The sequence below is a fragment of the Leopardus geoffroyi genome, chromosome C1, assembly GCF_018350155.1.
Source record: "Leopardus geoffroyi isolate Oge1 chromosome C1, O.geoffroyi_Oge1_pat1.0, whole genome shotgun sequence".
In the NCBI taxonomy this organism is placed as follows: Eukaryota; Metazoa; Chordata; class Mammalia; order Carnivora; family Felidae; genus Leopardus; species Leopardus geoffroyi.
Window position 1 is genome coordinate 147,306,934 of NC_059328.1, and position 113,901 is coordinate 147,420,834.

Here is a 113,901-nt window from a genome sequence, read left to right on the forward strand (position 1 = left end):
CATTGATGACATTTTGTGACACAAACAGAAGGAACAGTAAGTGAACCTGGGCTGCCAAGTAACTTCTCACAGTCTCCATTTTTCTTTTCAGGAAGTTTGGAAGCACAACCAAGTAAAGTCCCAAGGTTCTCAGGGAACTTGGAAAGGAAAATAGAATAGGATCCATGAGTGATAGTTTGCTCATGCTAAGTTGAGCAAATCCGAGGATCACAAAATTTATTTCAATATTGAAGACATATGACCTTCTTTTTACTTTTCATGTTGGTAAAGCAGACTTAAGTATTAAATTCAGAATAAAGAAAGATGGCAAACATTTATAGGCCTGAAGGAAGAAATCCGTGGCTAAGTATGAAAGATGTGGGACATGGGCAAAACGGATTCACATCAGTCAGTACCTTTTCTCAGAAACAGGGCCAGAGGGAAAGTGACACAGACACCACTGGGGGTAAAAGAATTGAGGATATTCTTTTCAGATGGCTTCCATTTCAGTCAAGTAAGAGTCAAAATCATTCCGTGTTGAAAATGAGGGAAGGACACCTGGGTGGCTCAGTTGGTTGAGGGTCAGACTCTTGATTTCAGCTCAGGTCATGATTTCACGGTTCATGAGTTCGACTGCTGAGTTCGACTCATGAGTTCATGAGTGCTGACCGCTCAGAGCCTGGAGCCTGTTTCAGATTCCGCATCTCCCTCCCTCTCTCTCTGTCCTTCCCCCACCTGCATTTGGTCTCTCTCTCTCTCAAAAATAAATAAACATTTAAAAATACATAATAAATTAAGACATGTAATTTTCGATAGTTTTCATAACTTTCTTATCCTTTTTCTCTTATCACTCAGAGTCCAACCCTTTACCAATAAGAGAGCCGGCAGAGAAATCATGAGCATAGAACAGTGTTTCTATGGTTCCTTGACTATTTGTGTAAGAATCTGTCGGGGAGCTTGCTTAAAAGGAAGATTCCTGGACCCCACCCAGACCGATTTGACAGACTTTCTGGGATCTGATGCCTGCATTTTACAAGTTTCCCAGGTGGTTCTTATGCAACAAGCCAGCACTTGTCTGAAGACTGCTGTTTTAGAACCACTATCTTAGCTCATGTCTAGTCCAGCAAGTCTTAGGCACGACTACTCACCCACATCCTGTTTTTAATCGGTGGCTCTGTCTGTAGTTTTAGAACTAAAATAAAAGAGTCACACACTGTGGTGAGGAAATGGCAATTCTCTCTAATTAGGATCAGTCGCATACCCATTACTGTCTTCTATGTTTCACCTATGCATTTAAAAAAAAAAAAACACTTTAAAAAATTTGCCTGTACATCACTTATGGTCAAGAATTGAAGGATACTATAATTAAGTACAATTATATAATTTTATAATATTAAACTGCATTGCCTAGTCAATCAGTTTATCAGTGTCCACTATTTAGTTGTGGTGGTGATGAGGTTTAAAGATGTAGTGACACATTAACTCAATTTCTGGACATTTGGGGAGAAAGCAATTACAAAATTTCACCCTCCAAACAGTGTCAATTATGTACTTCTCACTTCCTTTCTGGCATTACGGGTTCATTAGCATTTGCAGATTCAGATAATAAACAATTGGGGCAAGAATGGAAGACACCGTCTTCTAACATCCACTGAGAAGGGAAGGGGTACTAGGCGATATCTTGTGTGCTTATCATTTTGAGCCTGGACATCAGTAATAATTTGTAATCTTACCTGAATGCTCTCAGGTTATAATCACAAAATTGACACTGTCGTAAAGAAAAGAAAAGCTTACTGCAAATCCAGGTGATTTGCTTAGAACAACAGTTTTATAATTTCCCTTATCATATATCTGATTGATTGATTGATTGATGACAAACAACTTTTTTTTTTTTTTTGAGAGAGAGAGAGAGAGAGAGAGAGAGAGAGAGAGAGCATGTACAAGAGCAGAGAAGGGGCAGAGGGAGAGGAAGAGAGAGAATCCTAAGCAGGCTCTGCACTGGGCACGGATCTCAAGAGCTCAATCTCAAGACTGTGAGATCATGACCTGAGCTGAAATCAAGGGTCAGATGCCTAACCGACTGAGCCACCCAGGCGCCCCTCATATATCTGTGTTAATGTCATAAGTGAAGTGAAGTTCTTTGCACTCCTTCCCTAAAGGGTTTATGTACAAAAATAATCACGTTTCTGACTCCAAATTGAGTTAGGTGGCCCTTGTATAGGCTCCTAAAATATATTATATATCTTCTTTACCTTAGAGTTTATCATAATATAATATGTGTCTTCTGACACAACTGTAAGTATTGAAATAAGAAACTTTTATCTGTTTTCAGTTTCTAACACAGTTCCCCCTAATTAAAACTGGTCAATTGTTCGTTGACTTGTTGAGTGATTGAAGAAACAAATGAAAACTGAACATAAGCATTCTTTTGTGAATCAAAATTCTTGTCCCTTTAAAAAATATTTCGTTCATCTGGTAGCTACAAAATTATAAGAAGGAAAATTGTACATGCCACCAAAGGTGAATTAAGCTGTGCACCTAGGAAAGGCTAGTAGACAGTCTCACGAAAGATATCACAAAGTGACACTCTTTATCATGGAGAATTTAGTTAGCAGTAGGTGTCCCCACCATTGTAGATTTAGAAACTTGATTCTGTCATCATCAGTATTGTTCCTTGTAATCGGTCCTTTCTCTGGTTGCTTTTAAGATTTTCTTATTGATCTAAGTGTTCCATGGTTCCACTATAATGTGTGAGTGTGGGTGGATGTTATTTACCTGCTCAAAATGTAGTCTTTTTTGACTCTCGTAATTCATGGGTTTTTTTCTTGGATTCTGTTAAATTCCCATTCATCAGCTTTTCAAAACAGCAACCCTCTCATTTCCTCTATTTCATTAGATGTATCCTCAATATTTTCATTCTCTCCTCCCTCTCTTTAACCTATTTCTAATATTTTCACTCTTTTTGTCTTTCTTTCTCTATGTGAACGTAATTTCCTACATCTTTTAGTTCACAAATTCTCCATATCTATGTTGGGATGTTTTGCTCCTCCCATCTGGAAGGTTTAAGTTCAATGACCATGTTTTTAGAGTAAAAATGTGCTTAAATTTATTTAAATTTTCCCAGTTAATCTTGATTAAAATAAAATTCCACCGTGCTTCCTATTCCTTCCTTTTATTCTTTTCAGTCAACTTCCATGTACTTCTTTTTAATAAACTTTATTTCTTGAACAGTTTTGGTTTTACAGAAAAATTCTGGAGATAGTTCAGAATTCCCATATACCCAGCACCCAGCTTCCCCTATTACTGACATCTGATATTAGTATGGTACATTTGTTACTGGTAATGAATGAATATGGATGCATTTTTAGTAACTAGAGTCCATACTTTATTCAGAATTTCTTCTTACTGAGTGTCTTTTTGTTGTTGTTGTTGTTCCAGGATGCCATCCAGGAGACCACATTACGTTTAGTCATCATACCCACCTTGGCTTCTCTTGGCTAGAACAGCTTCTCAGACTTTAGTTGTTTCCAACGATCTTAACCATGTCCGGGGTTTACAGTCAGTATTCTATGAAATGTCTCTTAACTAGGATTTGTCTAATGTTCGTCTCATTATTAGACTCAGGTTAAAGGTTTGAGAAGGAAGACTACAGAGATGTAGCCCTTCTCACTACATCATATCAAGCCTACGTGTAATCAATGTCACCTGTCACTATTGATATTGATCTTGATCACCTGACTGAAGTAGTTGTCAAGTATCTCTGCTGTAGAGATACTTTTCTCTCCCCTTTCCATGCTGTATTCTTTGGAAGGAAGTAACCACGTTTAAGGAATGAGGTGCTATACTCCACCTCTTTGAGAGTAGAATGTCTACATGAGTTACATGGAATTTTTCTGCACAGGAGGTTGGTCTCTTCCCTCCATTCATTATTTACTCAGTCATCCATTTATATCAGTATGGGCCCACCCATGGATATTTATTTTATATCTTTGGCTACAGTCTAATACTCTTTTAATTAATTTGTTGCTCAAACCTCCACATTTGGCCATTGGAAGCTTCTGTCTCCCTTTGATATCTCCATTACAATGAGGTTTTGTTTTTATATGAAATACTTTACATTCTGGCACTACAAAGTACTCCAGGTTCTTGTACATTTCCTGCCCCAGTTCTAGAATCAGTCATTTCCGCAAGGAATCTTGGCTTCTTTTACTGGAAATGGATTTAGAAACCAAGATCTTGGTGCTAGGTCTGCTCATTGATTCTAGGGTATCTCATTCCTTCTATACCTTCTCTGCTGACAGAGCAAATTAATATGTGTGAGTATATTAACCCATGTATATAATATAACTATAAATATTTCTCTGTGTAACCATCTGTATCAGTATTAAGCTAATACTGAGTGCATACTGATGTCTCTATCTATAACCCATTTCCACATGGACCACCCTAGTCTCTTCCCTTACTTACAGTAAACTCCCACTCCAATAGAGAAAATCCAGGCTCTCATCATCAACCAGTCATTTCTTAATAGTTCAACTCTAATATACATGTACAGAGGTATCAGAATGGTTTACAGCCACCCCTATCAGAAACAATTTTTTTTCAACTGGAATATGTTTATGTATGGTTTCTTTTGCCTTTAGTTTTATAGACTAATCATTCCCAAAGTTACTTAAGTCGGCTCCTTTTCCTTATCTTTTCTTAAGTAGGTTGTTTCATACATTAGTAATACACTTGTCCCATTCTGCATTCAATCCTGGGATCCTCCAATGTTTTAAACGGGTTTTTGTTAATTCTCATACATTAAGTTATTTTTTGTACTGTAAAGTTCTATGAGTTTGGACAAATAGTGTCATGTATCCACAATCATAATATCATGCAGACTAGTTTTATCATACTTGTCTTGGTCTGCTTGGGCTGACATAACAAAATTCCACAGATTGGATGCCTTAAACAACAGTTGTCTCACAGTTCTGGATGCTGGGTCCAGATCTAGTCCAACATTAAGGTTCCACAGGGTTTGGTTTCTGGGGAGAGCTCTCTTCCTGGTTTGCAGATGGCTGCTTTGTCCTCAAATGGCCATTTCTACCCACAAGGCTCTGCTCCCGAGCAGTCAGTCACCAGAACTGTGAGAAAATAAATTTCTGTTGTCTAAGCTTCTCCATCTGCAGTATTTTGTTTCCGTAGCAGTATTTTGTTTCAGTAGACCAAGTAGACTTAGGCAGATCTATAAAACTCACCAGGGCTCCATCTATTCAACTTTCTCCACATACACATCCCTCCATCCTACCCCAGACCTCTGGAAACCACTGATTTATTTGTCTCTTCCAGAATTTCACGTAAATGGAATCTTATAATAGCCCTTTCAGATTAGCTTCTTTAACTTAGCAACAGGCATTTAGGACTTATCAGGTCTTTTCCTGTCTCGATAGCTCATTTTTTATACCTGAATAATATTCCATTATATGGATATACCACAGTTTATCCATTAACCTATCAAAGGACATTCAAGTTGCTTCCAAGTTTCGGTGATTACGAATAGAGCTGTTACAAACATCTGTGTGTGGGTTTTGTGTGAACATAAGTTTTCAATCAGTCGGGTTAATACCTAGGAGCACAATTGCTGAACCATATGGTAAAGCTATCTTTAGCTTCATGGGGAAAAAAAAGCCAAACTGTCTTCCAAAGTGACTGTGCTATTTTGCATTCCTACCAGCAATGCAGGAGCTTTTCTGTAGCACTACATCCTTGATGTCAATTGGCATGGCCAGTTGTTTAGATTTTAGTTATCCTGTAGCCATGTAGTAGTACTTCATTGTTGTTTGAATTTGTAAATCCCAAGTGACAAATAATACTGCATTCTTTTCATGTATTTATTTACCGTCTACGTATTATCTTTGGAGATGTGTCTGTTTAGATGTTTCGAACATGGTTTAATTAGGTTGGATTCTTAGTTTTGAACTTTAAAAGTTCTTTTTGTATGTTGCATATAAGTCCCCTTCTAATATGTTTTTTTGCAAATATTTTCTCTCAGTCTATGCTTTTTCTTTTGATTCTGTCAACAGTATCTTTCCCAAAGCAGAAGTTTTTAATTTTAATAAAGTCCAGTATATTGGTGTTTGGTTTCATGAATCATCCTTTTGTTTTACCTAAAAATTCATGACCAAACCCATGTTATCTTCCAGAAGTTTTAGACTTTTAAGTTTTATATATAGGCCTATAATGCATTTTAAGTTACTTTTGTGAAATGTGTAAGGGTTTGCATATGGATGTCCAGTTGTTCCAGAACCATTTGTTGAAAGCACCATCCTTTTTCCATTTAACTGCCTTTACTTCTTTGTCAAAGATCAGTGGCTATATTGTTACAGGTCTATTTCTGGGTACTCTCTTCTGTTGTGTTGATTTATGTGCTATTCTTTTGCCTATATTATGCTTCTTAATTATTGTAGACTTACAGAAAGTCAAGAAATTAAGTATTGTGATTCCTTCAACTTTCCCCTCCTCCTCCTCCTTCTCTTCATTCTTCTCCTTCTTCTTCACTTTGGCTGTTCTAGGTGTTTTGCCTCTCCATAGAAATTTTACAATCAGTTTGTCAGGGTCTACGAAATAGCTTACCGAAATCTCGATGAGGATTTCACTAGATGTATAGATTAAGTTAGGAAGAAGTCACATCTTAACACGATGAAGTCTTCCAGTCCTTGAACACAGACTCTCCATTTATTTAGATGTTCTCAGACCGAAATTTTCACATATAGTAACAGTACATATTTTTTCAGGTTTATAGTTAAGTATTTCATTTTGGGGTCTTATTATAAGCTTTGCTGTCATGTTTTTGTTTTTGTTTTTATTTCAAACCCCAGTTGTTCAGTGCTTGTATATAAGAAATCAACTGGCTTTTGTGTACTAATTTGTATTCTGTGAACTTTCTGTACTCACTTATTACTTCCAGGATTTTTGTTGTTGTTGATTCTTCCTGAATTGCTACATAATCATGTCATCTGCAAAGTTTAATTTCTTGTTCTCAGTTTGTATATACTTTTTGTTTCCTTTCTTGTCTTAGTACACTAGCTAAAACTTTTAGCACAATGGTGAATAAAAGTGATGACAGGACATCCTGAGTTTGTACTTGATCTTAGTGAGGAAATAGACAGTTTCTCACCATTATGATATTTGCATATATTCTTTAATAAGGGACTTCTCTTCTATTCCTAAGAAATATGTCTTATTTTCTTTCAAACTGCTTTATTTTCTCAAATTCTGATGATTCTGCTATTTGTGGCATCTCCTGACTTTTGCTCATGGTTAATCATTTCCTTTTGTGCTTTGTAGTTTTGATTATGAGAATTTTATTTTGTTTTTCTGTGGCATTCCTGACCTATGCTCATAAAGATGAACCCACATAGAAGTGACAAATTTCATCGTGTCAATCACTGAATTCACTTAAATACACTCAAATTCCCTGAGAAGAATTTTAAAGGAAGTAGCTAGTTCACACTTTAGTATTCTTCGAAGTTTCCTGATATTTCATGCACCTGAGGAACAATGTTGGGAGGTCAGTAATGGACCTGAATTCAGTTTCCTCTTCAGCTTTTTTGCTTAGTTATACAATCTTGGCCAGGTTCTTTAATTTCAGAACTCTTTAATCTTACTACTTCTGTATTAAAAATTGTTAACATTCTCCATTTATATTTACTCAAAGAAGTTTAGAAAAGACTCACTGTATTATCAAGTTTGTGAACTCCTTGAATGATGTTGTGAACAAATCCTAAGGCACCTCCTTGATCCCCACCTCCTGATATTCACGCCTTGCACCATCCCTGCTCTTTGAGCTTCGATGGATCCCATGACTTACGTCTAACATAATATGGCACAGTTGGTCGGATATCACTTGTGCAGCATGTCCTGCGATGTGGCAAAGATGATGTCACCTATATGGTTACATATAGGTTACACCTATATGGTTGCATTATTTAAGGCTGCCTTGCTTGCAGTCTCTCTTTCCATTGCTGGCTTTTGGTGAGCAAGCTCCCATGAATCCTATCTATGGCACAAAGAAATGATTCTGACAGCAACCTGAGGGAGCTTGGTAGTGTTTCTTTTCCCAGTCAGAACTCCAGGTAAGAAGTCATCCCAGATGACACCTTGATTGCAGCCTCATGAGTCCATGAGCAAACCCAGCTAACATTTGCCCAGACACCTGACCCACACAAATTTTGAGCTAATAAATGTGTTTTAAACCTCTAAGTATGTAGTAATGTGTTAAACATCAAAAAGCTAATACAAAGGCAAAGCCTCAATTAAGTAGGTAATGCCTTTTAAAAATGTCAGGGGCACCTGGGTGGCTCAGTCAGTTAAGGGTTCAATTTTGGCTCAGGTCATGATGTCGCGATTTGTGGGTTCGAGCCCCAACGTCAGGCTCTGTGCTGACAGCTCAGAGCCTGGAGCCTGCTTCCAAGTCTATGTCTCCTTCTCTCTCTGCCCTTCCCCTGCTGATGCTCTGTCTCTGTCTCTCAACAATAAATAGATGTTAAAAAAAATTCTTTACAAAATAAAAAATAAAAATGTCAAAAAATTAAGTATCAAGAGGTCATCCCAGATCTCTTAAAAATCTGCTTTCAAAATAATCATTTCATGTAAGGTGAATAGGTAAAGAGATAGAGATAGAGAGAAGGGGGGGAGAGAAAGGGAGGGAAGAGACTTCTGACACTGAAGAATAGCATTCTTTATTCCAGAAAGGTATTAACTTTTTTATTGCCCATATTCTGTAAGGAAATAGATACAAAGTACCAATAACCTTGTAAACTGAAGGGTCTGATATAGTTGTTATGTAGTATTTACTATACTTCAGTTGTATACATCCATAAATACTTATACTGTATGATCAGTACACACAAATTATACCCAAGTTTGATTTCTTCAGTTCAAACTAGGATTTTTAATACTATTTGTACATGCAACTAAGATACAAAAACACTACAAAGTAGAAAGTGATGAGGAAAAGCTCATTTCAAAAAATAGAGTACCCACGTTTCTGACACCACAAAGGTGGTGTTCCTTTAGCCACATGACAGAATAATTCTCAATATGCTTCATTCAAACTTGGCTTCTCGATGCCTGCCATGCGACAAAAAATGCATTTTCACAACCAGTTATCAATTAGTGAAATCCACCAATATCGCATATTTGACAACTTTGGGATAAGCAAAAAACAAAGCACTTAGCTTTTCAATTATTTTCTCAAAAATTACATCAAAGTGAGTCATTGTGCTCCAAAAGATTAGAGAAATGAAGTCTTCTAAAGCCCCACTGAGGTCACAAGTCTGAAAAGCTCTGCTGTGAGAAATTTACCCACATTTCCACCGAACAGCTAGTTTTCTTACAACTTGTGAACACACAAAACATGAGATACCCTTCCTTCCTGTACTTTGGTTAAAAAGTGCTTTTCTTTTTTTCCAGAACATATCAAACTCTTGACTCTAATTCTTCTTACCTCAGACTATAGTAAAATTTGCTCTGTCCTTTCCCTGAACTTTTTTAGATTTGACGATTACTGTAAGGAAGAAGCATTATATTATATTTAACACATAAAGCCAGAAGAAAAGCAAATAACCTATAACCTGCTTTCCCAGATGATCTGTGGAAGTTCTTAAAACACTGATCATGTTGTAGAAGAATTTAAAGTCATCTTTCCTCAAATAAACATGATGATTTCTTTCCCCCGGATTTGGCAAAATAAGGTTAACAAAATACACTGCAGATGATCATTCTAATCTATGATGGGAAATAAACAGTGTCAGGCAATCACAACTGGTTTGCAAGCCCTTGCTGAAAATAAATGTATTGTTAACCACGTAGCTATTAATGTGCCCATATTTGAAAACTAGCCTGTGGAGGCCAAGAGAAAGAGTTATTCTAAATGTGTTTGTTTTCTTTTTTACCAAAGACAATTTTTATCCATGCAGAGTCTCTGAGGGGTGTGCTTTATGTATTCTCTGAGGAGTGGGGTTGGGGGGAAGTTCTGTGGTGATGACCACACAGAACCAGCAAAAGAGTAAACAATATCTCGAAAGACTGAAGATAGGCCAGAGCCAGAAAGAAATGGCTTTCGATGTAAGCCTTGAACTTACATGGGAACTTCTCTGAATTCCTCCTCCTTTCTGTAGGCCTAATACCTATCTAACAGGGTCGGATCACATGGAAAGCATCTTTAACCTGCTAGGTATTCAGTAAGTGGTACACAGGATTGTAACTGTTCCTGTGAAACACTACAAACTGCTTTTCATATGAATGATTCTCAAGCAGAGCCGACTGGATAATTCTAAGTTCAAAGAATTAATGGAAAGCAGGTTCCAATTAGAAATCTTTTTATATTTTATTTTTTAACATTCATTTATTACCCTACAGGCTTCCTCACGCTTCCTTTTTTTTTTTTCTCAAAATGACTCATTCTTTTGATTTAAGTGTGGTTCCACTCAAAGTCACCTATCAAACATCTCTTTCTCCCAAACACACATACACACACACACACACACACACACACACACAGCTTTAAATCAGTAAGGACTATTTATTACACTGTCTACTCTAGAATATAGGTCATGAGCAGCTGTATCACCAGAACAGAGTAACCACGGACTTCAAATGGATACTGAATGAAAATGTGATTGAAAGGCTAGAAGTAATGTGATACTAACATGACCAACACGCAAAAGAATGCTAAGGCAGTAACTGTGGAATCTATAATATAAAGTGAGGAATAATGCGAAAAACTCTACAGGAGAAAAATCCTTTTCCTGGCTTTAATTTTTCAAATTTCAGACATTTGCTCAAAAACAAAGATTACAAAGTTGTATGCAGGATCTTGAGAATTCTAGACTTGCCATCAAAGTTTAGGCAGAACAAAAGTTGAATTGCGTAAGTGACATTCTCACCTATTTTGTTTAGGCTGACTATGAAAAAGGCCGTATCATAATCTTCCTCAGCACCCCTATTAGACAACATGTTTCCATGGATCTCATGGATCTAAACCCTAATATTAACTTATATGCTTCCTGCTTTATTGTTGCTGTGTTTGTGAAACATAGCTGACTATCATCTTTATTTATAATCCTTCACAGATTTAAGCAGAAAACGTTCAAAATTGCCTATTATTAAGCCTCCCTGGAGGCTCCTGATCTTAAGCAAACATAAGGTTCCGTGACCTACCAATGAACCTACGGAAGGTATCCCAAATAATTATATTCCATCACTCTTTTATTTACACTTGACTCTGAAAAGTTCTCAGTTTTTCACATAGATAATCCAGAAAATAAATATAACCCTTGCCTTCACAGGCAGCATTAAAATGAGCAGGAATGTGCATTAATTTGTTATAGTATCTAACTTATGACTTAATTCCCCTACCTTCTGGTTATAAACAGAGCTTTCCTGGCTACAAAACGACTTAAGAAGCAAAAATCATGACACAAAAATTTAAATAAAGGTCACTATTGCCATGCAATGGGGTTTCAGTTTTGCAATCCCTCCACAGTTTCCCACCAGGCCGGGTGGAGTTGTTCTAAACAAGTCTAGAGATATTTACGAAATAAGCGAATACAAAAGGGCAAGACAGCCCATCAGAAGCGACTCTCTTCCTCTTCCACTGCACGGTGAAGGCCGGGGATGAATTTTAAGAGTTGTTTCCGGACACTTCCCCTTCTGCTTTTCCGGGGCAGGGTCCCAAATATGTTTGAGAAGTTGCCCTCCCACAAGGGGGACATGGACCCACTACTGGCAGTACTAATGCTTCGGTTCCTCCTCGAAGAAGACCTCTTCAGAAAATCGTCCCCATCCCTGGGGACAAAGCACTCATCATCTGTGCTCGTCTGTCGACTGAAGGCTCCCCTGCTTGAGTCCTCAGACACACATGTCTGGTAGCCATCTTCGCTGTCCATCGTCATGGAGCTCAGACAGCTACTCTCGCTGGATAATCGATTCCGGTCCAGGAGGGCAGGGCTGGGCCCAGGCAGGGTTCCAAACAAAACTGATTCATCTATGTCCATGTTCTCCAAACTCGAGCAGTTACCTGAGTCACCTAGAATGCAGAAAAGAGAGTCTACTGTGGAATGCATATGAGCATCACTCCCTTCGAGTAAATACACAAAACTTCTCTTCAAAGGGCGCAAAAAAGAAAGAGTAAAAGTGAACAATATTTTTCACTGAGCTTCGCCTATATGAACAAGTGACTTATTTTGAGGCCATTTGATAAACCTTGTAGGGGTGTTTCCCAAACTATTGTTCGTGGACTAGCTTCCATGTAACAGTGTTCCATGGTCACAGAAACAGTAATGCTAAATGAAATAAATTTAAACAAGATTCTTCGTATAAGAACAGTTCAACTCATCTGACAGTATGCCAGGGTGACTTGTCAATCTCCAAGAATATAATTTCTTTTTTTTTAATTTTTTAATGTTTTATTTTTGTTTTAATGTTTTAATTTGTTTTATTTTGGGGAGAGGGAGAGACAGAGCACAAACAGGAGAGGGCCAGAGAGACAGGTAGACAGAATCCAAAGTAGGCTCCAGGCTCTGAGCTGTCAGCACAGAGCCCAACATGGGGCTTGACTCACAAACTGTGAGATCATGACCTGAGCCGAAGTCAGATGCTCAACCGACTGAGTCACCCAGGCACCCCCAAGAGTATTATTTCTTAAACTGAAGTGACTCTGCAACATTCATTAAAATTCTCACAGAAATGGGGTTCTAAAGAATATCTTTGGGGAAAAAAATAAAGAATATACTTGGGGAAATGCTGTCTTATGGACTTCCTCCATTTAGTTCCTCTGATTTTTAGTTACCGTATTTTTATTTATTTTTTTAATGTTTTTATTTATTTTTGAGACAGACAGAGACAGAGCATGAGCAGGGGAGGGGCAAAGAGAGAGGGATACACAGAATCCGAAGCAGGCTCCAGGCTCTGAGCTGTCAGCACGGAGCCTGACATGGAGCTCGAACTCACGGACTGTGAGATCATGACCAGAGATGACGTCGGATGCCCAACCGACTGAGCCACCCAGATGCCCCAAGGTACTGTATTTTTTAAATAATTATATAATTACTGTAACATAAGTTGAAGTATATGGGAAACACAGTTATATAATCTGCGCCTATAGGCTGATTATAGAGAATTCAAAAGGTGTTTAAAACAGAAAAAAATACCTTCCAGCCTCAATATTCCTTGTTTCTTCCCAGACTGCTTTAACACCTAAATGCTCTGGAATGCTACTGTGCCCAGAAAACATCCCTGTCCTGAAATAAGTAACAATTCATTTGTACAAGTTGAATTTGATCGGCTTAGCTAAATTTGTTCATCAACCTTTCTCTGTATCTGGGCTCTCCAAACTCAAATTTTAATTGCACACCAACATCCATCCTGTCCATACCCCACTTGCTTATGTACTACCTGAGTTGGTTGGTATGCTGCTGAAAGAAAGGGGATTAATTGTTATACCAGCCTGAGAATGACATACTTAGAAGGTGACTCTGCTTCAGGAAAAGAAATAGAAGAGACTTTATTTTTCTATTTGATCTGCAAGGTTCAATATGTGAGTTCTGCACTGACTAGTCATAATGCTTTCCTTTTTACTAGTAAAACCTACTTTACATCATCTGTCAACGAGTTGATGAATTCTTTTTGATTGGAAAGCCGTTGAGAATCTCATGCCTCGTGTATTTATTCTAGGCCTCGAAAAAGTAAACTAAAGAAGTCCTTCAATCTCTCAAAAAGAACATGTACAAAAGTGGCTTTATGCTGAGTTGTTTCCCTTAATCCTGAACGAAACACCTTGTCCATACAAGCCTGTTCCTATAGAACCCCAGAACTGCCTGTACTTATTAGACCAAACCCCGTCTCCACCGCAGAATGCTCCAGAAGGGGAGGCAAAGGTTTCCTAAACACCCTCAAGTCTACAGAAATCCAGGAGGTAGCTGGATTTTTATACCTCTGTCCTGCTAGGACACTTCAGACCCCCCCAAAAGAATCTGTTAAGAATTGTTTTAATATTAATTTTAAAACATACAAAAGAGAAGTAACATATATAAATTTCATTTAAGAGAACAAAATTTCAACACAAACCTCTATGTCATACATTAGTGCCTAATTATGAATTAAATGTCTTTTTTCCCGTAAATAAGTTATGACTTGAAACAGACATTCTGGGTTATAAATGTAGACTTTAGCTCAGTGTTATCTTAAGAAGATATAACCTATGTTTCACACTCACATACCTAGTGGTTTCAGTGAATTATTTGTATGTACAAGTTCATTCTTCGGGTTACAGGAGTCACAAAGCAAATGTCGCATCAACAAATTTTTCAATCAACCCATTCCCTTCAGAATTCACACAATTGCGAGAGCCATGCATTGACTATTGGGATGATTATTCTGATTTCTCTCTTGGGTTTATGGGCCAAGAAGAAGAGATTCCCTGCACTCATGTAACTTGTATAATATGAACAAATGACAGGAGCTCTACCCAAGAAGCATGCTACCATTCCAGCTTCCATAGTTTCTGAGACTCACACAACTCCCAGCCATAAACATTGTCAGGAATTTAACTCATCTAGGGCTCTTCTAAAATCTCCACGTGCCTTTTGCAATTGTGCACATGCATGTGAGCATGTGCATGTCTTCGTGTGCCGATGTGTTACACGTATGGAGGAGAGGAGGTGACTGGACTTACTCAACCTCCAGATACATAGGTCACTCCAAAAGTCATGACAAAAAACATACACTAGCATTCTTGATCCATGCTAGACAATTTTTTCTTACAACGATGATAATCTTAAAATAACGTAGAGGCAGAAATACAAAAAAAAAAAAGATGAATGTTAGTGTGGTTTCTGAACAGGAAGTCACATTTACCATGAAGCAGACGCTGTTCCTGTAACTGCAGAGATCTGAACTCCACCCATTTTTTCTTCAAGGTTTGCTGATAAAGAAGAAAAAAAGTGTTAATTATTGGGAATCCCCAGTGAGGGTAGCAATTTACTTCTGGGTGTTGAGATTTGTCATTAATTTTTTTCTTCCTTTCTTTCTAGCGCTAACAAACCCTCTCATTCATTCAGAAGATTATCTTCTATACAAAAGGGGGATATTGGGAATACTACTTTCTCAAGAAATAATCTAGTAGCACCAATGAGTTGAAACAATCGACAATAGAAACAATGACTTTTTTTTATTTTCATTTGTTTTAAATATTACATAACTGATTGTTTGGGTCTGTGTCCATTTACTAGCTGTTGAGGCAAGGATTTACCATCTAGGCTTCCCCCATGCACAAGATGAAGGCCTTCATAGAATCCAGACCCTGGGACTGTCATGAAAATTAAGTAAGTTAGTAGATGTAGATTGTTTGGAACAGTGATTACAACTTAGTAAATGTTCAGTAAATGCCATCATTCTATAAGCCTGGGGCGTTAAACCAGTGTTTTCTGCTGCACACCTATTTATCTTTCATACCAAAAAGGGGAAGCTGGCCTGTCTGAAAGGCTTCCTTCGGAGGGCTAAACTTAGAACACTGCTAATAAGGACCCTCACTTAACTGCTTCCTTCCTTGGCTGCTCAGCACGAGAACAGCGTCCCAGGGTGGGAATGAAGTGGCTGCTGTCAGTCAAGACTGCTCAGGAGACCTGGCCTAACCCATCAAAGGGGCTGAGGTGAGGAAAATCAAAGCCAGCCAGGCAGAAGAAACCATCTGACAAGGATAGCTAGAGGCTGATTCTCCCTCACATCCTTTGGCCTTTACCCTACCCCTGGTCCTTGCCGGTTGCCATCCCCACAGCAAGCCCAGCAGGCAGGCACGGCTCAGATTTGCCTATGGACGCTTCATCCCAAAGGAAAGGCAGCCTAGTTGGAAACAGGCACTGCTCGGTAAGAAACAGTCTGGAAGAGGTAGATGAAGGCTGAAAAGAAAGAGGGAAAAAAGCACATTTGGAAGGGGAAAGCCTAAGGAAAAGAAAATAATACACTTACAAGAATATCGTCGAATGCTTAAGGGAAGAATGGCTTTCCTCAGTTCAGGGACTGAACAATCAGTGGGCGGGATTTTCCAAGCCTTGGTAACAGTAACACTAAGCATCAACCCTTAGAGTTACCTATATGATATGCAAGCACTAAATCAAAGCCATAAAATGCCTGGCTCAGTTGATGTCTTGTTTTTTCTACATTATACTTTAGTCGGCGTGTCTACGAGATGGCCGGGCTACCTGAATTACAGCTCCTTTTATTTGTGCGAACTGTGGTCCTATGAAGGTCAGAGTTAAGGACCCATGGAGAAAAGAACTAGGATCCAGCGCCTTCCTCCTTACAGGGGTCTATCTCCTGCAAGAGAATAGAGTCCAGGAGAGGAGCACGGCATAGGCTGACAATCCACACTAAACACAGAGAGAAGCTTGCACTTGCTTTCAGAAATGCAAAGTCGGGCCTTGCCAAATAGTTATTTTTTGTGAAAACAAACATTTTAAAATATCCAATCCGTTGATTTGGTCCAGTTGTCTAGGCACGTCATCATTTAAACCAAGAAAACACCAGAGTAAAGAGCAGATGTGTCAAAGCGATTAAGAGTTTTTGGTCTCTGTGGAAGCTTCCCCATTTTCCTCAGAATCTGTTTCTGCCTGTTCTTAACATTACAGTGGTATATTTGGACCAACGAGAGCTCTTGCCATCAGAAGAAAATGAAAGCATGTGGGAGATCTAATCCCATTGGGCCTTATTGCCTCAGTGTACCTAGCTCAGGGCCTGGTATGCAGCAGCTGCTTAGTAAATATTGGTTGAATGAATATATCAAAGGATGGCTTCCTGAAATCAAACTCAACTCTCACAGACGGGTATTTTGAGTTGGATGGATTTCCAACGTTTCCAATATACGTGAGACATACAGCTAAACATTTCCATCTTTACGACTTTTATAAAGTGCTCTCGTGGATGATACGCGGTTTAATTTTCCTAACTGTCCTACGAAGTTCCAGATTAGAAAATAAAGGTGCAATGTACCAAATACTTCCCAAGGGCTACGTACCCAGTAAAAAGCAGAGTTAGATTAAAAAGTAGCCCCTCCAGCTAGCACAGTGGATGTGCTGTTTTCATGTTAAACATCTGAATCCGAGGTCCTGAGAAAGGGAATCCCTGAAGCCATGGCTCAGAAGGGACCACTCTTTCTCAAGAAGAGCTTGTGGCCTCACAGAGTCTTTGAAAGATCAGTGCATACTTATGTGGGACCCACAAACTAAATGTCATTGTGGGAAGGGGAAGCCAACTTGACCCTGGTTACACGTCAGATCCAAACATTTCTGGCTCGTGACCATGAAAATGAGGCTGAGAAAAGCTGCTAATGGTGGCTATGGCTCATGTAGAACTCGAGCCTAAAGCGGCAATTGTATAAAAATGCAGCCTCATGACCTGAGCCAAACAGGACACTAACCCTCTAGAAGGCATCCACACGGCCAGCCCTGGCTTGGGATTGGGAGCGTCGAAAGTGCAGGGTGGAGGAAACCCAAGCACAATATTGAGTGGGAGGGAGAGACCACCATATAAGGGAAATGGGCAACATCAAATCCAAAGGTATGAAAGGCTAGAAAGCCGATTGTCAGCACATGGATCCTCTCCAAATAAAATGAAAACGAACAGTGTCCAAAGAAGACTTTAAAACAAGAATATTTCTAATCCTCTGAGGAAGAAATGAAACCAATGTTGATCAGAAAAAGAAATCTGAAACAAAGAAGTAAAACGAGAACGGATAGACATGAAAGAGAATGATCTGAAAATTAAAAATCAATTAATCCCGGGGCGCCTGGGTGGCTCAGTGGGTTAGTCATCTGACTTCAGCTCAGGTCAGGATCTACCAATTCATGAATTCGAGACCCGCATCAGGCTCTGTGCTGACAGCTCAGAGCCTGGACCCTGCTTCAGATTCTGGGTCTCCCCCTCTCTCTGCCCCTCCCCTGCTCACTCTCTGTCTCTCTCTCTTTCTCGAAAATAAATAAGCATTAAAAAATTTTTTTAAGAATCAATTAATCCTTAAAGCTGGATGGAAATAACTCATTCTATACAGCACAAATACAACCTTACTGAAGAACTAAACAAGAACCTAACAAAGAAGATAAAGTGATACAAAATATGAGTGGTTAGGAAGCAAGGGAAATAAATCAAAAGATTCTAAAATATGTCCAACATGAATTCCAAAAGATAATTCAGGGAATGATGAAGAAGGTATATTCAAAGAGATCAAGATGAGAGTTTTCCAAAACTGAAGAAATTCATAAGTCTTTAGATTGAAAAGATAGTGCAATTTTTAAGCAATATAAATTTAGAAATGAATCCAGACCTAATCACATTTCAGTGAAACTTTATATCAGTAAAGACAAAAGAACATCTTAAAAGTAACCAGAAAAAGACAAAAAATTGCCACAAATTGAAATACTCGTTTTTGAAAAGACTCAAAAATAGAAAATCCTCTAGAGTCCCATAAAAAAAGGCATAAAAAGTAGTACAAGTAAAAATGGGGACATAATCCTTCTTGTGAAGAAAATAAAAATATGAGAATAGAATTTTTATTATCAACTTATTCGATAAATTTGAAAAATTTGAAAATTTATTAACAAAAACATTAATTCAATAAAACTGACTCAAACAAAACAAACAACACAGAAATCCTGAGAAGTCTTATAATTAATAAGGAAACTGAAACAGAGTTTAGAAGTATTCTCACCAGAAAAGAACCTTAAGCCCAGATGATTCAGATAGTTACAAGAATTCTAGCAGAGAAGAAAAGGGGAAGATTCTTCCCAGCTCACGCTAAGAGTCCAGAAAACATGATACCAAAACTAAAGAAAGATAGTTTGAGAAAAGAAAACTGCAGGCCATTTTACCTATAAATGAAGCTACCTTCAAAAATCCTAAAGAATATATTAGCAAATCAAATCTACAATTATATAAAAAAATGATTGTAAATTATGACTAGGTTGCATTATTCTAGAAATGCAAGAGTAGTTTAACATTAGAAAATCTTTAAATGCCATTTGCATATTGACAGATTTTTAAAAAATACATAAACAGGAGGGGTGCCTGGGTGGCTCACTCGGTTAAGCATCCGACTTCAGCTCGGGTCATGATCTCGAGGTTTGTGGGTTCGAGCCCTGCATCAGGCTCTGTGCTGACAGCACGGAGCCTGGAGCCTGCTTGGGATTCTGTGTCTCCTCCCCCTTCTCTCTGCCCCTCCCTGCTCACACTCTGTGTCTTTCTGTCTCTTGATAATAAATAAATTTATTTTTTTTTAATTCTTTTTTTTTTTTTAACGTTTATTTATTTTTGAGACAGAGAGAGACAGAGCATGAATGGGGGAGGGTCAGAGAGAGAGGGAGACACAGAATCGGAAACAGGCTCCAGGCTCTGAGCGGTCAGCACAGAGCCCGATGCGGGGCTCGAACTCACGGATCGCGAGATCATGACCTGAGCCGAAGTCGGATGCTTAACCGACTGAGCCACCCAGGTGCCCCTCGATAATAAATAAATTAAAAAAAAATTTAGAAGTACATAAACAAGAATAATACATGCAGAAAGCAGTGTTTGATAAAATTTAATACACAAGCACTATAAAAACTACCAGTAAATTTGGTATGGAAGGGAGCATCCCAAATCAGAAAAGTATATTCATAGAGAGAGCTCGTTCCCAATAGGAACAAGTGGGAATTCCCTTTAAAATCAAGAAAAAACAAAGATGCCTATTATTATAGTTTCTATTCAACACTATATTATAGGCTATAGTCAATGTAATGAAGAAAGAGAAACTGTTGTTCTCAACGGTTACTATCTTCACAGAAAACCCAAAACAACCTACAGATAATTTGTTTAAATGATATAGTTTAGCAATAGTTTAAACAAGATAGTTTGAATGACAGCATAAAAATTGACTTTATGTATCTATACATCAACCTCAATCAAAACGTTTATTTTTTATAAAGAAACTATAATACAAACAAAAGTCATTCATAGAAAGGGATACATCTAGCGAAAGACATACAGGATCTACTTGTGTAAAATTATGAGACTCTGTTGAAAGAGACAAAGAAAACAATTAAAAATGGTAAGATTATGAAAACTTTTCCTCTAAGATCAGGAAGAAGACACGATGTCCACTCTCACCACTTTGATTCAACAGAGTGGAAGTCCTCGCATGATAATCAGACATACAAGGAAATAAAAGGAATCCAAACTGGTTAAGGAAGAAGTAAAACTGTCACTATTTGCAGCTTGTATGACACTATATATAGAAAACCGTAAAGATTCCACCAAAAACTATTAACACTAACAAACTCAGTAAAGTTGCAGGAGACAAAATTAAAATACCGAAACCTCTTGCATTTCCATATGCTAATAATGAAGTAGCAGATTATAATTGCATCAAAAAGAACAAAATATCTAGGAATAAATTTAACCAAATAGGTGAAAGACTTCTACTCTGAGAACTGTAAGACATTGATGAAAGAAACTGAAGACAACACAAACAAATGGAAATATATTCAATGTCCACCCTTTGGAAGAATTAATATCATTAAAATGTCCATACTACCCAAAGTAACCTAAAGAGTCGATACAGAATACAGTCCCTATCAAAAGACAAACAGTATTTTGTAAGTTTACTTATTTATTTTGAGAGAGAGAGAGAGAAAGTATGAGTCGAGGAGGGGCATAGAGAGAAGGAGAGAGAATCCAAAGCAGGCTCAGCACTGTCAGCACAGAGCCTGACATGGGGCTCGAACCGAGGCACCATGAGATGGTGACCTAAGGCCGAAGTCAGATGCCCAACAAACTGAGCCACCCAGGCGCTCCATGAATAGCATTTTTTAAAGAACTAGAATAATCCTGGGGTGCCTGGGTGGCTCAGTCGATTAAGCACAAGACTTCGGCTCAGGTCATGATCTCACGTTTGTGGGTTTGAGCCCCCGCATCGGCTCTGTGCTGACTCCAGAGCCTGGAGCCTGCTTTGGATTCTGTGTCTCCCTCTCTCTCTGCCCCTCCCCTGCTTGTGCTCTATCTCCCTCTCTCTCTCAAAAAATAAATAAACATTAAAAAAAAAATTAAGGGGCGCCTGGGTGGCTCAGTCAGTTGACCATCCGACTTCGGTTCAGGTCATGATCTTGTGGTTTGTGAGTTCGAGCCCCGCGTCGGGCTTTGTGCTGAAAGCTCAGAGCCTGGAGCCTCTTTCGGATTCTGTGTCTACCTCTCTCTCTAACCCTCCCCCGTTCATGCTGTCTCTCTGTCAAAAATAAATAAACATTAAAAAAATAAAAAAAAAAAGAACTACAATAATCCTAAAATTTGTATGAAACCACAAAAGAACCCAAATAGCCAAAACAATCTTAAAAATGAACACCAGAACTTGAGGTATCACAATCTCAGATTTCAAGATAAACTAAAAAGCCAAAGTAATCAAAACATTACACCAGCACAAAAATAGATACATAGATCAATGGACTAGGATAGAGAGCCCAGAAACAAACCCATACTTATATGGTTAATCAATCTATGACAAAGGAGTTAATAATATACAATGGGGAAAAAATAGTCTTTTCAGTAATTGGGAAAACTGGACAGCTACATGCAAAAGAATGAAACTGGACCACTTTCTTATACCATATAAAAAATAAACTCAAAATGGATTAAAGACCTAAATATGAGACAGGAAACCATAAAACTCCTAAAAGGAAACATATGTAGTAATCTCTTGGACATTGGTCTTAAAAACATATTTTTGGATATGTCTCCTCAGGCAAGGGAAACAAAAGCAAAAATAAATTATGGGGCTACAACAAAATTAAAAGCTTTTGCTCAGCAAAGGAAACCACCGATGAAGCAAAAAGGCAACTGAATGTGAGAAGATATTTGCAAATGATATATGCAACAAGGGGTTGATATTCAACATATGTAAAGAACTTCCATAATTCAACACCAAAAAGCCCCAAATAATCCCATTAAAAATGGGCAGAGGACCTAAATAGACATTTTTTTCCAAGGAAGACATACAGATGGCTAATAGACACATGAAAAAAACACTCAACATCAGTTATCATCAGGGAAATGTAAATCAAAACCACAATGAGAGATCATTTACATCTGTCAGAATGGCTAATATAAAAAACCCAAGAAATAAGAAGTACTAGGGAGTGTGTGGAGACAAAAGAAACTTCATGCACTATTGGTAGGAATGCAAATTGGTGCAGCCACTGTGAAAAACAGTATGGAGTTTTCTCAAAAACTTAAAAATAGGCGCCTGGGTGGCTAAGTTGGCTAAATGCCCCACTCTTGATTTTGGCTCAGGCTATAATGTCACAGTCCATGAGGTCGAGCCCCAAGTAGGGCTCCGCACTAACAGCTTGGAGCCTGCTTGGGATATGCTCTCTCCCCCTCTCTTTGTCCCTCCCCCACTCACGTGTATGTTCTCTCTCTCTCTCTCTCTCTTTCTTTCTGCTTCTAAAAATAAATAAACTTAAAAGAAATAGCCAAGATATATAGGCACCCTAAGTGTCCATAAATAGAGAAATGGATAAATGGTGTCCATAAACAGTGGAATATTATTCATCCACAAAAAAAGAATAAAATCTTGATATTTGTGACAGCATGGATGGACCTAGAGGATATTATCTAAGTGAAATAAATCAGACAGGGGAAGACAAATAGCACGGGATTTCACTCCTATGTGGAATCCGAAAAAATTCCACAATCAATGAAACAAACAAACAAAACAAACAAACAAAAAGAAACAGATTCAAAAAATACAGAGAACTGGTGGTTGCCAGAGGGGTGGGGAGTGGGAGGATGGGCGAAAAAATGGCGAGATCGTCTGTCACTAAGAAAACTCAATACCATACAAATGTCAAGCATTTTAAAATTGAGCTATCTACATACAATGTGGTATCAATCAAAATTCTAAAATGTACTTACAGAACTTGACAACCTGATTCTAACATTTACATAGATGATCAAAGAACCAAGAATAACCTGGACGTTTTGCTCAACGGAATACCAATACTTAAGGTAAAATAACTGAGTTTGAGATAAACAATGGATCGGAATACGGAGCCCATAAGAAAATCCATGCATATATGAAACGTGCTTGAAAACAGAGGCTTCTCTGCGGTTCAGTTGGGGGAAAAGACGGACTATACAATAAGTAGTACTGAGAGAACTGAGTATTCATATGAGAATCAGAGAAAATTAGAATCCCATCGCAAACCACATATAAAACTTAACTCTGGATGCATTCAGAATGTAAGTGTAAAAGAGAAAAACCTTAAACCTTTTAGAAGAAAATATAGAAAGTGCAGATTACCTACAAAGGATAAAAAAATAGGAGATCTTTCGTAAACAAAAATATCAAAGGCACAATACATTTAAAGTGCTAAGGAGACAGAGCATCAGCTAAGAATAATTCAGTCACCTCGCAAAACTCTCCTTCAGCAGTAGCAGTGAAAGATTTTCTTGAGAAAGAAAGACCTACTTACCCTTGCTAAAAGCAAGTACTACGGCAAAAAAAGAAAGTAAACCCAGAGGTAAGGAACAGAAAAAAACAGCAAGCAGGCCACTTCAACGTATGAGTGTATTTGTTCACTACCAGATATCTGCAACAGAAGCCTGTAGTTTTTCTTTCTAAAAGTTGATAAAGTTCTCCAAAGGCAAGCAATAATAAGAAAGATGGGGTCTTAAATGGACATTTAAACATGTTAACGTTCTTATGATGTTCTATGAGAGGATGGGTATATTGAAGAAATTCATGCATCGTTTAAAAAAATAGGTAAGTATGAATATTAAAACTTTAAGAGAAAACATTGAAGGAGCAGAAATTGCTTAGAAACATGAAACGTGTTTTTTACAGGAGAATTCTTTATTCTGTGAAATATAGTCCTATTTGATCAGTCATACTTTAAATAACACCACCAGTTTATTTTGTACATTTCTTTCCTTTTTCTACAAAAGGTTAAAGAAGCCAGGTGTATTTAACAACAACAACAACAACAAAAAGATGTTCACGAATACTCTCTTTTACAAAAACAAATTAAGTTTTGACAGTTTTAAAACCTAAATAGGGGAGCCTGGGTGGCTCAGTCAGTTAAGGATCTGATTCTTGATTTCGGCTCAGGTCATGATCTCACACTTGATCCAGCCCTGAATTGGGTTCTATGCTGAGCCTGGGGCCTGCTTGAGATTCTCTCTTCTCCCTCTCCTTCTCCCTTTGTCCCTCCCCACTTGCACTTATTCTCTCTCTCTCTCTCTCTCTCTCTCAAAAAAAAAAAAAAAAACCTAAATGTAATATGAAGCACTGTTTATTACATACAAAATATTCATGATAAAATGTTAGAGGCATTCCCTTTAAGGTCAAGAACAAGAAGATTATCACTCTTGAACAACATGGGGGGGTTGGGGCACTGACCCCTGCACAGTAAAAAAATCTACATATAACTCTGCACTCCCTAAAAACTTAACTACTAATAGCCTACTGTTGACTGGAAGCCTTAATGATAACATAAACAGTTAGCACATATTTTGTATGTTATGTTACATACTGTACCCCTACAATAAAGTAAGCTGAATCCTTGCACTTCAAACCTTTGTTGTTCAAGGATCAGCTATATTTGAATAATCAGGGAGTAAAGGGCCAAACCTTTCAGTATCTGCAGATAATATTGTGTCTAAATAAAAAAATCTAAGAGAATCTACAAACATATTGGAATAAAGAGACTTCAGCAAGACTACTGGATTTAAAATTTACACAGGGGCACCTGGGTGGCTCAGATGGCTAAGCGTCTGACTTCAGCTCAGGTCATGATCCCACAGTTTGTGGGTTTGAGCCCCGCGTCAGGGTCTGTGCTGACAGCTCAGATTCTGTGTCTCTCTCTCACTCTGCTCCTCTTCTGCTCACTCTTTCCATCTCTCTCTCTCTCTCTCAAAAATAAACATTATTTTTTTTTATTTACACAAAAATAAATAGCAACAACCTAAAAGATCTTTTAAAAGTAAAAGATCATATTGGAGCGCCTGGGTGGTTTAGTCGGTTAAGCATCCAACTCTTGATTTCAACTCAGGTCATGATCTCACGATTCATGGGATCAAGCCCCCCATCGGGCTCTGGTCTGACAGCACAGAGCCTACTTGGGATCCAATCTCTCTCTCTCTGTCTCTCTCTCTCTCTCTCTCTCTTCTCTTCCCCTCTCTCCCACTCATGCATGTGCACTCTCTCTCTCTAAAAATAAATAAACATAAATAAATTAAATTACAGTTAAAAGATCATATTTAGGGGCGCCTGGGTGGCGCAGTCGGTTAAGCGTCCGACTTCAGCCAGGTCACGATCTCGCGGCCCGTGAGTTCGAGCCCCGCGTCAGGATCTGGGCTGATGGCTCAGAGCCTGGAGCCTGTTTCCGATTCTGTGTCTCCCTCTCTCTCTGCCCCTCCCCTGTTCATGCTCTGTCTCTCTCTGTCCCAAAAATAAATAAACGTTGAAAAAAAAAAAATTTAAAAAAAAAAAAAAAAAAAAAGATCATATTTATTATAGCAAGAAAACTTAGAAGGTACATAAGAATAAACATAATAAAAGATATACAGCAGTGCATGAAGAAATTATAAAATATTTTTGAAGTGCACAGAAAAACCTGATTTAAAAGATCAAGTCCTATGTTTGAAGTAGGAAAAGTGAAAACCATAAAGATGTCAATTGATATTTATTCTATAAATGTCAATTCCCATCATAATCTGAACAGAGGAATTTTTAAAGAAATTTTACAAATTAACTCAAAATATAGCAATAAGTACAATAACAAGAGTACAAAATCAGTGTTGATACAGAAGGAAACAGAGGTTATTGATGAACTAGATGTGGGGGGAGGGAGGAAGAATACACGATAAAACAGAAACAGTAACTCTCCCCTCAGGGGCGCAAAAATTAAAATGTACACACTTCAGGGGCGCTCAGTTGGTTAATCGTCCAACTTTGGCTCAGGTCATGATCTCACAGTTTGTGAGTTCCAGACCCACATCGAGCCCTCTGCTGTCAGCACAGAGCCTGCTTCAGATCCTCTGTCCCCAGCTCTGCCTCTCCCCCACTGACACGCACATGTGCATGCTCTCTCTAGTTCTCTCAAAAATGAATAAACATTAAAAAGAAAAGAAGTACATGCTTCACAAAGAAAATTGATAAACACCAGCTATTGTTAAACACAGTCCAGGCAAGCAACCTGCCTGTAGTAGGCCGTGAGGTCTCTGCTTAGACTGACCCCCTCACTGCCATGCAGGGGAGATCTCTGGGATAAAGAGATCATTGCAATCTGTAGGACCATGACTCACATGCACATGGGTGAGGGCTGTACTTCATGGCCTGGCAGAACCTCACCCATCTAGCAAACTGAGATTTTCAAGACCCCCAAAAAGCCATCCCAGGGAATTGTATCTAAACATCCTGCAATATGCACTATTTCCTGGAAACTTAATTTTTTTTTTTTTTTTTTTTTTTCCGCTTCAGAGTTGATTGCGTGTTGGCCAATGAAAGTAGATTCAAGGACAACCACAGGAGCAGAGGGAGATGATTTCTGGAGGAAGAAAGAGGCTGAACAGAAAGACACAGAAGAGGAAAGTGGAAAAACAAAACTTCTAGGCCCTCCTGCAAACAGGCAACATGGGGGGGGGGGGGAATGAAGAAAAGACCGGCAACTCCTCCTTTGTTTCTTCCCCAAACAAAATGTAAATCAAGAGAGATCACAGGTGCATGAATGAAAAGTTCTTCAAGTGATGTGCCTTCCTGTTGCTTTTCTGAGCCTCACAGAAACACCGAAGGAGGAAGGAAGAACGTGATTTGCACTGGCTTGTGGAATTTAATATTCCTGTAAAGGTAATTGTGTGGCTCTTGATAATTCAGCAGTTTAGACTCATCATGACATTTCATCTTCAAGGGCTATTTCAATCCCTCAAATAGATTTTTATTCTACCACTCACACATTCAAGGATGAAAAAGGTACCTCACTGTATTAAATTAAATTACCTTTAAAACTTGTAGCTTTGCTTCAAGCTCTGTTCTTTTGAGAATCATTGTTCCATTAAGAGTCTCTATCCTGTTTTAAGAGAAAGGGAGGGGGGAAGGGAACAGCATGAGTGATTCTTTCAAACAAGTACCATCCTTGTAGATTATGCCACTTTGAGCACAGACTACACTTAAAAAAGCAACATAAATGTTATTATTTTCATGGCACTTCAAGTATCTGCACCTAGGCGGAATCTTCTGACAATATTCAGAGAAAGAAAATGGAACAAAAGCAACACAAAAACAAAATGTCCCCTAGAGAGGGAGGTTGAAAGAAAAGATACTGTTTAACTTGTAACCGGTGGCTCGCTTTATAGATGCCAGCGTATGGCAATGATTGTTGTTCTCTAATGGAATCTATTCTTACGGTCTCTGACTGAATCACCTATTCTATTTGGTGAATATTTACTGGGCATTTACTGTGTGCCAGAATTTAGATACTCATGCTTAGCATGAGGGGTCCAGCAATGAAACCAACATGCAATAGGGATTTTCAAACAGTGGAAGCACCATGCTCTTTCTTGGAAAAGGGAAACATCCTTTCTTTCCTGGGATGCTAGGGACCTTTACTCTGTAAATTGACTTAATTTTGCAGCTCGAACAAACAGAACCGAAACCACTAAGAGATAATAACCTTCACATGACTCTCACATCTTGGAACCTTTTAAGTGTATAAACCTTAATCCTAGCATTATCAGTTTGATGCTGTTCTTTTCTCCCTATACCAAATGCCTTTCTAAAAATAAAAGGACGTGTTCTATCCTGAGTGATTTGTTTTGTGGGCTCATGTTGAGGCCTTTATTTTGACTACTAAGTCAGCAATCTGAATAAGGTAACAAATTTCATGTGTTAGTCACACACCTAAATATTTTTAAAGTATTGGTTCAAATTCCTTCTGACAAATAAGCTGTAACTATTTATTAAGATTCAGGAAATCAAGGGGCGCCTGGGTGGCGCAGTCGGTTAAGCGTCCGACTTCAGCCAGGTCACGATCTCGCGGTCCGTGAGTTCGAGCCCCGCGTCGGGCTCTGGGCTGATGGCTCAGAGCCTGAAGCCTGTTTCCGATTCTGTGTCTCCCTCTCTCTCTGCCCCTCCCCCGTTCATGCTCTGTCTCTCTCTGTCCCAAAAATAAATAAACGTTGAAAAAAAAATTTTTTTTAAAAAGATTCAGGAAATCTTTCAAGTCATGGGGGAATGATAGCATTAAATATGGAGACAATTTTTTTCTCTATTTCTAATAGCATCATTCCCAAGATAATGAAATGATAATGAAAGCCAAGATGTTGTCTCCTTTCTCATTAGGATGGTCTTGTCTCTGGTCACGAGTGAGGATCCCTATGAATCTGTTTCAGTGGGAACTTTAATGCTGACCTGAGCTGAACAAGCAATAAATGTCTATGTGCCAAACCTCAGGAATACACTGGCCACCCTCTTCAGTATTTATACAGTTGTCTCTCATTTTCCTGACGTCTGAATTTCCATTTGTCTCCACCTACTACTCCTTAATTACATACCTGCGTTCTACCCACTTCAACCATTTGGAACATAGCCTCCTGATTCTAACTGCCACCATTTTCCCTGGGATTCTAAACGGCTCCAACCATATAGATTCAAGTTTCTCTGGAGTAAAGAGCTCCTTTACCCTGAACTCACAGGATCCACAGAGTTGGACCATCAGGAGTCCCACACACAGTAAGAACATCTTTGAAGCTTTAGACCAGAATAATTGAAGAGCATCCAGGGGATTTTCTATTGGCAGCTTGCAATGAGCAGCTGTGGGGTAGCTGAAGAGATCAGATCTTGGCTTCCAGAGCGGGTGGTCAAATCCTAGCCCAGTCACTTACTATATCATTGATCTTAATTCCACCTAACTTAAGCTTTAGACACTTGATCTATAAATAGAAATAAAACTAACATCACAAGGTGGCTGTGAAGGATGAGCGAGGTAATGCACACACACCCCACCTTAGTCAGAATAAATGCTTAAATTACTTAACCTGACAAGACCCATGCTCTGCCCCCTGGCCAACTCCCTGCCTTCATTTCTTATATTCTCCCTAATCTACCAACCACCCATCACACTGGTTGTTTCTCTATCTCTGGGACATGCCAAGCCCATTTTGAGAATTCACAGACCTCTCTCTTTGCCTGAAAGGCTCTCACCAGAAGTTCACATGACCATCCCTTCTTTTTCTTTATGTCTCAGCCCAGATTTCCCGTCCTCAGGCAAGATCCCTCTAAATGTAGGTAGAATCCTCTTACTCAGTATTCTACCCTGTTCCTCATTTTACTTTCTTAATAGCAGTAACCGAAAGTTGAAATTTCAAAATTACTTATTTTGAAGGCTTTCCTTGTCCATCTCCCTCCACAGATAATAAAGCACTACAAGAGTCCTTGTCTTTGTCTCTCCTAAGCCTATATCACAAAGCTGGAAACATAGTATTTGCTCAATAAATAGCATTTGAATGACTGAGGAAATTCCATCTTTTAAGTAATTACTGAAGTCTTATTAGGCTCTAAAGGATGGTATGGTAGAAAATTCAGTCAAATCTCTAGTTGGGGAGAACACTCTCCCATGAGTAAGTCTGGACTATTAGTAAGTGTGAGTGTGTGTTGCAGGGCAGGGAGGGTTGACCAGAGTTTTCTTCCTGCTAAATGGAACACTAGAAGACAAAAACAATTGGCTTGTGGTGTGAGAGTAAAAAACTCAGCCTTCCTGACCTTTTATTTGTTCTAACCACAAGATTATATCAACCATGGAAGCTGGACTAATTCCTCTCTATCCAAAGAGAATGTGGTGCCGGTTTAGTTGAATTTGACATTAAGATAAATAAATAAATAAATAAATTTTCTCAATGCCATCCCTCCCACACAGATGTTGGGGCTATTGATGTCCTCTGACTTTAGATGTTGACAATACTTTCAAGTTTGAGGAAACCTTGAGAAACAAAAGGGACTGATAATACACGTCTGTACCCGATCCCAAAGCTTTGGTGCACTGCCTCCCTTCTTGTGATCCTGAACAAAAAGCCTATTCATTCACTCAACAGGCATTGTGAGAGACCATAACATTTCTGAAGCCCCATGGGAAGCAGATGGATAGTTACGTTAACACGTTTCCTGAAGATCTGATCAGGTCAACGACTTGTTTGTGGGTAAAGCCTTCCGTGCTCACACCATTGATATTTGCAAGGACATCACCTGGGAGATGCCAAGAAAAGTGAGTGTTAAAACACTTGCTTGAAGAATCCCTCCTGACATGCAAATAAAACAAAACAAGCAAGCCCCAAACCTTAGCAACATAAAAGAGGGAAGAAAACTCAAAGCAGCAATCACATCCTGACCTTCGGTGGCATAAAGATTTCTTTTCTTGCTACTTAAATCATTCCCAACATGAGCAAAGTTATAAATTACCAGTTTGCAGGCCAGCGTAGTGGGCTGGGCTATCCTCCTGTATTTTGCAAATCAGAGTGCACATCTCAGAAGAGCACATGTTCTGGTTCTGGAGCCTGTAAGTCTAAAAATTCAAGTGATACATAATTATTATTCAAAAAACTCAAAATCTATGTGTCAAAAAATAAAAGGGTGTTGATTACGCAGCAGAACAGGTAAAAGTACAAAGAACAATTGGAAAGGCTTTCTTGAATATAAACTGAATCAAAGGTACCAGTCCTGAGATTCTATGATGAAATCTGTAGCCAACCCTTTCCATTAAAAAAAAAAAAAAAAAATCCAGGGTGAGACTAAAAGTGGGATAAGACTGGCTCAAGATTTTTCCATTTTCAAGCCTGACAGACCACCTGATGCTCTCATTATTACATATCTATTAAGAAAAATTAGGTTTCTTATTTCCCAATGGGATAAAACAATAGTAGCCAAAAAGCAAAGAGAAAAATCTCTGTGTGGTTCTCCCAAGCTAAAGCACTCATTACAAGAGCATATGGAACAGTACACATCCAGGAAGGGAGATGTGCCAACAATAATTATTTTAAATCAGAGCTCTGCAAATAATGACAATCTGCCCTGTATTTTTTCAAAAGTGCTATAATTGACGTGATTACCTTCTTGTCTAAGTGCTCTCTGGTATGCCTGCCTGAATACTCACCAGTTCATTAGTCACTCAACTAAATTAGAAAAAGTTATGCTTCGCCTCTTGCCTCAGTTTGTCAAAAGCAGCTTGGTTTTGTTTTTATTTTTGTTTCAAATTGTACCAAGAACACTCCATAAATATTGCTCGATACAGTGGCCCAGTGACCTATAACAAACATATTTTTCTTTGGCACACATTTAAGTTACGAAGCCTAGTTCCATTTAGAATCAAAATCAGTATCTGAGTTGAGTAATCTGATTCCTAAAGTTATTCCTATTACAGTACTGCTTCTCTGTGGAGAAATTAACGCCTGATGTTCACTCCTTCTTATCTTACAGACACACAGACTCCAGAACCAGAAGTCAATCATGTGCATGCAACTCCTAGAAACTTGACTTAGTTAACATCTAAGGAATCTCTATTCACTCTGCAAGGCATTTAGAATCCCTATATCATAAAGGTACGAGGGACCTTTAAAGGTCATTTATATTACACTTCCCTCTATGTCAGATCCCTTTAACAGCTTTTCTGCCAGGAAGTCTTGCTACAGCCTGGACCCTTTCAGGAATGAAAAGGTGATCTAGTCCATGCGGTACATGAACCAAAGCTCTAAGAGTCACTCCTCTGGGAAACCACCGTTGTAACAGCTCTTATTAGCAGTGCGAATCTGCCCTCCAGGTCCAGTGATCAAAGTGAGTACAATGAGGGGAAACATGTTGATTTACAGAGCCAGCATATATGCGCACAACCAGTGTAAAATTTGTGGACTGGGGACAGAGAAGAAAAGGCAGAAGCCCCATAGTTCTGGATTGAAATAGTCAAATAATCCCCGCCAGCCCCCCTCACACACACACACACACACACACACACACACACACACACATACCTAGTCTTCTAGTTCCCATTTTTAGAAGCCAATGACAGAATAATCCCCTGCATTTCTCAGAGATATAAAAGTCACATTGCCCTCTCTCAGGCCCAGTGACCTTTATTCTAACACCTGCCATTGTTTGATCTACTGGTACCGGGCACGTTACTAAGGACTTTATATGACGTATTGTTTCATTTGAAACTCCTAAGAATCCCACCAGGCAGCACCGAGAGAACATGAACTTGGTGTGTATGAATCTAACATTTGTGTTGCTATCAAACCGTGTGACTCTCACTAACAGTATAAAACTAGCACCCAGGGAAATCCAAAGGGGATATGTAGTTTCTTTGCCAATGTGCCCTTCACTTGGTAGACCAGAACCCAAATACATGTTAACCATGGGTGCATGATGTGGATACATGAGGCTCTATCTGGTCTTCAAAAAATTCCCAGAGTATTTCCCCTATTGGATGACTACTGCAAATCTTAGGACTGTTAAAGAATAGATTATGGTGTGGGGACGCTTGGTTAGCTCAGTCGGTTAAGCGTCCGACTTCCACTCAGGTCATGATCTCGCTGTTCGTGGGAGCTGTGGTGATGGCTCAGAGCCTGGATCCTGCTTCAGATTCTTTGTCTCCCTCTCTCTCTGTGCCTCCATTGCTCTCTCTCTGTCTCTCTCAAAAATAAATAAACATTAAAAAAAAGAATAGATGATGGTGTGGAGCTGGCAATGAAAAGCATATACCAAGAGGAAATTGGCAGAGGACTGGGTTCCTGCTTTACTGGAACACACTGCAGTTCAGAAATAAAATCATTAACTCGTGTTTATCTACAAAGGTTCTAGCTGCTGTAACCTGCTGTCCACTAATGACAGTTTTGACTTGTGCTCCATGTGGAGTCAGCATTCATGGTATGGGGGGGAAACATGGGGAAACAATGACATAGATCATAGAAGAGTTAGAAGAAAATCCTCATTTGTTACATTAAATAGGATAAGTGGGTAGTCATCGATCTTGTTTCCCGTAGCAACTGCTACATACCCTCTGGATAATTCTCATTTAAAAGCAAGCACAAAAGGCAGTGTCTCCACAGCAGAGAGAGAGAACGTTTCATATGAATGGGGAGTAAGAGAGAGTACTATGCTTCTAAAACCTCATAGAAGAATCATAGAGGTCACTGAATTTAAAAGTAGAATAGTTCAGAAAGTAGAAAGTATCTTTCTTCTTCCTATAGCCTTCTCCCTATTCCTTATAGCTAGGGTTCCATTTGGTTTCCTTATTCAGAAGGCATGTTTTACTTATTAGCAGTTTCCTGTTCCTAATCTTCAAATACACAGCATCTTTCCAATTTGGGGGTTGATATTCAGTCACCAAAGTTTTTTGAAAGCAGCACCAAAGTTAATCTCAAAGCTGATGTGCACTATAAGAATACGATTATGCAAAAGACTATGATTATTTAAAAGAAATGCCAAAGTGTGGTGGAGGAAAAAAAACCAATAATACATAAGCTATTACTGTTGCACTTAATTGGACTGGACTTCATCTGACCTAACTCACCATCTTTACAAATATGGCCATGAAAAAGCAGAGAGCAAATAAGAAATGAAATTTTTTTTTTATTTTTTTTTCAACGTTTATTTATTTTTGGGACAGAGAGAGACAGAGCATGAACGGGGGAAGGGCAGAGAGAGAGGGAGACACAGAATCGGAAACAGGCTCCAGGCTCTGAGCCATCAGCCCAGAGCCCGACGCGGGGCTCGAACTCACGGACCGCGAGATCGTGACCTAGCTGAAGTCGGATGCTTAACCGACTGCGCCACCCAGGCGCCCCAAGAAATGAAATTTTTAAGCTATTAGAAATTGAAACCTATATGAGGCACCTGGGTGGCTCAATCAGTCAGGTGTCCAACTTCGGCTCAGGTCATGATCTCATGGTTCGTGAGTTAGAGCCCTGCATCGGGCTCTGTGCTGACAGCTCAGAGCCTGGAGCCTGCTTTGGATTCTGTGTCCCCTGCTCTCTAGTCCTCCCCTGCTCACGCTCTGTCTCAAACTCTCTCTTTCTGTCTCTCTCTCTCAAAAAATAAACATTTTTTTTTGAAATGTCAAACAAAAAAGAAATAGAAACTTACAAAGACTGTTAGAAACTTCCTAGAGCATGAGACAATATGCAGGTAGACCCAAATGTTCTAAAATGTTTCAAATAGTAATTATAAGGTGTTGTCATTAAGGAAAAAGTCCAATTTTCTTCATCATATCCAAGATGAAATCCTTAGTATCTCAAAATGTAACAGAGGTTCCACACGAATACATGCAGTCCCATATACACAAATATACACGCTTTCAAGTATCTCTTGAATGCCAGAGAATAGATTTAAAATCTGATATACAGTACAAAAATGATTATGCAAAACACATCTTAAATGCAAATATATAAAATGCACATCTGTAATAGAGTATTTCACTTTCTTATTTAGAAGATCTGGCTGAAACCAAGTATTTCTGATCAGGCTCAGACTTACAGGAAAACTAAAGCAACTCAGAACAAGGAGCTGAGCAGGTCTCAGGGGTTTTATTTTGGCTTCAATGTTTTCTTGATGGCACCCAGCACGCTGAAAAACTCCCCCAAACCACTGCACACTGGATAAAAGTCACAGATACAAGTCACGGAGCCCATGATTCTCTGATCCTGTCTTCACTCTTCTTTGCAAATATCATACTATCAGTGCCACTTTCTTCATTAAAATCTGGAAAATTGAAAACTGCCCACCTGAATTTCAAATCCAAAAGTTCCATTATCTTGCTTTTCCACGGTAACAAGCTTTCTGTAACAAAAAAAAAAAAATTGAAAAATATGCATGAAGACCAAAGTATCACATTTGTCACATACGTATCATTAAATAACTGCCACAATTACGAACAGCTGACGTTCACGTAAACTGTAGTATGTGAGACTCTGTGTGTGTGTGTGTGTGTGTGTGTGTGTGTGTGTGTGTGTTGTCGTCCACAGTCTGAAGAGCTGTGCTCCTGAATGCCTTGGTGAGAGACACAAAAATACAAGAATCTCTTTACCTTTGAGACCAGGAGAAGTCACCTAAAGAACTTGATCTCGTCAAAGCAAGCTGAAAAATATAATAAGCACACAGTTATCCAAAGGTCCTTAAGACACAACTATGAAGTGTTGTAAATCACCAAGCACTTTGTTCTTTGTCACCTTCTTTGGCCCAGCTCTGGGAAATTGTTATGTAAAGGTAGTAATTTCCATTTTCTAGTGGTAGCAAAGGAGAGCGGGGAAGGGGAATGTTGGAGCATTAAAAGGCTAAATGAGGCTCAGATAATAATACACCCTGGCAAAAAGAGTCCACATAATGTGGCAAAACTCCAAAGCTTCCAAAAGGAATGTCATCTCTAATCTCTATTTAAAATAGCCTCCGAAAGATTAACCATAGCAATTTCTAATCACACGGAAATCCAAAGAAAACAACATCCACAGAATGGCATATAAAACTCAAATGCTTGATAGTTTTTTGAGATACTGATGAAATGACTGTATTTATTATAATAGTTCAATATGTTACTGTTTTTAACAGGATAAAATAATCTCCAAAGAACCAACTCATATGCAGAAGCACAATTCAGGTGAAACTAGGGACTCAAAACCTCAATTCTGCTTACGATTGATTTTTGCAGAAGGTCTGGAAGAGTGCAGTGAGATCTTCAGCCAAGAGAGCAAAGGAACCAAATAGTATAAACAACAGGAATACTATCACCTTTCCTCCTCGGCATATTTTGGAAAAAGATCCTATAAACATAAACTTCCGAGATACCTTCTACCCTTGTAAATAGGAAACGTAAGCAAAAGGCAGCATCTTGTTTTTTCAGGTGATGGCTGTTTTTCCTGTGTTTTTGTGTTATTGTTTAGGAATTAACAAATGGTAATCATCCCTTTCTCAAATGTTGGTCCAGTGGCCCAAAATGTAAACTGCAATCCTAGCTAACCCACGGGTGTTTCATGGTCAACCTGACACGCCTGTCATCTATCCGTGAATACACAAAAATGTCAGGGGCCGCTTGGGTGGCTCAGCCAGTTAAGTGTCTGACTCTTGGTGTTGGCTCAGGTCCTGATCTCGAGGGTTGTGAGTTCAAGCCCCACATCAGTCTGTGAGCTGACGCTGTGGAGCCTGCTTGGCATTCTCTTTCTCTCCCTCTCTCTCTGCCCCTATCCCGCTCATACTCTCTCTGTTTCTCTCTCTCTCTCAAAATAAATAAATAAACTAAGAAAAAAAAAAGTCAGGAGATCAACACATAGTCCAAACAAATAGAGGTTGAAAATCAGAAGGCGAAAAACACATAAAATTAATGCACAAACAAAACCCTTATTAAGGCATTTGTTAGGACAGAAGCCTACGTCACTGTAATGAATCTGAATTATCAAGTACGAAATGCCAGCCTTTTCACAAACTTTCTGAAATGGCTCAGCGTTCAGAATTTGGCTACTGATTGGTCAGTTAAGCTAATGTAAGGAAGAGATGATCTCTCCTCGCTTTGATGCAAATTAATTACGTTTTGGAATTCCTTGTCTTTTCAGTTCCACCCCTCAAATCATTTGCATCATCCTGAAGTCTGCAATCAGAAGGCTCAGACCCAAAAAGATTCTCTAGATTTGCCAGAAATTATTTATTTTCAATTTGTAAGGACTAACAATAGATGGCCCGCAACAATGTGCATAGTTTATTTCATCCTGATTTGTCCTACTAACCACAAACATGGGCGAGGGACGACTCAGCTATGCAGTAGGGCTCCCTTCTTATAAAAAAAGAGCAATAAACTTGATATTCCCAAGTATTTTTCATCTCGCCAGCACACTGCACTCACATTGTCTCAATCGACTTTCATTATTTGCATCTCCCTGGCTTTTATCCTTGTTTCTGATTGCAAGCTTCTTAGGTAGGTCATATCTACCTGTTACCTGTTATCATAACCAGGGCTTATATTTAAAAATACTACTCTTGCTATCAATATTCATCATATTAGTCACATATTCTTGTATGTGGAGACTGTATGTGTATTTATATAAAGGGTATGCTGGATCAAATACCTCGCCTCTGTACAGAATTATCTTTATCCTTAGAGCCACGTGGGGACTGTACTTGTTTTATTTTCTACCCCAGTGCCTAGTGCAGTGCCTGGAATATAGGGGAAACTTCAAAATAGCTAAATAGACAAATAGAAGTAAACTATTAGACACCAACGAAAGTAAGTAGTGGTGAAAGATCAAGTTCAGGAGAAATGCATTAAAATGTTCTTCAACTTTGCCCTTCATCAAATTTTAAATATTTGCAGGCAAAACTCAAGGGTAATCATTAAAAATAGAAAATTAAATTTAAGAAAATCCCAAACACGTGGCAACATCAAAAATGAAAAACAAAACAAAACAAAACAAAAAGAACAAAACCATCTCAGTCCAAAAACAGCAAGAACCATAAAGGATTAATAGGAAACAAAGGAAGTTCTAATGCCTTAATACATAACTGCCAAATGAATAAATGGTGGCCAAAAGGAATGAGTTATTTCCAGCCTTTCCTCAGCAATTTTAAATGCCCTTTTGCCAGGCAAATAATCACAGCACTGAAAGGAACCTTAAGATTTCATCTGGTCCACCTGTAACCTGCCTTCTAAAGTAAAAAAAAAATCATTCCAGATAAATTCAAATATAAAATAGTTTAACTCCACAAGACAAACCCAAATCCTCTACACAGAAAGCAATTTTCCTACTTTTCTCTGGCTCACCTCTCTATCTAGCTAATCGACTAGTTGAAAATATTTGCCTAGCACACCGTGAGGCCCACGGCAGAGACCCAATTCCTGTGGATCAACTGATTTGGGTTACCAGCGACACACACACAAAATCAGACTAAGTCAAATTGTAAATTAGTTTCTACTCTAGATCAGCGATGAACCTCTCTTAGGATGAACCTCTCTTAGGCACCTAATGTTTAAAGAAAAAACAATGTAAACAAATTAGGCACCATCAAATTCTCTGACACGTGCCACATCTTGACACACAGCCTCCTTGCATGTGATCTGGGCTGTCAGACTCAGGCCATGTGGAAAGGAATGTTCCCAGGGTTCAGCCCGTGCTCAGGCACCCGGGTATCTGCCGAAGTGGGAAGAAGCAAGCCTAAGGCCTTATCCAAAGCATCACCCTTTGAAAAATATTTTGCCTACAGCCCTTTTCCTAGAGTGAGCGGTCCTGTTCTAGGCTCTAACCTGTTCTAGGCTCTAACCCGGGGCGTCAGTGCTCCCGAATGCGCTCCCAGCCAGAGCCTTTTCTCGGGGTTGCAGCGGAGACACCAAAACGTATGGATAAGGAACGGGTGTGTGATGAACGGCATATGCCGGCAACAGCTGTCTTTTATTACACATTATCTAATATGAGAACTCTAGGTTTGGCACTTTGGCAGGCCTGCAAGCCACACATTCAATGACAACCGCTGATTAGACAAAGCTCCTTAACCCCTTGTTAGCCACTAATATAAAGATGCCTGGGGTTGAGTTTATGATTCCTCTTCTTCTGTTTTTAGTCAGAGGGCTTCAAAGATCAGGCAGTAATATTCAAAACGGAATATTTGCCGCTATGCGGTCATTTACAATGTCCCTCTATAGGGGGAAGCCAACACTGAATATTTCAGCTGTCAGTTTGCAAAAGATCAGGGTAATCTGTAGCTCAGCCAGAGAGCCAGCAGACTCACAGGAGCTCAAAGTTCAATACTGCAGCCACTTCTGCTGCTAAGTAACAGATTGTTACTTCCTGGTCCCCACTGAGTGAATGCATTTCCGGAAAGTATTGGGGGTGGAGAGAGGATATATATTAACATGTTTCTTTTGTTTCTATTGTTTGTTTCAAAAGCCCAAATCCTGTGCCTTGTTCTCTTTTCCAGTCTCTGCTGCAATCTCCCTAATTCTTCCAGGAATCCAGGTGTTTGTTTTTTTTTTTTTTTCTGTTTCCCTTTTAACCCAGGAACCTTGGGTTAGCAGGGCTCTACAGACTATTCTAAGATACAGCAAAATAACGGAACCGTGTGCAATTTCCTAACTCGTAAGTGCCCTTAAGGAACCCAAATAAACGTGACAGCTTCCCAAGAAAGTCTCACTGTGGACTCATGAGCTTCTTTTCCAAGAAAAACTGTGGGCTATTCACTCAGGGCATGCCACAGTATGATTAGAGAATACTTTCCCAATTATTTCGTAGTGAAATTAACACAGTGTTCTACCTAAAAGTATTCATTTAATGATCAAGATACCTTGTTGCAGTTAGAAACTTGGGAGTTTGGGGGTCACAGATGGGTGAACAGACAGAAATCATGTGAAAGCTTCTGCAGGGCAGAACCCATCCCAGGAATAGACACGTTACAGAGTTTAGCACAAAATTCCGGATCAGAACTTTTAAGTGAATTCACCCTTTCTGAAGTTGCCTATTGAGTAATAATTCAATAACCTGGAGAACGTCAGGAAAAGACAACCTGTGGTACCAGTGAGGCACATTCCAGTTTCTAACCCATTTGTCAGGTCCCTGGTTCTTAAACTGCCTTCCAACTGCAACCTACTACCCTTGAGGGAGCGGCCCAGAGGTACAATCACTACTCCTTTGTTATCACCACATTTATAAAGCCTATCTTTATTTCCTCCCGTCTCCTTCCCACACTGTTTCCCATTGCAGGGATTTTTACCCCCCAAAAATATGTTCAGAAGTAGAAGCTGTACTGAGATGTCTGTCGCCTCCTACAAATACAGGTATTGAGATAATAGGTACACACAGAAATCTATTTTTAAGCAATTCCAAGTGTAAACACCCAAATGCTTCCGAAGATTAATCTGAAACTACATGCTCACCAGATACAGCTTTGCAGAAACCAAAGCCAACAATAACGAGAAGTACGAACTGTTGACGTCAGCCCTGAAAGTGTTGAAAATAACAGTGGGCAGAAAAACACCTGCTCATGTGGTTGCCTCACAGGGATCTTGTTGCCTGCGATTCAGGGAGTGCCAAATGGGTGATTATTCTCTACAAACCACTTAAAGGCAATGAACATCCATTTGGAAAAGCCTGAAATGTTGGGATAAACTTGCATCAGGTCTCATTGATGCTAACTGTACAGAATCATAAGTATCATGCAGAAGAGAGTTTTTGTTTTGCCTTCTTTTTTTCCTTAAAGTCGTTCTCACAACAGGAAGAAAACGCTGTTTGAATAGGAGTGTGCTATGGGAGAGAATAGGAGAAAAGGGAGAAGATGGGGGCTAAAAAGATGAGAACATCAGATAAATCCGTCGGTGTGAGAATGTGGGCATTTGTGTGTATGGGTTATATACCTATGCACAATGCATGGGTTTTGTGTGCCCAAATCCCTCTCCTTATCTCCTTCCAGTAACCTCGTACTGACTGCCTTCTTTTTAGTGGAAGCTATCTTCCCTCGAGTTTAAGACCAGATGTGACTCCTCCGTTTTCACTGCCTTTCACAGCCAAGTCTCCGGGTCTCCTCTCCATTCTGTCCATTTCCTTTTTCTCCAACTACTATAAAAGTTGGTCCCTCACTGCTAGTCTCTACCCATGTACTCACCATGTTTCTAGAGTGAGGCTCCTAAAACCCTCTACTGCTCAAACATGCCCAGTGGCTACCTGTGTTGGTCAAATCACTGCTTCCTCAGGGGAAGTGTTTAGTAAAGCAGCCCGCCGGCTTCTCGGCCTTTACGCTAAGATCAAGCGTAAAGGAGCCCAGCACCAAGGTCTCCACTCCCCTTCAACAGACACTTATTGGGTCTCTCAGACATAATAATGTGCTGTTACCTCAATGTGCCCTAAAGGCCCCGAGATCTGTGTCTTGGCATTAATTATTCCCTTGCTCTGGAATACCGTTCAGAACTGGAACATCCTATCCTTCAAGGTTATATTAAAAGACACGTCCTTGAATTAGAGCATTTATGTTGTGTAATGCCTATTTTGTTCTGCCTACTGAATTGTTAACCCTAAAAGGCCAGGAAATGCGTTCTTTTCATCTCTGTACCTTCTACACGCTGCTCCATATCTGAAACCTGAATAAAGACCTTGGTGCTTCCTATAGCTGCTTTATTTTCAGACAGGCAGTAAATTGATAGAAATGTTCATCATTTGGTTAAACTTAATGTCATAAAAGCACTTTCGCATTAAACGAAGATCAAAAATCCCAACCATGGCAAATTATGCCTTTATCTTCATTGTGAAAAATAACGAGGAATCAGCTGTATACATTGCTGAGAAAAGATCATGACTCGCCCACTATGCTCTAACTCTCTAATCCTGAAATTAGAAGGCTTAAGAGGAGCACATGATGTACATGCAGGGTTGAAGGGCAAAAATTCATGCTTTAAAGCAATTCCAGTTCTAAATTCAGATATGCACTTGGAGCATGATAGCAAGTTATATAACTAAAACCTGAAGAGGTGCTATGGTTAAAAAATTATTTTAAAAATTGGAAATTGTAGAATCAAAGAAACAAAAAATAAACTCAGCTGGACATGGATTTTCCTAAGTGAGTTTTCATCTCTAGGGAAATCCCTTACAATAAAAATAAAAATGATAACATGATGGTTGAGCACCAACTTCACGTCAGGCGCTGTGTTAGGCACGGCACATTTTCTTCACTTACGCCAAAGAAGAGCTCCTTAGGGTGGTTCTATTATTATCTCCATTACAGAGAAAAGAAAACGAAGTCTTAGGCAAGTGGCTTGCCCAAGGTCCCACCAGCTAGTAAATAGCTGAGCTGGTACTCAATCTGCCAATTTATCCAGTAAAAGCCTTCATTCCCAACGGCATTAGGTATGTACCTGTGCCCCCTCACTGAAAATAATTTAGTCAACAAACGCTGTCCTGGAGAAAAGGTGCTCTCATTCCATTGAAAATGACTATCACGGAGTGAGGCTGGGAGGCATAGAATCAATGGGACACATACAGGGGGAAAAGATCAATGATTCTCAAACGGGCCACATCTGCATGCACTCTCTAAGTTTGATGCACTTAACGATTTTCATTTTACCTGAACACCTCTTCAAATGAGAAAAACAATCTTCTTTTATTTATTTATTTATTTATTTATTTATTTATTTATTTTATAAATTCTTTTCAACGTTTATTTATTTTTGGGACAGAGAGAGACAGAGCATGAACGGGGGAGGGGCAGAGAGAGAGGGAGACACAGAATCGGAAACAGGCTCCAGGCTCTGAGCCACCAGCCCAGAGCCCGACGCGGGGCTCGAACTCACGGACCGCGAGATCGTGACCTGGCTGAAGTCGGACGCTTAACCGACTGCGCCACCCAGGCGCCCCAACAATCTTCTTTTAAGTTTGGCCTTGAAAACAATATTTTATTATGGTCTTAACTCTTTTGGATTAGTCCATGAGCAACCTGGGCTTCTTAGCTGCGTCCTCCCCCATACTCTTAGTGACTAATTCCAAGCCTCTAAAGTACAAGGTCAGTGCAAAGTCAGATAAACATATCACTCTGCTCCCAAGAGAACAGGAAAACTCTGAAAGTACAAAATAGTAATCATACCTGCTTTCTTCCCCGAGGCAAAGTGGCCACTGTGTCTGCCAGCATTTGAATCCTTCTATTATCATCCATTCGGAAGCTGCCTGTGAGTGTGGAGTCAGAGTAATAAGATGGACCAGCACAGTAGTCCACCAGATTGCCATTGCTGTTCTGTTGCAGGAGCCTTTGTAAAGACATTGTGAATAAAGATTACTCCAGCTAGCACATGGTTGAGTGGCCTTGCAGGATGGGGGAAGCTAAAACTCTAACCCTCTGACAAGTAATCAAAAGTAGCAAAGCAGAAAGAGCCCATGTGACTTCTGTGGTTTTAGGTACTTGTTACACAAACCCTATCTTGCAGTTCACTCCCATTTCTCAATGCTTTTTTTTTTTCTTTAAGCCCCTGGGAGAAACAATACTTTTACCGTTAAAAAAAAAAATCAACTTATTATTTTCTCTTTCAAAAAACCAGAACTCTTATGCTTTTATGAGCTGTGGCAAATTGTGTTCAAAAAACCATCTGCCTTATTTTAAAAGGAAGAAAGAAATATTTCCCCAAGTTCTGCCATTTGTTACCCACCCATTCTCCTACTTAATATGGGCAGTTCAATGTCAAAGTCAAGATACGCAGACATTCAGTTCTTGTGGATATAAGCACGAATTACAGGGTCCAGTCATAATGTTCTCTTACAAAGTCCTTGTAATGTACTTTCCCCAAAGTACACCCTAGCTCATTAATGTTCATCAAAAAGACATTATATCTGCCACTTGGATAACCATTCAGCATTCTTCCAGTTGCCCTTCTACTACTTTGTCCTGACTAAAATTATCCATCATCTTACAAGGAACAATGGGAGGAGAAGACCATCATGTTCAGAGCTCAAAATTGACCCTCTCTTAGACTGGACTTTGCTGCAGCATCAGCCTGTGGTCCTCGGGGAATAATGGAAAGAACAGGAAGTTATCAGGCAAACCAAGGTGGCGCAAGCATGTTTCTTGTTGGTCCGGGCATGAATAGGGGTCAAGGACGCCATCATGAAGTACTCAAGATCACAGATACTTTTTTTGGTGGGAGTTTGAGACCTGTAGTTTTGAGAGAACTGGTTTCAGAGGAGGAGTGGGGATGTAAGTAGATAAAAGGATCAAAACAAAAACCAAAAAAAGAAGTTTTACCTACTGGAAAAAGTCAACTGTGATTTTCAAAATAATTGTGAAGATCAATAGTAGGACGTAAAGGAGTTAGAAAGTTTTGAACTAAAATGGAGGTCAAGGTAAATCCAGGCCGAACAGAAGCTGCCAAGTATAAAGGGTAAAATCTTGAACAAAACGATGTTTCTAAAAACATAAAAATATCTAAATCAGGGATTACAACTGCATTTGCCTTCAGGGCCCAGATGGGTAAAATAATATAACATAAATGTGTAAAACAAAAGAGAGTGGTAGAGACTTTGACAACTAACGAATGTGTCAGTTATGAAGACATTTATGTGGTGTGTGTGTGTGTGTGTGTGTGTGAGAGAGAGAGAGAGAGAGAGAGATTTTAAAACATCTCCAGGCTATGAGGTTCATGACTTAAATCAACACTATTAATTGAGGACAGCAGTGCATCTGCCCCCTCAGAATTTTATAAAGTTAAGTAAATATTTTCATATTTCAAAATGCCAAATGGAAATTATACACTTGCCTGATATAAGGCCATATAGCAAAATGACAACCAAGCATTACAGATGGATGCCAAAATTGTATCAATTTAATTTGTTATGCTGACCTTAGCTAATATAAATTATAGAAGTTTATTAAATTAAGAAATTAGAAAAACAAGCTTTACTTATTTTATGATATTTGTTTAAGGAGAATCTTTCAAATCGTAAGATCCATTGCTGTGCAACCAGAGACAAAGGCAGAGCTGACATTCAGTCAGTATATACCAGATTGGTCAGACTTGTTAATTATATATTTAGGACCTGGCCTATTTTGATTGGCCAGTTCCTTTCTCTGATTGTCAAAGTCTTGTGTCATACCAGTTATTAAATATTTTTAATAACATCCTCCATCAGAAATAGCCCTTGTGATAAAATGTGGAGAAATACTAATATTTTCATACAAATATGACTTCAAGCCTCATACCCTTGATTCACAAAGGTGTTCTACTATTTACAATTTATTTGTTCTATAGAATTTGCCTCAGAATAATTACACTATTCCGAACTCTCTTCCTCTTCATCCTCCCCTTTATTTTATAAAGCTGATTCAGAAAATAAATCAGATCAATCTATCTCCCTACTCAAAAGATGTCAAAATTGCCTCATTGTCCACAAAATAAAATAAAATAAAACTTTTAAAAAGTCCAGTTCTTATCTAACTTTATTCTCTGAAATGTCATGTCATTTTTTTCAGATCTTTCTTTTGAACTTAACATATGATACTTAGATTACACCTGGAAAGTAAGAGCCAATTTGTATCTTTAAATGTATACTCGTGTCCTATGTATAGAAAGCATTCAAGCAATGTTTGTTAACAAAAAGGGGAGGGAAGTAGATATTTAACAAAAATGAATTAATATTCACCTAAAGCACCAAAGAAGAAAAACTAAACTGGTAGAAAATTCTTGTATTATGGACCCATAGTCCAAAGAGCCACAATCTTACGTAAAGAGAAATCTGAGAGATGCAGAAAGAATCTCTTTTAAAATATGTCTGTCATGGGGCGCCAGGGTGTCTCAGCCAGTTAACTACCTGAATTTTGGTTTCAGCTCAGGTCAGGATCTCATGGAGTTGGAGCTCTGCATCAGGCTCTGTGCTCTCTGTCCCTCCCCCACTCATGTTCCCTCCCTTCCTCTCTCCTTCTTTCCCTCCCCCGTTTCTCTCTCTCTCTCTCTCTCTCTCTCTCTCTCTCTCATCTATCTCTTTCTCTCTCTCATAATAAATAAGCTTAAAAATATATATATGTCGTCTACTCAGAAAGCTAACATCCCATTATTGGGGGGGGGGGACATTCTTATTTGAGGCATTTTTTCATAAATATGCAAATATTCGTTGATTTAGTTAAGTTTCAGTACAAATGAATGGAACCCTAAGGAGCTGGAACATGGGCAAGATGTGATAGAGGCCTCTGAGAAGGGTATATACCTAGAGGACGGAACATAGAAAGGCAGGAGGGTCTAGAAGGCAAACTTGGCCAATTCCATAACACCCATTAAACTCATAGACAGCTATAAGAAGGTTAACAACAGCGGTTTCAGTGCCTAACTTTTTGGATCCATATCCTGGCTCTACAAGTAGCGTTTGACCTTGGAAAAGTCATTTATTCTTTCTGCTATGGACTGAATTGTGCCCCACTATACTCATATGCTGAAGCTCCAAACCCCTGTGTGACTGTATTTGGAAACAGGACCTATAATTAAGGAGGTAATTAAAATTAAATGAAGTCCTAGGGTGGAATCATGATCCAATAGAATTGATGTCTTGATAAGAAAAGACATCGGAGAGCTAGTGCCTGCTAGCTTGCTCTCTTGTCTCTCTGCCATGTGAAAACATAGGGAGGGGGTAGCCGTCTGCAAGCCAGAAAGAGAGGAAAGAGAGCTCTCACCAGGAACCCAATCTATGGGCACCTTGATCTTTGACTTTCCACCCTCTAGAACTGTAATAAATTTCTACTGTTTAAGCCACCCGGTCTGTGGTATTTGTTATTACAGTATTGGTCCAAGCTGACTAATACGCTCTCTAAACCACAGTTTTTACATATCTAAAATAAAAATTTGTAGGGAAGAACAGATAAAATAGTCCATGCATAGCACTTGGTTCAAGGTAGAGTATTACTATTGAATTTTAAGTAATAAGAATTCAAAAGGAAAAAACTTCAAAGGAAATTACTTTAATTCTCTATGAAATGCCTTATCTACTACCAAATGCTCATATATGCAGCAGGGATGAGCAGTCTAAAGGCCAGCGTACATGTCAAAACCCTTGTTGTCCTGTACCATTTTGCAATGCTTGCAAAACACTGTCAGAGCCAACGTCAGACATTTCTGGGTTTCCATTACCCCTAATTCATCTATTCATTAGAGTAGATATGGGACAGAAGGAAATGGCTGCTCAAAAAAAAAAAAAAAAAAAAAGAAAGAAAGAAAGAAAAGAAAAAAGAAAAACCCAAGAATTCCTTTGTGTCCTTCAGGTTTTAAGACAGTTGTTGGGTTTATTTTATTTTGGCTGTTTGCCTTTATTTGCACAAGAAGTCTTTATTTGCTTCCTGGAAAACCATAGGGTTTTGTTTTGGTTTGGTGTTTATTTGTTTTATTTTTGCGTTTTGCCTTCATTTACACAGGAAGCCCTTATTTGGCTACTTGCACTGACATAGACACAGGTTATAGTCACACAGACAATATTTGAGTCTTTTATGTTTGAGTTTATGTAAGGTAAATTTAATTTGGTAGGGCTACTCTCATATCTGAGAGCTGACTAACAGTGACAACTGGCTTGTCCTATTTCTCACCTATTTGTGTGATTGGACTGGGTGGATGGGTGTCTCTATCTTCCTCAAAAACTCTGTGTGGGTCCCTGGGATTCTGAGAGAGTTGCTTAAAGGGAATTCTCCTTCTTCAGAAAAAGGTAAACGACAATCAGGGCTGGCTCTGAAAAATAACAAGCTCAGGAAAGGGAAATAATAGAAACAGAGATCATGAAGTCCCTATATTAGATAGCCTAATGTGGATACAAACCAAATATTAGCTTCAAGTTGTGACGTACTTATTTAAAACCACACACACACACACACACACACGCAAGACTTTAAATCTAATATAAATAATAGTTAACAATAGATCATATCCATTATGTTTTATTACAAGTACAAGGAAATTTTCTGACCTATTAAAGCTTAATCCAACCAGTCATGAAGCTATGGGTAGACTGTAGTACCACCTAAGAGATTAAGCTGCTGAATTCATCTGGGGTCCTAAACAGATTATCTAGATCAGTTGTTCATGAATCCATTCAGTAAGATAATTTCAAGCTTTACTTCAAATGTAAAAACAGATTATCTTTGTGCATTCATTTTGTGCATTTATCACATAGAAACATAATCAACTGCTTTTTAAAAAAAATTATTTACATCATTTTACCTACTTCAGGTTTAGGGAGCGTGCTCTGAGCATGATGGGAATATGCCAAAGATGGGTCTCTAAGAAGGTCCATGTTAAAGGTATAAAGTTATATGTAGGCCACTTTGAGGTGATACGTATGTGTGTAGGTTTTATCCCGGATCTTTGTGGGTGTGTCAATACATCTATACAAAATGCTCTGTAGGTACGAAGGACTTAAGTCTTCAGGACACAGTCTCTACAAATTATTTTATTTACTTTAGTTATTTATTTAATTTGAGAGAGAGCACATGTGCGCGCATGCAAGGGAGGGAGGGCAGAGGAAGAGAGAAAGACTCTCCAGCAGGATCCACACTCAGCGCAGAGCCCAACGCAAGGTTGGATCCCAGGTCTCCGGGACCATGACCCGAGCTGAAAGCAAAAGTCCGAGCTCAACCAACTGAGCCACCAGGCACTCCCCTACAATGCTTTTGAGACTGTGCTCCTCACAATGTAAGAAGATCCTTGAGTTACCCGGAGGAGAAAGGTGTGCCAGCTTCTGGAATTTCCAGCCCTGACTTGAACCGCAGTATCTCCATCTTTATTTGCTTTGTACTGTGTTCCTCCTCATACCACATGGTTTTCTTGGCTTAAAAAACGAAAGCTACAGGCTTATAGAACAGAGAAAAGAATCACAACACATACTGTGTGAAAAATAATAGCCTGTTAAGTCACTCGTTAAGAAAATGTCAGTCCGCAAATGAGTTTCCCGGTATTCACAGACATGGCTCTCTTTTGGAGGGAAAAACACGAACAGTGAGATAGTTAGGGTTCGTGGGGACACGCCCCAAATGAAAAACGTTTTGTACCTGAGGTGCTTTCTGTTGCCTACTCCTGTGAAACTGTTTCTCCTCCGGGACAGAACCACAAAGGGTCCACAATGCAGCCTTATATACAAGCTAGACTTAAAATGGGAGATCCCGGCTCCAAGCCACACCAATGAGCTTCCTGAATTGCCTGTCACTATTGACCAATCAGAACAAGGCCCTTCCAACCTTTTTGGAGAAGGGCACTTTCTCTATGGGAGGCTTGCCTGACTGGGGTCTGTCTGTCCGTTGGTGCCGTTGCTCCTGTAACGATAGTAAAGACTCTTTAAGCATGAACACAAAGTAACGAGTGATCAGTAGCCCAAGGATCCGTAATTCTGTATTTGCTGAAAACAGTTTTTAAACTACTTTTTTCCCCCATGAATTTATTAAGAGAAAGGTGAAGATGCTTTAAGCAAACTGAAGTACATTTTCATCCTAAAGAAGTCATTCTCTGATATGAAGATGCCTTTCTCAGAAATATAAAGTCTCTAAGAGAAATAAATTGGCCACCTAATTACCAGAATATTTTCCTTGCTTGAGGATTATTATCTTAAAAAAAAAAAAAAGTAGCTATTTTTTTTTCTTTTAAAGTTGCTTCATTAATAAAGCATTTGGGATATGACCACCACGTTTAAACATAAAGGTCAGGGGCGCCTGGGTGGCGCAGTCGGTTAAGCGTCCGACTTCAGCCAGGTCACGATCTCGCGGTCCGTGAGTTCGAGCCCCGCGTCGGGCTCTGGGCTGATGGCTCAGAGCCTGGAGCCTGTTTCCGATTCTGTGTCTCCCTCTCTCTCTGCCCCTCCCCCGTTCATGCTCTGTCTCTCTCTGTCCCAAAAATAAAATAAACGTTGAAAAAAAAAATTAAAAAAAAAAAAACAAAAAAAAAAAACATAAAGGTCAAAATATGTATTGTTTTTTATTCTAACAACCATAAAATAGGTGAAAAGTATCAGCTACACCTAATAAAAATTACTTCAGTAAAGTATGTAGTTTCCATTTGAACATAGGGGTAATTCACTGAAATGAGTTCGTTCAGATCCATTTAAGTCAAAGAATAGGACCTTAAGCATGTGGGCAAGAAGATAAAATATTTATAAATAGATAATATATACATATATGTGTATACATAGATGAGTGTGTGTGCGAGAGAGAGAGAGAGAAACTGTAATCTTTATTGGTGATATGGTTGCATAACTAGAATATCCGTGACAATCTGCAAGCCACTGAAAAGCAGACTCAGGAGACGGTTTTCTTAAGTGTGAGTTTCAAAGGGTACCATATAAAGAGAAATGAATTTATCATACTGCAGCAATGGATGAAAAGAACTGAAATAACAGGGGAGAGAAACATTATCAAAAGAGCCAAAAACCATAAAATAGGAATGAACCTAGCATGTTTAAGATTTTATGAAGAACATTATAAAATCCAGACTAAGGAAAAGAAATACCATGTTCCTATATGAGAAGAGTCCTTCTTATAAAGATATCTGTAAATTTCCTAAAGTATTCAATGTACTGCACATCAAAATCCCCACAGGTTTTGTTAGCTTGTTTGTTTCTAACATTTTATATACGTTCTTACGCTCATCTGAACAAGAAAGTACACAAGACTAGCTGAGAAGAATTTGAAAATAATAGTGGTAGGTAAGTATGGGAATTGAGAAAACTATCGTACCTGAGTATCAAAAAATATCATAGGAGTTAACACCATCAAATAGAATAGGTCAATAAAAAGAATATTAACAAATAGAATATTGTCAAATGGATAGAGAATCCCAAACATATCCATGCATATTCAGGTATTATATCATTAAAGCAATTAATTTCATCAGGAAAAGAATAGACTCTTCAATAAATGTGGTTGCTACCCATGTGGAAAAAAATTAAGTGATAGTATTTTATTACAATGAATAATAAATTCCAGATGGTTTAAAAAGTTAAACGTAAGAAAAAAAATTTACATATATGAAATAGTAGTGGAAAATATAGAATATTATAGTAAGATCAGGTTGGGAATGGTTTTCCTAACAATATAAAAGTCCAGACAGCATTAGCAACATAAAGATTAAAAATTTATGTCCAATGAAAACTATAATGAACATAGGTCAAAGCTAAATGGCAGATACCAAGAAATTGTTTGTGATGCACGATTGATTACAGAAGAAATACAAGGCATCAACACATTTATTAAAGGATATTCAAAAATGTTAGCAATCAGGAAACTAAAACTTGAAATAATAGACACTAATTTTACCCACCAGATAAACAAAAAATAAGAATGGATAATACGTAGTACTGGTAAAGTTACAGTTAAGTGGACTGTTAGAACTTTGTAGGAATGTAAATCAATAAAGCTTTATTAATAATTTGACAGTATTGGAATCAAAATATACATACCAGGAATTCTACTAAGAATTTGCCATACAGAGGTACTCTTAACACATGCAGAAAACAGTACAAAAATGTTTCTTGTGACATTGTTTGTAATTATGAAAAATTGGAGTTTTAAATGTATATATATTGGGAAGTGTCTAAGTAACTGATGATAATTCCATGGAATATTCTGCACCCATTAGAAAATACAAAATAAATATGTACATGCATAAAGATCTTTAAGGGAAATAAAGCAAGAGAAAAGAATAATGTGCATAATAGGATCCCATGTTTGTTCCTTAAAAAAAGATCGTTTATGTAGATGTGCACAAACATATGCCAACCTGTGAATACTGGTTACTGCTGGAGAAGGTGCTGTGGGGGCAAGGGAGGAGGGGTATGAAAGAAGCCCTACAAAATTTAGTCTATGTGTTTTGAACCTTTAATAACAAATATGCATTCCTATACTAGTTGGTCAACTTAAAAAATACCAACAATTCACAGAGAATGTTAAAAAGACAATCACCTTTTGTTGATCATAATATCTTAGGATTTTCAAGGTCACCATACCTGTTTAAGCTTAGTGATGAGAATTATTGGATGTGTGGTGTTTGTTCACAGCCTACGATTTTGCTTTGGTTAATGGGATATTTTGCACCCCTTTAGGGAATTCTTTCATATTTCTTTATCATTTTCTGTCAACCAACTAAACTTCTTCCTCTGGAAGGACCGCTGGACTCCCCACAACATAGTGTAGTAAAGGAGAGGAACACAATCACAAGCCACTGATTTTTATGCGAGTAAAGGGCACTGGTTCGTCCTATTGAAACCCCCTCCTAAACGGCAGAGCTGCCAAGTTCAGTTCTCATTAGTCTTCTATTACCCCTCCCCTTCCCCACCACACACGCATAGCTCCATTTCAAAACCCAGATCTTTCATCAAAATTCAAGGTAAACAAGTGACAGTGTTCCTTCCTTTTCCCTCAGTGAACACCTTGCATCACCCTCAGTACTCAGCTTTTTCTTAACTCGCCCAGGGGCTGCAGGCAGTGCCACCCCACAGAATGGGGAAGGGTTTCGGAACTGTAGAAGGGAGCTTCTTAGAAAGCAAGAAACCTGTCTGGGACTGGAATTTTGCATACTACTTGGAAGACTAAAATACCTACTTGCTAGGTAGGTAATTTCCTCCTGGCCTTTGAATAAAATCCAAACTCCTTAGCCTGCCCTTTGAGGTTGTGTATATTCTGGTAGATCCTATGACCTCATATCCTACCACACCCTGGTTACACCGGCCTTTCTTCTGACCCTCCAACAGAAAGCAGTTCCTCCTCAGGGCTTCTTGCACCCACTTTTCTCTATGCCCAAAACAGTGCTCTCCCCACCATCTTCAGGTGGCTTGTCCTCTGTCTCTTCAAAGTTCAGCTCAAGTATTGCCTCTTGGAGAGGCCCAAACTATTCCTAACTGAATGGATAAAGGTGTTAAATAAGCCAGTCCAAGCAGAACACCTCTGGGAGGGAGTGTTCACCTTGGAGTTTCCTAAGTAGACAGCTCCCCAATCTACTGAACACCTGGAGCTGCCTGGATTGACCTTACTACCTGTAAGGGACTTGCTTTCGACAATAGCAAGAGAGGCAGCAGAGAAAGGCTAGCAGGAAGCAACTTAATGGAGTGTACTTCACCTTCTCCATTTTTGCTTTTAGAGTCTAGAGAGATGGGGTGTGTGTGTATACGTGTGCATCAGAAGGAAATACAGAAGAACAATAAGGTAACTCTTTCAATATCAGAATTCTCTATTTTACTTCCATCCCTGTCTACTTACAAAAAGAAGGAAAGACATGAAATCTTAATTTCTCTGAGATCCAAATGTAATACAGGGAAGAACAGTATATTAGTCATTTCCATGTGTCCATAAAGTTATGAACAGAGCTGGCTAAAATGGGCATCTATAAATTTTTCCTAACTATTATTTAATGGAAATAATAAAGTCAGACAGACACTGTACAAGGTAGTAAGCACAGGAGACAAACCAATGACAATGCATCCTTCTTTGGTAAATCCATAGTTAGAATCTTCAATATAGAATCAACTAAATATACAACTGAAAAAAACAAATATATCCTTGAAGTCATAAGAAAATACTAGCTGAATTTACCGAATGTTAGACTGGAAGGAACCTAGGAGTCATCTCAGCTAACTCCCTTAATTTTGGGGTAACAACAACAACAACAACAAAAACAACAACTAAGCCCCAGAAAATGTAAGTCTCACTGAAGAGACAGAGTAATTTCATGGCAGAATTATAAGTAGACTACTTGGTATCCTTCAATCCTACAAGCATTTACTGAGTATATAATCATAGTAACATCTCGGCAATGTCTAAAGTGTTTACTCTCATAAAAATCATAAGAATAGTATTATATTTATCATTATTTTTCAGATGAGGCTCACATACTTGCCTAACCTTACACAACGAATATCCAGGACAGTCAGGATTAAAATCCACAGCAGACATTTCCAATGATAACAACATTAACCACTGTGCAATATTGCTTCCCGAAAATTGCTCTAACACTATGGGGACATAAAGATGAGCCAGATAGGACCTTGCCCTCATGGAGATCAGAATCCAGACATATAGGGAAAAAAGTCTCTCAGAATGATAGCAATTAAAACAATAATTCAAGGGGCACCTGGCTGGCTCAGTTGGTTAAGCGTCCGACTTCAGCTCAGGTCATGATCTCGTGGCTTGTGAGTTCAAGCCCGGCGTCGGGCTCTGTGCCCGGGCACAGCTCAGAGCCTGGACCCTGCTTTGGATTCTGTGTCTCCTCCTCTCGTTGCCTCTCCCATGTTCATGTTCTGTCTCTTTCTGTCTCTCAATAGTAAATAAACGTTAAAAAAAATTAAAAAAAATAAATCTAAAAAATACTATGGATTTACTAAAGAAGGACCAATTATTTCCTCTACTGTAGTTCAGTTCATTCCCCTAAGAAATTTATAATCTAGATACAGTGGTATGATTTGTACATAATTAAATCATAATAAAAAGGAAGAGTACCACAGGGACTGAACTGTGTCCCCCCCCCAAAATAATGTTGAAGTCCTAACCCTTGGTACCTGTGACCTTATTTATTAGAGTGTCTTTGCATACGTAATCAAGTTAAGATGAAGATTTAGGGTGGGCCCCAATCCAGTATTATTACCCATGTCTTTATAAGAGGAAAACATCATATTGAAGGGAGACACATAGGAATCACGCAACGTAGCAGAGACAGATTTTGGATTGCTAAGCTTTGTGGGTGCAAGTCAAGGGACACCAGGGATGAAAGGGCACCACCAGAAGCTGTGAAGAGAAAAGGAAGGATTCTGCCCAGAGTCTCAGAGGACACATGGCCCTGATGACACCTTGATTTCAAACTTCTAATTTCTAGAACTGTGAGAGAGAAAAAAAAGTCTGAGTTAAGCGGCTAAGTTTGTGGTAACTTCTCATGGCAGCCCTAGGAAACGCATACACATCCATTCTTCCTTATATTTAAAGAAAGTATAACAATATTAAAAGTGGAATGTGTGGTCAATCTCAAGAGCAGGTGGTTATTCAGCCCCTCCTTGATCTGGGTGCTGATTCAGAACCCAGCGAAAGGTCTGTGAAGTGACAAGTATTGACATTTTATACACAAATTCACGACAAGGAATTATGCTGAATTTGGAAACAATGATACTTTCTCTTTAGCCAAGCACTGATCATTCTTTTTTACTAATCACCTGGATGGGGCTGGGGAGAAGGTCGTGAAATGAATGATCTAACCTAAGATAGGTGGACAGCTGGCCTAGTTCCCAAAACAAAAGCCTTGGGAAATTGCCAAGAAGTCCGGACACTAAGTTTCCGGAGGCAGCCAGCTAGGGTTTTTCCCTCCCCACTGATGGAAAAATACAGGAACTACTGCCTCTCTGGACGAACACCTGATCATATGGTCCTGCCAGTGTCAGCCAGAAAGTGGTCCACATCTCTTGTTGAGCAAGGGTATGATCTACTTAAGAGTACTGATTTCCAGTGTTGAGCAAGCCTATCAATTACTATATATATATATATATGCCCATTTGCACCTCTGATTGCAGAGGAAATTGTTAAGATAAAAGTGAGGACCAAATAAGGACAGTAGCAATGACTTAGGCTCCAGAAGATCTTGTTTCCTTCCCCAGCTCTGCCACCTACCAGCCTGAGGGCTTTGGCAAAGTCAGTGACAATTTGGGGTACGTTTCTCCATGGACTCAATGCCGGGGGAAATGCCACATCATTATGTGGATCAAAATAAATGACATAGGAAATGGAAAAAAGATCTATGAGATTGTAGTCTTACAAGAATTTAAGGGTTTTAAAGTTCCCTAGAGGATGCTAGAATTTGATGCACAACCTACAGTCTTCTGGTACCATATTTCTAAAAACCACTTTGGTCCACTTCCATTATATACACCATAGCAGTGAGAACGTAGTATTTATTTCAAACCCAGGGATGCCATCACATCAGCTACAGAGTAAGCTTCAGAGTCCTTCACATAGTTTGTGGCCCCTTCCTCGGCCTGTGTCCAGGACCCTTTCACAGCTGTATATCCCTGTGTGTGACCTTACACGTACAGTGCTTATGAAAGGAGTAAGGCCAACCTTTCGTCTTGAGTTCTTAGGCCCCTGGGCAAGTTACTGAACTGATCTGTGTGCGATTGTCCTCACCTATAAAATGAGACTAGTTATACTGCACATCACCAAGGAAAACACAAGAGTACACAGAACCTAGTATTGTTCAGTAAATGCTTCCTGAAACCATTATTACTCATACTGTTTACTCATATTGGCCCGCCAGCCACCCTGGACTGCTGTGTTCCTTCTATACACGTGATTTTTTCCAACTTCTTACCTTTGTTCACGACACATTATTCACCTGAATCTACCTACACCGGCTCTATCTGTAGAAATCCAACCCATCCTCCCAGGCCTGACTTAAATACCCTATCTTTCACGAAGCGTTGCCTGATGTCCCCAAGCAGATATGAGCATCCAAAACACATTTTTGGGGATCTCTCTTATGATGAATCACATTTCCTCCTCTCCCTTAATAAGTCGTGAGCTCACCTCTCCACCCCCTCCTCCCCAGGATAGAATTCTTTCCTCATTCATCTCTGTATCCTTCCAGCTAGCACTTGGAAGAGTGACTTTCTCATAAGAGCTGCTCAGTAAGCATTTGATGAATGCATTCATAACCTGCCCAAAGCTCTGGCAGTTGATTTATTCTCCTGGTGGTTCTTTACTCTGGGCAATGTAGGCATTTGATGAATAATAGTTACTGTGTTTTCAATGTCCATGTGTAATTTATGTTTTCTGGATTTTTTGGCTTAATTGTAATGAGTGTGAAATAATTTGGTAGTTTGAAAGGAAAACTTAATACGGTAATAATGTACATTTTATACTTTATTTCTGTGCTGGTAAAGTGCCATCAACTGCCATTGAAATACTATACTTTTCAAGGAAAACTTCCACGTTAAATGTACCCATAGACGGTAAGAAGCATCCTAATATCAGAGATGTAAACTGTGGAAAAGATATGCATCAGAATTGAAATAGTGTAATTAGGGCTCCTTTCTCCCAGCATAGACCCCTCAGTGCTCCAAGATGTACACACTTTATAAATTAGAATCACCTAGCCAGTCCTGTAGGGCAGAATGCAGCCTCTCACTTTGTTTCAGACTTCTCTTTTTCTACTTGATTGAACCTCATGTTTTGTCACTTCTGCCTCTAGCATGTCTAATGTCTAACATCTGACCACCTACCTGCCTCTTCCAAGCTCGGACCCTGGGTCCAGCAGCCTACAACACAACAAAATGGTAGGCAACTGATCTCCCTATGTACAGTCTCCCCCAACCCAACTATTCCTGTCTGACTATGTCATACCTCAGGCCTACTGAATAAAGTTTACACTTCTTAGCCTGGCATTAAAAATCAGTCAGAATCTAATTCTTACCTAATTTTCCAATCTTAGCTTTTAATCCAAATAAATTTAGAGTCCCCAAGGTGTGAAAGCCTTCCTCCTGAGAATACACCTAGCGTTGTCATACCTCGGCATCTTTGTTTAAACTCTTCCCTCTTCCTGTGTCTGGGTGGCTCAGTCGGTCGAGCATCCAACTTTGGCTCAGGTCGTTATCTCAGTTTGTGAATTTGACCCCAGCATCGGGCTCTGTGTTGATAGCTCAGAGCCTGGAACCTGCCTCATATCTGACATCTCCCCCTCTCTCTGCCCCACTCGTGCTCTGGCTCTCTCTTTCAAAAATAAATAAACATTAAATAATTTTAACTGTCCCCTCTTCCTAAAACCTCCCCCTCGTTTCTATTTGTTGAAACTTCCTCCACTGTTAAGAGCTAAGCTCATGTCCTACCTCCTCGGTGAAGTATTCCCTGATGATAGCAGCCAGCCTATCTCACTACCGCTAAACTCCTATAAAATTTAATATCTGCCTCATTCACACAGCCCTTGACACATCACCATATATTCTAGTCACTTATGTGAATCGTCGTCCTCCTACTATTTGGATGAAAACCTCATTTTATATATATTTATCCCCCTCATGGGCTTAAACCCCATATTGGTTTAGTAAAAATCGAATGGATAGATATCAAGTGAGTAAACAAGATTCTTGGAGCAGATAACTCACTTGACTGGATGTCACATGGAGGTTTCTGGAGTGACATGGGGGGAGTCAGAGCCGATGAAAATTACTGAAATTAAGAATTTTACTTCAAGCTATTCCATATGCTCGTTTGACAGGGCACTCAGGAGCGTGATCGAGGAACAACTGGCACGCTTAAGGATGCCCCTTAAGGCTATTGGTAAAATAGCCACTGTCCCTAACCGATTGGTTTTGTTTTGACCAAATAGAAAAAATGCAAAGTAGAAGGGCTAAATTATTAAATATTCTTATTTAAAATTTTTTTTCCAACGTTTATTTATTTTTGGGACAGAGAGAGACAGCATGAACGGGGGAGGGCAGAGAGAGAGGGAGACACAGAATCGGAAACAGGCTCCAGGCTCTGAGCCATCAGCCCAGAGCCCGACGCGGGGCTCGAACTCACGGACCGCGAGATCGTGACCTGGCTGAAGTCGGACGCTTAACCGACTGCGCCACCCAGGCGCCCCTAAAATATTAAATATTCTTGAGGTCACGGAGGGGAAACCCTCAAGTGTATGTCACCACCGAAATACCTGTTGTAGGTTAGCAGTGTCAGAAAAAGATGTCACCACTTTACAGGAAAGAGAAGAGGAAGGAAAAATATGTCATTTTGTGGAAAGAGAAAAGGAAGCATTTCACGTCTTCCCTGCTGGTGGTTCAACTTCAGCCGACAGGCTCTGTACCGCGGAGGATTTCGGGACCACCCTCCTCGGCAACACTGGAGAAGCATAAAAATGAAGTCTGTAGAAGAGATGCATCTGGAGAGAGACAGTAATTACTGGCCAGGACTGATTAAAATTCTCGCTAGGACCTCAGAGAAGCGCTGAGCGTGGCTAAGCAAAGAAAGGAAAGCGTAACTGCTGCTTCCCAGAGCACGTGTGGAGTGAGGAACAAAGACAGGAAAATATATCACTGGCTCCTAGCCACAAGCTAAGAAAGTGAATGAAGGAAAAGCCAGATTGTATCGATCTGTCGCTCCTATCTATGATATGATATTCAACGCCCTGATCAGTGTGTAGGACAACGCTTTCGCTCCCTGTAAGCAGATTGTTAATATTCCCTAGGTCTTTCTCATGCTGCTGCATTTCATCTCCCTCAATAACAGCAATCACAGGGGCAAAGTTTGTTTGTGTGAAACACTTGTCTCACTCATACACCTGGCAAAAAAAAAAAAAAAAAAAAAAAAAATCCCGTACGTGTTACACACTGACACACTGATGTTTCCTTTCCTCTTCACTCCAGAAAACAAACTTAAGGTTTTACTCCCTGAACCAGGGATGACAAGGTAGTTTTTGTTTTTGGTTTTGTTTTTTTCTTTCTTTTTTTTTTTTTTTTTTTTTTTTTTTTTTTTTTTTGCCAGGTTGTTGACTCCCACCTTTCCCTGACCTAGAGAGTTGGTTTACTAGCTGGTTTCTCAAGTAGATTTTTTAAAAATAAATGCTTTTGAAGTATTCTGTCCAAGATGTAGGGCTAACATGAGCAACAGTCTTCAAGGCAATTAACTTTGATTTGTTTTCCAATAACTGCTAGCTGATGATGCTACTAAACTTATGCCTTGGAACTTTTCTAAGGATACAAATTCCGTTCAGGAGTAAATGGGGTGGGCCTGGGTGGCTCAGCCAGTTGAGCATCCGACTTGATTTTGGCTTGGGTCATAATCCGAGAGCCCCGCATTGGGCTTTGCACTGAGTGTGACACCTGTTTAAGGTCCTCTCTCTCTCTCTTCCTCCCTCTGCCCCTCTCCCCCGCTCACGTACTCAATCTCTCTCTCTCTCAAATGTAATAATCAGTTATACCATTATAGATTTGTCACTCTCACTGTATCCCTTGCTTGCTGTTTGCTATCCTTTGCTGAATGGTTTTGCTTCTGGAACATGGTTCGTCTCCCAAGCAAATGGAAAGCCAAACCATCTAAATCAATGAACTCCCCAGGAAAAACAGCGTACTTGAAAATGCTGGCAGTGTTTAGGGACACGCTAGTCTGTAATATGGCTTTTGTCATTTTCAAGTGAACCACCATGGCTTAGTGTAAATTTCCCTTTTTCTCCACTTTTTAAATGTGATTTCCCTGAAGTCCATGAAAACTATGGACTAAATGGGATCTTTTTTTTTTTCAGTATATGAAATTGATTGTCAAATTGGTTTCCATACAACACCCAGTGCTCATCCCAAAAGGTGCCCTCCTCAATACCCATCACCCACCCTCCCCTCCCTCCCGCCCCCCATCTACCCTCAGTTTGTTCTCAGTTGGACTAAATGGGATCTTGAAGATTATCTAGCCCTGCTTACCAAACCCTGAGGCCCTCTTTGTCATTCCCCAGGTAAGCAGTAGTTAATTATTTACTTAATTCCGTGGGTGCTTGAAGGATTTAGGTACAGAGAGGAATGCAGTTGTGTGTTATTTTGCTTTTAACTACTGGTAGTTTGTTAGTAATAGTTTTGTAATTGTCTGTCTTTTTCTTTTCCTTATTCCTCCACTTTTTTACAAAAACTCTAACAAGGTTTGCAAAGAAACACAAAATTGGCATGCAAACAAGGTTTGAGAAAAAGCAGGGCAGGCTGAGAGGAAACCAGCGGTCTCCCCAGAAGAAAGTGTACTAGGCATTAATTTTTCTATTTACATTCCTTTTTTTTTTTTTTTTACAGCTGTTTTTTGAAAACCGCTAAGAATAAACAAGATACAATGGGCTTTGTAAAGGGAAGGAAAAGAAGATAAGCGTTGCACCCAAATGCCAACATCACAGATTGAATAGAATTGCCCCAGGTTTTATGACTGTTTCATCCCTAGCTTGAAAAATACTGTATATTTTTTGTCACCAAGGCTAATTTCATATACTTTGTACGTTTCTCCTGTATTCCTGGTGGATGAGAAGCCATTATAAAGTTTGAGATGGGGGGACCTTAGAAATAACTCAATACAATGCCTTCATTTTACTGATGGGGACAATCTGGACCAAAGAGGTGAAGCCACTTGCCTGGAGAGACATGGAACCCTGGAGTAGCTGCAGAGTAAGGCATGGGACTTCCACTTCCCACACCAATGCTCCTTCTGCCAAACCACACCACCTTTTACCAGAAGATCATCATTAGAACCTACTTTGCTTTTTTCTTTTCTTTCCGCATAACCCCAGGCTACTAGACTTTCAATCATTTTTATGATCTTTCAACTAATCAGTAAGATTTTGGCATGGCGTAAGATCGCAGGTAACTTTTCAATAAAATATAAAACCATCAGTTCATTTGCCCATAATGGCATCTATTGTTCTAGCTCTCTAGCTTTACTAGTTTTCTGTTCCTCTTAATAAAAATAGTCCTTTGCTGCTATTTTCTGTTTGAAAACCAAACTCTCATACATATTTCTGGTTTTTGCTCTTTTCCTACTCCTTTTCATGTGCTACAGATCAGACTGCTAAGATTTCTGAAGCCTGACACAAGAATCGCTTAGTGCTCAATCCCACTGCCTTACTGCCTGTCATCCGTCCATCAATTCAAAAATGAATATGTAGGAATGTATTTCACAGTCTTGGCAGGACAAATTTTTTAAAGACTCTGACTGATTTACAACATTTAACCAAATTGCTAGAAATATACCCTGACAAAAAATAACCCTCAATACTAAAACCTAATTATAGGAAAGAAAAAATAAATTCTTTCTTCAGGTACCTGGAAAAAAGTCTGAGTTATAACAACACCAAATGAACTACTGGTTTTTGTTTTGTTTTGTTTGCCTGTTCTGCTAAATTAAATAAACTAAAAAACTTTTTTATGCTTGGTTATTTGAGGTGGGGTAGGAAAGGAGATAGAATATAAATTCAATCATGGTAACTGGCATTTCAGTGGAAAACAAGATTAACATATTAAAACAATAAAAACCCATTGTACTAACTATGTACACTGGGTTAGCATGCCCTTCTTCCATGAGAAAGAAAGATACTATGCATATGAAAGGGGTCTCACATCTTAATAAATATTCTCTCTGCTAAGCCCTTGTTGTCTCAGGTGGAAAACTGGGAAATGCAAACTCAATTTAGTACACAAATAATAAAGTTTAAAAAACACACATGCACACTGCCACAGGGTTTTTGTTCAATATGAGTCTACGTAAGAATAAGAACTTGGGGGTAGTCATTCCAAAAATGTTCCAAGTGTGCTGCTTAGAAAAGTATGCCTTCTTACCTCTGGAAGAATAAAATGGAAAGAAAGAAAAAGAAGGCAGAACATAAGGAAAAAGAGGAGGAAAACAGGAAACAAAGAAGAATAAGAAGGAAAGCAGCAGGAGGAGGAAAAAGTCAGACTCTTCTTGAGTTAGGGGAAGGCTCTCACAGAGAGAGGAATATAGTTCTGTTTGCACCCAGATCTTGTTCAACTTTATAATTCTTGTCTTTCTACCCAACTGTCTTTTTTTTTTTTTTTCAATGTTTATTTATTTTTGGGACAGAGAGAGACAGAGCATGAACGGGGGAGGGGCAGAGAGAGAGGGAGACACAGAATTGGAAACAGGCTCCAGGCTCTGAGCCATCAGCCCAGAGCCCGACGCGGGGCTCGAACCCACGGACCGCGAGATCGTGACCTGGCTGAAGTCGGACCCTTAACCGACTGCGCCACCCAGGCGCCCCACCCAACTGTGTTTTCTAATCACCATTCTGTCCACACTAAAGGTTCATCTAGAATCACAAAATTTAAAAGATAGGATTAGAGTAAAAAAAGTCCTTGGGACAATCCCCTTCCTCTGCTACATTTGACACACAAGGAAACTTAGGTAGAGACAGTGTATTAGATTTGCCCAAGAACACAAAACATTATTCTAAATAAACTAGAAGAGATAAATTCATTCCAAAACAAATTTACTCGGGGTAAGGGGTGATAAGAGTGGTCTTTTATATCAGTTTAACAGTAAGTTACACCTGCGTATGAAAACACTCAAATTGGAGGATTAAAATGTCCTTTGTGAAAAACTGGTCACAGGAGTATCTTTTCCTGGTCCCTGAGTTTCTTAACTAGAAGAGCCTGAGTTGAACTGGTTGGTGAAAAGCAAACTTTGGCCCACTCAGTTTACTTCATATAAAAAAAACTTAAATATGGAGACTAGTGATAGAAGCAAAGAAAGTCCCAAGTTTAGCATGTCATAAGTTATGGATATTTGAAGAAGATGCAGAGAAGAAATCAGGAAGAAGCTAAGAGCTGAATGACACAGTTTGGATAAAACACAAAGGCTGACCTGATAATTAGTCTGTTGATTAACTACAAGAGGACAAGACTTGATGTCCAGACAAGAGCAACCCAGTTATTACTACTCTTCAAATGACTACTTGAGGTGACATTTTCCAGAAAAGAAAGGCCATTCAACATTAGCATGTACTGTCAAGGAATTTGTGGAGTGTCTTTTTTTGGAGTTTTACAAAGTTAGGCAAGACTTCTAGGGAAGAGAGTTGGATGAAATCCAGTGGTTACATATGAGGACTGAGCATCCTTAAGTACCCATCTAGCCCTAACAAGTCAAGCAAAGGATCAAGAATGTAAAATAAGGTGGGGGGGGGTGGGGGTGCCTGGGTGGCTCAATTGTTAAGTGTCCAACTTTGGCTCAGGTCATAATCACGTGGTTCGTGGGTTCGAGCCCTGCGTTGGGTTCTATGCTGATGGCTTAGAGCCTGGAGCCTGCTTTGTATCTCCCTTTCTCTCTGCCCCTCTACCACTCGTGCTCTGTCTCTCTCTGTCTCTCAGAAATAAATAAAATTGTTAATTTTTTTTGGAAAAAGAATGTAAAATGAGGAAAAATATTGCATTCTCTTTTAAAAGTAAAAAACAGGTAAAAAAAGGAAATGACCTTAGTCTATCTCCTAGCATTTGCAGAAGAAACACATTGTTTGCATCCACAAGGACTGAAAGACACTGTCAAAAATTATCAGTTTGTGGGGTGACGGTTCCTGCCAGAGTAACCTAATTGTCTTTGACTCACTTTTAATCTGGGTGGATGTGGTGAGAATGGCTGATGTTGCTTAACAGGATTTAGTGTTGGTGTTAAATATAGAAAATTCACAAAAAAGATTCTTATCTACAGAGGAGTGGAAAACATTGTTATACATGATGAAACAGTAAGACAGAGAGGAAGGTGGGAAATGTCCCCCTTCCTGTCACATAGTTCATCTGTGAACAAAGTTCCCTCTGGCTTCAAAAAAAAAAAAAAAAAAAGACCTGTGCTCAAGAGAAATAGGTAAATGTGTGGTCGGGACTGAAAAAGCAAGTCCAATATGAATAACATTACCCCCAAGAAAGTATACATTACCTGAAGGTAATGATGGAAAATGATGCACTATTCAAAACTGAAAACAGGATAACTAATTATTACAAGGTACAAAGAGAGTCAATTCTGAAAGTGATACCTTTTAATATGAGAGAAGGAAGATTTGGAACAACAAATCACAAAAACAGCTTTTCTTTAAAATAGCAGTTTTATGACTTTACTGTACAATTTTCTGTGACCCTAATCCTCAGTCTAGCTTACACATTAGTTGGATCTTACTAATATAGTTGAAGATGGAAATACACACTGGTGGTCTCACTTCTCATAAGCATACCACACAATAGAGCAATAGAGTCACCTCTAAAAAGAGATGAGGAAAGTAAAGGCATATATATATATATATATATATATATATATATATATATACACACACACATATATATACATATATATATATATGTATATATATATATATATATGTCTCCTCTGTATTAGGAGTTTGTTGTTAGACTTGACAAATTCTAACACATTAACACTTAAGTGCAGTCACTGTGCATCCAGTGTTTGAGAAAACTGTCCTATTGTCTTTCAACAATTATATCTCTTAAGCATCCTTTATTAAATCATATTTAAAATGTCTGACTTAGAATATATAATCAAAGTAATACGAAAACAAACCAATCATACACATTTCACCACGCTCGCTTTATACGCTTTATATAGAGAAAAACTCGAGTTGATGGTCTGGATTAAATTTAACTTTTCCCCCAGAATCTGTGAAAATTCAATTCAAAACAACAACCTTTAGCAAAATCCCGCTATATATCTGGCTCTAAGCTAAGGAAAAGCAATGCTGAATTTTGTAAAACATTGTCTCTGCCCAGAATGAGCCTACAGTCTAGTAAGAGATCAACATACCCACTTCCATAGAATAAAAGACAGAAAATGGTACAAAGGATTTCAAGAAGACAGAACTGAGAGACTGATTTCTTCTTGGGATGGGGCAGGAGTTCTCTTTAAAGGAGGAAGACAAATTTAGAGATAGTAGTATAATTTCAATAGTTAGATACGGTGGTTATGGAAGACTCAACATTTCACATACGGATGAGGGTCCAAAGGGAGTCATCAAGAGGAGAAAACAGAGAGAGAACTGATCAGAGACTGGTAACAAGGCTGGTGTTTCAGGAGTGTGGGCTGCTTAGTAAGAGACAGCTACCAAGCACCTTACAGGGACTGAATGGGTAAGGGCTCTTATCTACTATGCTAAATACTTTGGACTTGATTCAGTAATCAAAGGGGAATCACTCATTTTTTTGAGCAGAGGTATAAGTCAACTAAGTGGAAATTTTAGGAAAACTGACTTGATCGTAAGATAATTGGAGGGAAAAGAGCTAAAGGCCAGTTGGACTAATGTCATAATCTTAGAAATAGGCAATAAAGGCTTGAACCAGAGTAGTGTCCATTGGGGACAATGGAAAAGAGGAGAAGCCAGAAGTACAGAAGTATAGGAATAGGACTTACATAGTGACTCTTAGGTATAAGGCACAATGGGAGTGCAAGTTGAACTCTGAACCATACTGAGGATGATGATACCTTGGGCAGGAATGGCAAGGAACCTAACGATTTTGCTCCACTGTTGGACTCCAATTTCACTGCCACTTCTGTAGCCAAGCTCCAACAAACAGTGCTTAACCTCTGAGGTCCAAAAATCAAATTGCATTGGGAAATCTAATCCTCTCCTTATCCCATGCTACAGAATTCATTTGTAACGGCAGGTCAACAATTGTTGAGATTCTGTAGTTTTCTAAAAACAGTAATTCTGAAAGCTGCATTAAATGTGTATCTTGAACTCAGCTAGATAATCAGAGTCTGACCATCCCTTCAGACTAATGTCCAATCAGAGAATCTGACCTGAGCATCCAAAGACTGTAATGGAATTTGTTTCAGTTGCTTCCTCTTCCTGTATGAGACAACTCCCAGTGGGTACCAAGAAGTCATACTCTACTAGTGAATCTTATCAGTAGAGGAAGAACGTGGCCTTTAATGACCTATTCAAGAGTAATGTTTTATTAAAGTAGTTTAAATGTTAAAAATAATAATGAACTAAAGGGTAAATGAACCCAAACAATACATATGGGTGGAGAAGCCAATGCAGGCAAACATGACAGAAAGCTCCTACGGGTCACTGAGGAACATTCAGCCAAAGATATTGCCCTTGTGTCTCTGTTCAGTTTTTTCTAAATGCACTTAAAAATGAACACAAGCTCTTTTAAAATTATATCTCTGGTTCTAAACTCTTGTAAGCACATCATCACGGAACCTTAATGATCGTATGGTCTCCCTCTATTGAGGCCAAACTAGGAGGAAGAGTAGAGCCCCTGGAGCTTGAATTTCCCCAGTTAAAACCCCCACAAGGGAGGCAACAAGTATGTGTACTGCAGGTGTACATGTGAATGTGGAAGGAGGTGGGGGAAAGATTATTCCCAGGGGCCAGGCTGGTCTGATTTGAGGTTATCGGTTTAAATGATGTGACACCAAGAGACGACAAACGTGTCAATGTCCAGTGAGCAGAGGAGATGGAGAGCTGACTGAGGAAACCACGTGTGAGAGGATGAAGGGCAGGACAGAGGAGAAGATACACAAACAGAAGCGACAAAATAAGATGTAATAGGAATGGGTTTTGAAACAAATTCTGTGAACAGGGACTTCCTTCGTGTTTCCACATCTCCCTGTGCATAGCCCATCCCGCTTTGCTTGTTCAGGAGATGTGTTCTTTGATGCCAGACCTCAGCGGGTGTTAGAGACTTAATGTCGGTACCAGAAGGCCCACAGAGATACCATTGTGTCAAAGCTTTTCTCTCATAGGCACCTATAATAATTTTTGCCACAAATCTAAGAGCCAACAGGATGCAGCCTGGACACTTGGCCCTCACCTTTTCTACCCCAGGCTTTCACTTCCATACTCACGTAACCACTGCCAAACCATTACTCGGGCTCTTGAGTCATCCAGGTGAGTTTCACTAGGACGGGGCAGGGCTTTATGCACGGACTATGGTCCCTAGAGGATGCAGTTTTCAGCACACCTGCTCACATGAAACTCAGCACGGCATTCGTCCCAGTTTCTCCTGCACAGTCAAATGGTACTTTTCACACACCTTTTTGGCAAAGAAAACAGCTCAAATGCATCTGCGGTTACCCCAGGGGAACCATTTTATAAGAACCTTTTCTTTTTAAATATAATTTATTGTCAAGTTAGCTAACATGCAATGTGTGCTCTTGGTTTCATGGGTAGATTCCCGTGATTCATCGTATAAGCACCTTTTCTAGCAACCGCGAACCATCGTCTCTGGTGAGATTTTATACCTGGATCTTCTTTCTGAGATGATGGGCAGCATCCCCATGAGAATGAGCCATCCCCCTCTTCCCTTGTTAGCCCAGTTCAGAAGTGCAAAGAACTTCTACCTGTTCCTCCTCCTAACCAGGATTCAACAATTCAATTTCCTGCACATTGATTCATCATCTACTATGTACAAAGCTATGAGATGAAGTTCTGGAAAATAGAGGGATGAACCTAGCATGAAAAGCTACTTGGGGGATAACTGTATTTTATAAAGATGACCTCATAGATATCCCATAGGCTTTCCTTACAATGTGATTTTTGAGAGGCAGGATATACATTCTATTCCCTTGAGTCTAGATAAGGCTGTGGCTAGTGCAGAAATATGCCATGTGACATCCAAGGTTAAGTTATTAAAAAAAAAAAAAAAAGGAGTTTCTATCCTGTTCCCTTGAGATGCATGCAACCCAGCCACCATGCTCTGAGGAAGCCAAGTAGGTCGATGTAAAGACCATGTGTGGGTGTCCCGGCCACCATGTTACTTGAAGTTCCAACAGAGAGCCAGTATCAAGCACCCACATAAGAGCAACTGAGCCTTCCCATGATTCTAGCCCTACCTCTGAGCCACCCCCACCAATATTGAATGGAGCAAAGATTATGTTCCCCTTGGGCCTTGCTCAAAGTGTCGATATGTGAGTAAAAAGAAAAAAAAAAAAAAGAAAAGAAAAAGAAGAAGAAGCATTTATTTTAACCTCTGAGTCTTAGGATCACTTGTCACTTAATGATAGATAACCAGAACCATCACGCATAGCATGATGTCCTCAGAGAGCTCACAGTCGATTTAGGGAAATAAGCATGTTCACAAATGACTATAATATGTCAAGGTATAATACAATTACCTTAGGAGATCCACAAATGAAACTGAATATGCGTGCGTATGCATGTATATCCAGGCTTATGCGTAGGCAACTCTGAATACATTAAAAATTCATACCAGTTACCTCTGTGGAGTAGTCTTTGGGGGTAAGGGAAGGAAGACTTCTTTTTGTCTACCTCTTTGTATGTTTTAAGCTTCACCCTATATATGGACTTACTTCCGTAACTACAGAAACTGTTTAAATGTCTAAAATAATAATAAAATAAGTTGAAGGAAAAAGCTAGACTTTTGCTGCAAGCACCTTACGGGGACAGAATGCAATGAAGCCATTGGGAAGAGCTGCCTCTTCTCTCTCTATGCCTCTGTTTTCACATCTGTAGAAAATAGGACCAGCCTCAGAGGGTTCTGTGAAAATTTAAATGCTGTATGAGCACCCAACGCCGGTAAGCACTCAACAAATAGAAATAAAAAGATCTAAGAGATCCTGAACTGCTGAGTGTTGCCATGGCATGCAGACAGAGGGTCCCAAGTCACAGAATCAGACCGTTGCTTTAGGAACAAAGACATTGTCTCTCCCACTGAGAGTAGAGAATAAAACGGAAGCAGCCCTGCTAGGTGTCATTACAAGAGACAGTGTATGATGGCAGTGATTATAATGTGAAAACTTCTGCAAATGCTACACGGACCTACTCGTTTTCCAAAATGTGAAGAGACCACTAAGAGAAAACTTTCTATCCCAGTTCCCCATTCTGCTTCCCCTTTCATGATTTTCATTGGGTGTAACAAGTTGTCTGCGTCTTACAGATGACTGCCATCCACAGGCGGCAAGGTCAGTGTTTACAGTACTTTTGCATCTAGTGTTCAGCTTTTCCCTGTATCTTGAGAAACTAGGCGTTGTCTCAGCTATATCAGGGGAACACTGATCTTTTCATTTGTTCTCATACATAGTTTCCCCATGCAAGTTATATAGGTCACCCAAAAGATAGGGAGGGATAAGTTAACTTCTTCGTCGTCAAAGTGCCCCACGTTCTAAAACGTTGGTGACAACATGATCTATTTCTAGAGGTATGAAGGTTTGGAGCACTCTAAACGAAATGGAGAAGGTGAAGCCAGCCAGCCATGAGATTACGTGATGGGCGAGTATAACCATAGTATTTTCATAATTGGCAATGAGTTATCTTAAGTGTTGTATGTTTCAGGGCAATGGCATCATCACCATGCTTGCAAAGTCAAATGAGTAACGAGCAGTTCCTCTCTGACTCAGAAATTTCTGTTGTTTCCTGTTTGATTTAACTTCCCCAAGTATCTTAGAAACAGATAAAATATTGCTTCAGCTGCTTCAAGGTGACCAGACTTGATATTTTTTTCTTATGGACCAGGTGTTTCACCTCCTCCAAGCTTCTGGCACGTCAGGAACCGTGTTGTATCTCCATTTCCCTTTCCTTAACTTAGCCGTGAAGCCAGCCTCTCAAATGCAAGAGAACTCTCTATGCTCACAATGAATTAAGCAACAACAAAAATAGCAAAAGAAGAGACATCATGCTAAATGTGGTCAAGAGCCAACTTGTTCAATTTTACGAAAATTTAGCCACTTGAAATCCCGTTTTAAACAGGGATAAAATTAAATAAACCAAGAGAATGACTAAGTAACAAACAAATCTTGCTGATTCCATCACTGCATAACGCATATGAGGAAATGTCTGTGTGAACTGAGATGAATACGAAGAGTACACCGTACAAACTACGTACCCGGAGTTCTCCCTCATACCTTGGGTGGAATTGGACAGGGGCACGAAGCATCCCTAATTAGCTCTATAGGAGCTTGTCTTGACGGGGACAAACACAACCTACAAAGGTTCTGTGGTAACGCTTAGCTGGGACTTCCGAAAGATGGTTCAGGTCTCTAGCAAAAATAGTAATAGTAACAACTGGACACAAGATTTATGTGGTACGGCAGTCATCCCCGCCCTCCTCCAGACCATTTTCCCCTACTTTTCATTGTCACTGCTGATGGCAACATTCTGGAAAGAAAGTGAAAGGAAGGCCATGTTCAGATAACAATGAGTCAATGATTCTCTTTAATATCTTTTAAGCACCTTTTTATCATAAGTCTTTAGCACAAGAGGTACCTCAACAAGAAGGCACTCAGTAGAATATGAATAAGGTCTGACGATCTCATGTATAACTTGTGACTGTAGTTGAGAACACTGTATTATATCATTGAAATTTGCCAGGAGAGTAGAACTTAAATGAAAAAATAAAAGGGTGAGGTGATAGATGTGATAATTACCTAATGAAGCAAATCCTTTCACAACGTCAAAATCATTGTGTTGTACACTTTAAATATCTTACAGGGGTACCTGGGTGGGTGGCTCAGTTGGTTAAGCATCTGTCTCTTGATTTCCGGTCAGGTCGTGATCTCATGACATCAAGCCCCTCATGGGGCTCCGTACTGACAGCATGGAATCTGCTTGGCATTCTCTCTCTCCCTATCTCTCTGCTCCTCCTCCACTCACATGCTCTCTTTCTCTCTCTCAAAATAAATAAATAAACTTTCAAAGAGTAAAACTAGGGGCGCCTGGGTGGCTCAGTCGGTTAAGCGGCTGATTTCAGCTCAGGTCATGACCTCACGGTTGGTGGGTTCAAGCCCCGCGTTGGGCCCTGTGCTGACAGCTAGGAGCCTGAAGCCTGCTTTGGATTCTGTCTCCCTCTGTCTCTGCCCCTCCCCTACTTATGCTTTGTTTCTCTAAAAAATAAACAAAAAAATTTTTTTAATAAAAAATAAATAAATACCTTACAATTTTGTCAATTATATTCAATAAAGTTGGAGTGCAGAGAAAGGTGTCTACTGAGGTTGACATTACTTCAAAACAAGAATCAGAGCCCCACTGACGCATGGCATGTGGCTAAGTGCACCGTCTATTCTTAGCCGCCCAGGCCATGCCTTTCTCCACCACTAAAAGTGCCTCCTCGATGGTCTAATTAGAACCAATTTGACACCTGCTCTATCTTCAACCCCTCTAAGTAAGAGATTTCTATACTTTCTTAGCCACCTGTCAAAGTGCACATATGCACAACAGCCCCTCCACTAGCATAGAAAAAAGTTTTAATTAGTTTCTTGTGTTCTTTCTCAGTTTATGTGTTCTTACAGTAAGTAAACCCACATTAAAAAGGTGGGTTTTTTTAGATAATAAAAGTTTTAGAGCATGTCGAAGGGTCTGTAGATTTACAGGGTTACCTAGGAATTACTGATGTCAACAATATTGATCTGATAATCCAGACAACACTTTCCCTTATCCCCAAGAGGAGTGGTTTCAACTACAGTAACTCTGATCATTTTTTTGGCCAAGAAATAACATATCTAAGCCCCTAACGACCAACACGCAGCAGACAGTACAAAACAGAAACAAAAAGAAAACAAAACAGAAAACTAATGCCGGGTGACACTGCTGGCCTGGGGTGGGCTACTCAGGGCTCCTCGCTGATCGCTGACTCTGGGGTCTTCCAGATTGTGTTATTCCTCTAACAAGGCCTACTTGCCCCCAAGAAGGCCCTTTGTTTGCCTTGTATTATGAAGTGCATGTTTACATCCCCACCCCTACCACATTTATGTATTGAAACCGTAACACCCAGTGTGTTAGTATTCGGTGATTAGGCCTTTGGGAGGTAATTATGGCATAAGGGTGGGGCCCTGATGATGGGATTAGTGCCTTTCTAAGAAAAGGCAAGTGAGCTTGCCTCTCTCTGATCTTTTTTTTTTTTTTTTAATTTTTTTTTGATGTTTTATTTATTTTGGGGAGGAAGACAGAGTTGGAGCAGGTGAGGAGCAAAGAGAGAGGGAGACACAGAATCCGAAGCAGGCTCCAAGTTCTGAGCTGTCAGCACAGAGCCCGAAGCAGGGCTCGAACCCACGAACCGTGAGATCAAGACCTGAGCCAAAGTCAGACGCTTAACCGGCTGAGCCACCCAGGCGCCCTGTGATCTTCTTATCATATGACACCCAGCAAGATAGAATCGGGCTCTCAGCAGAACCCAATCATGTTGGTACCGTGATCTTGGGCATCTGAGTCCTGTGAACTGGGAGAAATAAATGTTTGCTGTTGAAGTCACCCAGTCTGTGGTATTTTGTTACAGAAGCCCAAGACTAAAATTCCTTGAAACCTGTGGCAACTGACACAGCCACCAGTCCCACGGGGCTCTTCTGGGCACGTTGCTGACAGCGTGTCACAGGCCAGGAAGCGCTGCTGGGGCACAAGGGCCTTCTGAACCTCAGGGATTATCAACAGAGCTCAGTAGCAATGCGGTGTTCCCTATTGTATATGAATTTTTAATATGTCCCATAAACTGAGAACAGTGGCCCAAAGCTTTTTACATTCCCTGTGCCTCCGTAACCTCACCTGCAAAATGAAGATAATGCATCTGCTTTTGCAGGATTGTTCTGGAGATAGCGAACGATGCTTTGGACAGTGCCTACAATATTGTCACTCAACAAAAGCAACAACGCCAAGCTGTAGCAGAAGTAGCATCAGCCGCACAAGTAGTATCATTTCAGCCTTGCCCAGACAGATCCTCTCTAGTGGGGTTATTCACAAGGTGGGTCCATTCTCAGAGGTCACTCTGGGGCTCGAGCCAGCCTCCAGGAAAGTTAGATCTGCAATCAAACCCCAGAGGGACCTTTGGATCCAACACGGCACATTCAGAATTTTGTCCACAAAAAGAAATAAACCATTTATGTATTTTTGTCTTTAACGTGTATTAAGTGACACTCAGAGAATGCCCCCAAACGTTAACAAACCGGAACACTACCCAGACTAGAGATTAATGATTGTTGTTTCCCCAGAGCCTGGCCAAGGCTTGCTTTGGGCAATTTACTGCCCTATCATCCTGGTGCTTCTGGAATCCCAGGGTGTACCCGTGTCACATGCATCATGCAGATGCCTCCCATGGAGGAGGGATCTGGAAGCACCAGACAGCTTTGCCACTCTTCTTCAGGCTCTAGGTTGCTTCTCCAGGAAATTTCCCCTCTCCAAAAACTATTCTCAATGTCCCTCTTGTGTACTTACGTTCCCACAGCCTGGGGGATTTTTCTTACCACCCCACATCATTCATTGGCTTTTTCTCTTCTGTATTTCCCAACAGGTTGTAAGCTGCCTCAGGGCAGGGTCTCAACTCTTTTTCACTTGTATCTCTAGCACCTACCAGAGTGCCCGGTGATAGGTGCTCTGCACTTTGCATTTGCTAAATGAATTACTGAATACTAGAGGTAGAAGCAGTGGCGGGCAGGGTTGACATGAGAAGTTAATAACAACGTCAGGATTTCCAACAGGAAACAGAGGGGCTTATGTGGCATGGAAGTCTGAAATGGCTCCACACTTCTAAAGAGATTTAGTGACTTGGTGGGCATTTGAAACTACCTGTAGACATGCTGGTTTTAAATGAGTACTTTACAACTCTGATTGTGACCTCTGTCTTTACAAAACAGCAGCTAAAACCACCACTGTACTACTGGTAGGTATGTCCTCCCTGAAAGAATGAGCTAGCCCGAGTGACAAGATGTTCCTGTAAAGCGGCAGAATACCATTTGCATCTGAAAATCTGGCACCTGGGGTACTGCGTGCGGTGACAGCCAAAACTGCCTTTAGAGATAAAGTGGAGATGAGAGGAAAGAAGGTGACCTTGGAGGAGGCGAATTCATAGGCATCATCTCCTAGACCTCACAGAGCAACCAGTGAAATGATGCACAGGCTATGATGATTCATGCCCTGGGATTGGTGATATCACCTTTTGAGATCCAACAGCCAGAATCTCATATCCTGGGCTGATGGAGAACCCCATGGGATCTTACTAAGAGAGAGGAAAGAAAATGTTCTTCCCTATATAAAACAGTTCAATGATGACTCAATGGAAAATACAGCTTTAAATACACCTGATTTCTGTTCAAGTTCATTAAAAATAATTATGTTCATGGTTGAACCAAACACAGATACCTCCTAAAAAAACAACGAAAGTAAACAACATTCTTTTCTACCATACCTACATAAATGGCCACTCACTGTGGGCAGGTAGGCAGGCTAGTGCAAGGGAACATAGGAAGAGATCCCAGGTAAGTTGAGGAGATGGAAACTGAGAGGAGAAACTTGAGTGTGGATCAAGGATCCAGGATACTGGATGTTAGAGCCTGATTCCAGAAGGGTTTGATTAGAACCAAGAGGTCAAGATGAGAACCAAAATGTAGGGAAATAAATCCTCCTGGTCCGGCCATGGAGCAGAGCTTACAAGAGATAAATACATCCAACCTCCCAGGGGAGACAAGCGTTTGAAGAAAATAATTAGACCTTCAATTTTCCCTAAGACATTTTATAAAGTTCAATTGAAATGGGGGGGGGGCAAATTGGAAAATTCTGTGTATATTTATAGAAAAATGAAAGTAACAGCTAACAGACCAATTACATCTACTTTTGTTGCTGCCCTCCTCCCCAGTTTATAATATAGCAGGGACTGGAAAGTTCAGAGATTTAATAACAGAGAAATGCTAAAGACTGAAATCCAAGACTCATTCCTTTTTTTTTTTTAATTTCAAGTTTTTATTTAAATTCTAATTAGTAAACATATAGTGTAATATTATTTTCAGGGGTAGAATTTAGATTTGTATCATCACTTACATGCAACACCCAGTGCTCATCCCAAGTGTCCTTTTTAATACCCATCACCCGTCCACCCCATCCCCCCACCCACCTCCCCTCCAGCAACCCTCAGTTTGTTCTCTACAGTTAAGAGTCTCTTATGGTTTGCTTCCCACTCTCCTTGTTTCCCTTCCCCTATGTTCATCTCTAGTGTTTCTTAAATTCTACATATGAGTGAAATGATACGGCATTTGTGTTTCTCTGACTTGACTTATTTTGCTTAGCATAATACACTCTAGTTACATCCATGTCATTGTAAATGGCAAGATTTCATTCTTTTTGATGGCTTAGTAATATTCCATTATCTATCTATCTATCTATCTATCTATCATCTATCATCTATCTATCTATCTATCTATCTCCCCCTTCTTATTTATCCATTCATCAGTTGATGTGTATTTTCACTCTTTCCATAGTTTGGCTATTGTTGATAATGCCGCCGTAAACATGCTGTTGATAGTGCTGCATATGCCCCTTCAAATCAGTACTTTTGTATCATTTGGGTAAATACCTAGTAGTACAATTGCTGGGTTGTAGGATAGTTCTATATTTAACATTCTGAGGCACCTCCGTACTCTTCTCCAAAGTGACTGCACCAGTTTGCATTTCCATCAACAGCTGTTGTTTCCTGTGTTGTTAATTTTAGCCATGCTGACAGGTGTGAGGTGGTATCTCATCGTGGTTTTGATTTGTATTTCCCTGATGATGAGTGATCTTAAGCATCTTTTCATGTGCCAGACTCATTCCTTTGGAAACATCTTAACCAGACATTTTAGAGGTAACACTGAAAATCTACATGACATCTGTAAAGACGTGAGTTTGGGAAGAGAACTGGTTTGTTTTAGAAAAACACCAGCTTTTATCAAAATATCCCAGGGGATGGACTGGCATCTGTTTTCAAAGTTAGAGACAGAAGCACCCATCCTTGCAGTTTTTCTCTTGACTCCATTGCTTTGAAGGGGCAGACCAAGAGCATTCATTGTTTCAACATTTTTATTCACTCTAGACTTCCTCCTGGCTCTGCGATCATCTCTGATTTGAGATCATATTTGTGTACCTCTCATCATTTTCAGTGATCTGCCCCTCTTCCTTTGTCTCTATTTTGCCCCCATACTTCTTCTTTTATTTGTTTAAAATAACTTTCCACCCATTCTTGTCTCTGTTTTAAGGCAGCCTATAAGAGATAGAAATCCCCACCACTATAACCATGAGGAACATATGTCATGATCTTTCAAGTCCTTTTTTGTTGTTATTATTTTTAACTGGACGCATAAATAATTGCATATCCTCTCTTGCTACACTTAACCATGTTCTCTACTCACTAAGAACTACTCACAACATGATTTTAATTGTAGTGAGATAGTCCACTCTATAGCCATGCTGTATTTTCCAGTTATTACCAACTCATCCAACTTTATTAAATATTAAGTAGTTTCTAACATTTCACTATTAGAAATAATGATGTGATGAAAACTTGAACATAAATAGTTGTCCACGTAACCATTTTCAGAGGATAAATCCTTATATAAAAATATTGGTTTGAAATGATGGATGTTTTAAGGCTGTCTATGGATATTGGTAAAATTTTGGTACAAATTTTCCATCCATCCTGAAGAACTCCTGACAACCTTGATTACTGCCAGTTAAAACTTGCTCTGTGAAAAATGCCACCAAATTTTTGTTTTAATTTGAGTTTTTGTCTTTCTTGTATTATAGGAGGGTGAGTATTTTTCATATTTTGTTAGCCATTTCCATTCCTCTTTTGTGTATGAAACATTACAATTTCTTAAACATGCTTGGTGTTTGTCTTTTCTTTTTGTCTTATGACATACAGAAAATTTTTATTTTATCCATCGGTATTTTCCTCTGTGATTTTCTTAGTTGTTTTTAAGTTTAGAAAATCCTTTTTCATCCAGATATCAGATAAATATTCATCTATATTTCTTCCAAATTATTTTGGTTTAACTATTTAGATTTAACTCCTTAATTTATTTGGAATAAATTGGATAATTATTTTTAGTGGGGGGAAAGGTGCACTAAACTGCATTTTTATAATCTAAATATCTGCTTTCCTGAAGAGCACTGTAAAAATACCTAGCTTCTGTTTCATTGATTTATGGTACTTCATATTTCCTATTAAGTTTTTCAATATTCTATTTCCAGTCTATTTATTTTTATTACATTAAGAGCTATGATCTTTAGACAATGCTATGTTATTCTGCTATTTTGTTTTTGTAACTCAGTAGAGTGATTAAGAATCCTACTCTGGAGGGGTGTCTGAGTGACTCAGTTAAGCGTCCGATTTCAGCTCAGGTCATGATCCCACAGTTCGTGAGTTCTAGCTCCACGTCGGGCTCTGTGCTGACAGCTCAGAGCTTGGAACCTGCTTGGTATTCTGTGTCTCCCTTTCTCTCTGCCCCTCCCCTGCTCATACTCTATCTCTCTGTCTCTGTCTCTCTGCCTCTGTGTGTGTGTCTCTCTCTCAAAAATAAACAAAAAAAATTAAAAAAAAAAAAAAAGAATCCTACTCTGGAGCCAGGTTCTTGTTCTCAGATTTAAACTCTACCCTTTACGAGCTATCTAACAATGGGCTGGTCATGGCTTCTCCATGACTCAGTTTCCTTCTCTATAAAATGGGTATACCAATATTACTTAATTCATGAGGTTATGAAGATTAAATTAGTTTGTAAAATAAAACGCTTAGAATAGTGCTTGGCACATAGAGAGTGTCACAGAAGTGTCGGATATTTTTGTTGTCATTATTGTATGTTAACAGGGCAAGTCCTTGTAACCTTTATCTTTCAAAATTTTCGTAACTACTTTATCTATTTTCCTTTTGGGTCATCTAAATTTTCAAATGGAGTTATATACATTTTTTTTCCTGATGATAAACAATGCGTGTTCATTATAAGCACCATTTTCAGAAAAATACATAAATGTAATTTACGATCACCTATAACCCCATCGTTTGGAGATACATGTTTGTAGCACGTACCTAGGAAATCTCCAAATATTAACTCTTTGTTAGTTGTGTAAAACATCTTATTTTTTTTTAAAAAGTTTATTTTGAGAGAGAGAGAAAGTGAGTGGTTGGGGGTGGGGGAACAGAGGGAGAAGGAGAGAATCCCAAGCAGGCTCCACACTGTCAACATGGAGCCCAACATGAGGCTCTATCCCACGAACTGTGAGATCCTCACCTGAGCTGGAATCAAGAATCAGATGCTTAACTGACTAAGCCACCCAGGTGCCCCTAAAACATCTTATTTTGATAGAAGGTGTCTGAGAGGCCAACACACAGAATGGGTGTCTACAGTTAAAAGTAAAACAGTACTATAATAGTTAAATGTCATTTTCGCCCAAGTGACTAAATGTCTCAGAGCTCTGCCATGTTTAATTTGACAGCTTCGGTTTTGTCTTTCTCTGCCTCTAGTACCAAGTAAACACCAACTGAAGTTGTGAACAGAGAAAAGAGTGTTCTAAGAAAAGAGCATCCCAGCTTTTGGAGATTGCTGTTTTTTTAGGTAACAATGAGTCACTGTAGAGTTACATTGTTCGGAACGGTAACTGTGGTGCAGAATTCTCTGTAGCCTTGAGGTAGCTGCACTATCAAAGAGAAGGCTTCCTGGAAGAGGTGTCTCTACTCATCCACCTGTGCTGCTGCCTAGTCATCTCAGGATCAGTGTCTCCTAGTATAACATATAGAGAGGACGTAGAAGACTAAATTGCATCTATCATTTGCTAGACATTCTTTGTCCAAAGGATGGACAAACATGTAACAAATTACTTGGTTCTATACAGATGTGAAGAAATCTGTCATCCATTTAGAAAGCAGATATCTTGGGGCGCCTGGGTGCCTCAGTCAGTTAAGCCTTCAACTTTGGCTCAGGTCACAATCTTGCAGTTCATGAGGCTCAGGACTCACAGCTCAGAGCCTGGAGCCCATTTGCAATTCTGTGTCTCCCTCTCTCTCTCTGCCCCTCCCCTTCTCTCTCTCTCAAAAATAAATAAACATTATAAAATTTTTTAAAAAGTAGAAAGCAGATTTCTCTATTTTGGCTACCTATGACTGTTTATAAGAATATATTTTTTAAGTTTATTTTTTATTTATTTTGAGAGAGGGAGAGAGCAAGTGGGAGAGGGGCAGAGAGAGAGGGAGAGAGGATCCACAGTGCACAGGGCTTGATCTCTCCATCCCATAACCTGCAAGATCATGAGCTGAGCCAAAATCAAGAGTTGCTGGCTAAGCCACCCAGACGCCCCAAGAATGTTTTTAATGTAAGTTAATTCTTAAAAGACTTTTTTTTTTTTAATTTTTTTTAACGTTTATTTATTTTTGAGACAGAGAGAGACAGAGCATGAATGGGGGAGGGGCAGAGAGAGAGGGAGACACAGAATCGGAAACAGGCTCCAGGCTCCGAGCCATCAGCCCAGAGCCCGACGCGGGGCTCGAACTCACGGACCGCGAGATCGTGACCTGGCTGAAGTCGGACGCTTAACCGACTGCGCCACCCAGGCACCCCAAAAGACTTTCTTTTTTAGAGCACATTTAGGTTCACAGCAAAATGTAACAGAGAGTATAGAGTCCTTATATCCCCTTTGCCCCTACACACGCACAGTCTCTCCCACTATCAACCTCACACTCGGGGAGATTTGTCACAGTTATTGAACCTACACTGATACATCATTCTCATTGAAAGTCCAGGGTTTACATTAGGGTTGACTCTTGGTACTGTATGTTCTATGAGTTTGGAAAAATATGTAATGACATGTATCCACCACTGTAATATTTTACAGATTAGTTTCACTTCCCTAAATATCCTCTGTGCTCTATCTATTCATCCTTCCCTCCTCTGACATGCTGGCAACAACTAATCTTTTTATTGTCCTCTAGTGTTGCCTTTTTAAGAATGTCATATAGCTGGAATCATACAATATGTAGCCTTCTCAGATTGGCTTCTTTTCCTCAGTAATATGCATTTATGGTTTCTCCATTGCTTTTCATGGTTTGATAGATCATTATCTTTAGTACTGAATAATATTCCATTGTGTGGACATATCACACTTTATCTATTCATCCACTAAAGGACATCTTAGTTGCATCCAAACTTTGGAAATTATGAATAAAGCAGCTATAAACATCCTTGTGTAGGATTTTATATAAACATAAGTTGGTTTTGTGGGGTTTTTTTTGTTTTTTTTTTTAGCTCATTTGGGTAAACATCAAGGAGTGCAATCCTTGTATTGTAGGGTAAGAGTATTTTTAGTGTTGTCAAAAACTGCCAAACTGTCTTCCGTAGTGGCTGTACTGTTTTCTCATTCTCATTAGCAATGGATGAGAGTTCCTGTCATTCCACATCATGGCCCCAGCATTTGGTGTTGTCAATAATTTGGATTTCACTGTCCTAACAGGTGTGTAGTGGAATTTCATTGTGATACAGGGATCATACAAATGCTTAACCATCGTCTTGTGTATCTTCTTCAATGAGGAGTCTGTGCGAATCTTTCGCACATTTATTTCATCAGCTTGTTCATTTTCTTACAATTGAGTTTTAGGTGTCTTTTGTACTTTTTGGATAACAACCTTTTATTCAGTATGTCTTTTGCAAGTATTTTCTACCAGTCTGTGGCTTGCCTTTTCATTCTCTTGTCACCGTCTTTAGCAAATAAGAAGTTTTTCATTTGATATCAATATTTGTCCCCAGAAAGGCACAAATGTTAATAAGCTATTAAGTGTAAGGTTTCCTGCCACCGCGGAATGAACTACTGGAGTCCCAATATTGAGATAAAGAAGCTGGAGGACACCTGCAGCCACCAACTCCTCCCAGGCTCCCTGAGGGAAAGGTAAGTGGCCCCACTGCTCTCAATTGCCACTCCGCACCGTGTCCTCCCCTCCCCCAGTGAAGTCTAGAAGGAAGATTGGAGGGGAAAGAAAAGCAGCAAGTCTTCAAAACTGTGAGGCGGCCTTAATATGGGGGGGGGGGGCCGGCGGAAAGAGTGATGCTGAGGGTTTTTTATCCGCTCCCCAAGGACACACCTCTCACCGCTGAGCCAAGTGCGGGGGCTGCCAAGAGAGCCATTCTTAAAGCCAGGGAGAGGGGGCTCTAGGGGGAGAATGCCAGCATTTCATGACGAACTTGGACATCTGTGTATGCAGTTGCCTTGCCAGTTCACTTACTGTATCTATTTGAACTGAGGGAAAAAAGGGACGTGGAGAGAGGGCACAGCCCCGGGGCCACTTGCAAGCTTTTGTCTGTGGGCCAAGGGAACTCAGGGGAAGTAGCCAGTTAGTGCAATCTTGCCATATTCCGTGCACGAGGGCTGGCTGCTGACCGAGCAGAGCCCAGCAGCAGTAGGGTGGGTGGTAGAGTTGGAGAAGGGGGCGGGGGGGTGGTGGGTGTTAACACGTATAAGATCTTACTGGAGCTGGATCGCCTATACCATTAGCTTGGAAAGGCCCCCAAAGGGCCCTCTGAAAACTGCTATATGGACGCCTACCATACCGGGAGCTTCAGGCTGCCAGTCAACCTTAACCAGAGGAAGAGAAAATCTTTCACAGAAGAAGGATGAAAACCTCACTATTAAATGTGAGAAACTTGGCCTTTTCTTCTCCTTCCTCCCTGCCCCACATCTCCTTAAGTTGTTGTAGCCTGGAAAAGGGAGACAGAGATGGTGTCCCAGAGGCAAGGCAAACCCCACCCTCCCATTCTAAGACCTTCTCCTAACTGATGATGTCAAAGGGGATACTTTAAAACCGGCTTGAGACTGAATTTTTGTAACAAGGAGTCACTTGTGTTTTGTTGTCATTTTTTTTTTTTTTTTTTTTTTTTACAGAAAAACCGACCAAAGGTCATGGTATCTGTCCAGAGAAAAGAGAATTTTGACAAAGCTTAAGCAACTGGAGACGGAAACATTGTTACTTTCAAATGTATGCCCGCAGACCAAGTTCAGACTAGTCAGTAGACTCATTATTCAGTTTAAAAACCACTGTGATATTGATGTTAAGGAAAAGTGGTCCTCTAAAGTGGTCACAAGTAAAAAGTGAAGGAGGAAGACAATATATGTACACTTTGCATTCTATTTTTTTTTTAATGTTTATTTGCTTATTTTGAAAGAGAGAGTGAGCGCGAGCAGGGGAGGGGCAGAGAGAAAAGGAGAGATTCCCAAGCAGGTTCTGCACTGTCAGCACAGAGCCTGACTTGGGGCTCTAAGCCACAAACCGTGAGATCATGACCTGAGACAAAACCAGGAGTCAGACACTCAACCGACTGAGCCACCCAGGTGCCCCTGAAGTGTATTTTTGAATAATGGAAGACCCTGAATTGAGAAACAAACTATACAGGCATACTATGCATGTACTTAGTAGAGTAGATTTATGGTATGTTACAGGAGTAGAAACATAGATTTTAGAGTTAGAAAGACCTGGCTTCAAATCCCAGCTCTGCCATTTGCTACCTCTGTGACTCCTTAGAATCCTCATGGAAAATGGCCACAATGATGCCTTCTAACACTGTTAGTGTAAGGATTAAAGAGGAAATATGAGGGGCGCCTGGGTGGCGCAGTCGGTTAAGCGTCCGACTTCAGCCAGGTCACGATCTCGCGGTCCGTGAGTTCGAGCCCCATGTCGGGCTCTGGGCTGATGGCTCAGAGCCTGGAGCCTGTTTCCGATTCTGTGTCTCCCTCTCTCTCTGCCCCTCCCCCGTTCATGCTCTGTCTCTCTCTGTCCCAAAAATAAATAAATGTTGAAAAAAAAAAAAAAAAAAAAGAGGAAATATGATAAGCATAATATGTAGGAGGTCACCGTGTTCAACAATGGTTAGCATTTTTTCCTTCATCATTTATTTATCATTACCATGCGTTATCATGGGTGTTTACTGAGAGGATATGAATAACATCAATAGAAATAACAGCACTGGTTAAAATATATTTCAGTTGAAATTTGGGTTTATAGAAAAGCCCAGAACAATTCATGTTTCAGGGTGAACAAAGTTCTTCAAAACAGCTAGCATTTGGCAATAATTTAGGTACCCTAGTTTAGGGACTACATTCCAGGTACAAATACGAATGCTTTGGGATTTGCCCCACTATCTATGCCTTATCACAGTGCGTCAGGGCTAGAAGGGCACTTAGGGAGGAAAGTAAGGTCCAAAGAGGGTAAATGATTTGCCCAGGGACAGTCTGGTTGCATCTCACCCCCACTGGTCCTTCATACCCCCCGTCTATTAATTTGTTGGCTGTTGCAGTCATAGCATACATTTCGGTGCCTCTAAATTTTATCTTTGTCTTTTAAGAAAGACACCTAACAAAGGTATCAGCCTGTTTCCTCTACTCTTCATGCTTCTCCTTGGGAGAGTCCCTGGCAACGGTCACATGCACGCGAGCCAGACGGTTCAGTACAACCTGACATCTCACTGAATTGCCAGAAAAGGATTTCATTTCATGACAGTCTATTTGATTTGTAGTGCCTGTTCCTTTCCATTTTTCTCTTCATTCATTACTCCTCCCATGGAGAGTGGGTGGCAGATAGGAACAACTTGCCGAATTTGGTGCATTTCATTTTGTTCCCTTTTAGAAGTTCTTACAATGGTTTTCCTGAGGAAAATCAATTAACTATTGACATAAATACTATTTGGGGATCAATTATAATTCCAATTAACTGTGCCATCTGGGTGGCTTATTACCACTCCTGGGAAACATTTGTAATGGTGAGAAAGGGTGCCTCCTGTCCTCATGTTTATGCTTTTTCCAGTCTGTGATCTATCTTCAGACCTTGCCCCTGGACCCCCAAGATCCAAGAACTAGCCTCCTGTTGGTCACGCCTTGCCCCTGGACCCCCAAGATCCAAGAACTAGCCTCCTGTTGGTTACCCCTGTCTCTGTCTTCCCGGAACCATTTTCCTGGCCACTGAGGTCTTAACCACTGACATTTCCCTTCTCTCCCCACTGCAAGAGGTAGTATTTACTAATTGCATTATTGTATGCCCCTCCCCTAAGTGCTTTCTGTGCATCATTAAACCCCTGGAGGTAGACAAGATGGCCGTCCTCAAAAAGGAGGAACCTGTATTTCCAACAAGAAAATCACTTTGCCCACCGCCACAGAGGATTCAAACCCGGGTGTGTGTGACAAAGGCACGGCTTCTTCATCTCAACTGCTATGAGTCTCTCTCACAGCCAGGCTCCTGGTGGGCTCCGAACAGTCTTCTAATGAGGTTAGCAAGCTAGAGAAACCCCACACATTTTCTGCATCTTTTACAAAATGAAGATCCCCAGGGATATTCCCCCACCACCCCACCCTGACTGACTGAATCAGAATCACTACAGGTAAGACCCAGGAACCAGGACTTGAACACTTGTCATACTTGAAAAAGTTTGAGATCCCCTGCCCTGTGTTTTTGATGCCAACTGTCCTTTAACAAACCTTTCCTGGAGACAATGCCCTGCCCCCTGGTGGCCTAACCCAAAAGTGTGACTGCCGTAATGAGGGGTTTGAGGGAATTCTTGATGATACACTCACTGATTACCTTTTGACGGACAAATTATTTGATTGGGTTTCAGCTGCCTCTGTCCGAGTTCTGCTTACTTTATTCAGTCCCATCACACAGAAAGTACCTGAAAGCAATTGGCTTGCTGACTTGTTTCTTGTTTGTTTGTTTGTTTGTTTGTTTTATAGCAGCTACAAAGAGAGATCGGTTTTTGTTCAATAAATGTTTGTTTATTCTTTGCAGATGATACGGAGCTAAGGACAGAGCTCCTGTCCTTAGAAAGACTAGTGTATGTATAGATAAGAAAATACCCAATTCTTTCCCCTAAACACACACACACACACACACACACACACACACACAGAAAGAGAGAGAGAGAAAGAGAGTTTCCATGAGCTGCTTTGCTCTGCCTTCATCATTAGGATATCATGTTTGAGCTCTAGTGCTTAGCCAGTTTAAACTTGGCTTCTCACCAGCTTTTTCCTTCCTCTTAATAAGAGCTTTCAACTTTCCAGGCCATTCTCTACTCTTTTCCCTTTTCCTGGCCATAATGTCACACTCCTGTATTTATTGGACCTTTCTGGCTGTTACCAAAAATAGCACGCATGTCACAAACGCCACATCTGCCTTTTACAGAACACATTCCCACCACCAAATCTGCTGACCCTATAATATAAGAAAAAGTAGAAGAGATCTAGTGACAAGAACAACAAGAACAAAAAAGAGAGACCGAGTAACAGCAAGTAGAAGCCCAAAATATTTAGGAAAGAAACCCCAAAGAGCCAATCAGCTTACTCACTAAACACTTGACTAAGGACTTCCCAGTAATAATTCCCTCAATATTTTATTTATCTTAATATGTAACACTTCGTTCACTCTTGTTTGCTTCCTCCCCGCCCCACCCCCAAGAAAATAACACAAGAGGAGAATCAACCCGCGCGTTGCAAACTCAAACTTACCATAGAACTTTGGTTGGCAAATCTCAGACAGTGATTCCTCCTGGTCTCCAAGCCAGGCCACATGAGGTTGCCTGCCGTCCGCTCTACATGAATTTACAGCTCCATGCAATACCACAGGACACTGACGTTCTGAAAAAGAAATTTGATCTCATCCTGATTCATACCGCCCTTCTCCTCTTTCCTGAAGGGGGATCCCGTGTGTTTATTTTAGGACCTGGGCAAACTGTCTAGTTTCAAATACCTCACAAATGAAGAGATGGGAAAAAAAAAAACCCGTAACAATTCCATAATACCTATGTGATTTTCAAGCCCCAAACAAATGGGAAATCATGGCTCTTTATTTTATAGTGAATCAAGTGGGGGAAGAAACCATTTCTTATCTGGAGTCACCCCCAAATAAATGTTTCACGGGTGGCTTTTATGGGGACACTGAGGTCTCAGAGTTTCAAATGCTGCTTACTCTAACCTAACCACAAAATATACTCAGCTTGTGTTTGTTTTCAGATTAATAAGTCTAATTTAATTGGAGAGAAGTTTCCTTCCATGGTTTCTTAAAACAAAATCGAAGACTTTTGGTTTATTTAGTGCCGTCAGCTAAACCCAGACTTACCTCAGTTTTTTCTTTGAAGCAAGACAGACATCGTTTGTGTGGTCTTTTTAACAGGGAACCATTATGTTATGTTTTTGTCCACATAACATTCGTTTCCAGTCCTTAGGAACGATAGAGAGAGAGAGCAAATTTGCTACATGTACAGCAACCAGCATATGAATATGTATTATGGAAAATTTTCCACACACAGAGAAAACCTCATGATTTGCTCTGGAAAACAAGTCACTTCAAAGTTGTGGAAAATAGGACCTGTTCCTTCCTTTAAGGCAAACTCTGCCGCTGATACTCAATTTGGTTTTTCTGCTTGTAACCGGCTCTCCCTGAATTACTTTGAGATGTTTGTTGTGTGTGATCAGCTGAGAGTTAATATATTGTAACCTCAAAACAAAACACCCAAACAAAAAACTCAAACCTCTTTTTCTTGAATTTGTTCATAAAGGACAGCCATTCTTAATAAAACAAAACAAACACAAACACAAAAACCTTTTGTTTCCCATATCACACTTGAACTGCTTAATGATCGAGTTCCTAGAAATAAAGGCAATTTTTATAGTCATAAACACATTGGAAAACATTGAAGCCTGTATCTATTGAGATAGAACCCCTTTATTTGCCACTCTCAAATATTTAAATATTATGGAGAAAGTGGTCACGACACTTGAAATGTACCCATACAGAAGATATCTGGTTTGTCCTATGAGTTCCTTGTAATGCAACTGTATTTTCTGCCAGTAACTTGTCAAGGCTTTGTATTATGTGTTTAAAACTACATACATTAAAGAAACCACCCATGTTGGCACATTCTCCCAGTCGCCTGTATGACATCCTCTAGTTCTCCTTCAGAATCTAGTCCCCATGGGTCAGCCTGTCTGCCCTAACAGCTCCTTCCATGGCTGGGGAGCCCTCTATACACTATTTGCTCTAAAGGTCATTAGGATCGACCCCAATTCCATTTCCCCAGAGTGTCTTAAGGAGGCCTGAAAGAAATCTTTCCAGCGTTTGCTCTGTCCCTACCTCTCCTGTAGGGCTGGAGGTGGCTGGAGGAAGGCAGGAAGACCCGTGCAGCTGTCCTCTGCGAGATGCTGGCCTGGCATGGAGCTGGGGGAGGGCACAGTGCGAGCAGCTGGAGGAAGAGAAGGAGGAGTAATTCATGTGCCACTGCAAACATGATACAATGCCAACAAAAACACCATTCTTTTTCCCAAGAAGTTCAAAGCGCTTTGCAAACATTAACTCATGAGCCCAAGTAGTCATGGAGCAAATATTCCTTTATTATGCCCTTAGGGTAACCACTGCAAGCAAAGTCAAGAGAAAAGGGACTCTCTTCATTGTTTCACTATTCCTCAGGTATTTATTGAGCACCAACTATGTGCTGGGTATGAGAGGCAGAAGAACAAACAAGACAGACATGGTCTGCGCTCCTACAGCAGCAGTGGGGGGCACGAAGCACCAGACTCCGCTGCATACGCTTCTTTATGCTTTGTGTTTGTCCAAATTATTTAATGGAATTTGTTCCATTCTTCAGAATGTCTATAATGTGCTAAGTGCTGAGCAAACACACAACAGAAAAACTTTTTAAGCTACCTGTAAATCGCATTATGACGACAGGAATTGGGAATATCAACTCAAAGTGCTTTCTTTTAAGATACCATAAACAAAGCTTTACTGGGAGCAGTCCTGTCTCTTGCAATGTTCATGGAATTACTGTGGTCGAACAAGGAGAGTTAAGATCAGTAACATCATACCAAGCAGTTTATATAAATAATCTGGCTTCCTAAAAATGATTAATCAGATGAGCAAGCATATTTGGTGAAGCAGAGAGCCATTACCCACAGGTCTTTTCCTGACTCCTTTTTATTTTATGTGAAAAGATGGCTGATGGGATGCAGAAAATGACTTATGCCAGTTCTGAACCCTTCTCTTCAGGCAATGGATTCCAGATATTTTAGAGTATAGGGTTATCTAAGACTAACTAGACAAGAGTCTGGTAACTGCTTTTAAAAAATGCATGACTTTCTGATGAATCAAAAGGGAGGTAAGCCTTTATGTTTTAAAGATGTTAAGTAAGGATTCTAGTCTGTCCTGGGAGTCACTAGCTCAACCCACTTTGAGGCTGAACATAGAGGCTGTTGCACTCCTCAGTCAGCAACTTACACATATTTTAAAAGTCTAGGGAATTATAGCACCACTTTAAACCCAGCCTTCCTCCCCAGCAAACACTTCCCGACTAACAGAAAATATTAGAGGTCTAATGTTGATCTGCCACTCAAGCGTATAGGTTAACACACAAACTCAGTGAGATTCAAGCCCCATATCTTAGTCCTTAAATAGGGTCTTCATTTGGCCCCAAACTGCCTTTCCAGCCTCAACTTCCCCCTCCGTTACTCTTGTCACAGCACGTATGTCCATAATACAATATCACGCTCTGCCTTTCTGCCTTGAAGGCTGCTCCCCTGCCTCCTACTCCAACACACACACACACACACACACACACACACACACACACTTTGCCCACCTGGAAAAATTTTCATTCTTCAAGATTAGATGAATTCTTTTGGTTATTTCTTCCTCAACTCCCACACCGCCATCTTATCACATATTTATTTATATAGGTCTCTAAAGCTTGAATGTCTCAGGTTTTGAGATCATATTTTATTCCTTTGTATCTTCAGCAGCTAGTATTAAATTTTTGATGAAGTTAAATTTTCTACAGAACATCAATATAGCACTTATGGAGGCTGGCGAGGTGATCAATTACACTTGGTTTTACTCTTCATCTGGAAGCACAAATGGGAGGTTTTAAAATCCTTTATTAAACAGAGTTGCTAATGAAGAGAATAAAATTAAATAAAATTTTCAGTTAAAATTATTTTTGATTCAAGAGCTACTATATTATCAAACACCGTTGTCATTCAGCTTTGCACCCTTTGGATGACCAGCGACTTAAGAGCTGGGACCATATGCTACTCCAGTGGTAATAATGGCACTGAAAAGAAAGGATAGGCATGCTTACACAATTGCTGTAGGGGACAAGAAATGACTCACCCTCAACAGCAACAACAATGCTAGTGGAAACAACTTATTTCTGGTTTCAAATCAAACAGGAGGAGAACAGGAGGGAAAGGAATAGGGAAGGACCTAGAACAAAAGAAGAAAGGAGGAAAGAGAAGGATTGGATTTCTGTAAAGAATCATTCTTAGAATTCGTCGTGGCCATTTTTCTGTTTATAAAAGTGAGAAATATAGACATTCTTAGCGGTTATACAGAACATAATGATGGGCAGTTGAAGGTAAATACTACTTAGTAAAAAGTTGCTCTGTCTCCAGAGCCACTCGCAAAAAATTATTTTAGGACATCCTGCTTTCTTTCAATATGCTTAGGAAGGTTTCTTTCATTCTCTAGACTTGAAATATTGGTATCTGTTTTCTAGTTTTACCCAAAGTCAATTTTCAGAATTCACTAAGAGTCAATGATCAAACAGTGTTGCCTGGTACTTTTGTGTGAACCTCATGTGTGTATGTATACTCTTGTATGAACCTGTGCATAATGTGTGTGTGTGTGTGTGTGTGTGTGTGTGTACACCCACCAGTTCTGGTGGGCACAGTAAAGTACTTTCATATAGATGATCAGCTGGCTCCAACCTCACAATAACATTTCAAAGTGGGTTTGGCACCTGACACATGAAGAGACTTTGTTTTGGAGAGATTTAGTATCTTGCGGAATTAAACTCAAGCAGTCTGAGGGTACTCCCGAAGTGTTTTCTACCCCTTCAGGCCATGTGAATACTTTAAAACTTATTAGAGACACGGCTTTGGTTCTTTACATTTCTTTACAAATGTCTGCACCCCCGTTTACTGAGCAAGCAAGAAGTATACACATGATAATGATTTTTTTCCTGGATACCTGGAAATCCCCTAAGAAACCAGATGTCATTGAAAGGATGTGTTCTCTGAAAAATCAGACCTCATCACCATGCAAGCAAATATTTGTTTTCGGATAAAATCAAAAACTTTCCATCTAATTAATCCCTTCTCAGGCCATGCACATTCATTCTTCCCGCCATATCCAGCAGAGGGCAGGATGCTCCCACCAACAGCCGGCTCACTGGAGCCACCAATCAAACCAGCACAATTACCCAGAGCAGGGTTCCCGCATAATTAGAGCAGTTATCATTTTCTCATCTGGATCTGAAAAAGAGTTCAGGCTTGAGCTGAGAATAGGGGCTGTGGGATGGAGACTGGGGAATGTCAAGGAAAGTTTTGCTTTGGAGGCTGCCCACATTTTGTTGGGATTTGATCTTCAAGGTACCTGGAAACTAGCGAGTTCCAATTATCTTCCCAGAATAGCTTGCTGAGGAGGCCACCCTGGGGGATTAATGTAAGACAGAGCGTGATCATTTGTTTCTGGTTTTAGGCTGTCTCAGGTCACAGTGGGCTCTTGCACTCACAGGCCTTGTCGGGCCCCCCACCTCAATCCATCCTGAACCTACTAAATCCCCCTGTGTCCTTCAAAACTCCTAATGGCTCCCCACTGCATAGCCTCCTCTATCTGACATTACTGCACATCGATATAAGAGAATGACCTCTGCCCCCTAATTCAAAACTTCCCTTTCTGTCCCCAGGTCCGGTTCTGGAACCGTCTCAAGAAAATTTCTGGAAACCTTGGCCCTATGATCATTACCAAGAAACTTTCACCAAGTGAACCAGTAGACGAAGGCTTTGTGCCAGGTCTTGGGTTTAAAAAGATATACTCCATTCTTCTAGTCCAGTTTATAGCATGGTAAATACAAAATGGAAGGGAGCAGAATGAGTGCCATAGTTCACAGGAGACAATCTTCTAGCCCAGAGTTTTCAAACTATGGACAAAAAGTTTGTCAACTGTACCTCAAAGGCTCCCAGGGTGGAGTGGCGACTAGGAGTGTGGTGGTCACTTGGGAAGGCTCTGCATTATTCCTCAGTCCACTCCTCTCTCCTCCCCTCCCTTCCCCCAACCAGATGAGAGCAGTTCCATTTTTACCTGTATTATTTATGTACACTTCTGTGTATTATATGATTTCTTTTTAGAAAAGGAGCCTGTAAACATAAGCAAACAATGTGCTCATCAGTAATTACAAAACAACAAGATAAACGTTAAAAACAGCATGAAAATCATTGCTCAAAAATTTAAAGGCCTTTCTTTTTCTATTTTTTGAAGGGGAGGGAAGAGACAGAGAGAGGGGGGACAGAGGGTCTGAAGTGGACTCTACTCTGACAGCAGCTAGCTTGATGCGGGGCTCAAACTCATGAATGACTTCGACCTGAGCCAAAGTTGGATCCTCAATCAATGGAGCCATCCAGGTGCCCCCAAAGGCATTTCTTTATTGTTTAAGTGACCTTGCCTGGAAAGAAAGAAAGACTGGAGGTGGATTGGAAGCTGGAGGGTGAAAGAACGGGCACTTGCAAACTTACATCTAGTCTCCAAAGCCAGAGATGCTTCCCCCCCACCAAAAAAAAAAAAAAAAAAAAAAATAGGGCTTGCATTGAGCCTGAAGGAGGAGAGGCATTAAGAAAAGGGATGGAGCATTCAGTCACCTGTGAACAGAGCATTCCAACCAGTGGTGGGTACTCAAGAGCAAAGGTGAGAGACAAAGGTGCTTGCAGGGGCTTGCTCAGCAAAGAAAGACTAAGGTTATGGTTTTCTGCATGTTTATTGAACAATGTATTCAGCACTGGGACAGAGTAGTGTATGAGATAGATGGGCACCTATCTGTGTTCATGGAGCTTATATTCTAGTAGGGGAAACAGACATGTGATTGTAATTTGATAAATGCTACGCTGGAAAAGTACAGGGTGCCACAAGATCATTCTTAAACTCTGTGACTTGTACCACCTCCTGGATTATGCATTTGTCCCCATCACTTCAATTACTCAAGGAATCACCTATTCTAATAGCACCGAGTCCTGCCTGGCTCTCCAGAGAGCCTCCCCCAACCCCCAAACAAGACAAAATCAAGTATGTCTTCTCAGTCACCTCCAATCTGGGACTGGTCCTCAGTCACTTTCTCTTTGTCTTTCGTGACCTTGATATTTTTCAAGAGTACAGGTCAGTTGTTTTGTAAAATGTTCTTCAATTTGGGTTTGTCTGGTGTTTCTTCATGATTAAATGGAAGTTATGTATTTTTGACAAGAAATTGCAGAAATAGCATCATACCCTCAGGGCATCCTGTCAGGAAGTCCAGGATGTCAATGTGTCACATTATTGGTGACGTTAATTTTTATTACTTGGTTGGATAGTGTCTGCCAAGTTTCTCCACTGTAAGGATACTACTTTTTCTTTGTAATTAGCATCTTGTGGTGAGATATTCTGAGATTATGCAAATATCTTGTTTCTAATTATATGTTTACCCGCTAATTTTAGCATCCATTGAGGCTTCCCTAAAACAATTATTACAGTGGCATTTGCCAAATGGTGATTTTATATTTCCACTATTCATTTTATATTTACTCATTGCAATTCTACTGTAAGGAAAACCAGTCCTTTCTTTTGTGTTTATTTAGTTACTTGTTCAATTATCTGTTTTATCCATACAGACTTGGATATTTATTTTATCCTATGAATTATAATCCAATATTCCCAGCTTTGGCAATTGGGAGCTACTTCAGGTTGGTATCTAATCTTTTCATTAAGCTTCCACCCCTCTTCAACGTTTACTTTCTAGTACCACAACATGATCCAGACTTTCTTCGTGTTTTCTGTGCTCAGCCCTGGACTCAGCTATTTTATTGAAAAATAGTGCTTAAAAAACCAAGGTTAGGGCATTAGGTATATTCATTGCTGAGGTGTCATTGTTTCTAGGTCTTCTAAGTGAACCAGAGCAAGGAAATATATACATGCATACACACACAAATACATGCACACCTGTATCTATCTCTGCATCTACCTCTCTCTATATATGTATTGAAAACCAGTAGTTAAATCTTATCTCTATGATCCTTATCCACAGGGTTCATTCTAGCCTTCCCTCTTTCCTCATTTGTAACTCCTTTGGACAGTAATAAATTGGCCCTCACTATCCACAGTTTATTTACTTCTTTATTCAATTTTAGAGTATACGTAGTTACAGAATTACTAATACAAACCTCTGATGAAAATAAATTTACTAACAAGAAGGCAATATTTGTGTCTTTGGCCTTGTAGACCATGTTCAAAGTACCGTTTTCCAATATTAGGCTTATCTTCTTTTATATCTCATTTGTTACAGTTGTGGTATTTATTTCTAGCAGTTAGATTCATTGGTCACCATGTGTATTCTCCTTGGGCCCCCCCCCCCCACATCTTGATGGATATTAATTACCTATTTTTTAATATGTAAAACACCACTTGGTCCTAAAAGTCAGAACTATACAAGATGGTGGGCTTAGAAGTGTGCCCCCACGCATGCTTTCTACCCACTCTTACTCCCACATCCTTTCCACTCCATTCCCACTTACCTCTGTAGATAATCCATCACTTTAGTGTATAATTTATTCTTCCCATGTTCCTTTTTGCCCAAATGAGAAGAGGTATGTATATATTTTTATATCTCCTTCATTTTTACTTGAAGGGTACCCTACTATTGATATAAGTATTTTTCTTTCACATAAAAATATATTCTGGATATCACTGAACGTTGGTTTGGAAAGGTCTTCTTCATTTTTTTTTTTTACAGCTGCATAATACTCTCTATTGTGTGGATGAACCATAGTTTATTCTACTACTCTCTTATGTATGAGTATTTAAGTGTTTTTCCATATTTTGTATTCACAAACAGTGCTCCAATGAATAACACTGTGTATGTTGTTTGTATTGCTGTCTTCAGAGTAACTTTCTGGAAACAGGATTGAGTCAGAAGGGAAATGCATATGTACCTTTGTTAGTTATTGCTAAATCTTCCTAGGGAGATTTTCGTACCTAATGATGTCCAAGCCCTACCCCAGGGCTGGACATAACTGGCTGAAAGATGGCACCAAGCATTGGTGTCATTTTTTATACTTTTTCTCACTTTATTGAGGTATAATTTGCACCATAAATTCACCCACTGTAAGTATACAATTCAATAATTTTTAAAGTAAATTTCTAGTATTGGTATGTTTACAAAGCTAATGGAAATCAAGTTTAAGACCACTGAACTGGTACACGATCGTTGGTACCACATGGTACCACATGGTGTCACTATTAAAGGCACATTGTGCTGCTTGGAGGCTCTGGGCTTTTCTTATACGACAGCGCCCCTGCTGGTTTAGATCCAGTGGAACCTGTTTCACACTGAACAAAAGCATGTAGCCCCAAATCAGTCCTTATTCTTCAAAGCAGAATTAGAATCACTGGGCTCTAAACATTGCATTGGAGGGAGCTTCCAGTCAAAGTTACACACTTATGCAAAGCAGCTTTCCTCCAGTAGACTCTCGTGTTGTGAAACTGTGTCATGAAACCAGACTTCACTTGTGACTTCTTTAAAGGTGTTCTCTCTCTTTTAAAATTTTTAAATGTTTATTTATTTTTGAGAGAGAGAGAGAGAGAGAGCAGAGGAGGAGCCGAGAGACAGAGGGAGACACAGAATCCGAAGCAGGCTCCAGGCTCTGACCTGTCCACACAGAGTCTGACACAGGGCTCAAACCCACAAACTGTGAGATCATGACCTGAGCTGAAGTCGGATACTTAGCCAATTGAGCCACCCAGGCAACCCCAAAAAATGTTCTCTTATTCATGCCAATTAGTCCCTTCTGTCCCAGCAACCAGCTGAAGCATAACTCTAAATGAACGAGAAGCCAACATAAATTTTAAAAACTTCCCATATGAGACAACTCTTTGGATGTCTTCCTTAAGAAGCACTCATACAGTTCCATATAAGAAGGGTGTAACCAGCATAGACCCAGTCTGGGAAATGGTGGGAATGGTTTTCTTAGGCAGGCGATATCTGAACAGAGCTTTAGTTGATGACTCCTAATTAATCTGGTGAAACACAGAGAGGTAAAGGAGTACACATCCCATGCAAAGCAAGCAGCTTGTGTGGAGAACCAGTAGGAGGAAAGGACAGGAAGGCTAGCATGACTGATGCATGGAGAGGTTATGGGGGAATATGTTACCAGACCAGATGGGTAGACCTGAGCCAGATCATTCAGACCCTTTCAAGCCTGAATGATTTTGTTCCTAATCTTCAAATCAGCAGAGACCCACTCAAACATTTTAAGTGCTGGATTAGAAGAAGGTAAGGGGGAATTGCGTGATCATATTTACTGAGAAAAGTTCACTGTGACAGCAGCAAAGAAAACAAACTGACGAAAGTAGCTACTAGAAGACCAACTAGGAAACAAATGCTCTGAAACAGAAAGAAATGATTTTTTTAAAAATCTGGCTGGTGACTGGAAAATAGTGCTAATATTGGGGAAAAACAATAGATTGACAGGACTTAATGATTGGTTAACTCTGGCACTGAGAGAGAGAAGGTATCAAGGATGACTCAAGTGAACAGACTATACCACCCACTCCTCCTGATTGCAGTCATCTCTGGTTCATCCCTCATTACTCCTCATCATTCTTTTGAAACGTTTAGCTCCTCACTCTCTGTCATTCTCACCATCCTGTGATAATTCTCGATGATTTCAATGTACAAGCAGATAATGCTTCCATTACTTTGATTGTCTGGCTCCTTGATTTCCTCTTCTTCAATCATTTTGTATTCTGTGCTACCTTAGCCACTGATGCCCATGGACATATACTTGACTTTTCACTAGTATTAATTGAAATCCCTCCAGAGTTTTATTTGTAAAGCCCCCTTCTGGTACTCCAACTTCAATAATCCTTAGACCCCACTGGGCCTTATTGTCTATTGATCCTACCAAGATCACACTCTCATTCCATTCTGTGCTCATTTTCATTACTATGCAAGTTAAATTCCAGAACCTATCATTCCAATCACTCTTTCTTATATCCTCAACTCACTTACCACCCCCCTCCCCCAACCTGTGGAATCTCTTGGCCAAGCCACCAATAATGTCCTTTGATGTTGAGTAAAAATAAGGTGAATAAAGACACCTTGTGTTCTCATCTTAAGATCCAATCTCCTTCCTTCTCTCTACTCTATAAGCTGACCTATAGGGACTACATGTACAGTACTCCCATGCCCTTTGGCTTTCAAATGGTCCAAGCAATGGAGAGGCCCAGCAGGAAATGGAAAGGATAGAAGATAATTGATTTCTATCTGGTTTCATCCCTGCAAGCTCACCAAAGGTTGTTCGTGTCCCTATATGAAGTCAGTTCACTGGCCTGCTGTAGGGAACTCACTCTCCCAAATTTTGGAAAACTCTGCTCCCACCCTGGCCTTCCCCTCTAGAAATGTTAGTAGCTCTACTTCTGGTAAACCTGGGTTCCTACATATCTCTGTAGTTCAAGTGCACCTTACCTACAATTTTTTAATTACATTTATTGTTCAGATATATTGACATAGTGAAATGCCATGAGCCAATCAACTTTGATAAATGTATGTACCTGGATATTCCACATTCCAATCAAGATATAGAACATTTCCATCTCATCAGAAAGTTTTCTCATGACCCTTTCCAGTCAGTGTACTCTCTGCCACAGCAAGAACTGTTCTGATTTCTATCATTACAGAATACATTTGATTATTTTAAACTTGCATAAATTGAATCATATAGTTTTTATTCTTTTGTGTCTTGAGTCTTGCTCTCAACATGATGTCTATGAGATATATCACATAGTTGAATCTGTAATATGCCTCCTTTCACTGTCTTATTCCATTGTATGAATATACTACAATTGATCTCTTCTAATCATGGACATTCTAGTGGTTTCTAGCTATTGGCTTTTATACATAAAGACGGTATGAGTACACTTGTACAATCTTTTTGTGGGCACGTGTTTTCATTTTTCCCAGATAATTAAAGAGGAATGGAAATAATGATTCTTAGGGAAAATCTATTGTTTGTCTTTTTTAAGAAATTACCAGTTTTTCAGAATGACTGAATGATTTTATATTCCACAAACAATGTGTGATAGCTCCAATTACTTCATAGTTTTGCAACATTTGGGGTTGTTATATTATCTCTATGTTTATAGATATTTTACAGAGTGTTTAGTAGTATCTCATTGTAGCTTTAACTTGCATTTCTAATATTGAGTATCTCCTCATCCACTTTTTAACCATTTGTTAATATTCTTCTGTGATGTGTTCTAATTTTTTTGTCCACTGGGGAGATGAGTATTTAGCTTCTCATAATTGAATTATAAGAATTCTTTTTATATTCTCAAAACAAGAATTTTTATATTCTCAAAACAAGGCCTTTGTGCATATATATTTTGCCAATATTTTCTTCTATTTAATGTCTTGTCTTTTCATTTTCTGTTGATTAGAGGATAGAATTATATCAATGTTAATTTCTGATTTGGATCATCGTACTGTGGTTATCTAGGAGAATGTCCTTGTGTTTAAGAGATACATATTGAAGTAGGTAAAGGTAAAGAAGCATCATGTCTGCCATATATATGAAAGAGAATGATATAACAAATGTAAAACATTAACATGAAGAAACTAAATAAAGGGTAATCAGGAATTCTTTATACTAGCAATGTTTCTGTAAGTCTGGTTTTTTCAACATAAAGTTAAAAAATATATCTTATAAGGGGCACCTGGGTGGCTTAGTTGGTTAAGTGTCCAACTCTTGCATTTGGCTCAGGTTCATGAGATTGAGCCCTGCCCTGGGCTCTGTGCTGAGAGCACGGAGCCTGCTTGGAATTCTCTCCACTCCCACTCTGTCTCTATCTCTGCCCCTCCCTTGCTTGTGCTCTCTCTTTCTCTCTCAAAATAAATAAACATTGAAAAAATAATTTATGATATCAAAAAATCATAGGAAGAAAGGATTTTAATAGGAAAGATAATGTTTTTTTACTGAATATTTGTGTCTTCCCCAAATGCATTTATTGAAGCTCTAACATCAAGGCGATGATTTTAGAAGGCAGGGCCTTTGGGAGGTAATTCGGTTTAGATGAGGTCACGAGGGTGGAGGCCCCAAACTGGGATTAATGCCCTTATAAGAAGAGGAAGGAAAACCAGAGCTTCCAGCGAGAAGGCAGCTGTCTGTAAACCAGGAAAAGAGCCCTCATCAGACACTGAATCTCCCAGCACTTTAATGTTTGACTTCTCAGCCCCCAGAATCATGAAAAATAATGTTTTGTTTTTAAACTATTCACTCTATGGTAATTTTTCAGGGCAGCCCAAACAAAGACAGAAAGATTCATCAAACTTATGGGCTAATGGAAACTCAATTTATTTAGAAACTGATGTATGTTGGAAAGGTACGTAGAAGGTAAGTGGTAGAAACCTTAAATGTCATACTAAAGGTAGTTAATTGTATTCCTGAGAGCAACTGGGATAAATTAACAGTTGTTGAACATCAGTAAAACAAATATGATGGACTATTTTAGTAATATTAATCTGGAAAAGACATTCTTGGGAAAACAAGAGGCTAGTTGGAGACATCACTTAATGAATAATTGCCAACCCAGCAAATGAAAATTTGGACTTAAGTGGTAATGAAAGTAGAAAAGCAGGGATAGACATGAAAAGAATTATGGTGCATGAGCTCTGAATGGGCCGTAGAAATCTATAATTTTCAAATCTCTCCAGAAAATTCTGATTCACAGCCAGCCATGGGAACTTTGAGACTAGAATAGGTACTGGCACCCTAAAGTGACATTAATTGAGACATAATGTCAATTATGGGAACCAGATTGAAGCTAAAGAAAATGGAAAGTTACTATAATAAAATTGTGGGTTTAATTATTTTAAGACAGAACACTTAAACAAAATAAAAATTCAAAGTACTAAATCCAAAGGAAATGTAATGAAATTAACAACTTTGTATGGAGCCAGAGATATGGATGGGACTGTTCAATATTGTTTAGGTTCATATAGTGTCACATATTGATTAAATTATAATGCCTTTAAGTTGTTTTTATTTTTGCGGGGGGGACACTATCAATGAATAAAAACATGTGTGATACAATACAAGCTCTATTTACTCCCATTCCCTTTCATCTCCCTCATTATCCTGAGCTGTAAAAACCTCTCTTGAATATTTCCTGAGGAGTGAATCAAGTGCCTGTTCAGAAGACCTTGCAGTTACACACTTAATTCTCTGTAATTTCTACCTCATGGGCCTTTACAGGTCAACATAAATGCTTTTGTCAGACAAAATGGAATAAAGTCACCCTGCCAAAGTCAAAGGAACAGCATATACCATTTTCTTTCTTTCTTCCTTCCTTTTCCTTCCTTTCTTTCTTTCTTTCTTTCTTTCTTTCTTTCTTTCTTTCTTTCTTTCTTTCTTCTTTCCTTCTTCTTTCCTTCTTTGTTTCTTCTATCTTTCTCTTATAGGATATAAGATCCTATCTTATAGGATATAAATAATTACTAATAGTGAATATATTTCTAAGAAAATGAAGTTTGGCTAACCCAGAGAGTAAATACACAAACAGATAATGACATTAAATGAGAGCCAAACTAATAAAGCACTTGCTACATTAAAGGAAATAAGTAAATAGCAGCCTCCTCTCCCACCCAACCTCATCCACTATTGGAGGAGGATAAGAAGTGGAAAAAAAATTGTCACAATTTAAAAATAAAGTTTATTTGTGCTTGCTGCCAATCTCAGGTCTCTCCCCAGGCAACAATTAGTTTCTGTTGGGCCCTGTTGGGATATGGAGTTTTTTCCAAAAGGGGTGCAGAGAGGTTACAAAGTAGCTTTCAGGAATATTTTTTGCTTATTGTGGGTGGAAATAGAGAGTAGGCAAAGAACTCTGGGAACAAAATTGTCTCTCCCACAACTTCTAACATTTAAAGATTCATAGTAGTTAATGAGCTGTTCTTTTAAGGTGCAAAGGTCTCATAGGGTTAAGCCTCATTTGCACCTGGGTGTCATTAAACAAATAATCTTTTTTAGCTAAAATTCACGGCAGAATTTAAGGGGAGGAGATGTGAAAAGCCTTTTGGAGAAGTAGGGGAAATGGCAGATCCAGACACCTAGAGGCTCTGAGGGCAGTGAGTATCTGAAACTCAGGGAAAAGATGGCAGGTGGCAGTATGCTTTCAAAGGAAAAAGGGTTAATGGCCAAATTCAGCGTGGACATTTTGATCAGAAGTCAGAGAGAATGAATGTGTACTACTCATATTCCAGCAAGACTTATAGATGACTACATTAAGACATTCAGACTCATAACAATTGTTTTTTTTTTCGATACAAAAATTATAATCCTTACAACAATTTTGCAAGACAGATATTATAGATAGCATCATTTCCCAATTTAGGAAACTTGCCCACAGAGAAATTATGTGGCTTTCTCAAGGTCACAACAAAGCTCATAAATATAAGGGCAGAATTTGACCATAAATTTTCTTGACTGAAAAGTGTGCCTTGTTTTCAAGGAAGGCCTGTATACACTTGACAAGCTACAAATCTCTTCTTCTTTCTGCTGGGCTCAGTCTTCTCAGGCTAGAGCTTAATGGACTTTTTAGTTCAACTCAGTGTCTTTCTGGTCAACCTACGCCTTTCCCCAGAAGTGGGTCAAAGAGTGGAAAGAATTCACACTGTGGATTCATGTACCCTGGGATTTGCAGCTCAGCTCTCCCACTTACACACTATGTGACTTTTGGTATATTTCTTCATCCATAAAATAGATGATCATACCAGCTTACAGTATTCTTGGTGTTCATCTGAGTTGTTTATTGCCGCATAACAATCACCTCATAATCTAGTGGTTTAAAATTTGGTGTTTATTTTGCTCATAATTCTGTAAGCTGATCAAAGTCTGGTAAGGATAACTCATCTCTGCTCCACTCAGTGTCAACTAGGGAGCTTGAAGCCTGGGGAAACGTAAAGGTTCCATTACTCACAAGTCTGGCAATTGATTCTTGGTGCTGCCTGATACCATAGCTGGTGCTGTCAGCCAGAACATCTATACGTGGCCTATCCATGTAGTTTGGCTTTCCTCCCAACATGGGATTCCAAAGGTCAACACTCCAAGAGAACAAAGTTAGGTGGAAGCTCTATTCCTTTTTATGTCCTGGCCACAGCATCACTTCTGCAGCATTTTTTTCACTGATATACTCACTAAGGTAGACCCAGGTTTTAGGAGATGGGGCATGCATTCCATTAAGAGGAGTGATAGCAACCTCCCGAAAGAGCATTTGGAACCAAAAGTATTATGGAGGGTGTTCTTGGAAACTAAAATCTGCCACAATGCACTTTTAGGCCATAACAATTCACATCTCTTCAATATGCAAAGTATACCCACTTTCAGGGCACCTCGGTGGCTCAGTTGGTTGAGCGTCTGACTATTGATTTTGTCTCTGGCCATGGTTTGGAGTCCTACTTTCAGCTCCATGTGGAGCCTGCTTATCATTCTTTCTCTCCCTCTGCCCCTCTCCCCCCACCACTTGTGCACACATGCTCTCTCTCTCTCTCTCAAATAAAATAAAATAAAATAAAATAAATAAAATAAAATAAAATAAAATTAAATTAAAATAAAATAAACAGATTCACTTTCTTTGCCATGATCCCTCTCTCAAGCTCATCAGGCATGGGTTTGAGATCCTGGATTTTGTCAACTAAATCAGATGAAGTTCTTTGGGTGTGGTTCCTTGGGTTTAGCCTTGACTGCCATTCCTCTGGATCTGCAGATGATTCCTCTATTCCACACACACCTGACAAACAATGATGTGATAGATGGGGAAAAACTATTAAATGTACTCACATTCAAAAAGAAGAAACAGGATGAAACACAGCTGTCTGGTTCATTCCAAAATACAACCAGAAATGGTTATCAGTTCCTTGATCAGGGCTCAGTCTTATCACCTAAGAGTTCTCCAGGGCTCCTTTTGCTCTGTCTTTGGGTTCTTTCAACCCGCTGTCCTATCTTTTCTATTCCATAAAAACGTAGATCATCTTTGTAGTTGAATGATTTTCTTAGTCTGCTTTCTGCCCATAGATTTTTTTGGAATACAAAGCCCTCTTAATTGTGTACAGTCTTTATCCTTTTTAGTACAAGAAGAGAAAATTCCTTTAAACAATTTGTGGGTTTCTTATGAATCACTTTACAATCCACCCCAGTACACAAAAGTAATATGTCCAAATATCACTGAGATAAGCCTTTTTTCTAACTTGGGATTTCTTTAAAGGCACCTACCTTATGATTCTTAGAAACCCTGTTGTTTTATGTAATGAATCTGTGAAGCATCCCTTAAGATCCTTAGGGGTACTTCTGTCTATTTGAAGTGGTCTATAAGACACTATCTTAAAATTTTATGAGGTTTTAACAAATGGTTTTAAATTTAGACCATGTTTTCCTGACAGCACCCTGGATTTGATCTCTGCTCAGAAGCCACATCTTAATTTTAGCATCATTTGCCATCTGGAGAGGCTGGGAATGAGAAACGGTTTTCTTTTCCAACCCAGCAAGTCCTGGAGACTTTATATATAACAGTTCTTTCTTTAGCTCATCTCTCTTCCTTACATTTTACTACAGGCAGCTAGAAACAGACAGGTGGCAAAGCATTCTCAACCCTCTTTCTGCAAATCTTCTTAGCTACAAAATAGGTATGTTTCTTATTTTCCACCTTACTGCAGGAGACATTGTTGCTAAACTTTCTGTCACCAAATCACAAGAGTCTCCTCTTCTCCACCTTCCAATGCCATTTTCCACTCTTTCTTTTAAGTCTTCACCAACATCCTTTTTAGGTCCATGAGGCTTCCTATAATGGTCTCTTTGACCCCTTTAAGATTTCACTGACACTTTTAAAGATGCTTCCCATTTCTGCCTGCCTCCTGGTCCTAAAGCTGCCGCCACATAACTTAGGTTTAATTCTGTCCACACTTTACTTCTTAAAATTGAAATGTGTTCCGGTTATGCACTGCTGCTTATAAAAGCACCCTAAAACTTAATGGCCTAAAATAATGATATTTATTTTGCTCAGAAATCTGCAGTTTGAGGAATACCCTGTGGGATTGCTCATCTCTGTTCAGTTCAGCCTTAGCAGGGGCATCTCAAAGACTAAGGACTGAATTAGCATTTCACCTCTGCTCCATGATGGGCTTGGTAACTTACCTGGTAGACCTAAAGTTTATGAATGGCTCTCAGACAGGATCCTGAAATCATCTGAGGGCTTCTTAACTCATATGTATGATGGTTGATACTGGCTGTTGGCTGAGATCTCTACTGGAGCTGTTGGTCAAAACTTCTATGCATGACCTTTCCACGTGTCCTTAACTTCCACCATGTAGCTGAATTCCAAGAGTGAACATTTTGAGAAAAATAGTGAGCCAGAAATAATATGTATTGCCTTTCAAGACTTTAACTCAAAAGTCACATAGGTCCCTTTTGCTGTAGTCTTTTCATTGAGGCAGTTATATTGGCCCTAAGTTCAAGTGGCAGAAAGATTCCATAGACAGGACTGTGACAAGTTTCTGGAAGGGCATGCGAGACTAAAACATATTATTGCCACCATTTTTGGAAACATACAGTATGCCTCAAAAGAGTTAAACCAAGTAAGCATGCCTGGGTGGCTCAGTTGGTTAAGCGTCTGACTCATGGTTTCGGCTCAGGTTATGATCTCATAGTTTGTAAGTTGAAGCCCCACACTGGGCTCCAGGCTGACAGTGTGGAGCCTGCTTGGGAATCTCTCTCTCCATCTCTCTCTGCCCTTCCCCTGCTCACTCTCTCTGTCTCTCTCTCAAAAATAAGTAAACTTAAAAAAAAAGAGTTAAAATAATTTACATCAAAAAGTATATGTTCAACACATGTCAGGTTCCCAGTCTCAAAAAATATATATATTTCTCTTCTATCTTCACCCAAAATACTGCCTGAACATGGGGTATATTCATGATCATTAAAGATAATTTGGATTGAATGTAAAAGCTAGTTAGTATATATCTGTGCACATATATTTTTTGATGTGGAGAAGACCCATTAGATTCTTAAAATATCAATGACCAGGAAGAACGTGAATAAAAACTACTGCTATGGTCTGTATCATACATACACTAGAGTACACTATTTAAAAAAAAAAAAAAAAATATATATATATATATATATATATATATATATATATGGGAAAAGGGACCTATCTCCCGTGTGCTGAAGGTCAATTTTACAGATGTTTCCTATGGAGAAATTAGCAGAAGGAGAAAGGAGCATTGATGCAAAAATATTTACATTTTCTATCATTTTATAATCCAATCAATATTCATTGCATATTTTTAAGCAAACACATATTGTCTGTTTGTTCCATCCTGCCCTTAAATAAGGTCTCTCAACTGAAAATGAAATCAATTTGCAGTAATTCCGTGTTCCTATTTCATTAGAGTGGGCACCAAAGTAGGTAGATTATGGTAGTTGTGAAAGCCACTGATGACAGTGTCAGCCTGCCCCTGGAGTTGTTTTTTTTTTTTTTTTTTTCAAATTTCAATAAACAAGCTCTGGTTTCATGAATCTATCCTCAGAAGACTTTAAGCTAAATTTATGTGGATTATGACTCAGAGGTGGCCAAGCCATGTGAAGGAGGAACTAATGAAGCAAAATTCTTTTCCTCTTCTATACCAATCCTTACCACTGTAATTCCCATTATCTACCCCTTCTTGAGTAACAAAGAGCAGGAAATGAAAGAATACACACAAGTGGAAAAGAAAAGAAGAAAAAGTGGTAGTCATTACAGGGGAGCATAAGTGCCACATTAAGAACCACGTCACATACTATGTGACTTTTAGCATATTTCTTCACCTGTAAAATAGGTGATCATACCTAGCTTACAGTATTCTTGGTGTTCATTTGAGTTATTTATTGCTGCATAACAATCCCTCATAATCTAGTGGCTTAAAATTTTGATATTTATTTTGCTCATGATTCTGTAAGCTGATTAATTCTGGTAAGGATAACTCATCTCTGCTCCACTCAGTGCCAGCTAGGGAGCTTGGAGCCTGGGGACAAAATCCTGTAAAGGCTCCTCACCATTCTCAAGGAGAAAAAAAGTGATAACTGTCAGAAATAAGATAGAAGTATCAAAAGTATATATAATTATCTACATTCATTTGGAATAATAATCAGTGGTTTTGTTTTAGAGTTCTGTAAAAGTTGCAAATTTGGAGAGAACTAACACAAAAGATCCAAGTAACATAGGTACCATACAAAATATTATGTTCAAGCTATGTCTATGATGAAATTGAACATTGCAGGTACAATTCTGAAGATGTTTGCACTGCATACAAGTAGTCCATTCTTCTTCTTTTTTTTTTTTTTTTTTCAACGTTTATTTATTTTTGGGACAGAGAGAGACAGAGCATGAACGGGGGAGGGGCAGAGAGAGAGGGAGACACAGAATCGGAAACAGGCTCCAGGCTCTGAGCCATCAGCCCAGAGCCCAACGCGGGGCTCGAACTCACGGACCGCGAGATCGTGACCTGGCTGAAGTCGGACGCTTAACCGACTGCGCAACCCAGGCGCCCCAAGTAGTCCATTCTTCTAAAGTTATTACATTCAGGGGTGCTTGGGTGGCTCAGTCGGTTAAGCAGCGAGCTCTTGGTTTCGCCTCAGGTCATGATCTCATGGTGCATGGGTTCGAGCCCTGTGTTGGGCTCTGTGCTGCCAGTGCAGAGCCTGCTTGGGATTCTCTCTCTCTCTCTCTCTCTCTCTCTCTCTCTCCCTTTCTCTGCTCCCCCCTCACTTGTGCTCTCTTTCTCTCAAAACAAATAAACTTTACAAAAAAGTTAGTATCATTCACTATCTCCCATCATCTGTTTATACCAACCCCTCAATATGAACAAATAATCATGAAGCTCTTGTGACCTTTCTCTCATTCCTTGTCACCTAGTCACTCTTTATATTACAAACACATATTAATAAATTGAACACTTCCAAAATTTTACATTAGGTACTGGTTCTGTTGCATTTGACCTAATTTAGTTTTTTTTTTTTTTTTTTTTTTCAACGTTTATTTATTTTTGGGACAGAGAGAGACAGAGCATGAACGGGGGAGGGGCAGAGAGAGAGGGAGACACAGAATCGGAAACAGGCTCCAGGCTCTGAGCCATCAGCCCAGAGCCCCACGCGGGGCTGGAACTCACGGACCGCGAGATCGCGACCTGGCTGAAGTCGGCCGCTCAACCGACTGCGCCACCCAGGCGCCCCGACCTAATTTAGTTTTAATAGACTGAGTCCATGGACTAGATAAGCTTCTGGATAAATAACTGGAAAAACAAATAAAATACATTAGGAACTTTAAAAAAAAACAAAGACTCTTCTGCTTCCATCCATAACAGTATCTGGTACTATAATTGCCTTCCTGCCATAAACAGCCGAAATTCTGAAATGGATGAAATATATGTGCAATATATGTGTGAAATATACATGAGATATATACATGAAATATATATACATGAGATACATATGCATATACATATAGATCAAACTTTCAACAATAGGAAGCAGCACCGGATTATATTCCATAAAACAAGGGAAACACATGAAACAAGCATCCCCATTAGGATCTTTTCCTACATGCACTCCTTGGAGGAGGGTGAGAAAGGAGGAACCAAGCTAAGTATGGCAGTCTGGTTGAGTTGAGGAGACAGAGCCTGGAGTTTGAGAAAGCTAAGATAACTTGTATTTGCAGAACAGGGGGGAGTTTTACAGAGAAATAGTTTCCAAAGTCTCCACTGAGGGACCTTTGGCTCTTTTGCTAAGTGCTAAGTTGTGCTACTTAGGTGCATCTTCGTGAGACAAGGCAAAGAACACTTATTGAGAAGCTGTAAACTGCACAATTTACAGAGTTGACACAGGTCTGGAATATGTTTGAGTATTATTCAGGCATAATATGAAAAGATTGAGACCTGGGGCACTCAGTTAAAATCCTAAGAGAGTCACACCTGTCCAGATGGTTAAACTAGCTCTAGGATTAGGCTACTCTAGACCCACCCTAACAACGGTTAAAATGACAAGACCTAAAAGAATAAAATTATTCTTCAAGCTTTTTAAATGCCTTCTAAATCAAACTTCCAATCTCCAGAAAAAAAATGACAATAAAATCCAGACACTCAATAATATAAACTTTATGATGTCTAGCATCTAATAAAAAATTACTAGGCATGCAAATAAGGAAAATATGATCCATAAAGAAGAGAAAAAGCAATTAAAAAACAGGCCTAGAGGAAGACAAAGACTTTATTACAGTATTATAAATACACTTAAGGACTACAAGTACATATGAAAATAGTGAGAAGAGATATGGTATTTAAAAAGATCTAAACAATACTTCTAGTGGTGAAAAAGACAATATCTGAAATGAAAATTTCACCAGAAGAATGAATCAGGAGATAGAAAAAATGCAAAACAAAGGAATAATGAACTTGAAGTCACAAGAAATCAAAATAAATCAAGTTGAAGCACAGAGAGAAAAAAACAGCAGAAAAAATGAACCGAGTTTCTACTCAGTTACCAGCAAAGCAACGCCAAGATGTCTAATACACATGTATTTGAAGCTCTCTATAAAAGAGAAGACAGTTTATGTGGCAGAAAAATTCTGAAGAAATTGTGGGAATTAGCAATTTTCCAGATTTGATGAAAATTGTACATACACAGATCCAAGAAATTCAATAAAACAAAAGTAGAATGAAAACTAAGAACTACACCAAGGCCCATCATAATCTGATTGCCGAAGACCTGTGAAAAGAGAAAATCGTAGGACAAGAGCAAAAGGCCACAACACACAAAGAGGAAGATAAGAATTAGCACTGACCTTCTCATCAGAAACAACGCAAATGGGGAGATAAGGAAACAATGACTTTAAAGTGCTGACAAGAAACACACACAAACAAAATAAGAAATCCTGCTAATTTAGAATTCTATGTCCAGTGAAAACATTCTTCAGAGGTGAAAGGTATTTTCAGATTAACAAAAGCTGAGAAAGGAAATTGAATGCTGTACAAGGAATGTTAGGAAAATTTGACTGAATAGTATCAGATTAAAACTCAGGTCTACACACACAAAAATGAGGATATCGAAAATATGATGGAAAATAGTCCTTATTTATGGGGAGCCTGGGTGGCTCAGTCAGTTGGGTGTCTGACTTCGGCTCAGGTCATGATCTCACAGGTCACGGGTTTGAGCCCTGAATCAGGCTCTGTGCTGATAGCTCTGAGCCTGGAGCCTGATTCACATTCTGTGTCTCCCTCTCTCTCTGCCCCTCCCCTGTTCACACTCTGTCTCTGTTTCTCAAAAATGAATAAATAATAATAATAATAATAAAGAAAAGAGTCTTCGTTTAAAATTGTTTAATTTAATTTCATTATTTAAAATATATTTGACAATTTAAAGCAAAAATTAAATCAATGTATTGTAAAATTATACCATATATATAAGTAAATCGCACAACAACAAAACGCAAAGGACAGGAGGGAGAAAATGAAAATTTGTAAACTGTAAATGTGATGTGATGGTATTCAAGGTAGAGCAGGATAAATTAAACATGTCCTAAACTATATAAGGTCATTTGTGAGCATAGAGAAGGCAGATAGAAGAGGAATGAGGAAAAGGTCCACTGTGGTGGATAGGGTAAGTGAATGGGCGGAAAGCAGATGGGGACAGAAAGTGATGCCTTACTTGTACAAAAGTTTGTTTCAGGAAGGAGAGAAGAAATAAAGAAGTAGCCAAGCCTATGAATTTTTGAATGTCATCTTCCTACCTGATTGTAAATTGGGGGCATTTACTAAGTACTTCGTAGCAAATGGATTCTCAGTAAGAAGTTCATGATATTACCCATGTATTTCTGGTAAAGGAAAAGCTGACTTAGAGAAAAATGCATTTCATGAACTAGTTCATGTATTATGTAAAAGCAAAGATGTCGATTGCAGTATAGAATTGAAATGTGTTTTTGCCTTCTTGCTTTTGCTCTGTACAGAAAACTAGACTCTATTTCCTTGTTCTGGTTTGCTTATATCTCTGTGTCACCTTGTGTTTTACCATTTGAAAAAAAAAAAAAGGCGAACTCAGCAGTTCCTTTTTCTTAAACTGCTTCAGTAACCAGCAGTTGCCACATTAAAAGCTTCAGCTGGAAGATTATAAAAATAGCTTAATGCTTCCTAGCAGGTAACTACTTTTGAACCAATTCTCCTTTTGGGGATGGAGTGAGGTCAAATCAAATGGCCAAGGAAGGACGGGCTATGAGAGAGAAGAAAGCTGGTTGACATTCAAAGGGCAAAAGGGCATTGTGTTTGGAATGTTTTGTGTAAATGTTAAACAGTGCCCACATTTAACCACCTGCTTCTTGTTTAGAAGAGTTCAAACGAACAATTTCAAGCACAATTGAGTAACACTCAAAAGAAAATCAAGTGTAATTTCCTAAGTTGCTGAAGCAAGGGTTCTTTTATGAAATCACCATTAGTATTTCTAAACCCAATTTGATTATATTTGAAATGTACTGCACACAGTTCAGTGGCACCTGGAAAATTTTCATGCAGACATGGAATTACAAGGAAGACCTTTTGAAATGATTGTTTCTCTCTCTCTCTCTCTCTCTCTCTCTCCCTCTTCCTCTATCTCTGTGTATGTGTGTGTGTGTTGTAAAAATCCCTGGGTTACATTTGCAATAATACTAAATTATTAAAGATGAAATCTTTAATAATCTCTAATTTCTTTTTCTATCTTCCTTGTGAATATATTCTGCTTTGCTTGTAAGACACATTACAAAGTAGAAAAAAGCACCATATAAAGACACCTATATCACACCAACTGTAAAGCTCATCTTAAAATTCTTCCCCTGTCTGCTATCTCTAAATATCCACCAATTAGGGAAGAAAGGTAATGGAGGAATCCTCAGGTCTGACACATCTCCTAAGAAGGTAACGTTTTTAGTTCCTTGATTAAATCTAGGCGGACCTTTGTTTGCTTTGCTTCTCTTTATCGAACTTCACAGATATTGCACTTTTTACAAATTGAAGGTTTATGGCAACTCAGCATAAAGTGAATCTATCAGTGCCATTTTTCTGACAGCGTTCGCTCGCTTTGTGTCTGTGTGCTGCATTTCGATAATTCTTGGCAATATTTGAAAATTCTTCGTTATGATTATACTTGTTATGGTGATCCGTGATCATTAATTCGGACTTGCCAAAAGCCCAGAGGATGGTTGGCATTTTTTAGCCATGAAATATTTTTTAATTAACGTATTTACATTGTTTTTTTTGGACATAATGCTCTTGCATGCTCAAAAGACTACAGGATAGTGTAAACATAACTTTTATATGTACTAGGAAAAGAAAGAATGAATTTGACTCATTTCACTGTGATATTTGCTTTATTACGGTGGTCTGAAATCAAACCTGCAATCTCCTCAAGATACGCCTGTACCAACTTCCCATCATCCTTGCTGCTTTAAGACCCTCAGTCTCCCTCAGAGGTAGGATCAAGTTTAAATGCTGTAATCTGAACCTTATAAAAACCCTCTATGCTACTTCTATAGGTTACTCACTGCCTTGAGCATTCCTGCCTTTGTTTCAGACATTTTTCCTACCGGGGACTTCACTGTCCATTCCACTTATACGTATTTTTCCCATCCTACAGGATCAACTCATTGATTTTCTTGAATATTCCAACTTAACTCATACCTCATTTCTACGTCTTTGTTATCATTTAATATCTGTACCCACACTCAACCTTAATAATTTTCTTATAACATCTCTTATATTACCAGCTTCTAAGGTTGGGCAGCTATTTGTGTGCACGTCTTGTGTTCCTTAAATAAATTATCTTCTTAAATGTGGGAGCTTATTGTTTCCTTGGGAGTACCTACAATAACTGTTATGATACTATGCACTTTGCAGCAATGTTTAATAAAAATGTGTTGACTAATATGGGGGGGGGAGAACTTGAACCTATTTTAATTACAGAAGTGACTGTAATTACAATTTTGTTAGATACAGCACTAAAAACAATAAAAACTTCCCTATAGGAAAGCTTTTCTCGTTAAACAAATCTTAAAGAAACTATTCAAATCAAAGTTCAAATACTTTCTTTAACCACGACATATATGGAGAGCATTTTTTTAAAATCACACTTGCAGGGGCGCCTGGGTGGCGCAGTCGGTTAAGCGTCCGACTTCAGCCGGGTCGCGATCTCGCGGTCCGTGAGTTCCAGCCCCGCGTGGGGCTCTGGGCTGATGGCTCAGAGCCTGGAGCCTGTTTCCGATTCTGTGTCTCCCTCTCTCTCTGCCCCTCCCCCGTTCATGCTCTGTCTCTCTCTGTCCCAAAAATAAATACACGTTGAAAAAAAAATAAAAAAAATAAAAATAAAATCACACTTGCAGAGGGGCGCCTTGGTGGCTCAGTCAGTTAAGCGTCCGACTCCGGCTCAGGTCGTGATCTGGCGGTCCATGAGTTCGAGCCCCCCGTCGGGCTCTGTGCTGACAGCTCAGAGCCTGGAGCCTGTTTCAGATTCTGTGTCTCCCTCTCTCTCACCCTCCCCCGTTCATGCTCTGTCTCTCTCTGTCTCAAAAATAAATTTAAAAAAATTTAAAAAAATAAAATAAAATCACACTTGCAGAACACCCCATAAGACATCCTGGATTTAGTTATCCCCTAATCTCAAGGAATCTATCCTAAGGGGGGAAGAAAGTTTGACTAGCCGATTTTAAGTTCACTCACTAGGTAAATTATTTCATCACTGTGAATGTTCATCAACTTTTGCACACATTAGTGTTAAAAAAAGAAAATTGCTGAAAGGCTGTGACCAAGTTAGAACTGTAAAAACCCACTACGACTAGTCCTGAACCAAAGTGTTTGTTTTATGTCGGGCATGGGTTTCACACTCTAGACTGACAGAAGATACATATTTTGCTTTCCTCTACAACTCCAAAAGAAGCTAATCATGAAGCCAAATGAGAACCCGACTTAATGGTTTGTGAGGAAGAATATTTAAGTGTGAATCCGGTTAGTACCTATTTAATGCAATGAGGACACATGAATAAAACTGCCCTCAGAATGAAAAAAAGAAAAAAAAATGAAGCAAAAGAACTTAAGAACCCATACCAAAAGTAAAGCCAATGCAGTATTCTGCCTCTCTGTGCTAAGTCCCAGAAAACACTCAACTTTGTAGGGTTGAAAATATAAACCAAACAACCTAATTTTCCCACAATGTCGTTCTGCAACAGCCACTATGAATTTGGATAAACCGTTCCTGACTGGGTTTGTAAACACCCTTCAAGGTTTATTACAGACATGGGGGAGGGGTGGGCAGGTAATGAGTCCCGCAGTTTATTTCTCACTGTGCACAATATATTATTCTTCATGTTTTAAAACTACATCTTCAAACTTAAGAAAAGACTCCTTCCTAGTCCTAGGGCTCAAGGTATATGATATAATATAACGCCAGTTAATGCAAAGTACTATAAAGAAAAATAAGAGGCGTGTGGGTGGCTCAGTTGGCTAAGCATCTGACTCGTGATTTCAGCTCAGGTCATGATCTCAGGATTGTAGATGGAGCCCCAAGTGGGGCTCAGCACTGAGTGTGGAGCCTGCTTGTGATTCTCTCTCTCCCTGCCCCTCCCCTGCTCACATGCACATGCGCTTGTGCTCTGTCTCTCCCTCAAAAAAAGGAAGAAAAAGAGAAAGAAAACAGGCTAAGTGGACAGTGAATGGCAAAGCATGGCAAGAAAGGCCTGTTTGGTGTGATATATTCTAACAGAGACCTATGCCATACAACTATCTGCGGGAAGCATAATCCAGGCAGAAGGAATTGAGCAAATGCCCAGGGCAGGCAGATATGTTGCAAGTTCCAGGAAGAGCCGGAAGCAGAAATCTGGAGAACAGTTAGGGCGGGGCGGGGGGGGGGGGGGGGGGGGGAATGCCAGAAATGAAGGCAAAGAAGTTGTCAGGTTGACCACATGAGTGTTCAGGATTTTAAATGTGAAGAAAGCTATTTTTGACTTGAGAGCAGGCCTGCTCAAGAGTCTTTCAGTAAATGCTTAAAGAAGTACAAAGAATGGATACTCTACAGGAAAAAGAGGACAAAGACTATTTTGCTGAGTTTCGTGTAGAGAAATGTCTGTTGAAGAAGCGAGTGTCTCTTCCAGAAAGGAAGAGAGAAAATGTCCAGTGCCCATTGGAGCCAGCATTTGAATTTCCAAGACCCCTCCATTTACTGCATACAAATATAAAGATAATTTTTAAATAACAGAACACAGAAGCCAAAATATGACACATTTTCTTTTTATTTAAAATAGAGCTCTATATGCTTCACAGAAACAAGTGCAAGGAGTGATTGATGTATTAACTTTGCCACTTTACAAAACAATACATTTTCAGAAATGCATACATAAAAATATAACATTTAGGCAGATAAGTATTTACATTGGAGGCAGCTACAGTCAGTTATGCAATAATATTTTAAAAGCTTTAAAACAAATACTTTTATGACTTGCTGTTGGGAAAGTTAAAAATTTTGGTATGAAGGCTATCACTGAGTTCTTACTAAATTCTAAAATACTATTATTTCTAAACAAAATAAGTATATATATTACTATAAAATGCATATTTCCATAGACTAGAAGTTAATGAAATATCTGAATATTATTCATTCCTCTTTGGAATTTGGGATTCTTTTCAGCTTCAACAATTAAAATTACAACTATTAAAACTGCCATCTGCATTTTTTATACAATTTATTGCCCAATTCTCACTTTGAAACCTAATTTATTTCTTTATATTCCTTATATACATTCATTTGGGCCTATCTGTTGAAGGGTAATATCTTTTTACATACCTATGAATATTAGCCAGCTTACAATAAGTCTTTACAACAATGATTCTTTTCACAGTAGTTCAAGAGTTCAAGGCATGTTTTGCAATGTCAAAATGCAATGGTTTTGACATTTGTAATATGTTCTTAGGTATAAGAAAAGTCACACTACCAAAAGAAAAGTATAATTAGTATTAGTACTTTGAAAGTCAATCCAAAATTCTTTTTTTTTTTTTGAGATATGAATCTAATTTTCTGTTTTTAGGGCATTTTAAAACCTGAC

The 113,901-nt window shown here is 39.4% G+C and overlaps 1 protein-coding gene and 1 long non-coding RNA gene across 6 annotated transcripts; one reads left to right on the forward strand and one right to left on the reverse strand.

Annotated features, from left to right (window-relative positions):
* Nucleotides 1–8,705: 8,705 nt before the first annotated feature.
* LOC123598949 (cytohesin 1 interacting protein) lies at nt 8,706–86,932 on the reverse strand. 5 transcript variants are annotated; one of them, XM_045479891.1, is made up of 10 exons: nt 86,827–86,932; nt 85,813–85,913; nt 42,623–42,782; nt 35,109–35,158; nt 34,807–34,861; nt 30,494–30,596; nt 30,187–30,280; nt 27,041–27,110; nt 14,881–14,947; nt 8,706–12,052 (listed from the first exon to the last, which is right to left on the reverse strand). In XM_045479891.1, exons 3-10 carry the CDS (start codon nt 42,689–42,691, stop codon nt 11,595–11,597), a joined length of 966 nt encoding a protein of 321 aa, XP_045335847.1. In that variant the 5' UTR covers nt 42,692–42,782; nt 85,813–85,913; nt 86,827–86,932; the 3' UTR covers nt 8,706–11,594. The 5 variants fall into 5 exon arrangements, with proteins under 5 accessions (XP_045335847.1, XP_045335849.1, XP_045335846.1 ...); XM_045479893.1 differs by lacking the exon at nt 42,623–42,782 and adding an exon at nt 85,203–85,331; XM_045479890.1 differs by lacking the exons at nt 85,813–85,913; nt 86,827–86,932 and adding an exon at nt 85,203–85,309.
* On the forward strand, nt 22,960–26,685 carry LOC123598950. Its single transcript, XR_006712893.1, has 2 exons — nt 22,960–23,283; nt 26,525–26,685. It is a non-coding gene; the product is annotated as an uncharacterized LOC123598950 (long non-coding RNA).
* Nucleotides 86,933–113,901: the final 26,969 nt, after the last annotated feature.

Bases quoted from the DNA above. Each gene is read 5' to 3' on its own strand.
- LOC123598949 (XM_045479889.1), bottom strand. From the start codon at position 42,796: ATGTCTTTACAAAGGCTCCTGCAACAGAACAGCAATGGCAATCTGGTG. The intron at 30,281-30,493 runs GTAATTTATAAC...GGCATCTCCCAG, and splicing joins CTACGCTGGCCTGCAAACTG to GTGATGTCCTTGCAAATATC. The intron at 14,948-27,040 runs GTAATTTAATTT...CTTCTTTATCAG, and splicing joins CAAAGCTACAAGTTTTAAAG to CAAACCTTGAAGAAAAAATG.